At 28.7% G+C, this 144,179-nt stretch overlaps 2 protein-coding genes across 2 annotated transcripts; both read left to right on the top strand.

The window, feature by feature from the left end:
• The first annotated feature begins 41,093 nt into the window (after positions 1-41,093).
• LOC129976545 (protein stum homolog) lies at positions 41,094-114,721 on the top strand. The gene is made up of 3 exons (XM_056090173.1): positions 41,094-41,623; positions 113,132-113,305; positions 114,406-114,721. Exons 1-3 carry the CDS (start codon positions 41,179-41,181, stop codon positions 114,444-114,446), a joined length of 660 nt encoding a protein of 219 aa, XP_055946148.1. The 5' UTR covers positions 41,094-41,178; the 3' UTR covers positions 114,447-114,721.
• A 22,623-nt stretch (positions 114,722-137,344) lies between these two features.
• LOC129969624 (uncharacterized) lies at positions 137,345-138,992 on the top strand. Its single transcript, XM_056084276.1, has one exon. It carries the CDS (start codon positions 137,359-137,361, stop codon positions 138,154-138,156), a length of 798 nt encoding a protein of 265 aa, XP_055940251.1. The 5' UTR covers positions 137,345-137,358; the 3' UTR covers positions 138,157-138,992.
• Positions 138,993-144,179: the final 5,187 nt, after the last annotated feature.

Raw genomic sequence — 144,179 nt, 5'->3', positions numbered from 1 at the left:
ATTGTCAAAATTAGAACGATTGAAGGTTCTGATGGTTGAGTTTTAATTCTATCATAATATTTAAAAATATTTTAAATATTAATATAGAATAAATTAAATTTAAAAATAATATTAAAATTAAGGGAAAAATTGCATGGAAATGAAATTGATATAATTAAAATGACAATTTTTTGAATCTTAAGATAATACAAAGACCATTTTTTTATTACCATAATTGTTTTGTAAGATATGAACTTAATTTTTCGTAGATAAGATATAGCGATTATCCATCTGGAGACGATAAAGTTTATTTTTGTGCTCTATTAAACTTTTTGCTTGAAGTCTATTTTTTTACTACTTTTATATATTCTTTCCTCTGACTGCATGGACCTTTTGGTGATAAGGAGAATTCTCTTCAGAAAATGTCTAATAAATTTTTTTTTCCATTTCCATTTTTAGTTCCAAAATGTTCACCAGACGGCGTCTTTTCGAGAAAAACATTAATACAACAAAAGGCCAAAACGGAATACAGAAACAGTATTAACAATCTAGAACATGAATTATCAGTAATAAAATGTAAAACCTGGAAAAGCTGTCAATTATAGGGAAAAAATGTTGAGTTTTGCATGCTTGTGAAGAAGAGGAGGCTTCATGCAAAACATGTTAGGATAAGAAATGTTTGCAGTCATTGTCATGCTTTATATCGATGTTTCTGGTTGTAATGATGACGGTATCTTGTTTCGACGATGTTGCGACGTTGAATGACTTAAAGAACTTCATAACGCTTCATGTGCGAAGCATCACAACTGCTGTTGAGCAAACTGTCCATCGAGTTGAGATTTTGCAGGTGCATGACGATGGTCACATGGAGCACCTTTCCCTACATCATCCCGGACCGATTAACAACTACACCTTGTGCAATTTCGTCCTAATCTGTTCCTGTTTCTGAAAACTGAACTGTTTCCTCCCCCCTCTCAAACAGCGTACTGTTATTTTTTCCTTCCTTTACTTAATTCAGATCGATGACATGGTGATCAGAAACTAGTCAATAAATGTTAATATTGTTTCTATATTCCGTTTTGATCGTTTATTGTGTTAAAATTAATGTGTTTTTTCGGAAAAGGCGCCCTCTAGTGGACATTTTGAAACTAAATTGTATAGTCTATATACCATATATATATATATATATATAAATTTGTTATATTTGTGGATTTCATATATATATATATATATATAACATAATAATATTAACAACATATTGTTTGTTTGTTTGTTTCTTATGGCACTTGCCACTGACAAGCCCGCTGTTACGAAGACAGCGATTTAAGCCTGAGGGGAACGTCTCTTATTTTTTATAGCAGCACCAACTAGGGCCAAGAGTACGACTTTGCCACTCACGCATCATTCATTCGCTTGCACAACCCCTTTTTACAGGAGGGCACATTCACACATCTCACAGACAGAACAACAGGAGAACAACCATGCCCAAACCGGGACTCGAACCCGGGACGCCCAGATCACGGGGAAGACGCGCTACCCCTATGCCAGGACGCCGGCATTAACAACGTATAAATGTTATATATGAAATCCACAAATATAACAAATTTAAAAGCATATCCTTCATAGAATAATTCTGTATTTAAAATTATAAAAGAAACTGGAAAAATCTGTTTGATGAATAAAAGTACTTTTTTCATTTCTGTTGTAAATTAAGAATTATAAAAAAAAGCATGAAAAATCATAAAGTCATACATTTATTAACCTCTGACACCCATCCAAATTTATATTGAATGTAGATTCTATTGTAGATGGAGTGTAGATTTTTGTCTAAGCGTAGAAGGTGATAGACAGAACAGAAAGACTAATTATCAATGTTGCGATTTACACCACAAATTCCAATCACCATGAAATTCTAACCGAAACTTTTTCTAATATTTCTTAATAAAGGTGTAATCCCTAGTTAAAAAAAATTTTGGTCTCTAGACAAAGTCATGAACACTACGAGTTTTCAGACTTTTATTTTCAGAGTTCCCATAGGAGGGTCTTGTGCTTCATAGGACGAAGAGAAACTGAGAGGCATTTTAAATACCTTTTATTAATTAAATAAAATCAAAATTTGATATTCAACTATAATTTTAGTAATAAGATAGCATACTGAATTCCATTGATCTAAGTCATTATGTTTTTGCAGTATCGCGTTCACATTCATATGAAAATAGATATACAGACATAAACCCCTTGTTGGATTTGGTTCATAATTTGATAGGTTAACACTTAGATGCTAAATCTATGAACCAAATTTTATCAATCCAGCTTTTTACATGTTATCATTATATTTATATATTTTTGTATTTACCTGTATTTGGAAAGTCACTTAGACAAATAAAATACGAATTCAATTAAGCAATATTGCTTATTTAATAAAAAATTATTTAAGGATATCATGCGTTGAATACTTATAATGAAAGAAATAGAATGTATAATTAGCTAACTGTGTGTTACCTCTCTAAAAAAATAATAATATTTTCCTGTTAGATCTTTTGTTATCATCTATGGGATATCATAATTTTTTTATTACAAATGCGCAGAATATTGTTTATAAATTTTTCCTTTATTCCGTTTAGTATTCTTATTTATTTGATTTTACATTATTTAAAATTGCTATAATCTTTTTTTAACATGAATGTTTTATTGGAGCAACAAGTGCTTAGTCCTCATATTTCGCTCGAGACCTAAGCAGTGGCGGTTCTTCAATTGAGAAAGTATCTGTTAGTTCTATAATATATGCACACTCATATATAGAAGATTTCTCCCTTCAAAGATACATGAAATATGGCATATTTCCAAGATATTAAGAAACCAGTATACTATATAAATTTTTTGTAGTTTTGCCTACGGAAAATTAAGTGAGTACTCATGTGATGATTCAGCAAATAAAGGAGCACTAGAACCTTCTTTCGCCTGATAATGCTCAACCAATAATGAATATCAACTAAGACATGCAATAAATGATCGTTTTATATATGTAATAAGTGATAACAATGTATATTTCTTTATAAAAATTTTCACCAGCATAACATTTTAGAAAATTATCCACATACTTATTTCGAAGAGTGACTTTTAATAAAAGGAAATGAACTTATTCATGTCCTGATAGCAAGAATCGAAATTCACAAGCGGCCAATAAGAGAGAGGGGAAATATAAGGCAGAATAAAGGCTAATTTTAGATGGGAATGAAAAATGAAGGATCCTTTTGAGCATTCCAAGCCGGCACTGATCTGATTGCAGCTCTAGCTCCTCTAAATTCTAAAGAAGGATGAGCTGATTTTAATTTAGAGATTAATCAAACCTGTGCTGTTTCTTTATTGTCATTTCATTTTTTTTCCTTATTTCCCAACTTTTATTGCTTTTTTTTCCCTTATTTCCCAACTTTTATTGCTTTTTTTTTTCGTTATTTCTTGATAATCAAAATCCAAGAGTGAAGGAATAGGCAAAAAATATTAAAATCTTAAAGTGAGAAAGTAAGTAAATCAAGTAAAAAATTAAAATACAGTTTTAAAAAATAATTTCAAGCTGCGCTGCAGCATTTTCAGCCCGAATGAAAGAGCCACCACTGCTTATAATAAAAGCTTTCCGTAATGAACAATGCACAAAAGTAGAAGAACTGAAGAGAAAAAAACCCCAATTGATGTGTTGCTAATCTTTGAAACTATTAATCCCCTTTCGATTCGTCTTTAATTAACGGAACAAAAGCGTCACTATTTGCTATTTATAAAAATGACCGAGCGTTTTTCATTTTTATTTACTGTATTGTACCTATTCTTCGCTACATTTAAAACTATTATCAAATTTAGAATAATCTTCTTTTTCTACGATCAGTTCTTTTAGCATCGATGATTTATTAATTCAGCAAATGTTTTTTCTCTCTTTTAAACGTTCATGAACAGAATATAATTAAATAGTCAACCTTATGGACACTTATTCATTTTTCTTTCTTTATAGACAATATTTGATTAAATATAAAACATTCCACATAATTTTAAATCTAATTTTATATCGGATTCGACTCAAAAACAGCTAATGTCAAATATCGAAAAATTAAGTTTATTATGCTTACGTTCAGAAATTCAAATAGAAAAAAAAGAGTTAACACTGACGAACGAATTTTTATGGAAATAATGTATAAAAATATTCTTTATATTATTAATTACTTCGATTTAAGCACTTTTTTAACTTTGCTAAAATGATAAACTATTCCTTTACTTAAAAGAAAGTATGGTATTATATGTATTAATCTTTCAAAATAGAGATACTTTGCATTAAAAATGTATTTTTAACCGGGTAAAATTGCCATAGAAGTTTTATTATTTCTTTTTTGAGTTAAAACAATTTTTTTTATAAATGATGCACAATATTTAAACAAATATACATTAATTGATGATTTTTGTAGAATTATCTCTTAATAAGTGACGAAACTGAAATATAAAATAGTGAAATTGAAAAAAAAGTGTTCTTCTTACTCTGGGCAGGATTATATTTACATTTCTGTGAAAGTGCACTTAAGGTGAGAAGTGCTATTTTAAGCATCCATTTTCATGGGTTTATGCCCTTTTCTTGGCAATTGATTGAACGTTCTTCCGAGAGACTTTCTAAAAGTAATTGTAGGTGTCTAACAATTAAAAATTTCTGCACGTACTTGGCGTGTATACTTATTCTCTTGCCTTATAAATAATAAATAGTCAGTATATTTAAGCAACATATACATAGATGCTTGCAGCAAAAATAAATAAAGGCTAATGGACAAGCTTATAAATTTAGAGTCGCAAAGTTTGCTTTGTTTTGTCTCTTTATTTAGCTGTTGACCTGTGATAATTGGCGGCTGAGGCTTTCTTAAATCATGTGATCAGTCACAATTTAGTTGGTGTTGTTTCTACTTTGCATTATTAGGTGCTATTACTTATAGGTTCTAAACTGTAGACAAAATCAAACATTATAACAAACATTGAAAGCGAACTTATTTTTTTATTTCTTCTTCTTCAGATTATACCGTTATATTATTTTTATGTAGAAAAACACTGATATTAATTTTAGAAGGTGTTTTATAAGAGAAATACAATATTTTTCTTGTAAAAAATAATGGTAATGTGCAATCAAACAAGTTAACATTAAGACTGTAATTAATGCCTACATTTTCAACTTGGCTAAAAAAAAAGAAGTGTGGTTGCGCTCAAAAAAAAAAAAATATTTTTGCGAGAATGATAATTAAAAAGGGTATTAGAAGTAGACTTTTCGAAACCTTCCTTAATAAGGATTTTATCCCCACCCCCCCTTAAGAAAGTCTTATATCTTTTGAAAGTCCATGAGTTTTCAGATTTTAATTTTCTTGCAACTGAGTTTTATGCATCGTAATATAGTGAAGAAAACTGAGTATATATTTTAGGCGTCATTTTCCAATCGTTTGAAACCAAAAACTGTCACATAGCTACAATTCTCGGAACAAAATCATATACCAAATTTTAACCCTTAAACGCGCTATGTTGCCTTTAAGCAACATAACTAATTTTGTCTTCAAAAATATTGAGACAATAAAAATAATTAATAAAAGTAAAAATAGTAAGAAAATAAAAAAGTGAAATGCTTTTTATTGCCAATGGGATATATTCTAAAAATATTATTAAATCAATTTACACTAGTATTCAAGAAAAACAAAAATAAATTATACTTTTTTTACTTTCACTGCATGCCCTTTTCATTTTGTTTGCATGATTTAGAATACCATATTTTATTCTGCATTGTTGAATTAACAGTTACTAATTGATATAATTTAAATAATAAAGTTTATATTTATCACTGTTTACGATTTATTTTCTCAATAAAATCTCAGTGTTGCCAATTCTTAATTGTAAACCATATTTAAAACAAAATTTGACTTTTTAAAGCCTTTTTCCAATCATTAATTTCAGAAATGAAGGCGAAAAAACTTTTAATTAATTAAAAAATCATAAATTTAAGGGTTAAATCCTCATTTGAGACGTTAGTTTTTAAATTATTATGCTTACGTACATGTAAAAGCATCAACATATGAATGTTGATATGTTTTTGCATATTTTATTAACTTAACTTTTTGACATAGTTTGTTAAACATTGGTTTGAACCTACAACTGATATTATTTTTGTCCTTTAGTTCCTCAAGACAGACATTTAGTTCAGATTTTGGCAGAAATTTACTAATGTGGTGTGAAATTCATATACAAATTTTCATTCATACAACTCGAAGAGTTTTTGAATTAGTACATTCATAGACAGATATAATTCCAGAAAAGTACTTTTCGGACATAAGGAGGTCTCAAACGCTGAGATTCGTTGAAATGTTGATATCGAATTCTTTATTGATTACAATACTTTTTCTTTGCATATTTCGTACATGAGAAAGTAAAAATAGATTAAGCGGGTCAAATGGATGTATTTATATTATTCTGTATGATATTTATGCCGAAACTGCGCAATAGTATTAACTGGTATATGGGGAGTATTGTTTATAATATACATTTGATTCTGTTAATAGTTTGCGATAATAAAAACAAAATAGGTTCTTGTTTATTTTTACGATCCCCGGTTTTATTTACCAAGATTACGCCAAGATCACCAACTTCTATTGTCGATGAAATGCCAAGATGGGTGAATTGCTAGGTTTATTTGGCGACTTTCAGATGATTATGCCACAATAATGTGTTTACTTGGTAATTTTCAGATTACACCAAGATAATATGTTTACTTGGGCGATTTTTAGATAACTCCAAGCCTGCCAAGTTCCACAATATATAAGATGTATGGGTGTATTCCAGGATCAACTTGGCGACTTTCAGATGTTTACGACAAGATGATATGGTGATTTTCGGGTTGCGTCAAGATCGTCAAACTCCAATCGTGCATTTCCAAGTTTACTTGAAGTCTTTCAGATGATTACGCCAAGAACATTAGGGAAAATCGAAGAGAGAACTTACCAGCTAGCTTGTAATAATAACTTTTGATTTTTTTCAGTTTTTTTTCTTTTTTTTGCGTAAAGAAGGATTTAATATTTATTCTTAATTATGAAATTGCATTACATATGTAAGATTTTGCTCCACTTATTCCACAGAAAAAATAAATATGAATCAAATGATGTAATTTCGAAAAAAAATATTACATTTGTGAAAAAAATATATTAAAAATATATATAAAAAGTATTACATTTGTTACATGAACATTTGTGTTTCATATACGAATTAATTTTACAGAAAGCATGTCACGTTTTTCAGTCAAGAGTTAAAATGCGAGTCTAGTAAATTCTGCTGATAGTCTCATTGACGACCATAGGAAGGGGAGGAAATGAATCGTGTCTAACTTTAATGTAATGTAGTCATGGATAAAATATTAAAGTCAGAAGAAAAATTGACAAATGTTGTAAGCAGAAGAAAGGAAATGTCTGCATTCTTTAAAACTACATTAAGTTCTAATCTTAAGGTACTAATCTTAATAAGAATAGATTTTTAAGAATTAGAATTATAAGACTTATCACCTTTTTTTCTTTATAACTAAAATTTAATTCATACACTTCTTATTTTTTTATTGTATAGATAAAGGAAAAACTTTTATTTTGTTATGTTGTAAAATTTGGATTTCTGAAAACAGTCTGAAGAAATTCTCATCTTTCAACAAGACATTATTATAGTTTCAAAAACATAGTTGGTCTGATGCTTGTTATTTGGACCTGAAATATTTGAGAAAAAAATATTTGCAAATATTTAAATTATTTTAATTTCCAAAGGTCAATATAATCAATATTTTGAATGTAACAACTTTTATCTGAATTTATCCCTTGACTCTGATTGGTGATTTGATATTTATTATTTCCAGTGAGAAAATAAGAATTATTTTAGAAAAATAAATCTAACAAAAACATGTATTAGAATTATCAAACAAAAGCAGGAGATTTAATTAAAAAAAGGATTAAAATTGCTTAGAGAAAGGGCTTATCAAGTAGAGAATAACACAAGTAGTTTTCTTCACATTAAATCAAATTACTAATCCGCATAAATTCAAAATACAAACACAAACAATCTCTATCCAGTTTACTTACTTATGAATATCAAAAATAAATAAACTTTATCAGATAAAATTAACGGCTCAATGTTCCCAATGAAGCATAAAAAAACAAATCATTCTTATCATCTCGTATACATTATCACCCTTAATTACGTGGTGATTCTTCATCTTGTCTTTAATGCTCCAGAGCTCTCTACAGAAGCGTTAATTTTCCTGATTCTCAAGTAGCAAGTCTGTAATGAGGCTTAGAATAATGAAGTGGATGAGAGAATATTCAACATCGTAATAAATGGGAAAGTAAGGGAACAGGATTTAAAGGTATTTAATCTTCTTAAGTCCACCAAAGCCATTTAATAATCTTAATTTGCAAAGGCTTCCTATTAAATATTCATGCAGCATACAGAGCACTCTTTGTGCTTTTAGCTTGGAATAGTTTCAAAATATAATAAATGAAGTTTTCGATTTGACTTTCAAACAGTTATTTACTTTTTTTTTTTAACTGAATTCTTGCGATGTTCTTTTTTCCCCTTCCAAATCAAATTCAGGCTGGTAATTTATGAATTAATTATATGATGATATAATTGTGTTTTGTACCAGCATTTACAATGTTTTTTAAATAAATAATTAATTTTTATGAAAGGACAAAAACATGATTCATTATTTTGATAAGGGAGAAAGCGCTTAATATTATGTAGGTTATTTTGTTTTAAGGATTTTTATATTACGAATAAGGATTTTATTTGTGGATATCAATTTATAAAGTTTGAGAGAAATAAGGCAGGTGTGACTTCTTGATTCTTAGTTGATTTTATTGGAATTTTCCACTTGTACTATTTTTATAGTTTTTCATTGCGAGCCACAATTATATTTAGGTCACATGACATGTAGCTTTATTTCTATCTTAATATTTTTGACTTGTCGTCTGAAAAACCAACTTTTTAAAACATTAAATTGAAAAAATATTCTTTTGACAATTTAACTTGCTTGCAAAGTAATGATATCAAAGGTATTTTGCCGATATACAGAACATAGAGAGAAACGTCTCCCTAGCAAACTTTTCTTTCTCTTTTTAATTTTAATGACATAAAAAATTCGCCTGAATAATGTAATACAAACATATTACATGGTTATAAATCTTACAGAAAAGAACATTTTTCATTACCATTGTTAATTATTGCTCATCGATTATACAATCAGAGACTTAATGAAAATACATTGTCGATATTTTACATATATAGTCTTTTAACAATCTGTATTATTTATCTTAATTTCCAAATTTTGCAATAGGAAGAAAAAAATTGAATTTTAGGCAACGAATAATGAATAGTTTTGTATCAAAATAAACTGGTCTAATATCTCGTGGTATTCGGTTCCCAACTGCCTTTTCTTGAGAGAAAATTAATAACTTTGTGAAATGATATGATAAATTTAAAATAACTTTTCTTGGCAGAATCCCGTTTTCTTAACAAATATAACAGCCTGCAACAATGATTAAGATATAATTGTTGCAGATAAAATATTTTTACTGATTTCTGAAATAACATATTCAATAAACGACATAAAATAAGTTTAAAAAGTTAAAAAAAAATGAAGACATTATAAACTTTGTAATACCATGAAGCAAAATGGTATGACCTAATGATTTAAGCAATAAAAAAATTTTTTGGGGGGAGTGTGGGAGCTGAATGTACGGATGTTTTGATCTGGTTTACTAATTTTTAATAAATGGAAAGCAATTTTTTCATATTTTGTTTTTCAAAAGTGTCTGGAAAAATACATATAAACAAATGTGCATCACATTAATATTCATAATTATGAAGGATTTTTAAGGTTATTTTTGTAATTTTGAAATAGGGTTGCAATTATTTCCAGAAATTTAAAGATTGAGTTTTTAATATCATGTGTTTCCTCGGTTTTGAGTTAATTATGAAATTACATTGAAATGATTTGTGAAAAGAATTTGTACTTTCGAATACACTTTTTGCATTACCAATGTACATTTTTTATTATATTTACTAAAAAATATAAGAATTAAAATTTTTATGTAAGTGAATGAAAAAAAAAATTGTCCTAAATATATCACCTGATGAAAAATATTTGTTTCAAAATATTTTTAAACTTCACTCAACAACAAGCATGCGTACCGCAGCAAATCTAATTTTCTTCCATTAGTGTAGAAAATATGTCAGATGTTGTTTTTCTGTTACTTATCAAACGGAATAAAAACAGTTACTCTTTCTCTGTTTTTTCAACATCTTGAAAGAAGAAAACATGACTTACATCATCTCGATCGCAACTCTGTACATTATCCTGGTTCAGTCAACATCAGTAGTGACTTCATTGTACTTATATTTTTTTTCAGTCTGGCAGTAACCCAGAAATGGCAGCCAATTATATATTTCTTGTAGATTTTATGATCCATTAGCGTTTTTTAAATGCATTTTTCAAATAAAAAAAGAAAGGAGAGACTAGGGAAAAAAATTAGTCATTGGATATGAATAAGATTTCTATAACAAATATTTGAAATAACAAACTAATTTTAGAGTAATGACGTGATTATAGTGTCACATTTTTTCCGGCTAATCATTAAAGGGCCTGAAAGCATTAATGTAATGTGATGATAAATGATAGCGGCTCTTAATCCATTAAAAGTATAATTCAGTAAAATGTATTCTTTATATTTGTTGTGTCAGTATAGTGCGTAATTTAAGTACTAAAGATTGGAAAGTATTAAAATAAGCACAAAAGATGGAAAAAAGATATTTATTATTATCTTTGGCATCTTTTGGTTAAAATTTGTTTTGACTTTTTTTCCCCGCAGGAATGGTGATTTATCAGAGTGTTCGAGTTTTCTTCAAAGTGTCCGTTATGAGCAGTTTTTTTTATACATATTGTGTAATCAATTTTATTTTTTTATTAAATTGAAGTAGTCTTTTAATATTTTGGATTATATTTACATCAAGAATTATTAAAAATTTCATTATCATATGTATTAACAGTATGTATCAAGAAGAAGTAGCAAATGGTAACAGAGGCCGAGTTTGGTATTTTGCGGCCATAGGCAGTGGTATTTTGAGGTTCCTCTTTTAATGAACTAGTTTCACATTTCAGCACATTCTTTTAACTTGATCATTGTCATTAGAATTTTTACTTACTGTTATCCATAGTGTAGAGAAAGTATAGTAATTGTCAAAAAATTTGAACTGGAGATTTTGACGAATCTCCAAGTTTTAGACCTTAATGAGTTCCAAAAACACATTTTTTGGAAAATGTCTGTCTTTCTGTCTGTTTGTAACAAAGAGAACTCAAAACGCTTTGAGTTAGATGGTTGAAGTTTAGCATACGGGCTTTACACCAAATTTTCAAATTTTTATCAAATTTTGAGTGAAATCTGATCAAAGGAAGTGCGTCTGTCGAGCTATTCGAATATAACAAGATAATTACAAAATGAAGAGAGATAAATATATAACATTTGGTACATATATTTAACATTTATTCTGCAGACACCTGTCAAACTTTGAGCCAAATTCAACAAAGGGTTGACTCTCTGTCAGTTTGTACTTTCAGAAACTTGTAAATGCTTTAATTCACCAACGCAATGACTTTAATATATCAAATTTGGTGTGAGACTTTATGACTACAAATTCAGTTTTATGTCTCATTTTTTTTTCAATCGGTTGAGAAAAATGTATCTAAAACACAAATTCGATTTTTGGAAATATTAATGCATGGCAGAGATTCATCGCCAAATAACTCGGTGATCACATGATACATTCAGTAAAAACGTAAAATTCACGCCAAATATTAATATTTCGTAATTATTGTAGGCCAATTCCCTGTAAGGTTTCTCTGGCATAATAAATTTATTAGAGATTATGCGACAAAGATTTAGGGAGACCATTTTCACAGATATATTTTATTAGCTTTATGAAATATATTTGTTTCTGTTTATTTATTTTTACTTTATACTGTTCGGTATACACATTTGTACAAAATATCAATGAAGCAAAGATTCGGTATTTAAAAATATTGCTAATAATTTCAATGAAACTTATAAGAACATGAGCATTTATACTTAATAAATTATTAGTATTACCTTAATATTTTATAATTAAATAAATTTGGCAGAAGGAATATAAAGTCTTTTAATCGAGTGAGCGGCAGCCCTAGGCAGTTGCCTAATATGCCTCATCAAAAATCCTCCACTGAATGGCAGTCTATATGCTCTGGATGGTAGGTATTGCAGATGCCAAATTGAATCGGTGGCTGTCCACATAATGGAGACAGTGCTTTATCATTCAAGTTGTTTTATGTGGATATTGCTTTTCGACAGAAATTACGAAAAAGATACAGTATATTAGAGCAAAACCCCTTTCTAAGGAACTACACAAGTTTGTGGATTATTGGATTAAATGCGCTGTAAATGTACATTTACGCCGGCGTCCTGGCATAGAGGTAGCGCGTCTTCCCCGTGGTCTGGGCGTCCTGGGTTCGAGTCCCAGTTTGGGCATGGTTGTTCTATCTGTGAGATGTGTGAATGTGCCCTCCTGTAAAAAGGAGTTGTGCAAGCGAATGAGTGATGCGTGAGTAGCAAAGTCGTACTCTCGGCCCTAGTTGGCGCTACTAAAAAAAACAAGAGACGCTCCATCACCGGCTTAAATCGCTGTCTTCGTAACGGCGGGCTTGTCCATGGCGAGTGCCATAAAAAAACATGCATATTAACAAGTGACGTCTTTATTTAACAACAAATTTGTTTATTTCCTGTTCAAATGGAAGCAGGATAGTTCTTGAATTTCTCTTATATTATTGTCAATATAGTACAACCTACATCATGAATCAATAAAACCAATTTTTAATGCTCATTACTAGCCACAGCATAAACTACCTCTGCTTTATTGCGTCATTAATCATTTTAAGATAGGGTTAACACGAAACGTTATGCTATATATGGTCACTGATAACCAATTCTTCGACTTAAAAAATAATTCCAAAAGAAAGAAGCAAAACAAAAAGAGAGCCAGTTAAGCAGATATCTATTTTTTCTTCTAATTTTCAAGATTAGTTAGGTAAAAAAGCCCTCCCTAACTACACACACTGGAGTCGGAGTAAAAGTCAGGGTCGTTCCGTTAAATGCCGTTTTGGATGACAGACCATTAGCTCCCTGATCATCTGTGTCCCCTCTTGTTCCGCCCTAATCACTTCTGGCTCGATAGCACTCAATCAATGTCTCCTCGGGAAGAAAATCCCAAGGATTCTTTTCTTTGTGGCTAGAAAAACAGATGTTCCCTTCTCTTGTCATCGGCTGTTATTATGGCCTCGATCCATTTCCACTTCATCTGAGTGGCTCGACAGAAAGAAAAATTATCACCGCTGCTTCTACTGCTTCCTTTTCTTCCTTGATTTTTCTTCATCGTCTTATCACGACTCGAGTGGCTATTGCGTCAATAAAAATTTGCACTTAATGCTAAGGAAAATATTTAATACTGATACAGAAAATTATTTAACAAATCTTTGCACTTGATGCTTACGAAATGATATAATACCGATTCAGAAAGTTATTTAACAAATAGTTGCACTTGATGTCTACGAAAGGCCTTAATACTGAGTAATACTGGAACTTATTTAACAAATTTTTGCCTTGATGTATATACTAAAAGAATTTAAAACTTATTCAGAAAGTTATTTAAAAAATATTTACACTTGATGCCTACTAAAAGATTTAATACTGATTCAGAAAGTTATTTAATAAAATTTTGCACTTGATACTCAGGGAAAGGTTTAATACTGATTCAGAAAGTTATTTAACAAAACTTTGCACTTGGTGCTTACGAAATGATATAATACCGATTCAGAAAGTTATTTAACAAATAGTTGCACTTGATGTCTACGAAAGGCCTTAATACTGAGTAATACTGGAACTTATTTAACAAATTTTTGCCTTGATGTATATACTAAAAGAATTTAAAACTTATTCAGAAAGTTATTTAAAAAATATTTACACTTGATGCCTACTAAAAGATTTAATACTGATTCAGAAAGTTATTTAATAAAATTTTGCACTTGATACTCAGGGAAAGGTTTAATACTGATACAGAAAATTATTTAACAAATCTTTGCACTTGGTGCTTACGAAATGATATAATACCGATTCAGAAAGTTATTTAACAAATAGTTGCACTTGATGTCTACGAAAGGCCTTAATACTGAGTAATACTGGAACTTATTTAACAAATTTTTGCCTTGATGTATATACTAAAAGAATTTAAAACTTATTCAGAAAGTTATTTAGAAAATATTTACACTTGATGCCTACTAAAAGATTTAATACTGATTCAGAAAGTTATTTAATAAAATTTTGCACTTGATACTCAGGGAAAGGTTTAATACTGATACAGAAAATTATTTAACAAATCTTTGCACTTGATGCTTACGAAATGATATAATACCGATTCAGAAAGTTATTTAACAAATAGTTGCACTTGATGTCTACGAAAGGCCTTAATACTGAGTAATACTGGAACTTATTTAACAAATTTTTGCCTTGATGTATATACTAAAAGAATTTAAAACTTATTCAGAAAGTTATTTAGAAAATATTTACACTTGATGCCTGCTAAAAGATTTAATACTGATTCAGAAAGTTATTTAATAAAATTTTGCACTTGATACTCAGGGAAAGGTTTAATACTGATTCAGAAAGTTATTTAACAAAACTTTGCACTTGGTGCTTACGAAATGATATAATACCGATCCAGAAAGTTATTTAACAAATAGTTGCACTTGATGTCTACGAAAGGCCTTAATACTGAGTAATACTGGAACTTATTTAACAAATTTTTGCCTTGGTGTATATACTAAAAGAATTTAAAACTTATTCAGAAAGTTATTTAAAAAATATTTACACTTGATGCCTACTAAAAGATTTAATACTGATTCAGAAAGTTATTTAATAAAATTTTGCACTTGATACTCAGGGAAAGGTTTAATACTGATTCAGAAAGTTATTTAACAAAACTTTGCACTTGGTGCTGAGGGAAAGGTTTAATACTGATTCAAAACATTATTTTACAAATCTTTGCACTTGATGACTACGAATCTTGCATTGATTCAGTAAGTTTTTTAGTAAGACTTTGCGTGTGATGCCTAAGAAAAGATTTGAAAGAACTGATTTAAGAAGTTATCTAAGGTGATGAAATATTGGCGTTCTTTTATGCCATGGGAATATAAATAAATAAACTTTTTATCTCAATTCCACATTTTAAATTTTCTGATGAACAAGATTGTTTTCTCCTAAATTTTTTTGAATATTCAAACAACCTAGGATTTATTTTTGTTTTGCTCTTCATCCCAAAACATGCATTTGGAATTTAGGGTGGAGGCAGCGAATCCTCGAAAGGTAGGCTGTCGGTAAGCTATAAATAGTACATAAAGCGATTGTATTGTAATTTTCCAATAATTTGAGCTCAAAATTTTGATGAAACTTTAATTTTTTGTGGCTTTCTCTCAAGAAAAATCCAATTTTGGAAAAATTTCTATGTCTAAGTGTACATAGACTCGCTTATTCAAAAATGGAACGAGTTGGACTGAAGAAATTTATTTATGATATTTACTTCCAAACTCCAGGTTTATATAGAACTTTATATAAAATCGTTTAAAAGATTTATAGTCTGTCGGCTTTCTCATTAGTATGCAAATGAAAACGATGATTGAAACACATAACGAACTAGAAAATTCGAATTTCTTTGTCAGTCTTATACCAAAATGGTAGATCTAAATAAAATTTTGAATCAGATTCATTTGGAAACGCTGCTGCTAATGTGGTGTGAAAGCAATAAATACTAGCGCATCACATTGAGAAAAGATTGGAAATGAGAACGGATGAAGAATAAATGGATAAAAAGTTTGGGGGAACAATGTATAATAAGATTATATCTATTGCAGGTTGTGATATTTTTGATTTACACCATTGCAGTATCAGCACCTGTAAGTGGTCCGCTATTTTTACTAAAATCCCTCACATTGATTGCCTAACTCTTTATGATTTGTTGTATAACTCTCACCGGTATTTTCTAAATTATTTTTGATTACGAATAAAGCATACTATTGTAAAAAAACAGTATTCGTATATAATCTGACATTTAAGGATAAATTGTATCTACAAGTATTTTTAAGTCTCTACTATAAATAATAAAAAAAGTTTTTCTTGTTTGACTTATGATAGATATTTCTGTAAGCCGTGAGGGATATAAGAATTTGTTAGCACTAGTCTGTTTGGTTTCCAGATAGCAGGTTGTTTAGAGAATTAATTATATTTTCTTTAATTATATTTCTTTATATTAAGAAAACTTCGTTACTCTCTGTTAATTTTAAATACTTTGTAATTTCTAGCTTTTAAGACCACATTGCTTTATGCAAGTATTTTGCACTTCTAATTAGATGGATAAAAACTTTTGTCTAAGAAAAATGATAATGAAAAGTCATTTCTGTGCGACTAATTAACGAGTGAGAATTGGGAATTACTTCTAAGGGAGTTCGCATCTTTTTTAAAAGATATTTCGATAATTTTTTCTTCTTCAGAGATTTGGGGATTTTTGCTTAATGAGTACACGTGCCTTCTTCATTTTTTTGAATTTTGACTTTTAATTTTATCTATAAATCCGATCTAGTTATTGTGCTATCTATTGGTTTTCTAACTTTGATATGATTTGAAATTTCATTTTGGTAGCTTATTAAACTGGAGATTTTTTTCTTACCTCGACAGAAAATTAGGAATCTGGGCAAAGCTATGACCCCTATGAGTGTTAAGATTTATATTTTCAGAGGCCCGCACATGAGAGTTGTGTGTGCGTAGCATAGATAAGAAATGCAGTTCTAGCATATTATTAATCGGATGCCAGTATATAAAAATAGTTCTGGAAGATTTTATCAACTCAATATCTTTGCCGATTAACCGCTGCTTTAAAGTGAGAATGGAAATTTCAGAGAACAACTGAATATACATTTTGGACGGTGTTTTTCGACCGACTGAAACAAAAATTTGACGTAGAAACAATTTCAGTCTATATCAAATCACATAGCAAATTTAATTATTACTTTAAGCCATTGCGTTTTAGAGTTATCGCAATAATATGCTAATGAAAATACCGACTGAGAGACGATCAGTCTTTTTGAAGATGGGACTCAAAATTTGATAAGTACTCATACTTTATATGGTAAATTTGTGAATCAAATTTCATTGACATAAGTCATTAGTTTTTGAATTATCGCGTCGCAGCAAAGCTACAGACCGACAGACGTTTAGACATTGATTGATTCAATTCCAAATTTGGTACATATCTACAATTTAGAAGTTAAATCTGCGTACCAAAATTTATCCATCTAACTCTCTTCGTCTTGAAATAAATCATAGTATTCCCTTATATTCGGACAGCCTGACAGACAGAAATTTAGAATGAATTTCATTCTAAATTTGATAGAGCTCTTCAAATTTAGAATAGAGTCCACATACCAAATTTCACCTATGTCGTTTAAAGTGTTTTTGAGTTATAGCGTTTATAGATATACAAACAGACATAGTTTGAAAAATGTTTTTTTTTGGCTCATAGAGGTATGAAAAGTGGAGATTGAACAAAATATCGAAATTTGCTAGAACTTCCCCAAGATAACCTTAATGTTGCTTTTAAACGGGACGTTAATATAATTGAACTAATCATTTACGTAAAAACGAGAAAGCAAAAAGGAGAACGTAGAAAGTAAAAATAAATATTGAATAAAGCAACTATATATTTTCTTTGTTTTGAAATTGTAGAATTATATGTAATTTAAAAACAAAAGATATTATTGTATGCATAAAACTATGCAAGCTGTACTTGATTTTCCTTTGAAAAGAACTCATTCATATTCCTGTTTCGGAAGGCGTACCAGATGTCTTCCTTATACAATGTGTCTTCCTCTTTTCTCATAATTGGTCATAGAACCCATTAAAAAGTTCTTTTTTCTATCTTAGACGCTTGCGTGACGGGTTGGACAAACCGTCTCAGAATATAACAAAACTTTTGTTTCTGGTAACTCTCATTAATATTAAAAGATGTGTCCCTCCTCTGCGGTTCCTTCTACATTTCTGAAGGAAAAAAAAGAAAAGAAATATAAAAAGACATCTTAACTACAGTTGAAATCGCGAAAATGCTGCCTTTGAGACCAAATCTCGATACCTCGTATCTTAAGTAAAATAAAATTAATGAGATTTTATAGATTTCAATTTAGAAAATATTCCATTTTTTTAAATAACTACCTGCCTTCTGGTAATCAGCTGTTCACTAGCTGTATAAATAGAATTAATTTAGTCACGCCGATTAATTTGATGCCCTACGTCTTATTGTAATAAAAGAAAGAAGTATTTAAAATTTTATTAACTAAATAAATATTGAGCATTAGAATTGTTTAGTTTAATCCGTACAGTGCATGCCACTTAATGTAATCGCAGTATATTATTAAATAATTATTAAATACCTCTGATCCGGAACCTTTAACCCTTTCTAGGGCCGTGGGAAGTATGCTTCCAACCAAATTTATCAATATTTGTATGAAATTATATAGGTTGGCATAAGCTCTGACAATTTTTTTTAATAAGTCAGAAACTTAGATGCTTCAGTTCTTTATCTCAGACAAAATGATATGTCTTGATTTGTTACTTAATTATTAATTAATCAAATTAATTAATTAATCAAATTAAATTTATCTAATAAGCTAAATGAATCCCTTTTCTTATTCTAATTTCGAGCCAAAAAATATTTTAACATTATATTACTAGAAAAAATGGCCCTTTACAGGGTTAAATGCAATGAAAAATATTTATTTAGCGTGATCACTCCATCGTTTAATGTTTTTGCTTTGAAGTAGACAATTAACCAAATCTTTATTTTCAACCAGCATTAATGATTGACATTCACAAAATTTCTTGTCCCCCTGTAATAAAATATCTGGGTGTTATATTTCCTATGCGATAGGCTCATATCCTTTTGTCTAGACTGCAGCAGTCGACGTTAGTTTAAGCGGACAGTTAGCTCCTCTCAGCCTGTACGAAAATTGTAAACCATGAGCAAAGCAATGAGCGCCACGAGTGCTTAGATTTTTATTAACCCTTTTAATACTGATCGGCTCAAACGGCCTTGAAAGGTTTATGCTAATGGGCCGTTTAGAGGCCAGTTTCTGTTTTAAACAAGAGATACAGGATATGATGTAAGTTATCACTAAGAATGCCCTTGCTTTGTATCCTGAATTCCTTATTTGAGATGGGCAAATTAGTATAGAACTTATTCGGCTGGGTCGGGCTGTCTAGTCGTGGGAGGGTATACCTAGAAATCAGAGTCTGGAGTAAAGAGGAAGAATGACTATATGAATGGAATATCCTATATATTCAATCCCGCCCACCTACTTTTCCTACCCTGTCGTAGAGGTGACAGTCTAACATATAAACATTTTGTGTTTCGTAATTTAGTGAAGAAAGCAAAGGATGCATTTAAGAGCCTTTCGTTTGATCATTTGCGACCAAAATTTCATTCAAAACTACAATTTTAGTAACAAAATCATTTTATTTACTTATGTTGGTCTATTTTTGAATTATCGTGTTTGCATACACTGAATATACAGACCAACAGACTGACCGGTTGATTGATATTAATCAAAATTTCATATATTTCTACTCTTTAGATTGTACCAAATCTTATCTATCTAGAATCTTTACTTTTGTAATAAACATACTCTGATAAATAGGTGGAAAAGTTTCTTTGGATGGGTTTTTGTTCAAATTTCATAGAAATTTGAAAATTTGGTGTAAAGATCAAGTGCAAAATTTCAATGTATAGACTGAAAGCTTTTTCGAGTTATCATCTTCATAGATAGACAGGTAGACAGACATAATTCTAACAAAGTGTTTTCTGACTCAGAAAGGTCTAAACGCGGAGATTCATCAAAATATCGTGATCGAATTTTTTGAAGATTACAGTACTTTTTCGTTGAATACTTCATGTTCGAGAAAGCAAAAATATTGAATTCATGTTAAATTGTTTTTCTGAATGAAACTAAAATTGATTCTTAATCGGAAGATTTTTCATGATAAACGCAGCAACTAGATAAAAAATGGAAAATTTTCATTTCACCAATGATTTATATAAGGTCTGAAAGTATAAATAAATGCTTTTTCCTTCTCCTTTTCATATATATTTTCTCTTCCCTATGTCAGAGATAGATGATTTCAGAAAATTTTCAGACAATCAATCAGTAATCTTTGACCTACAAAGATTCAATCTCTTTCTAGTTCTAAGTTTTAGTTTTGTCTTGAAATGTTTGAAAAAAATACTCTGAACCGAAAAATTCTTTAAAAAAATTCCATTACTTTCTTTGATGTATTGGTTCAATATCTGCGTCTGATTTGAAAGACTTCAATGCCAATCAGTTTGAAATATTACAGAGAAGATAGCTCATGTATGATTTTTAAAAGTCTTCGATGCTTCACACAAAAAGTGAATTTTGTTCATAATTTATATTGAAACTGAAATTCAAAAGTTCTAATAAATGTTGACAATTATTTTCTATTAAAATTGTCGGAAAAAGATGAATAAATACAAATATTTATATGACATTTCGTGATGAGAACTTCATTTGAGCTCAATTAATAATTTGTGAATATTCAGTTAAATTATTTTTGTATTTTTCTCATTATTCCATTACGAGGTGGTAAACAAGTAAGGCACATAATTTTGAATACAATAATAAAGAAATATTATGAATGACAGTATGAAACGGAAATGAAAATATTTATTATAGGATGCCCAAAATTCAAGCAAGTTTTGAATTTTGCGTCATCTGTGCAGTAAAATAATAAGAAAAAGAGTAACAGTGCAAAACAACAACAACAACTACAAAAACACATAATGCTACAGCGGTTCAGTATTATTGAAATAGAAATTACACACAAAAAATATAGCATGGTTTCATTGTTGAGCAATATTTAAAAAAATGTACATGTCGTACAAAATACATATTTTGTACAAATTTTCGTACAAAATATGGTTAGTTCCACATTATATGCATGTAATTCAATAACTGCATGAATCATTTCCTAGTTGCGTAATTTCCATTTTAATTTCCCGTTTTTAAATTCTTTTTGCATTTATGTTTCTCATCTGTCTATTTATTACGAAAAGATATAAATCAAGCACATAGTTTTGAATATAAAATAATAAAAAAATGTTATGAATGATAGTATGAAACGGAAATGAAAGTGTTACCAATTTATTATAAGTTGTCTCAAAATTCAGTCAAGTTTTGCATTTTGTATTATCTGTGTGATAAAGTGCTAAAAACAAACAAACAAAAAAGAACAGTATGGCATCCGATAATTCAGAATTATTAAAAGGGAGCTTTACACAAAAAATACGCTAGAACCACAATTTTTGTACAAAATATGGTCAGTTCCATATGCCATACAAATAGTTCATTTACTGTATGAATCACTTCCTAGTCGTATGATTTTTCCATTTTGTTTATCAGAATTGGCCGCTCAGATCATTCGATATAACGTCGGTGAGCATTTTTCTTTGCTTCGCAATTGATTGTTTTGCATTAATGTGTCTAAATATTGCTGTCAATTTCCTCCTTCAAGGTATGAACGGTTGTGGGCTTAATGGATAAACCTTATATTAAAAAAAAAATCAAAGAAACAATTAATCGATATTACCACACGATCTGGACGCCTAATATTGCTATCAAAACGGAGATCCCATGACCAGGAAATGGCTCATGCATCAATTGAATTATTTTTAGGGCTGTATGTAGGGCATGTGGTACCAACCATATTTCGTTTGAAAATTCTGAACTGTAGTTACCAAACCTGATTAAGATAATGGTCAACAATTAAAAAGCGTTGTTCTTTCATGTTGCGCTCCATTTTAATAATTGAACTATCATATATCACGCTGTCTTTCACATTGGTAGCATTTTATCGTACAAATGGGGCAAAATTCAAATCTTGCATGAATTTCGAGCCACTCTTTACTTTTCGACATAACTGCCTTCATTTTAAGGCATTTGCACAAGTGATGGATCTGTATAAAAATATCGTCCTTCTGGAATACCATTGGTTCGTATGAGTCATCCTCAGAATCAAATTTCTAATTTCTGAAGAACCCTTTCATTAATCTAAGCAGATGAACATTTGTGGTGCTAAATCCGGGTTGTATGATGGATGCTCTAAAAATTTCCAACCGAATTTTTTGCAGTTTTACTCAGAAGGGGAGAGTAAAATCATTCTAACCTTAAAACGATACTGTTTTATCTTTTTACATTAGGACTTATACAGGTGGTTATGAAAATAATGGAAACACCTTAGATTTATAAAGAATCCTTTATTAGTATAGTGTAGGACTGCCTTTGGAATGTAATACAACTTGGATTCGCCTAGAAATCGATTAATATAAGTGTTGAATAGTGTTTAGAGGAATATTGTACTATTCTTCTTGGAGATATTGTGAAAGTTCTGAGAGAGATGCCGGTGGAGGATATCGAATCCGTATTGAACGCTCTAAAATAGACCATAATGGTTCAATTATATTGAGGTCGGGTGACTGTGAGGGCCAAGACAGATGTTTAACTTCATCCTCGTGTTCATCAAACCATGATTGGACAAGTCTCGCTGGATAGGTGCATTACCATCCTGGAAAATTCCATCTCTTGCAGGAAACAAAGTTTGCATCATAGGATGGACCTGGTCAGCTAAATTTTCTCCATACTTCTCCCCAGTGATTGTTCCTTTTCAGGGTTACGATTAGCCCAGCAGAAAACCCCGACATGGCTGTCCATATCTTGACAGATCCACCTCCATGCTTGACAGCTGAAAGGAGACATCACGATCATACGCTTGTGCAGGTGTCCTCCAAACGTGCACCCATCTTGCTGTAAGGAAAAGTGTGAAACACGATTCGTCAGACCATATTACTTTCTTCCACTTATCAATAGACTAGGTTTTGTGAGTGTGGCACCACTGTAGACGACGTTTACCATCATGACAAGTGGCTTGGGAATTTCTGCTCTCGCATAAATTTTCTGTTTAGGAAGCTGCCATCTAACTGTAATCACTGACACTAGAAAATCCAGATGGGTATTGAGCTCTGCGGTCACTTTTGCTGTAATTGTTCCCTTTTTAGACATTACAATCCGCTTCATTATTCGTCGGTCTCTTTTACTGAGCTTCTCTTTCCGCCCACTATCTTGCTTTGCCGAGCTTGCCTTTCCACGCTGTGTGTATGCTGTCATGACTTTAGACACCGTACCTCTAGAAGCGCCTAAAAGTTGGGATGTTTCGGTCACACTTACACCAGCTAGATGGCTCCTACAATTTGGCTTCTTTGAAAATCTGAGAGGTCCGTCATTTTATGCTTTTGAAAACATCCAAGAATTAAAGAACTTCAATAAAGTTAACACATACTACCAGAATATATACATTGCTATTTATAAAAAAACTTGTGGCAATGATTATATTTTAATGCTTACGAACCGCATTCAAAAATGTCACATTTATTCACAGGTATCTCCATTATTTTGATAACCACCTGTATATTTAAATGAAATTCTGGTACTAATTTAAGAATGCTTCGACAAGTTGGCCTTTGAGGCAATAAAACCAAAGCAAACCTGATCCTGATTTGGAAAATTTTGTTAATGGTGAGAAATACACAAAGAATGCAATTGACAGTGTCCAATAAAGTTTTTATCGTTTATCCAATTCCTTTTGTGCTTTAGGGAAAATTTTGGCATACTTCATAAAGAAATTCAATACCCCTTTTATTCTTTTTGCTCTACTACTCTCACATTTCCACAGAGAGAAAATTTCATTCTAAGTTTAATTTTCAGTATTTCAAAAAGTAAAATGCATATTTAAGTAAACTCTTTCGGGAACAAAAGGGGCTTTCTTTTTTTAACAAGTTTTTACACGAAATAGTGAAATTAGAAAATATTGGCAATAAACGATTGTCGAAGCGAAAATACTGAATATAAGCGATTCGGTTGCTAAGACAACGAAATTATAAAATTCTATATGTTGTTTATAAGAAAATTTTTCGCTAGTTTTCAACACCTTGTTTATAAAATGAATTCAAAAGTAAGATTAGAGTTAAAAAATATTACTTTGAAAATTGTAAATTTTATATATTATTGTAGAGTTTAATTCATGTTTTGATATGGAGATGCCATTACATAAAGCTATTGTTTTTAAAAACTTTTTTCTGTTTTGATTGTAAACTACTCCTTAACCTTCTCTCAGATTTATTCGATTTGTTAATATTTTTTTTTCGTTCGAAATATTTAGGAAAGAAACATTTTGAAATGTGATCAAAGGATGCAGATTGAAACTCAAGCGATTACACACTAATGAGAAGAGTTTGATGTAAGCCGTAGATGTAATTTAGATCATGCCGATATAACGATTTATATGGAACAGAAAATAATCTTGAATTCTTGATCTTCCAAACTTGGAACCATGACTCTGCCATCAAGCCAGCATGATCACGTGTATTAATGAGCTCTAAGGCTCTTTTTAAACTTATAAAATAATGTCAGAGCAGCATTAACAAAAAATATATAATGAAAACAAATAATTGAAATGAACAGTGAAGATTACCAGCAGTTAGTTATTAAAAATAATCTAGATAGTTAATTCTTGATTTTTCATGTTAATAATTGCCATAAAATAAAATACATTTTCATGAAATTTTTAAAATATTGCAAAAGACATTAATTTCAACTTTTCATAAATTTTTAAACATTAAAATAACAAACATCCGAAAATGTATCACTAATAAATTAATCACCTACTTTCAATTTTACTGTAATTAACAGAGAAGTCCCGAGAAATAAGCAATAAAATATTAGAAGATAATAATGATTCGATATATTTGATATATTTTTATGCTGGTAATTTTGGATCTGAAAACAAAGTAGTATATGTTTAAAACATTTAGAATTAGTTGCACTTTTTAAAAATATGTTGATAAAAATACCAACACAACAAATTTTTACTCTTTCAAAATAAAAATGAAATTTTCAAAATAAATTATCATTTTTATTTTGAGAGTGAAAATTTTAACATTCTTAAAATTTCACTTTTTAAAAAATAACTTTCTATTAGACAATTGACATGAATTATATATGTTCTAACAATAAATGAAATGACATTTATATTATCAATTAAAATTTATAATATTATTATATGTACATCAAATATTTAAATATTGCTAGTAATAATTCTGAAATAAACAAAATTTTTTTGCATGTAACATTTGAATTTAAAATTAAATGATCGATCAAATAATTATTGAATTCTATAATTTGAAATCTGAATCTGAAATTATAATTTATAAACAAAGTTATATCAAATTTATATTTATATATCATACAAATTATATTATCAAGAACATTAAAAAGGAATAACAAATATAGTTTTTACTGTAAGTAAATTGTGCAAAGAAATTTCTGATTTACAAATGCAAGAAATTTCTGACTTACAAAATTCAGTTTTCTGCAAATGAACTTTTACACTCAGGATTAATAAAAAAAGGAGCCCTGATCTCCTTCATGAATGTGATGTCATAAAAAATTGTCTCTTAAAATATTTATAGCTGCCAGACGATTGAAGAATGATGTGATACACTAACACTAATTAATGCTATCAATCATAACTGCGCTGGACATGCTTATGCAAGCGAAAAAGAAACTTTTTTTTTGCCAACAATGTGTAAGAATTTGCGCCTTTATGTGCTAGAATTTAATCCTAATAATGCTACCGTTATAATGTAGAGAGTTTTAATTAATTTTTTTTTAAGATTTAAGACAAAAATATATTTTAAGTTATATTTTCTAGAAATTAGATATGTATCTGTTTTATAATTTCATAAAAATATAAATTTGTTTCATATAATTCAGTTTTGCTTAAGACATTTAAACCGAAATATTTTAAAATAAAATTTAAATTATGAAGTAGAAAGCAGGAGAGAAGGTTTTTGACTCGATTTAGCGATAATTTAAGAGAACTGATTAGCTGATTTCATCCTTTATTTTTTAAATCGAAATGTTTCTCAAAAATAAGCAATTGTTTTCTAAAATTATCTTTAATTAAAAATATAAATAGATTTTACAAATTTTTTTCGAATCATTGAATCAAAAATATGAATAGATTTTACAAAATTGTTTCGAATCATTGAATCACATCATCCGAGACTTAAGTCATGTGTATCGTTATTACTTTTATAAAATATAAGAAATTTTTAATTGCTTTAAATGGCACTAATTTGTATTTATTTGTAAATCTATTTTAAAAATTCCGTAATTCTATTTTACAAATTTTAAAGTAAAATCTATTTTACGTTATTCTTTTATAAAAATAGAATTCTTTTTTAAAATGAGATTTCTTATGCATAAGAAAAAACCAATTTATCTTTGAATTAAAATTCTATCTAAAATCTATTGAAGAATCATTTCAGATGCAACGCAGTAATATTTTTTTTTAAAAACCCAGTAATAAAACATTGCAAACTTTAAAATATCTGTTAAATGAAGCCCAAATAATTTTTAATAAATATTTTTTACATAAAATAATAGTTCAGATTTTTGTCTTACTTCAAAATATCGATATTGATATAATAATATTGATAAAAAGTTAAATTTCGTAGAATATTTCTTAATTAAATTTACATGAAATTAAGCTTAGTTAAAAAATACATTTAAGTACTTATATCTAAAATAAAAATTATATTTAGTCTATTTTAATTCGAACAAAATATAGAAAAAGCTAGATATTAAAGCTTAAATTAAGGATGCAAAATTTATTTTGATATATTTTTTCACATATATTAAAAATTTATCTTAATTTTAATGGGAGTTTTTAGAATATTATTTTGATATACAATAATGGCATGAAAATCTTGCTTTCAAAATATCAATAGGTTGGAATTTGAAAAAAAAAAATATCAAAAATTCATAAAAACTAACAACAGAGCCTACATTTTTATCTGATGATATTTTTGATCAAAATCAAAATTGATTTAAACGATTAAAAAATTGTCTATGTTTTATAGGGTTCCCAACTATCATGGTTCTCAACGAAAGTAAATTTCATAAATTGAATTAATCTTAGTTTATTGCCAACTTTTATGTTTCGTCATTTTTTATTTCAATAAGCATTTTACAAGTCTCAAAGGAGGTATGATTCATTAATAAAATAATAAAATTCAATTCTTTCCCCTGGATTCTTTCGCTTTCCAGCAAGCTATAAAATTCTAATAAAATAATCTTAATATCATAGAATAGGAATTGCTTATAAGTGAACCGCATAGCCATAAAATTTCTATGAGATACTGATGGAAAGCTATAATTTACAAAACACGCCATAATCCAATGGCTCTCATAAAACTTTATGAATTTTTCACTTTTATTACTGCTATCGTTGTCAGAGTTGTTTAATTGAGTTGTAAAATTAAATCTCATTTTTAATAAGAGAATTTTTATGAAAGATCAATGAAGTTTTAAACATTCTGATATAAATAGCTGCTTTATTGGTATTTATTGCCGCCTGTTACACCCCGGATTTGTTCGAAGTTTTACTGAGTGTTTCTACTTAGGTAAAAGTTTCGCTACTTATTGAAGCAATGAGGTTTTAGTTTTTTACTCTTTTAAAAAGTGCAAATTCGTTCCATTATGGAATAAAACTTTTTTTTCTTATATTCGAACATTATTTTAATTCCCATACAATACTTTTTTCCTGCACAGCTATGTTATGTATAGACTCTTTCTTTCTCTGTCCCTATTTTTTTTAAACAAAAAGCAGGATGGATGCTTTTATTATAATTATTTTTGTATGATTCCCATATAATACTTTTTTTATTAATTTAATTTTGTTAATATAATAATTTATATGACATTTACACGAAGACTTTTTTTTCCCAACTTTTGATGGACCATGAGAAAAAGACAGGAGTAGAAAACAAACTGAATTTATTACCAAAAGTTATGTACAAATATGTTTACTTTACCATACAATTGCTGTGAAAATGCATACATTTGTCATATCGATGAACCAGGATCCCGTCCCCTTCTTCGAAGAACTTTGTCACCATACATGTGAGATAATCTTTAAATTTCCTTTGAAGTCCTCCGTCTGGAATTATTATTTTGGCATTTTAGTCAGTTCTTTAACTCAGGGGAGAAATGAAATACACTCCACTCAAAAGTGTATACTCAAAGTAGGAGGACAAAGACGCAGACTTATCAGGGCAGATTTTGTTCAATTAAACTGATCAAATGGTTTGAAAAAAAGGGGAATGCTGGTATTCTAGGCAAAGAACTAACAGACCAGCATGCCAAAATTGAAACTTTTGAGAATAAATGTTTGGACATTCCATATTCTTTCTTTAAAAGAGAATTTAAAGAAATTCCAGTCTAATGAGGAATTTCAAAGGGATGTTAAGGCCCATTTCATATAAATGTGGCAACATTCTTCGAAGAGGAGTTTGAAAATTTTAGTGCAGTTCAGAATGCGAAGCATTTGATATTTGAATGCACCAAATTTATTCCTGAAAGACATAAACTTAGGAATTGCCTTACAATACAGCTTGGCTTCCTCAATTATCTGTCTTAGTACAGAGAAATCATCTTTCATTTCTCTTTGCACATATAATAATAGTATTTTTCCCCGTATTATGGACTTTATTTTTCTGTGTTTACCTATATATATTTGCATATATACTATTTTACCTTTTGAATTTGTATTTTAAATATTTTATTTTTATTTTATCATGCTTCTCCAATTGTATAATATCATTTACTTTTTGTCTCCGTTAGTATGTGAGCAATTTTGTTTTTATTTGTATATTTTCTTGTTTGCCCCGTTTTCTTTGAATTTATGTCTACATCCTTTATATTTGAAATTTCTTCCACTATCAATTGTGCACTGACTTAAGTTTTCAAGACTTGTTTTATACTTGTTGTCACACAAGGAATTTATACATCGGGCATAAAAAATTCTGATAAATGCTTGAAACTTCATTGCGATTATGTTGAAAAGTATGTATGCCGGTATATAACTTTTGATAATAATTTCATTTTGTTCTCTACAGCTTTTTTTTTTATGATTCATTTGAGATTTGTAGAAAAAACACCCAGAATTATTACAATTTTCTTCATTATGGTGGATCACACTAAGCAGAATAGATGAACAACTGGTATTTTTGGACCAAGAAACAGAAAAATGTAGTTATTTCTATGGGAATTCAATAAAATATAAATTTTGCTGTTATCTGGCTACTTAGTTGAATTTTATCAAATTAATTTTCAAAAAATATTTCACTGAAGGAAAACTAAAACTATATCTTTCTTTGCTATTTAAACATCTTCAAATGCATTGAATATTTAGTTTAAAATTAAATATTACATTTTGTTGACGTATTGTTTTATTTATTATATTATCAAAAAGATTCAAGGAATCATACAACGCAATTTAGTAATAAAGTATGCTTAATATTTCAAAATAGCTCGTAGTATAAGGCAATGGAAAACTCACTCATCTCTTTTTAGTTTCAGTATTCACACATTTCGGCACATTCTGAAATAATAACCCAAAATTTGAAAGAAAAGGTTTTGAATTTCCTAAAACATAAATACTTAACTTATAAACAATAAATAACATTAGAATTAAAATGCTATTTCTATGTTCTTAAATTAATGTAGTGAATTAAAATGTGAATTTTCTTAATTTCTTTAAAAATATTTAAAGAAATGTATTTTCATTTATAATTAAATACATATTAATAATTTAAATTGACTAATTAGAAGTTTCTTTGGCTGGATATATTTCAGCATTGTTTGATTTTTTCTTTTATTATTCTTTAAGCAGAAATGCAAAAAAAAAAAAAAAATGCTTAAACAAGACTGGCATAAATTACAAAAACTTCATACTCCGGCAAGATAGCACAGAGTAAAGAAATATACTTTCATTCCATCTGATGTTTGAAAGTAAAAATGAGTCTGAAATTTATGCTGAATTAAAAATATTAAACAATAAATATCTATAAGATATTAAATTTTTTTAGTTTGAAAAGTAATATATAAAAGGCCAAAACAAAGATAGAAATCGTTATACAAATGATTAATCTAATATAGCTTACCAAAGGCATTTTTTTTAACGTTCTGTTTTATATGTAATCCGATTTCTGTTGCAATCGTTTTTTCATGTCAAAACATTTTTCTTAACTTTATGAATAAAACTCTACAGAGAAATCAATATTTCAGAGAGGAATGTGTATTACTAGACATTCCATGACAAAGTAATATCACTTTGTTATCAAAAAGGCAATATATTTTCCAAGCTATTTAACTGAGACATGATTGAAAAGGTGCCAGAAAAAAATTGTCTGTTGCAAAGAAATAGTAAAAATAAAAATTAATAAATAAAAAAAATTAAATGGGTCGTCATAAAAATTTAAATAAGATATGCATATTTGCAAAACATGATCTCATTTTCAAACAACAGTTATTTTTTATGCTTTCAAACTTGGTCTTCGATCAATATTTATGTCATAGAAACCATATTTTATTTTCAAACTACTCTGAAATTCGAGATTGATAAATAAATTTTGTTTTTAAATTATAAAGCTGAATAGGAAATGAAAGTGCTATTTTATATTTATATATGGATATGTCCTTCTATTCCTATAAAAAAAATCTAGTAATGTAGGGACCTATTAAAATTATATCACAAATGTGTAGAGTATAGATTGCAAAAATTTAAAAAAAATGACTAGTTTCGAAAAATTTAATGAAAAATGTGGATATGTTTACCAAAACTTTATTCTTAAACTTTTTAGAGAGAAGAAAAAAGAACTTTTCTGAAAGTATTACGATTAATAATGATTGTAATTTTCTGCATGCCTTAAATAATATTAAAATGGATAAAAAAATAAAAAATATATATTTTACTAACTGAAAATTTACTTATTTTGAATATTTATATCAATCTATTATACACAAGAGATTTCATTTAAAAACGTGCTTTCATCCTCTTTTATAAAACAAACAAATTTATTATTAAAAATCTTAATAGAAATAAAATTTAAGGAAAAAAAAAAGCTGAAAAAAACCCGTATGTATAAATATATAATCAAATAATAAAAACATTATGCAGTTGAAATCTCAATGAAATCTGAAGTAAATAGAGAAAAATGATTTGTGTTTCTTTACGTAAATTGATATCACAAGGGAGATCTATTTATAAATATAGTGAAACTTTCACTACTAAATTTTAATAAATTCTATTTTTAATACATATCATTAATAAATTTATCCATCGTGATTTATATTTAGTGATGTACGGAGAGAATGAAAAAAACTTTAAAAAATCTGAAGAAGAAAATAAGAAATGGAAGGAAAATTATTAATATAATTTTTATTTAATTAAGACTTTGAATCGTGGCATCACTACAAAATAAGAAAAAATATCGTTCATGATTGAATAGAATTATTTTGATTTAATAAGAGTGTATAATTAATATATCGTCAGAAACCTTTTCTTACTTTTGCAGTGAATGGTTAGTGGATTCAAATTAGATTTATTTATTTCATTATAAGATTAATATTTGTTTTTGATATGCCTCAATGAATTTCAGTTAATGAATAGAATGTTTCGTGTGGCATGCCGGAAACTAATTATACAATCGAAATTCAAAATGTATTTATTAAATGGTTAAAATTTTTTTATTAATCAAATAATATTAATTTCTTATGAAATTAGTAATCAAAGAAGTACATGATTATTATTGAATGTGTGTATAAACAAGAAGTAACAGAAATCTATTCAGTATAAACAGAAATCTATTCAGTAAAATAATAATCAATCCTGAAAATTTCTTTGTTCAATGCAAGAAAAAATTGTATCTAATTTTTATGCATCATCTTTAAAATCTTGTTATTAAAGTTTATGTTTTATACAGTAAGCATTTTAGTATATTATTTTTCTAATTCATTTTCATGGGTAGTAAGGTCTCGGCTGCGGAACCGGGGGACTTCAGGCTCGAGACCCAGTTCCACCAAAGAATCGTAATATAGGCTAGTCTGGTGCACTCTAAATCTGTCGGGACCAAACAGCTTGCCGCTGGTGTGGTGTGGAAGTTCGGAAAGGGTGTGATAGCTCAGGTGTCGTCCTCGGTATCTGACAGTGGTTCAAAACTACGAGGTCCGTCCCAAAATATCCCCGGTGTTGCTTTAAAACGGGACGTTAATATAACAAAACTAAACGAATTCATTTCCAATATGTGGTCTAATGGACGAAGTGCGAGATTTTTATGCATTTAACTCATAATTCATGTGAGAAAATCTAAAATCTTAACATTACTTCTTTTTTTTCAGAACAATTTTCGTATTTGTCAGTAACTAAACATTTCGAATAACACAAATTTTAATAATAATCGTGCACTTCTGTAATTTCAAGCATGAAATTGTGAAATTTTAATAGATAGCAAATAATTTTAAGCAGTAATTTTAGTGTTGAGATCTCAATGCAGATGTAAGTGGATTTATGCTTTTAAGAGTAAACGTTAAATATTGGGAGATATTTCATGTTGTGAGAAATTTTGCGAATTTGTACTTACATGCTAGTCAAGTTAGAAATGGAAAGTCTGTTAGGCAATATCGGGTTACTGAGCATTATGCAAATGCTGCAAAAATTGTGGCAGGAATTGTTTTTAAATTCCTATGAAATTTAAATAAGCTGAAGCTCGATATGTTAATAAACATAAAAATAAAAGTCCAAGACATTTTAAGTGGTCTAAAAATATGACCAGACAAATTTGCATTTTCAAAGTGTTTAAAAAAGTATTTTATCTCTGCTTAAAATTAAATGGTGTATATATTGAATATATTTAAGAATATGCAAAATTTTGAAAGATATATGGAGTTATATATTTCGACAGACAAGCACATTGATATACATTCATAATTTGTATAATCAAGAGGCAAAATGAAAACATAAAACGAAATTCATTATTTATATTATCTTTGACACTGAAGAATCATATTACCAGGCATAGGAAATCTTCAGTAGATGCCATATCAATAGATATTTCCTTTTCACAATACTTTAATTTAAATAATCAGTTGATAAGTAACACTCCTAATAATTAATTATATTTCAACCTATCTTAAGTATAGTTGTAAGCAATTATACATCTACTAATTATATCCACGCAAATTCAAGAATTTTCTACAATTTAATCAGGTTAATTATAAGTGACACCAATGGTAGAGTCTCATGAGAAAGACCTAGTTCTAGAGAGACAGTTGCATTCTATTAATTGCATTAATTAAGATAATTTCAAATAATTCCACTTATCTTCATCAGAGAGGAAACCCTCGAATTACGTAGTCTCATTAAAATGGATAGATTGTTACGCGTAAAATTCACTTTACCTCTACTGGTAATTAAAATCGAGGAGATGAAACTCGTCATCATTATCTGCCTTTTGGATTGGACATAACAATTTACTACACACAAATGAAACTCCTGTCAATGAATGTCATCTTCATCATTGTTTTTTTCTCTTTCCAAGATAATCTAACTATGGTTTATAACAGAACTACTTTTTTCCCTTATTATTTGTCGATCAAGTGAGAAAAATCTCACAAAAGTGGAAACAAGGATGAGTACCTATTTTTTTTATTTATTTAAGATCTGAATTATTTAAGATAACTGAAGACATATCTTCCAAATGCACAGAATACACACACACTTGTGCAGTGCACACACTAGCACTCACACACTAGTACACACATTTCATAAAGTATTTTTTTAGTTTAGAATGAGAATATGCCTATAATACCTGACAATATCTATAAAATTTGTTAATTTTCTTTAATTATATTATTCCATAAATGCGTTTTTCATAAAAGACGAAAATTATATTCTCAGAGTGTATGATAAGGAAATCATGTTGAATTGACTATAATTATATGATGCTCAGTTTTTTACAGTTTTAAAGTTTCCTTGATTTCGAATGTTCCAAAAAAATGATATGTTGGATATGATAACCGAATTTTTAAGATAGTTGAGGGATGGAGTCAGCTATCTCTGTTAATAATAAAGGAGAATATGCATGTGTCTGTGTAGACCTTTTACAGGACTATGAACTACACATATGAAATTTGGTACTGACTTATTTCAAAAGTTCAGAATGTGCAAATTTTAATTACACGCAAATTAAGGAAAATTTTACAAAATTCCCTCAATAATTCCCGAAAATATTATTGCCCTAAATCGATTTTTACACCGTTACAAGATCTGAAACGTTGTTTTTTTAATGATACACATTTGAACTGCAAAGCAATTTTTCTAAATTCTGAAGTTTTAAAAAATATTTTTGCCATATTTTTAAACAACTGACCTAATTATTGCAATTAAATTCAAACCATTTTCATAGCCTCATCAACTATATAATCATGTGTTTTCTTCTATTGTTGAGATCTAAGGAAGAAAGATTCTCTTTATTATTTGCACAATTCATATGAGGAATCATAAGGTAAGATGACAATACCGTGGAGTACAATGTGCAATTTGAAATAGAGTATCCAGACAAATTTTTAGTGGAGTTGTGTTGCACTGGGACTAGATTAAATTAGGAAGATTAAACACACAATTAATACACAAAAGTATAAAGCGGCAATATTTGGAACAATTTAAAACTTAAAAATACTTTGTAGAGGGAATCATGAGCATCAACTTGTAAACACGAGATTTAATTGAAGTTAAACGCAACCTATATTGATGGCGAATCAGCCGCTCGCCATAGGCGGCTAGCAAATGATAAAGTTTTTCGAAAGGAGATTTACCTTTTATATTCTTATGAATCTATCAATGTTCTTTAAAGAGTTTTCTTTACAAACCTTAATGTGTACTCAAGAGTACATATTAGTACACTATTGAGTCATTTTAATAACTGTAATTTTGACATGTAAACCTATAAATCATTTAGTTTTACACTTCAGTTTATAACACAGGAAAAACATCTAAATGAATATTAATAGTGAATTGAAAAAGGATTCCAACTTTTAAAAATTTAATAAAAGGTATAATTTTTCAAGAAAACATAAAAAAGAATAGCTTATTTCTAGTTATAACGCTTGTTCATAACAATGGATTTCTTTAATTTTATTCTTTTCATTGCAAAATATTCTTGATATGAGACTGAATTCCCAAGAGCGTTTGCATTTGAGAAGTTAAACTACAGCAGACTTTTGTATTTTGTTTTTTTTTCTCGACAAAGAAAATCAATAAAATTTTCTACGCTTAAATGACTTTTGTTTATGTAAACATTTTTAAACTTTTCTGGAGTTTTTATGTTTGTAGATTTGAAAGTAAAACTGATATGGCTTCCTTTAGGTTAAATTCTCCGCAATAGAAGCTAAATTTAGAAACAGAAAGTGTTTTCAAATTTCTTTGATTGTTGTTGGTTGTATCTCAGAGCACTAAAATGTTTTCGGGAAATGCTGGAAATAAAATCAAAAGTCAAACGTTCGAAATCTCAGACCTCGAAATATTTAATGATGCTGTAAAAACATTGTTTCATTTTGTTTCTCCTAGAGATAAAGACAAAACTATATATAAGATTTCTTTCTTTATTTAATTAGTTTCTAAAACAAATATAGATTTAATTAAAGAAATAAGAACAAATGAAGAAATAAATTTGGAAATGAAGCAAATCAATGGATTAAGTCTATTTAACATAGTTTGATTTCAGATATAGATTTACATTATAATTGATTCTTCTCCAATTAAATCTAATAAATTTAGATTTATAAATAAGTTAATAAGCCTTAGAAAACTAATAAATTAAGATTTATAAAGAAGTCATAAAAATCAAAATTGCTGCTTCTTTGTATTCTAATAACTTCGGTTGCTTAAATTTGATTTGAAGTTAAAGCATAATGAAAGTCTCTAGCGAATTTGGTTAAAGATAAAGATTAACTGTTTTATTTCAGTAAACACCTATTACTGTAAACTTCTATATCATAATAATCTAACATCTAAATGTGCAAAAGTAAATAAATATAACTAGCAATAAATTTATGATTTTATTTGTAAAGTAGCGATTCAGAGTTTCATCTTATTTTTCAGCATTTAAATTGATTGCATGTATGCTTGTAAATTTCATTACCCTAAAAATTGAATTTTATAATGGAATTTTCACTTACATCCTAACATATTATAGTTCTAAAATTTTCTACAATACTTAATACCCTATTACATTATTTTATAACTTAATTGTCAATTAATATGTTAAAATATTTAAATTTGGATTCCATATGTACTTGGAGAAGTATTTAATAATGCACTAGCTATATTTGGCGACCAGTTGATTGGACTGGGTTAATGGTTGCTAAACATTTCAATAAAATATTTTATGTAACTTGGTCTTAATATTTTTTTCCAGGAAATGATTTTAAAATTCAAATTTTGATAAACATTTAATTTTCATACAATTTTAAAAGTTTTACACTTTTCTTTACTGACTACATCTTTATACATCTAAAAAATGCATTTCTGTGCGTTTTGTAAGCTAGAAAATCAGATAGTTATGTATCTTATTATCACTGTTTTGAAACAAAAGCAGCGAATATTAAAAAATCTATTTAATAATCCAGTTTTAAAAATATTATTTCTTAAATTAAAATCATTCCACATGAAGGAAAAGATAAAGAAATTCTCCACAAAACTTGTAAAATAGTAGAGCATATGTATAATTAAAGAAACACAAATGTCTACATTTTGTCTAATGTTACATTTTGAGAATTTTTCCAACAATATTAAGTTTTAATAAATAAGATGTGGAATAAAATAAATAAGATATTGAAATAATAAATAAGATGACGAATAAAATAAATAAGATGTCAAAATAATAAATAAGATGTCGAATAAAATAAATAAGATGTCGAATTAGTAAAAATATTGTTAATTCATTAAAAAAGTATAGAGTTGACTGAAAATGATTATATTTCTACTAAAACTTTAATTTCAACAACTATATAACTGCATTCTTACAGAACCGTATTATTTCAAAAATCCCAAAATTTTATTTAACTAAATAAACTTTATTATTTTGTAGAACTAAGTTAGCACATAATTTACTATAATGAGATTAAATAAAGACGTATTATTTATACTTCATTCAATTTAAGTAATTTCATGAATTTAATTAAACCGCGTCTCAAAACAATGTGGGTATTCAATTAAATGTGGTTTTAAAAATTAAATAAAAATCGATAAAATAATCAAACGATTTTTAACCACAGAAATTTAAGACAACAATGGAATCAAATAAAGACCTATCATTTATTCTGTATTCAATTTTAGTAATTTCATTAATTCTTTTAAACCGAGTCTCAAAACAATGTTGATATTCAAATAAATGTGGTTTTAAAAATTAAGTAGAAATCGATAAAATAATCAAAAGATTTTTGACTACAGAAATTTAAGACTTTATTTGCGAATTCATTTTAACCGAACAAAATTTATTCAGATAATGCTATATTGTAATAAAGACCAGAGTTTCAGACCAATTGCAATTAAGCATTATTTATGACGTCTGCTTCCCTCTAAAGAGAAGAAAGATGTGGAAATAATCCCAATCCATGCCAAACATAGCAAAGGAGAGCGATTAAACATTGTTCCTTAATGAAATTTCCGTTTACTCCCGGAATGCTTAATTACCCGAATAAAGACATTAGCATTTAACAAAAGAAGGACCGAAGCGACGGAGAAGAAGTCTTTTTTTTTAAGAATAAAATTAATGCCCATTAATTGCACAACACTGACGAATTTAAAGGTTCCCTTGGAACACTTGGATCGGGATCTTAGTAACAAAGGAAAGAAACAATTAAGAATTTTTATTATATTTAAAACTTTTGGCCGTAGTAGCGCATTTATTCAAGACCAGTTAATCCAAAATATTGCGTCTATACGAGCGCCAAAGTATTTTTTTTTTTGGCGCGGAAAAGCTGTTATGACGTCATCTTCTAACTTATTTATCTTTGTCTAATGGCATTTGAGATTAAATGGACTATTTAACTAGTGTTTTTTTTTAGAGAATTTCCTGGTAATTAACGATATTCTTTCGAATTATTTTATGGTTATCGATTTTGTGATTAAAATAATCCTGCTACAAACATTCGTCGTCATATTACCATAAAATATATTTTATAGGTGCCTTAGATGGATGAAAAGGAAAGAAAACATTTAAAGGAGATTCGAAACTTCAGTCCGGAGTATCATATCCTTTTATACTTACAGGGGTGTTTGTGGGACCCCAAAAAATCCCCTGAAACTTTTACGGACTTACTACCGACATTTTGGAGTTTCGAGAAGGGGGGGGGGAGAAATGAAAAATTACAATTATGAAGTATTGAATGACCTAATTATAAAAGTTCAATGAATTACTTTTTTTGCAAAATTAATAACCATTAATTTTGCAAAATTAAGACCTTTGAACCCAGGTCACGTGATCGCACATCTAGTCGAACGAAGTCTCTCCCTTTTTTTTCTGCCGCGCCTACTTGCCGAAAAGAATCCAAAAGAGAATGTCCGAGAACCGGGGGAATGAGTCATAACTCGCAATAAGGAAAGAACAAAAAAGAAGTTTTTTCCCCCTTTTCACGGAGAAACTTTTCCTTTGGAGAAAGAAAGGAAAAGTTTTCACCACACACACTGACCTTGCGTTTTCTGCTTTCAAAGCAAACAAAATTACCCAGATCAAAAAAAATAATTCATTATTATTCCTACTTCCTTTTGAACGACGATCCCCGGAATTTCCGGGTATCGAAGTTCAAAATCCCCGGAATTCCGGGGTTTCCCCGGAGCACAAACACCCCTGTACTTAATTCATGACTTATTTATCGTTATTTTATTTCTAACTTTTATTTTTAAAATTTATATAACAGATGTATTGCACACACGAAAGTGTATTTTATACAGGGGCAAGACCCTTGAATAATACAAATGCGATAATTAAAGCAATAAAAAAATCCTTTTAAATAAATTTAAAAGATATATTTTTAAATTTATTGAATTGTAGAAAAATTAATGTCAATGGAAAGCTTATTTTTTAAAATTTTTAATTGATATAAAAATTAGTTTTGTGTGACAGCAAGATTTGAATTTATCCAGGAAATTTTTTTTCAGTTCAATTACTAAGACATTTTGTTAAAAATTAGTAGAAATTTAATTAAATTTTTAGAACTCCTTTTTAGTGATTTTAGAATTAACTTAGAACAATACATATCAAATTTAGCTCTAGATCCAACCATCTGCCTTATTCAAAGTTTTTACAATTTTCGACCATTCATATCGCAATTTACATATAGTACGCCAGTCTATTATCAATATCATGTTGAAAACAGTTATACAGATGTCCATTATGTAGTCATTATTCAAAATCTCTTAATTCATTTTTCATGATAACATAACTTAAATCTCCGAAACGGCTATAATTATATTTGCTAATAATAATATTAACATAGCATTTTGATATAACAATAAAGCTGCTTTGGACAGGAGGGCAAACGGTACCAAATTTTCCAAATTTTCATACCACTCCACCTAGAGGCTTCATTCTGGAATCAGACTTAATCAGGGCCACATGGCATATATTTAGTAGAATTGCATTTCAAACGTAAACTAGGGCGTGATGTAAACGTAACACTAGGGCATGATGTGTATGACGAAACTAAATGACATGTTGTCTGGAATCTACAATTTTTAAACACAAAATATACTCTTCCATTTAAGAAAAGTTCAAGCACAGTAAATGTTTTAGTTTTGTATTTCTTTATAACATCTTCCAATATTAGGTGCTATATTGATATTTACTGATTATTAGAGTTTTGCTTCCTTCTGATACAAATAACTTTATTAAGGTATCGGTAAAAGAAGTTTCTCTCTTTTTTTTTTGAAAAAAAAATGAAAAACAAATGTTTATCAAACAACTTTAAATTATTTGAATGAATTAAATAATAAATGGTCTGTATAGACTAAATTGAAATGTGTTTTCTCTAGAAATGCTTTCGAAATAATGGTGGCTTTCTGTGATTAGAACAATAATTATACATGTGTATATAAGTTTATTTTTCATTTTTCAATTAAAATAAAATGCTATCTTTCTCTTCTTTCAGATAGCCGATTCCAATTCACAAATATACAACAGTTACAAGCATTTAAAAAATCTTCGTTTTTATATATTATTGCTAATAGTTGTCAAGTATTTACTTAAAAATTTTAATAAGATATTTACTAAAAAAAAAGAACTCAGACTAAGCAGAGTAATCAAAATTAAAAATATGAGATTTTTTAAATTGAAATTTGCATTTTAATATTTGAGAAGATTTCAGTTAAAAATTAATTTTGCAGTTTTGAAGAAACTCAATTAATTAAATCTTTAATTTTAATAAAAAAAAATATTTGGAATAAAATTTTTTTCAACAGATTAAATCAATAATTTTTTATCAGTTCTATTTAATTTGATAATACAGTATTTTAATTTTCTAATGTGATATTTTTCCGTCTGCTATTAATTATTAAAAAAAAGGGAACATGCTGTTCAATTTTAAATGCAAATACCACACTTTAAATAAAATTCTCATACAATTCTTCTTTAAAACTAAGTTTATAATAATAGTTAGTTTCGTTCACTTATCATTCGTTCAATTTTTTTGAAGTCAAACCTGAGCTTTTCTTCTTAACCTTTGAAAAAAAGCAGCAACGACTTTTTTGGCGTGCATTTTAACCGAAACCTGAATGAAAATTTTTCCATTCCTATATCCAAACGAAACATCGCCCTTTAGTTGGCGATACAAAAACAGAAAAGGTCGCCTGCCCTGGCGACGCCGGGTAGTGAGATAATCGAGACTCCCGCGGCAACCCCTCATTCCTCCGACGTAGCAGTAGCGCACTTGCAGCAGTGAAGGAACACGGGACCACGCCAGCCAGATCACCTGGCCCGCGGAAACGGAGGAAGGGGACCCGGAAAAGGATGACTGCGGCCCGTCACCCCTCGGGTCGGGATGAGTTTGGGGGCCCCTGCAGAGTCAACACTCTGCCGCCCCTCTACCCGCACTGCATGCGACATCAGCAGCACAGGTGCCTTTACAGCAATCCTCCGCCCCCTCGGCCAGCGAACCAACACTGCAGGCCCCACCTGCCGCAGGCCTGTAGCGATGGTCACCTGGAAAGCCTACAAAGGAGGCCCTCTCAGAGGCACCTGAGGCCGGCGCCGACCCCGAAGGTCCAGCAGCCCCAAGACGGATTACTCGTGCTGAAAGTGGTGAGCGCCGCTTGTGCCGAACCCGACAAAAAGGCCAACTATGAAATCGTAAGTGTGAACGTACGGCATGGCCGGTTCAGGAAGGCTGTGCCTTGTATGCCTTTAGCCCTATCCATTCTGCTCTGCATTATCAACATGCTGGCCCCAGGAGTAGGTATGTGCCATAAAAGTCTTCATTTACGTACGCACCTCCACAAACTCACGCACCACAGTGCATGCTGCTCGGAAAATAAAGATACCACTTCGGTAAAATGTCTTTAAACCCAATGTCATTTCTAGTTATGTAGGCATTCCAAATACTCCGTTTATAGTGACTTTTAAAGTCGCAGTTAAAGTTCCTGGCCATCAAACAGCAATAAAATGTTGTTACATGGAATGGGGTTTCGAAGATCATAAGCAGTATACTTTCTAAAGAAATTTTCATTCCTTTAAATCCATAATAAAGTTTCAGCTTAGAGAAATGTCATCATTGTGATTTACAACGATAATTAATCTATCAGTTTAGTTTAATTTCAATTACTTTTAACTAAAATAATTAAAAAATTTTGATCGGTGTAGCAATTAAAAGGGGAATGAATACATGTGACAACAAAAAAATCTTGCCGCCCTGCATTGCAGTCTTGAGATATCTCAGACAATTCTACTTCACATGGCTCATGATGAAGCATTTCTTGACATCATAACGCTGAAATATTTTAATTTAAACAATTATCTGGAAGTACTGGAAAAACCACAGTTTGTAGTTAAATGAACAAGTTATTTTACGAAAGAACCGATAATAGAATAAATTCAATTGCCCTAAAACCGCCCTTGACGTTTCTCATTACTTTATTTATTAATAATCGTTCGGCTGAAAGCTTATCCGCAAGGTTGGATAAAAATAAAGAAGGGGTTAGTGTCGTTGAACTGCTGGACTTAAAAAACTATTGAATGTAATTTAAAGGGAACTTTAAGTGAATGAGACATGGAATTTACGAAATAAATTCAGCGCTGCTTTATATTTTTGATAAAATTTAATGTTAGGAAAAAGAGTTCATCGTTTTTTTCGTTGTAATGTCTTTTGTTTAAAAAACTGAGATGGGAAAAATTAAAATCTATTTCCTTTTTCAAATTTAATTGTAAGTCTTTATTATTGTCACATAACATAAAGGCTTAAATATCGACGATTTCCTTTATGTGTTGAAGATAAGATTAACCAAAATGCAATGTTTAACATGTACAAGTAATGTCTACCGAAAAAATTATGTGTAAATTAAATCATTTTCTATTGCATTCTATTACGTTAAATTCCTATAACATTCGGTATTTGAATGATAGCACTGAAATTAGCATAAAGATTTAACTGGCGAGAAAATTATTACGATCTAAATTTCAAGTGTTTACAATTATTTATAACAATGAGCTCTAATTTCAATACTTATTAAATGTATAAAAGGAGTTCATTTCGTCTTATTAGAGAGTACAGTTTTACTTTTAATTCACGAAATTCATTATTCTTAATTTCATAGGGAAAATACAAAAAAAAGCGATGAATACAATTTCTATCTTAATTTTATAAATAATTAAGATAGAAAACTTTTTAATGAAAATTCAATTTTCCAGAAAGCTAATGTTTCATTTATTCAAAACTAATAATTTTGAAAGTCAAAACTCAAAACTAATTAAAAAATATAGGGAGAGAAAAAAATGAAAAAGTTCGAAAAATTATATTTTTTAAAGATTTAAGCCGAATAGAATTAAACAGAATTTATATCCTGTTAAGTTAATTTTTCAACCCGTCTTTTTCCTCAAAGAACAGTTCATTGCATTTCACAAATGGTCAATTTCTTTTCGGAAATCGATACCATTTAGAAGGGGTGGAAATGAGATATGAATTTTATATAACTTAACTTAGCTCTATTTTTAATTCTTGTACTTCTACCAGTGATGGGTTTAATCAATGGTATCGATGTTACGTATGAAAAAAAATGAATGAGTATATCTGCATACACATTTTTTCTTCTTTGCGTTACTACAAAAATATTAAATTATATCATGTATGCTACAATTTTTGTGCCAAATGTATGTAAAAAAAATGAGAATGAATTTCAATCGAGATAATGCTTTTATGTATTATCTTTTTAAAAATCAGATTATTATTTTTTCAAAGACAATACATCGAAATGCATATTTTGACATATCACAGTCTAATTAATAAGCCACGAAAAAAAGAATGCTTACTTTCTTGAAAGAATAGTAAATATTTTTAAAATTTTCATTTCTTTTTCCTTTTATTTTTTGAGATATAAAAAATAAATAAATATAAAACTTATTTTTACTGTCATTAAAAAATTAATTACTTTTTTACTAGAACCTCAAAATTTAATACCTGTTTTAGATCATTCAAAATTCATATGATCGATTAAATTATTTAAGAATGTTTCTTGCTTTGGCTTTTTTTACTTTACCCTTTTTTATGGCTCTAAAGAACTTTATAAATGGAAAAACGTTTGGTTGCTTTGTTTCTTTCTATTAGAAACAAATTTTACTCTGGAAGAATTTTCTTTTTACGCTCTGACAAAAAAATGGGAAATCAGAACTATTTGTATTTTAGACGTGAAGATCTTTTAAGCTTCATTGTCTTCTTTCCAAAAATGTATTTTTTACAAAAGTGTACTATAATATTAAAATCTTCTTCAACAAACCATTATTTTCTCGTAATTCTTCCAATTCTACGCGTGACTATTTTTTAAAAAATTTACTTAATTTATTGCATGAAATGAGCTTATGCTATATTAGTTCTCAGCAGACAGCTATTTAAACAATCAGGGACTGATTATTTTTAATAATTATTTAATACAACGTTTGCGAAACGTTTTAAATATCTTCGCAACAAACGGATTCATTTTTTTTGTATATTGATGTTGTTCTAATCTAGGATTTTAATTTAAAGCATTTAAATAAATCCTAAGTTATGTAGTCCGCAAAACAGCAGGGATAAATTATACGCGTTTTTTACATCATTTGACGAAGTAAAATCGCATGTTATAAATACTGATGTTTCTAACGAAAACGTTTCATAGTTTAAAATGGTTAAAAAAAAACAATTTAATGTTTTCATAAATATGCCACAAAGAATACGTTTAAATTTGCATATAGTTCTAAATAACTATATTTAATTGTATCATCTTTGTTGTAAATACTGTTTTTATAGCTGATTTGGAATGAATAAAGTTGCAGATTTTGTCGATAGATCTTGTTTAAACATTCTGTTCGTTATTGTTGTAAAAAATAGGATTATGCAACAATTCTAATTAAAAAATAAGTTGAAAAAAATGTCACTGATAACTATGTCTTTTTTAGTAATATTATATTTATATGTGCCACAAAATCAAACTTAGATAAGCACTTAGAAGACAGAATTGACACGAGCTAATTGTTTTATTTTCTACTATTTTAAATGGGATATGGTGGGGAAAAAACATCCCAACATGTTATAAAAATAACTAGAATTGCACTAAAATGCATTCGAGCTGTTAGAGCCTTGATAGGCAAAAAATGTATATGCCAATATAAAAAAATCTACGTCTTACATGGTATTTCCAATTGACAAAAAACCCAAAATTTCATCTTAACGACTTTTAAACAATTACCGTTAGCACAATAAATGTTTTTTCAGCTCAGAAATGACATTCTTTATTTACCGTCGGTGGTATACAAACATTTTTTTAAACTATAATCCATTTCCGACGGCTTTTTCTTGTTTTGCTTTCCATCGAAAAATTGGAAACGCTCAAAAAGAGAACCCAGAACAAAATTAACATAGCTTCTATTTCCTACAACCCTTGGCTATTGATTCTTGAATGTGCTCAGCATGAAAATATACTTTCAGCGTCGTGAAAATTCTTCTTGTTATGCGTGCGTGCCTCTTTCTATTAAACAGTTAGAAATAGAGTTTTAAGAATCTTCCAGAAAGAAATATATGCTTTGGATACTGACATGAAATTGCTAATTAATGTGCACTAAAAAATATGAAATCATGAATCAGATACAAAATGTATCGTTCCATTTCAAGGGGCCTTAATAATAACTAGCCTTAATAATAAAATTGCCTTCTGGGAAAATGGCAAAGGTAAAATACGTAAAACATTTAGTAGAATATAGAAATTTAAATTTTTTTTATTATGCTGAAATGTACTTACTATTAATTGAAATACAGTGTGGTGTAATTAATTAATTATAGAATATAGGTAATAGTGTTGTTGTTAAATCATTAAAATTACTATTAACAATATAATGAATTCGAAAGATCAGGTGCTTATAAAATATTATTGTGGAAAGTTATTTAACTATTAAAGTTATAATGTTGATGAAATGAAAATAGAGTTAAATGAAATTAAAAAAAAAGTGCTAATAGAGAATTTTTTGGAGAAAGTTAACAAAAACATATTAGCATAATCTTAATATTTAGAAACATAACAGAATAATTAGATTCATATTAGTATAATCTTACAATTTACAGAAAATGTTTATAATAATCCCTTAACTCTCGTGCCAGTGTGTCATTCAGACTTTGAATTATCGTTTTTTATATTTATAAGCTAAAATTAAATCCTAAAAGTAAGGATGCTATAATTTGAGGCATAAAAATAACAGATAACCCACAAAAACCTTGTCATTTATAGATTTTGTATTGAATCAGTAAACAGGAGAAACCCAAATTTTTTATTATTATCTAATAAAACAATTAAAAAAGCAAAACATTGAAGTATGAAAGCAGGTTTCACAAAGGGCATGTCAATTTCACACTATTTTAATATTAACAAAATCAGTTTTTCAATGATAGCAAATTTATTTCTATACATGTTTTACTCTAATTTTAATAAAATTTCATATATATTTTTCAATTTCATTTTACAGTAACTTATCATGTGTTTTGTTATATTTTTTTTGTAGGCGTTATTACTGTTACATAATTTAGAGCAGATTTAAAAATGAATGACGAAACAATCATAAACATTACCAAGAGTAGGAGTAAAGGTTTGAATCTCTTTAAAACTTGTTTCTGAAATAGTTTTAGATTTTACTCACCGGAATTGTCAAGGAAAGTTTTTGAAAATTATACATCTTAAAATATAGCAAAAATAAATTTCTATTAATATATCTTAATCCAACGGGCAGGGTTTTTTTTAAATTTTGTTTTCCTTAGAAGTAATTATACTAGAATCTTTTAATTAGTTTACGAGTACGCTTTTGACAGAATAGAGTACAATATATATATACATTATTCTTTTTCTTATATAAGTGTGTTTAACTTATTTATTTTCACATCTGCTATTATACTATCATTTTTTGTATTATGATATTATAATTTAGATGTAATTTAAATAATTTTTTCTTCGTTCGTTTTTTTTTCAATTTGTTTTGAAAAGCTGTTTTTATATTCAGTATGGAAAGTTTAGAGTTTTTCCTATAATTCTAACTAAGAAATGCAATAGATATAACTAAGATATGGTGTTATTAAAATGTTTTTTGCTATTCTTGAATAGTTATGGAAGTATCGTTTTATATGGTTACCTGAATCTATATATTATTTTTAAAAATTAGGCAATGATTAGACAAAGAAGAGGGTTGTAATTTTAAAACAGAAATTTTCCAATATTCATTAATAAAAGTAATATACAAAATTCTACAAAAATCAAATTCAGATGTTTTTATTTTATTCCGTGTAATTGTTTATAATTTTGAAATAATCTTAAAATGATTCAAACATGTTGTTACATGGAAAAAGTATTTTTATTTTTCCCCATATGTAGTATAGAGGAAGTGTTGTAAACGTCAAAAAATTCGAACTCGAGACTTTGACGAATCTCCACGTTTCAAATCACCCTGAGATCAAAAAACACATTTTTGGTACTCTGTCTGTCTGTCTGCCTGTTTTCCTATCTGTGAACAAGATATCTAAAAAATATTTTGGGCTAGCGCGAATGAAATTTAATAAATGGACTCATGACCAATTTGTAGATCCTTATCAAATTTTTAACGAAATCCACTTACAGGAAGTCTGCCTGTTTGACCTGCCAAAGAGCTAGATAAAGAAAATTTGATATGCAAGTTTAGCATTCAAAATATTAATTAATATCAAATTTTGAACGAAATCTATCAATGGGTTGACCTTTTGTTGGTCTGTAGTTTTGCATGCATGTCAATGCTATAGCTTATAAACAAAAGACTTAAATCAATTATTGGTAGGGTCATGTGATTATAACTGGGATCTGTATCAAATGTTGGCAATAAAAGTTATCCAGAATACATATTCTTACCCCAGATTCAGTAAAAATATTAAATTCACGCCAAAATTTATATTTCGTATATATTTTCTGCAAATACCATGAAAGGCATTTGTAACCTTATGCAAAATCCATAATTTTATGCGGGGGAGAGGGAACAAGATATTAAGTTAAACGTAGAAGAGATTTCAGTAAGACCACTTCAGCTGGTTTCTTTTCGTATTTGATATATTTTTTCTCATCAAAAAGGCATTTAAATATTTTTCGTAGGCTGCCATAAAATAACTGACAGTGACGATCATATTTCTAAGCAATATTATCTAGCGGCCCGTATTTATTTACCCTATTTACCTCTGTAATACAAGTCAATAACTAACTATAGATTTACGAAGTAGTTTAGATATAAAGAAGAAAGGAAAACTTTCGGAAGTTGATTACATTAGACATTTTTGTTTGCTTCTATAATACAGCCTCTTCTTTTCGGCTCTCTTTCTAAAACTCTACATCACTTAAAAATATCCTAGTTAATGGGGCAAAAATAGAAAAAGAAGGAAATAAAAATTCAAGTTCAGGGCAAGCTGATAAGGGCCTTTTCAGCTCTTTTTACATTCTATTATTAAATGTATAACGTTTAGAGTTTCTTATTATATAGAAGACACCTGAGTATAAGTTTTGAATGCTTTCCTTTCAGTCAATCGGGTCCAAATCGGGTCAATATGTCCAAAACAGCATACCAAATTTCATTTATTTAACCTTTTCATTTTTTGAGTTAGTGTATATACATGCATAGGGTAAATAGGTAGACAGACTCACCTACAACGCATCTCACCCAAAATTTGGCAGAATTCTACAAATATGATATTAAGACTACATACCTAATTTCGTTTATTGAGGTCAAAGCTTTTTTGTATTATTGTGTTTGTGGACAGACAAATGCGTGCACTTAAACTACCAAATATAATTCCAAAGAATGTATTTTTCGGATGCATGTCTAAAATACGAAGATACAACAAAATCTCAAAATTAAATTTTTCTGATTATTACGATACTTTTTCTTTGTCTACCGGAAAGTAAAAATGAGTTTGAAATAAAAAAAAGATATAGACGTTCCATTATTAGATCTACATTATAAGAAAGTTCACATCAAATATTTGCTATGTCAATGTAATTTCATATCTATTGTTTCCTGATACCAAAATTGTATTTTCAACTCAACCCACTTCTGCGCTTTTCCTTCCTTTTCCGAGTTTCATATTTCTTTTCCTAATTTTTTTGGCAGTTTACTCGGTCTTTAGCTAATGACGTACGCCTACGTTGTTGTCATGTCGTCTGAGAACCGCTGACAAAAGTTTTGGCACCATTTATGCATGATATTGTGTTTTATTTTTGAGTGTTTTAAAGTGATTGTCTTTTTTATAACAAAGAGGAAAATTAAAATTTCAAATTTAACATATATAAATATTTCGGTTAAGCATATTAAATAATCTTTATTAATTTTAATCTTTTTAAATTTTTAAATATTAAATAATTTGATATCGTATTTAAAAAGTTTATTTAAAAATTACTAGAAAGGTCCCTTTAGTATTTTTAAGTAAAAATTCCCGCAAGAAATGCTATTTAAAAAAAGTTCATGTATTCTGAATTTTAAAAATATTTATGACTTTGAATAATAATTTATATGTTTCTTTCATAATTTTTTTACATTTTCATATAAATTTACTTTCTAATGATATATGCAAAATTTAAGTTTGAGTTCATTATTAATGGAAATAATATACAAACACTATCCAAGAAATGTAGCTTTAATATTCAAAAATTTTCCTATTTTTTAAGTAGTTTGAAAATAACTAAATAAGCAGTGAATTAAAATTTTGATGAAAAAAAATCTTTTATTTAGACGTATGTGATATAAAAAATATCACCTACCAATTATCAGGGCAAACTTTAATTTACGAAACCTATGTTGTAAACACTAAGCTATCAAACTAAAAATACTTTCTTCTAACTTTAAATGACAGGCAAAAAATTGTAATTGCTATTCAAACTTAAAATAATTGCTTTTTATTTTAAAGCAGTCTGAGATTTAAAAAAACAACAACCCTGGTGCATTGATAACTTTAATATCTTTTCAACAAAAAAAGGCGCAAAACATTATAACTAATAAAAATCCCTCCTGCAACATATTAAACTTTATTCCTCCCTGCTTTTCTTTCCCAGAAATAACAATGAAATAAAATTACGGTATTTGAAAATGATAAGCAAATTCTATTCCGCCCAAAAAAATTCTTCCACCATTTTTTTTAAATAAAAACCTTAATCTCCAAGAACATGCTGACATGTCCAAAAAGATATTCTCCATTAAAATAACTTTTTATTCAACTAATAACTCCTCCTAATTTAAAAAAAAGCACCCTGTTTTATCGAATCATGGCTCATGCTCATCTTTTCTTTGAGTAGAGTAATAAGAACGTAATCACGAGAGGCAACTATTTTTAGCAATACACTTTCCCATTTTATCCTTTCTCGGTGTTCCGTCCTATCTTGTGTCTTTTTATTATGTCCTTCTCTTTTATTTTTTTCTTCTTCTTTGTCTGCTTTTGGTTTTTGTTGCAGGGCTCTTTGATTAGAGGTCGCTGTTTTCTTATCCCAACTGTTGGATTCAGTGAGAAAACAGGTTGCATGGAAATGAAGGGTTCTCTTGCAGAGGCTTTTAATGAGTTCGGAGCGGTGCATTTGTAGCTGTATTGGATTTAAAAAAATTCACTGCACTTCTTTTGTGGGACGTAGTTAAAGATAAGACGAATGAATCAATACAATTAAATACTGAGTTATAATAGGGATTAAAATAAAATTTTCATTAATAGTTAAAGTGTATACATATTTAAACTAGCTAGATTAGGATTTAAACTAGGTTTAGTTTAGTTATATTAACGTCCCGTTTGAATCAACACTGGGGCTATTTTGGGACGGACCTCTTAATTTTGAACCGCGGTCAGATGACAAGGACGACACCTGAGCTGGCACCCCCCTCTCCACACCACATCACACCAGCGGGAGGACATTTGGTCATGACGGATTTAACGTGCAACAGACCCCCTTACACGATGGTTCTTCGGTGGAATCGGGTCACGAAGATTTAAACTTAGAGATTATTGTGAACATTATTTTAATCACATCTAATTTAAGAAAATTTATATGATATTTTCTTTATTTAAAATATGAAAGATTATGAGCAAACAATTAGCCCAACGAGGTGGGTATCACAAGTTCACGGATGAGAAATTTCAATTAATAAAAGGTGATTTTCGTCTAACTGATACGTAAAGTAATGGTGCCAGAACAAGTTGTCTCCATTCCGGCGACAGGATGTACTTTTTTAAGGGAAGATGTTAGGCCATAGCAAAATTTAATTTTTTTTTTCAAATTTTATTTCTGTATTTGATTTATGTTAGAAATTAAATGCACAAACGAAAAATCTTATAGTTTTATTAACAATAAAGCCATGTTATTTAAATACTTCCTTTTATCAGTATTTCAAATTAATAACAACTTTGATTTATGTGTCTAAAAAATTATTTTTCGAAAATGCTGACATATAAAGTTGCAAAAATGTTTTTTTTACTGTAATGAATTTTTTTGATGGAAAGAATTTAAATAATTTTCAAAATAATTGCTAATTATTTTTAAACTAAACTCTTTGAAGTGTTAAAGAATTTATTAATGACTCTACTGAACGAAGAAAGCTGAGTTTGCAGTAGAATTACTGTTTGCAAAAGATAAATTTTCTGAGTTTGCTTCAAGAGTTTTCTATAAAGTCATTAGACAATAAATGTGAATTTATAGAAATTAAAAAAAAAAAATTAATGGATCGTTGAAACAATTATGTTTGATGATGTGAGATATTTTTGCTTCTTGAAATGACAAACTAAAAAGTGTGCTCGCAGCATTTGTTGCTGAAATTTGTGTACTTCTACTTAAATACATCTCTAAATATTTAACGTAATTAACATTCTTGTATTTTCTCTTTAAAAAGTTGTAAAATTTATAAAAGTTAACGCATGTTGAAACATTTACATGTATTAGCATTCAAAGAATAACGATGTAAAAATGCTGCAAAATTCTATGTTTGTGTTCAGTATTTATTAATAGAATTAAACTCATTTTTATACTTTAAATTCAGCATCTCCACCCGGTGTTACCTCTGAAAAGAGGAGGAGAAGTTTCCGGTATGTTGGTTGGTTCTCGCCACTTTGTTGGGTACAGAAATGGTGGGGGTCGGCTACCTCATATCAAAGAAGGGACGTACTTCAAAGGGGAAAGTTTGTATCGTAGCCGGTGATGGCACTTAGGACTCAACTACAGTTCCCGACATTGCTTCTATTACGGCTGTCCGGACATTCAGATTTTTCAGTGTGCCTTCAGTCGGAGTAGCCGGTTATGGTTATGATTATAATTTAAATGCAGCATATGTTATAATATTTATTTACGTCACATGTTACATATCTTCGACATTTTAAAAGTTCATTTTCAGAATTAAGGGTAAGAAACATAATTTAAAGATTGTTCCTGCAGTTTTCGTTCGAAAATATTAATTAAACTGTAGAAAAATATTTTTTAATTAATCTTAGAGAAACCAAAATATTTTGAGAATACTCATTATGTTTTTTTTTGTTTTAAATCTTTGAAGGTAATATATTTTCCTTGTTAAAATTTGTCTAAAGACAAATTTTCTTATGGAACATATTGTAGGCTGTCTCTCCCGATATTTTAATATGAAAGATGTGGCATTAAATAGTTCTAATTGTTAAATTTTCTTTTAATAACTGAAAGGACAAATTCATATAGTTTTAAATCTTTTGGAAACTTTTCTTTTAAAAATTATTAAATTGTTTTAATTGAAAAATTTGTGAATCCAAATAAAGCCCAAACAGTTTCTATTTTAATCACAACTTTTATGAATAAGTCTTAATTTGATGAATTAAAAATGAATAAAAAATAATTGTGGATAAAATATGATTTATATCCAGGATAAATTTTTCACGCTTTTTGTAATATTTTTTATAAACTTTTATATTAAAAGGTTTTATTGAAGTTTTATACTGACTTTTCTATTTTTTCCTTTTCAAAATGATAACAGAGCATAAAAAACTTGTGAAGAAAAATCATTTTTATGTACTTTGATGACTTCAAGCATGACTCCTGGTTGTTTCTCAAGCGATCATATGTAAAGAAAATTGCCTTACTTGCAGTATAACTTCAATCGCAAAGAAAGCAATTTTACAAAAGAGAGAAGTATCATTTCTGAAAATGATGCTAATATATTTTTGACCTATATATAAGTATTTTTTGAGAGTTAGATATTTTAGAGAAAAGGGGAAAAAAAAAAGATTTGAAAGGAAGTGCCTGAACTATAAAAGGTCTATTTCTTGAATTTTATAAGCTATATTTAAAAAAATGGTTATTTCCTTTTTCTTCGAAGTTAAGAAAGACTAGCAGTTTCTCTTATTTCTTTAAAAAGAAATATTTCATTACAGCAGTACCAAAATGCCCTTTCAATGAAAAAAAAAATTGAATTTTTATTTAAAACAATTTTTTTATTATTCAAAAGAGTTGTTTTTAAGGATATTTCATGGCTAAATTTATTTATCGTTGTAGAATTACGTACTGTTTATTATAAACTTAAATGTTAGAAACATATTAGGAACAAGTTAGAACATTATTAGGAACAATTTAGATAAGATTTTTACAGTAAATTATTATTGGTGGAAAATATTAATGTCATCTTAAGAACTGCGATAAATTATAATTCATGTATTTCACAAAATTCTTAATTATTTAAATAATTTAATTCAGCGAATTTCACCATAATTTAACACTTCTGTTCATTTAATATGATACATATGTGCTATCTGAATACTTCATTTTTATAAATTGATCTTTCTTGGAAATTGTTCTAAAATATTTCAACACTTAAACATAAAAATGATTTTTTTTTAAATAAGAAGAAACACTAATCTTCATTGCAAAAATGATATCTATAATATTTAATATACTAAATAAATGAAATGGGCCTGAAAAATTATAGAACTGAGTTTCATGTTACATAAAAATTAAAAGTAGATTAAAGAAGTGGGGAAAAAATTTCTTTTACAAGATAAATTAAAATTTAAAATCATGCAATTAAGCCGAATACAGATCTTCATGGTTTTATATTAAATGCAGTTTTTTATTATCAAAAACTTTTATTTCTTTATTTTATTTATGTATATGATTTGTTGAATTTTTTATTCCTTTCATATATACTTATTCATATTCATAATATTAGTCAATACTAATATAAATAGTAACGATTTCTTTTTAAAATGAATTGTATTCCTTTTAAATATAAATAATAATAATAATAAAACGTTTAAAAATTTGGGCCTAAGTAGGATTTTAGGATATTTTATCCCGGCTTATCAATTTTGATTGCACATTTTTGGGCGGGGTTTGTGAGGTTTCATGATATTATCATTGGCTTTCTTGTAAATATCTCCTTTTGCAGCCTGTACTTTGATCAGATCTTACTTAGAAAATATCACGATGTGCGAATTCTTACCTGGAATTATGCTATGTGTTTATTTCTTTTATCAAATGTTATTAACCCCCGGGAGGGCACCTCGAAAAGAGGATGGGAAGCTTCCGGTATGGTGATTGGATCTCGCCACCATGGAGGGTATACAAAAAGTGGGGGATCTGGCTCCTCCCATAGATGATGGGACGTACTTCCGTCGGAAAGGGTTGTACCGTGGCTGGTGATGACCTTTAGGACTCAACCACAGTTCCCGCCAATCTTGCTGTTGCTTCGGTCCGGTCATTTAGTTTTCTTTATCCGTATGTCTTCGGGCGGGTCGGAGAGTCAGTGATATGACTTATCAAATGTTATTAAATGATGATCCAAAAAAGTTTGCTGTGACGAGTTTCCAACAGTGATCTAGTTGTCTGAGCACATTAAAAGTGTCTTTAATATTTTTACATCACACTTTACATATGCTATTCTATGCAAACTGTCAGATGCTTTCTCAACTATATATCTAAATTTTTACAGTGACACATTTTATTCAATTATTCACAAAATCTTTGATATAAGATTTTATAACACTTAATTTCGTTCTTTTTCATAATATAAAAACCAGGCGAACCGAAGGTGACATATTTTTATCATTGGAATATGCGTTAATTCTGATTCTGAATTCTCTGCAAAAAGCCTTTTACTAATCTTCATATAATATAAGTAATTTGAGTACCCTTTAGTTTTTTTCCCATTAGTGTATTTATTTCTAATATCATTTACAAGAAACAAAGTTTTGACACAAATAAGTTTCCTCACTCCATTTGAATTTACAATGTGTTTCTGTAAGCTCTAATTGTTAACGGAATGTTAAAGCTTTGAATACTTTCCACAGATTTGTTTACAAACTGATGAAGGAAAAAATATTTTCAATTTCTGTTTCTACTAAGCAAAATTAATGCAAATAAAAAGTTTAATATTAAACTTTAGGAAAAACTCTCAATGAATTTACTTTTATTATTAAAGTCAGTAAAATAAAGGATATGAATTAAGTAAATTTGCTTTATCCTATTAGTCATTCATTACTTAATAAAATAGATTTATTATGAAGGGTTTGCAATTTACTTTCCAAAATTCAAATTTGTTAAAACTATTATAACACTTTTGAATGTATCAACATTAGATCGATTGATTAATTTTATTTTTAATCCATTATCTTATTTTTGTTTACCTCAATGAAAATTCAACTTAAAATGTTACCTCAAGAAACAGAAACAGCAACTTGCATCGACGAGTTTTAATTTTTATTCAAGGTGGAAGAATAGAAAACTTAATAAAAGCATATTTTAGAAAAAAGAAAATGGCTTTAAAAAATACAAAATCCTGACACTGCACTATTTCCATATTCGGTAGATAATTTTTTTAAATGAAAATATTTTATGTTCATACGCTAAATACCGAAAAATTGCCAACGTAGAAATTCTGATACATGGTGGAAAGACACCAACCCGAAGTGAATTTCAGGAACTCTTGGACCTTTCAAGTAGTTCCGTTTCGTGCTGGTTTCTGCTAAATATTTTGGAAAATTGTCCGATTTCTTTTTCGTATTATTGATGGTGATACGTGAGTAGAGTTATAAGCATCGTAGCGTTACTGTTCCAATGTGTAGAAACGTTTCCGCTGTATATGTATTTTGATATGAAAGTGTCGCTCGATAAAGCCTTTGATAAAGTTAAATTAAACACATTGGCTTATATTTTGACGTAATACATCTTTATATATAATTTTGAAAGTTCATTTTCTAGTATATTGAATGTAGATACAGTCTTTAAATAATCACAAACGATAATAAGTATACCGATTTCAGAATATCGTTCGAAAAAACTAAATCATATTTTTAATTATAAACAGTTTATAAATACCATAGAACACATGTAAGGAACACACCAGGAGGATAAGGATTCGTATCGAATATTATCATTGGTATAAATAATGATATTTTTGTAATATTTTTTAAGAAATTTTCAAGGCAGTCATAGAATTGGAAGAGGAAAGAATGAGTCGAGGCATAAACTTTAATATTTTATTGATATTCCAAATAAAAGCACTATCTTTTATTTAAGAATAAAAAAAAGAATTCTTTGCATACATATACTAAGTTTTTTATATTCCATATCTTTCAGGTTGAGGATAATGAAAAATGCATTCTGCATTGTTCTCGTACATATGTATTTTATTTGATAACTACAATAAAGTTTTGTATATATGTTGGGAACAACCTGGTTAACATGTTATTAATAATAATAATCGTGGTTAGAATTAATAATAATTTACCGATGTGATAAATCTATTAATCACTTTTAATAATAATAACTGATTAATCATATTAACAGTAAGATATACAATATTACTGTTTCCTAATGTTATAATTGAATAGATAAATTATTAGATTAATCAATAATAGAATAGATTAATCATTAATGGAATAGATTAATCATTAATGGGATAGATTATTCATTAATGGAATAGATTAATCATTAATGGAATAGATTAATCATTAATGGAATCATGGAACTAGATACCCTTAAGAAGATTATACGCACAACAATTAAAACAGGCGAAAAGCTATTACATTTATCACAATTTGAAACTTAAGAATGTTGCATCGAGGGACATATATGAAATTTAATAGAAATCAAACATTAATAATATTCACAGTGAATTAACCAGCCGGAAAATGCGGATTGCTGCAAACCTAAACCTCATTTTTTTCATTACTTGAAAAAGGTTGATGTTGATTATATTCCAAATTCTAATTCCAATTTGAGAATACCTGATTGTTTGAAAAAGTTGTATGAATTCAAATTTATCAAATGCTTGGCTTAGTTTTTTAACATTAATCGAGTATACTCAGAACAGTCTTTCTTAAAAAAAATGATCTTTGCGTCATTAGCTGCTTCGTGCGATTCAAGGGATTCGTGATGTCTTTGTGAAATCTGAAATCACAGGTGTTCTTTTTCAGAACGTATCCAAAGATCTCATTGCGCCCAGATACAAAATTTGGCACTATAATATATTATCTAATTTCACGTGAATTATAGATTTTGGCTTAATTAATCAAATTTATTCATTAGTTCCTAACTTCACGTAATTCTCAAGTACTGACATATAATTCATTTTCTGTGTCAGATTAATTCTTGGTGACTAAACTGAAAATGCCATTTTACCTTCACCTTTATTAAAACATTCATGTAAATGATATTCCCATGGCTGTTGTCAACCAGAATATTCATCTACTATATCCCAATACTTTCAAAAATACAAACATCTACAAAATATTGTTTAAACATCGAATTTATGCTTTCTAGATACAATTTCGAATCATTAATTAAGAAATTAGTCGAACCAAATAAATGAATTCTATGTGCAAACTTAAAATATTTCCATTAAATGCTGTATAAATATTCAGCCGATTCATTTTCTGGGTAAATGAATACAAGTTCCACAGGTTGTAGATACTTCGACATTCCCCTCTTCTCCCAATAGCAGACCAGATGAAGAATCATTATTCCTTGCATCAATAAATCGTTTAGTGAATGATAAGGGTTATAAGAAAGTGGGCAGCTGGTATAAGGTGTCAGAGTGACTGACCATAATAGATACCTCATGGTCAGAGAAGAATATGGTAGCTATATTTCCCCCTTAGAAAAAATATTTCTTTTTCCCCCTTAGTATTTGCGTGCTTCTGTTATAATGAAATGTACGAAGAATGGAGTGCGCATTGCTATCTAAATTCATTACTGATGAAAAGAGTAATCAATATTTTTAGCACAACTTTTTAAAAACGAAATATGAATCTTGAAGTATGCAGTTGCATTTTTGTTCCATTATAATGAATGCTATTTTATGGGCGATAATATTGACATTATTAGAAAGATTTTTTGTAATGTAGGTAATGCAAATTAATAATGGTAATCATTTATGGTAAATATATTTTTTATCAAGAATAATTTAGATATTTTTTATTTCAAATAATAAATAGGGCTTATTTTCAGTGAAATTTATAATTGAAAATCCAAAACTCTTCCATTTTATTGATATATTACATTTTTTTTTATATTTTATTGAAACTAATGAATAAAATTGTCGACTTTACAACTTTGTATTTTTTGTAAAAAAGTCTATTAAAAAGTCTATTATTAAGTAAATGGTCTATTAACCTTTGTGAGCATTATAAGATAGTCAAGTAAGAATCATTCAAGCTAATTATTAAAATGTAATATTTTTTATTCCGTATTATTTTTATATGAAAAAATTAATGTTTACAGTAAAAGCATACAGTATATTTTGAATGACTAACATTCTGCATTTATTAATAGCTCAAATATCTTTACATTGATGAGACTGCAAATCCTGGAAGCCATTGTGATTGCAATTTCAAATTTCAGTTTATTTTCTTAGCTAATCATCAAGCGTGTTTGCTTACATGACAAACGAAATAATTAAGCTATTCGTTGCTAAAAAGAAAACTTCCCTAGCGAACTAAAGCTGATTATGAAAAAAATGGTAAATTTATAAACATCGCACGACAAATTTGTACGCAAGTTTGCACGACAAATCCAAGACAGTTTTGTATTGTGTAAAATGATTCTGATGGGAAAGAAATGAAAGCTTTTAAATTTTATTGTCTAGCTTTTTACCAATGGTTAATAATAAATGTTTTTATTCAAATAAAACAATAAAAAATCGACATTAACAAGACAAAAAGCCTTTGAATAAATTTTAAGAATACTCATGTTTAATTCAAAATAGAAATGTTCATATGTAGTTTTTTTTTTAGTTTTTTTATATCAGTTTTTTTATTAATTTTACAATAAAATTAATAGAAAAATAGTGGATCTGGCCTAAACTTTACTTTTATACCAATTCAAGTAATTGAGATAAAAATATTTAAGTTGATCAATTTTTTTTCTCCTTAACCGGCATGTTCAAAGCGTCACAAAGAAACACGGATAAATCGCATTGATCGGACAGCAACACTGCCGGGAACTATGATTAAGTCTTAAGGGACATAACCGATCAGGGTACGATCCTTCCCGTAGGAAGCATGTCCCGTTATCTATAGGAAATAGCCTACTCCTAGCATTTGTGTACCTACCAAGCTGGCGAGAACTAACCACCATTTTGGACGCTCCTCATCTTCATTTCTGAGGTCCCCCTCCCTCTCCCCGGTAGGAGACATTAGAAATATAAACAATCCTATTCACTTTTATCACAGTTTAAAGTTCTTAAGATGAAAATATTTAAATTCAGTAAGTGAAATATTTGAACTGTTTTCGTCTAATCTAAATTTTAAAATACTAGAAACTACTAGAAATTCAACTTGTACCTACAATTTTTTCTGGCTGATTATTATAATCAATATGAAAATACATAAGTGTCATAATTTTTATTTCCACAATTATCAGAAATTTCAAAATAGAAATAACAGGGAAATGCCGGATAACTTTTTTTCCAATTATTATAAATTTTAAAATAGATATGAAAGAATAATGTCGGATAATTTTTATTTCCCTATTATAAATTCCAAAATATATATAAGAGAATAATGCAGGATATATTTTATTTCTCTAATTATTTTAAATTTCACAACAGAAATAATAGAAGAATGCTGAACCAGAAATACACTTCTCTTTTTTGGCAGGTTAGGTAATGAAAAGGAAAATGTTTTAGTTTCTACAAGGGTCGAATAATTTTATCAAAATACGCCATCATAAATATATGTTGCGTGGCCTGAGGAATATACTATATAGGAATACATAATTTGTACTTTTAATGATCTTTATTATTCCTTTTTTATAGGAAAAAGCAAATTCTTCGTTTCTCACATATTTAATTAATCATGATGGCGCTACTTTTTCATTAATAAGTGACCTAGGGTTGATCTATTATCATTAAGATTTCATAGCTTTTATTTAAATGAATGAGCTTGAAAACTTCGGGCAAGTGTTCCCCAAAATTATTTTTGAGCGGAACTGAATACTTTAGCTCGCAGCTGCGGGGAATAAGCGATGGAAAAATCTGTTTTTCTTTCGCATTCCAATCTTCGAGTCTGTTAATTAAGTCATTAATATTTCTGTCGTGACTGTTCTCAACGGAAAAAAAGAGAGATTAATTAAATATTGTGCGTTCTTCGAACAGGAAAGATCTGTCGCGTGCTTCCCCTATCGATCTCGGAGGAGACAGCGTTAAAATACATTTTCTTGACACTCTAATGGTACGAAACCAGTGATCCATTAGGAATTTGCTTCTTCGTTATAATGCCATTGCCGACCTTTATTGGTACTTGGAAACTTCTTTCCAATCGATTGGACGTTGTAAATATTTCATTAATGAAAAGAAGAAAAAAATCATGGCAAAGATTTATTGTTTACTCAGGTATTAATGAATTAAAAGCTTATTTTAGGTATTTTTTCTAACCTGTAGGAATTCAGCTATAATAATGTTTCTTTACTTTGAACGAATATTGTATAGAAAATTATGTTAGTTATCTTTTAGCAGACTTAATTGTCTGAATGCAAATGTTAAAATGATTTTGAATGAAAGTTTTTATCAGTTTTAGATACAATGTATTATAATTTCGTAGCTGTTCGTCTACAATTGAATATAATTTTTTCTATTATGATATTAACTGTTAAATACTCAATTTCTTAAGAGTAATAATATTTATTTTTGTCGAAATCAGTCTATAAGTTCCATTTGCATATTTTCTGAAAAATAAACAAACAAAAAATGCATGAAAATTTTTTTATATTAAATAAATCATGATGTTTTGTATCAGCAATTAATAAATTTTATTTACGAGGAATTTGAGAATTAATCTGATATTATTTTTGCGTTTTATTCCTCATTTTATTTTGTTCATTATTTATACATCATAATGTGAGTAAAAGCAAAAGAACTGAGCACTGTCATTCAGTAATAACAGAAATGACATTGTGAAATTAACCCTTATCTTCATTTTGTATAGTATACCATACATACATCTTTATAAAAATATACTACCACTATAAAATAATTTTTATAAAGTTGTATGTATGGTATACTATACAAAATGAGATGCTATACAAAATGAGGTATACTATACAAAATGTATAGCTACCTATATATATATATTTTTTTTTTTGCTTTTCTTCAAAAAAGCAATCTTGCCACGATAAGGGTTAAAAAGGAAGTATCCATTTACTCCTCTGGGTTATGAAATAAAAATTTAACCTTGCTTTAAATATTAAAGTAGAATTAATAATTTTTAGAATTAATTTAAGAGATAATGTTTTATAATCTCCTAGCTACTCGTCTACAATTGAATATAATTTTTTTCGATCCATTTATTAAAATATTAACTGTTAAGTATTCCATTTTCTTAAGAGTAATAATATTTATTTTTATCGAAATCGATCTATAACTTCTACTAGCACATTTTCTGCAAAATAAACAAAAAATTCCGGAAAGAAAAGTCCTGTATCAAATAAATCAAGGTGTTTTGTATCAGCAGTTAATAAATATTATCTACAAGGAATTTTAGAATTAATCAGAAATTATTTTTACGTTTTATTCCTCATTTTATTTTATCGATTATTTATACCTCATCGATGCTAGTAATAACAAAAAGAAATAAGCATTGTCCTTCTTTAAGAACGGAAATGATACTGTGATATTACAGCGAAAGCATCCAGTTACTTCTCTGTGTTATACAATAAAAAATTAAAACTTGCTTTAAATATTAAACTAGAATTAATAGTTTAATTACTTTTTATAAACGTAATCAAATAATTTTGTAAAAATTTAAATACTATGAAATAATTCGTACTTTATAAGTATTAGAAAATTATCTGCTAAAAATTTAAGAAAATTAGTTACTTATGAACAAATATGAAGAAATTATTAATAATGAAAACGACAATTTAATTTTTTGTTATAAGGAAATAGTTAATCAAATGCAAATTTTTGAAATAACGTTCAATTTTAAATTATAGACTTAAGAATTCAATTAACGGAAGCATCATTTGTGATCAGATGAAAGTTACCATAAACCATTTGCTTGAGATGATTTCTTTTTCAAATTGAAATAATCGCGCATAATTCGAGCACATTTTTTGAACCACTCCTATATTTTTTTAAAATAGAGAACGAAAATATTGCGTTTCTTATACATGTAAAATTTTTTAGCTAATGACATTTAGTCTATTGATTTTTACATTAATCGTTACTTAAGATAAAGTAAAATATTTTTATATTAGTTTCCACAATAGTTAAATATTAGATAAATTATATCGGAATGAAGTTCTCAAAATAAAAATATATTGTAAAATAAATAGTAAGGTTTTTGTTCATTTATCTATAATTCGATTTCAAATATTATAATAAAACAGCGACAACGACGACAATGATATAAAAATATCATTTGTAATCACAACGGAGTTATCTCCGCCTCACCAAGGCATCTGGGGTGATCTAAATGAAAATCGTCGTAACAGTGTAGGCGGAAACTAAGGGTAAAGATTAATCATCAAGAGAGGAAATACCCATCATATTCAACAAGTATTACTAAAACTTCACATTAAAGATACGTTCCGTTATTGGAATGAAAGTACAATACCTCATAATATTGCTATACCAAAAAAGAAACAAGAACATGCTTGTTTAACGGCAACTTCTCATTTACGAATACACTAATAGGGTTAAAGCGTAATTTAAATATTTGTCAAATAACGATGTAGAGTAAGAATGTATTTTGATAGGTCTAAACAATGAAAAAATTTATTTTATAAACCATTTTTGTAAACCATGCTGTGCTTTATAATCTGCATAGTAACATTTGAACTGAAAAACTCATTCAGCCAACATTTTTTTTTATTAAAGTTTTCTTTCTCTTAGACAGTAAAATGAAATCTGTTTATAAACTCCAATATATTCTATATACATTTATGTAAAATGTATGATTTCCGAGCATGCATGTAGATTACATGCATGCTCATGTAGTAGTTATCATATACATGTAGCAATATCTATGAAAGTATGTCTATCTATTCTTGGTTTCATTTTCATTCATATGCAAATGCAAAGAAATAAAAAGATTATTGTTGCATGAGAAAAACTAAAATTCAAAATAATATATCTCATAAAATCTTATATCTGAGACGGAAAGTTGCCCCAGCATGATAATATGCTATAAAAATGCGTGCAACTGAATGCAGTTACTCGAATTTGATTCTCTAACAGCAGTTATGCTCTTTGTATTCACGTATTTCCATTACGATATCACGTTTTCTGAATCGTCTTCTTACATTTTCCAAATAGCACAAGGACATTAATGATGCTTGGAATCTTTCTTTAACCTTTTATTCCAGATAAAAATTGCCATGATATGCACAGCAAATTGTTCAGAATCTTATATATATATATTTCCTTTCCTTTCATTCGGTAGATACAAAAAGATTAATGATATAGTACTTTTATTTATCATTTCCACGTCCTGGTTGCTCATCATGTCTTATTTAACTTTGGTCGTTTTTAAGAAATTTAATGCAGATTGCAGTCGTTATATAAGATACATGTTTTTCCCAAACATGATGTTGTTTTTGGCAATGTTTTGATAAAGTTAATAAACTAACAAAAGCGAAAAGCAAACTATTGTTTGTAATAAAGTTTCTCTCAAAAAAAAATTTGGTCACAATTTTTTAAAAAACTATTTTATTGTAATGATAATAAACAAAATAAATCTCAAAAGGTGAAAAAATTGAAATTATGCCATATTTTTCTAAATTACTTATGAAAGATTTAAAAAAAAAGAATATTTGTAAGCGTTCATTTGAGAATTATTTGATTATATATATTTAAAACCTTGAAAAAAATTAGTTTGTTTCTTAGTCTGATATCTCTATTATTTGAATTTTTCAACTAATTATTTGCAGTTGCTTATTCCTCTAATTGTTTTTGTTCTCATTGACTTAAAAATTTATTTGATGAAAATCAATAATTATTTTTATTTTCACACGATTTTCAAGTAGCAAATATTATTATATTTTTGTTCTGATTATTGTATCATTTGAATACTTAAATTACATTGCAATTCTTTGTCAAGATTTTATTCACATTTAAAAAAACTTATAATTAATTTAAATTTTTGGCTTTTACCAGTAATGAAGATAAATGACCCATTAATCTATTTTCTACGCTCATCTTTTCAATTAGCGATTATTTAGTTCTGACGAAGATTTTTTTTTTTTGCGACGTTTATCAAAAATTTAATTTACTTATACAAAATGCCATCAAAATTATACATTTAAGCATAAAAAAGCATTTATTCGATAACATGTGCTAATAATTCCCATTACATTATTTAAATGTTTATCAGAAGGAAGAAAAATACAATATTTATAATCTTGCACGATATCTGATGCGTTGTCATAACGAGGAAAAATATAAGCATGTTTTGTTTTCAGGGTAATTTACTTACAGTTAATGATCTTTCATTAGAAAAAATAGAAGAATCAATAAATGGCCGAACGTTAAAAAAATTCAACGTAACAAAATTGTCGAACTTTTTTGCCAGCCTATAAGCTTAGCAATATTAACTAAAGTGGAAACGTTTTACATGGTTTTTAAAATCTGGTTATATTTACAACATATTTCGAATCGCTATATAAACTACTTTGGTAAAGACTTAACAATTATCAAGACAACATCTTAAGTTGCTCAATTTTCAACTTGGAAAGGGGGCATTTGGTTCCACACTAACTTGAAGACATTTGTCCACAATGGGCTTCACACCAAACAGGTAGATTTACAGAACTGATATATGCGGAATCGTGTTTCGAACCTTCAACCCTTCACAACGCTGCCCAGATCTTACCAACAAGAAGCCAGAAATACGTATTACTTTAAAAACATAAGTGGTAAATACAGTCGCGTAATAATAATACCGCTTAATTTACAAGAAAAAAAATGAAGTAATTGGTAAGAGAAATTACCGCAAATTATTTTTATTTAACATTACAATTGTAGAAAATGGTTTGATTACTTAAACTTAAAAGTCATAAGCTTTATTTAATTATTAATTTAAAAGTAACATACAGTGAAATACAAGAAAATATATATAAAGAAGCAGCATATAATTTTCAAATAGTAATTATTGGGAACCAGTTCATACAGTAGTTTATTTGGGAAAAAATCTTAACTATTACCAAAAAGTCAAAGTATCAGATATTAATATAGAAAACAAATAAATACAGCCTAACTTTGTTTAAAGAATATCCTGGATAATGAGCAAAACGAAATGTAAAAAAACGACACGCTTAACGAGCGATGTTTCGAAGAACGGACGGCAAGGAGACACGTTACAAGCTGGATTGGCTTGTTGTTACTGTTACTTATGGCACTTGCCATAGACAAGCCCTCTAATGAAGTCAGCGACTTAAGCCTAGTTTGTATAGCAGTTTCTGAGGGTAAAGGCCCCTGAGCCCGAGGGCAGAAGTCTGACTTCTAACTCATAAGAAAATGACACTCACATACTCGCTTCCACAAACGGGCTCTTTCACACAATAACTCGCAGATAGAATACCGGGTAAAGTACAACCACGCCCGAATCAGGACTTGAACCCAGGACGCCCAGATCACGAGGAAGACGTGCTACCTCTAGGCCATGATGTCGGCTGGGTTGGTGTGTATCAGTGTGTTGAATTTTTGTTTGAAGATAGTCTATATCCACATGGGAGAAGTTTTGACCGAATATCGAACCGACTCCGAGGAATGTGAGCAAGCGCTTGTGGAGCCTTAATCAACGAGATTTTGTCAAGATTACTGGGACAGAAATGGATAGCAATGACATCGATGAGCTGGTAGAAGAACACAGCCAGAACTACCGAAAAGTAGAGAGAGCTTATAGAGCTGTATTCTGTATCAGCAAAAAGTTGAGGTGGAAATTTGGCCAGGAAAAGAACATAACAAAACTGACACAATAAAATAACAGTCTTCTAGAGAGATATAATGGAGATGCTGAAACCATGGAAATTTATTACATCATAAGTTAAGAAGCGTCACTGTGATATGGCTATTATGTGATATTATACTCGCTATAAGTTCCTTTACAATAATGTTTATGTTTCATTCAGATTTTAAAACGTAGTCAAAGATGAATGTTTTTGGACAATTTTCTTGTAAAAAAAGCATGCATTATTAATAAATTACATTATTATAAATTTGTTTGAGCATTTTTTTTAATAGAATGCATTGTCCGTTTTTACGTAAATTTCTATGAAAAAAATTATTCCACTTATCAAGTGTTACAAGTTAGATTCTGGAACGAATTATTCACGTTAAGCGAGGTTCCACTGTAGTTGTGGTATTTTTCCTCAAATTAGATCATTGAATTGAATTTTATAAACAAAATGCTAACAACTTGTAATTTTAACTTGCAATTTGTAACGTACAGAAAATAATCTTCTCATCTTCTAAAATTTTAAATACGTATGTAGCTGTCTGAAGCACATTTTTATTAAAAATATTTCATTATATAGCAATCAAATATATAAAAGAACCTATTACAAAATATTTAAAAGCTATTTAATGTCTTTATAGGGTCTTTGATTCATAGACTGTTATCTATAGGCAAAAAGATTGTTGATATAATCAAATGTTAATATAACGTAATAATGTGCACGTAATATAACGTAATATTTTAATTTTTCATGCTAAAATTGTTAAATTCACTTTTAAATAAAAAATAATCATACATATTTTTTCTTTATTTTGCAATAGCATTTATTTCAGTCCTTTTAAAAAAATAACTTCGCATTTCTTTATGTATAGTTACTTACAATTTTGTTCAATTGTCTATTGTTTTAGATTGTCTTGTTTACCCTGTGTTAAGAAACAAAGTATTGTGAAGACAGTCTTCTGTAATTAAATGGTTTTCTTACATTTTTAAAAAAGTTCTGGATTAAATGTTATTGCATTCCGCCTTAATTAATACTACAGACAGCTACATTTTCATTATATATATTCTCATTACAGAGTTTTAGCAAGGTTTTATATATATCAATCTGTTCTCGATAATCCAAATTAAAATCTACGGAGCGTGACACAGGCTGATTCAATTCGCATATTAAGCTTTTATTTCATAATTTCATGATTGAAAGTATAAAGAATACGAAAAAGAGGAACACATTTATAAGATACAGTAACCATTTTTTACTTTTATAATTAAATTCCAACGACGGAATTGGAAATTATATTTTTATTTATCAGAAACATCTTATGAGACATTCTAGTAATTAATCAAATACAGTTATTACTTAGAGAATGTAAACCATATTTCTTAAAAGAATTCGAGTGATTACTGCGTGGCAAAGAGTTCCACTGAATGATTAAATAAGTCTGATAGGATTACAAGTTTTTAAAGTGATTTTTGGGTACTGTTCGTTCGAGAAATTAAATTTCGGTCACACACATTTTTGTAATAAACGAATTTTTGATAAGGATAGGGTTTGATAAGGATTAATTTTAAGATAACACACACATACACAAACAACACACCAAAATTTATTGCTTTATTTGAGGTTTTGATTGCAATACAGTACATAAATTTAATTCAAGCAATAAACTAATAAATTTTTGCCAAGTTTTTACATTTTTTCTTTAAAAAATTAATAAATAAAAATTTTAAAACATTTATCAATTTGAATCATTTCGATTTTGAATTTATAAAAAAACAATAATTAACTTTTAAAGCTGATGTTAATGCTTGATGTCCATTTTTTTGCTTGGTGTCTTTCCTTACTCTGGTCCGCTTGATGTTTATTTTCTATAAATCAAAATTTTGCAATAGAATAAAAATCAATAGCAAGGTTATAAAAAAATATAAAAGCGTTTGTTTGATTTTTTCATAGAAACGAGGAAATGCAATTTTAGTAGATAGCTTCAATAGCTACGAAAATATTTTTCTGAATCGAATAAAGTACGTTCTAGCGGAGAGAAACTCTACGTATAAGGAAAACAGTTTGCAAGAATAAAAACTGAAAATATTTTAACGCACGAGTGAAATAAAAATCAAAGCCACAAGAAAATCAACTATTCTTTAAACAAAACGTATTCATTCAGGCTGAAGGTTTTTGGTATAAATTTTTGTATAAATATTCATTTTATATCGTTTAAAAACTACTGAATTTCATACGCTTTTCAGATTGTTCCTGAACTTCAGGGGGGAAATGCTCTCTTGCATATTTCTAAATTGTTAGCAAAATTTTCAAATAATAAAATAAATAGTTATTATTGTATATTCATACAAATAATATTAAATAAATTTAAACTAATAATACTAATAAACAAAAATAAATTTAGTATTTATAATATAGTATTTTATTAGTATAGTATTTTTATAGTGCAGTAACTTTTATAGTATTTATTAATAATAATACTAATAAATTTAATAATACGAAATAAATTTAGTTTTAAAAACACATTTTCAATATTGTGCTAAATTTATAATTTAAATTTATATATATAAATTTATAATTTAGATATGAATATTAATAAAAAGTTTATAATTCGAATTTATTATTATAAATGTTATGGTATCTTGAGATAATTTTTCTCAAATTTCAGACCAAATTAATACAGAATAAAATTTAAATAAAAACAGTTTTTAGTTGACAATTAGGATATGAAAATATTAAGATAGTTGATTGCCATCGAGATTTCATAGGTGTCAAATCCCCGCCCCCCCCCAATCTTTACAAATATGAAACATTTTTAATTAAATAAAATCATGTAAAAGATTCTACTCCTCCTTTACAAAAATATGTTTTATACTTCAAAATAATTTTTTTTCAAGTTTATAAATATATAGGATTACTCAAAAATGCACAGCATATTAAAAATATTTATTTCTTATGAAAGACAAAGACAGAGACGCTTACGTTACATCACTGGTCAGAGGAAAGTTTATACTTTTATTTCATGCTTTCGGATAACACAGGTAAAAGAGATGCGGTTCCTTGTCTATGAAAAAATGGTGCCACTTTAGGATAATCCTGGCTTTCGAATAATAATGATAAAAAAAAACAATGCTGTTACTTGTCTATGTAAAAATAGCGACATTTTAGAAAAGTATGCAGTGTTCTCTTCGTTCAACAGAGGTCCGTCTTATTATAAACATATTTACAATTCATACAGAATATTCGTAGAAGGTGGTTGCATATGCGAGAAAAACACTGTCTCTAATCTTGCGTCAGATAAAAATGTTGAATCTATATGGACTGCTTTCGAGCATAACCTTGGAAAAGATATCTCTAGTACGTAAAAGACAACCTGTATGCACCATCTATACTGACTATTCTTCAAGATCTACGACATCGAATTGTTGCAGCAATGAGTTCAGTAACAAGTTACTTCATATGTAATAAGAAAGGCACTTTCGATCTTTCTCGCTTAACAAATGAAATTCGTTTTGAGTACATAGAATAAAACTTTGGACTTTCTTCAATGCAGTGATATAATGCGTGTCTCCATCTGTTGCCTTTAATTTAACAAATATTTTAAATCTGGGCCTTTCTTTTGAATTGTCCTTTTTATTTATAAATTTCGACTTAAGCTATGCAAAATAAATTTCTCAACTCAATTAGAATTTAACTTCTTAGAATGGTTTTTGAACCTACGTACGAAATTATTTTATAATTTGCTCCAAAATCAATTTTATTAATAGCATTGTGTTTCGATCTTGGCGTTTCTTTTAGTTTTACAGCTCACAATTACGCTCATTACCAGCTAATTGCTTCGATTTACCATTCTTTCATTGCTTTCATCAAAACGGTCCGTTTAGTAAATACAATGGAAATTATTCTGTTTTTTACAAAAAAGTATGTTTTTTTTCTCGTATATGTAGTTTAGAAATTCGAAGAAATTCGAACTCGAGATTTTGACGAATCTCTGTGTTTTAGACCTCTCCGAGTTCGAAAAACGCATTATTTAGAAAATATTCGTTTGTCTGTCTGTCTGTGACAACGATAACTCAAAAACGCTTTTAGCTAGACGGAGGAAATTTGGTATACAGTTTTTTTCAAACAAGTCAAGTTTCACAGTCAAATTTACATATTTCCATCAAATTTTGAATCAAATCTGTTCAGAGGAAATCCCTCTGTTCGAATATAACTTAACAAAGTAACTACCAAACGAAGAGAGATGGATAAATACAATTCGGCACATAAAGTCTATAGCTTAGACAAAGGTCAAATTGTGTGCCAAATCCAATCACGGGTTTATTGTCTGACGTTCTATACTTTCAAAGACATGTAAAAGCGATAATTCAAAAATGCAACTACTTAAATATATCAAATTTGATATGAGATTTTGTGACTACAACTTTTGGTTTGTGTTTTGAATTGACCAAATTTGACTATGGGTTGACTGTGAGTACTTTCAGAAATATGTAAAAGAAATATTTCAAAAACTGAATGACTTAAATTATTGAATTTGGTACGGGTTTTGTGACTGGTGCCCTACAAGTACAGTTTTGCATCAAATCTTTGTCTTGATCGTTTGAGACAAACGTGTCTAAAACACAGATTCTATTTTTAGATAGTATTAATGCATGTCAGGTATTAATCGCCAAATAACTCGCCAAGGACGACATGATAGATTCAGTAAGAATGTTTAATTCGCGCTAAAGGTAATATTTCGTAACTATTGTACGCTAAAGCAATGTAAGGCATTTTCTCGTATGACAAGTATGCGAAAACGCTTTGGAGAGAGTACTGAAGCTGGTTTTATTTAAAACTTCATGCTAGATTAGATGAATCTAAATGGTTCTTTATTGTCACGTGTAATTTAACTTTTATTACTCGACACAAGCAACAATGTTATTTTTTATTTTATCCGCTAATTTTTAGCATTATTTCAGAAGTATATAATATTTTAAGTCGGACAGATAAATAAATTCATTTCTCACTTTTGCAATCATTCTTCAGAAAGCCCCTGAACCATTTTATATCCATAAAAATTTCACATATTATATTTTTTTGAAAATTAAAGAATTCGTCCTAATTAAATATCACTCTATGAAATAATATGACATATTTCTAATTTTCGATACCGGTTCAATAATTTTAACATCGAACATGACACCTGAACAGACATACTGCCTTTTGAGTTTTCCAATTTTCTAAACGAGGCTCACATATGGCATCTAATACATGACAGATTTCACATGTTCCATCTCTAAGTAGGATTATGTTTGAGGGAATCGAGTTGGAATTACAGATATTCCAATAACGGAGACGAAAGTCCTTTACTGGGTTACCGCTACTTGCAATAGCTGTCAAATACATTCAGCATGCATTAAATGAATACCAGCAGCTCTGACAGATAGCAATTGATTAAGTGGAAATAGTCAATTTCTAGGGTAATTGTTTACAGCGTTATACAACTGATTTTCTTTGTAGATTGTAATTAATTGTTGATAAGATAAAGAAATGAAGACAAAAATATTTCCGATGACACAATAGCACTAATAAGTACCTAAGAGATTAAATTGGAATTCAAATTTTTGACTATTCTTTCAACGAATTAATTGAAACTCGATTCCTTTTTCGAGCATTTGAGGCAACTCTGATACATAAATCAATCAATAATACATCACTCTATTATCAATTTCTTGACTCTCGAAACATGAACAACTAATTAGAAGGAAATATGTAAAGATCAGGGATAGTTGCAGCAATATTAGATAGTCACTCTTTTTATTCTACGTATTTAAACTGTTTATTCGGATCAATATTTATTCTGTGACAACTCTTTAAAACTAGTGGGAGGTGGTCCCCTGAACCTTTTTTTTGGGTTCCCCAAAACTTTTTCGCATACTCTCAAATAAGCTTGTCATGCCAGAGAACGCCTTATATAGTAATGGCGTACAATATTAACCTTTGGCGTAAATTTAGCATTTTTATTGAATCTGTCTTGTCATCCTTGGCGAGTTATTTGGCGATTAATCCCTGTCATCTGTTAATAGTATTCAAAAGTCGAATTTGTGCTTTAAACATGTTTTCCCCGACCGAATAAATCTGACACAAAATTACACTTGTATGGAATTAGCCACCAAATATATTTCAACTCGTAGTGTCTACGCTATAGACGTTAAATATGTGTACCTAATTTAGTCTATCAAGTTGTCTTCGTTTTACAGTTGCCGTGTTGGTTTATATTCGAATCGCCTTGCAGACGGACTTACTCTAAACAGAATTTACTCAAAATTTGATGAAAATCTGAAAATTTCGTCTAAAGACAATATACCAAATATCAGTAGTCTAGCTCAAAGTGATTTCGACTTATCTTTGTCGCAGACACTTTCCGAAAATGTATTTTTCGAGCTCAGAGAGGTCTAAAACGTGGGGATTCGTCAAAATCTCGAGTTCGAGTTTTTTGACGATCACTATACTTTCCCTAAACTAAATATATGAGAAATTAAAAAAAAAAAACGAATTCCATGTATTTTTTCTCTGATACATTTAGTTTTTTAAAGTAATCTACTAAAAATTCTCATTTCGTGCAATAATTCCTTGATGTTATAGAGAATTTCCAACATTTCAAGATACACAATATCTAGTTTCATAAATTTTTTGAATAATGTCTATTCTTATCATTTTGTCATATTTTTCAATATTTCTACTATTTTTCAATTTATTTCTTTTAAAAGATAATATTCGACATTTGACTTGTTTAGAAATGATTTTTATTTTATATAATTGTGAATGAGAAAAATGGGCATTCTATTTTTTCCTTTTATCCGAATTAGAGAAAATATGCATAATTATGATTAAAAAAATGCTTTTTTTGTGCACTCATCTCGAAGTGAAAGGGAATATATTTATGAAATATCTTTTATAGAGTTACGAGATCAAAAGTATATATGAATACATATCAGACTTCTAGGATTTAATTACTAATATTCCATTACTTTATCAGTCTTACAAACCCTCTTATTTATTAAAAATAAGTAATCAATTCTTATTCTTTAAACTTCTAAATACTTTATTGTGTCATATAAGAAAATAAATTATATTAAAATTATATACAAGGTAAATCATCAATAAAAGCTTGAAACAAAATTTAAAAAAAGCTTTTTTTATAGTATAACATGTTATATATAGCATTTTAGCTACCATTGGCAATTCACTTATTCCCTACGATATTGGCTTTCTTGACTGTTTACTGGCTATATAAAATACATTTATTTAAATTTTCACCATTTTATTCAATAAGACTGAAAAATATGAATTTTATGAAAACAATCTACAACAAAATATTGTGTCGCAAATTAAAAAAAAAATGTGTATAGACTACGAAATAAAATCGGAAATGAAAATCCAGTTTCTGAGTTAATGTCTTAAGAAAATAATATTGTATCTTATTTGCACAAACACTTGATTAAATGGTTTGATGAAGCAATGAAGTTAGTTTTGAATATCAGGATGACAATCAATATATTATTGTACATTGTGCATAAAATTAAATTTAAATATGTATTAAAATTATATAAATAACTGTTCAAAAATAAAATTGGCGTAATTAAAAAGATAATTTTTCACATTTTAAGATAGTTTAAAAATTATTTTATTAAATAATATTTTCTGAATATGTAGCATGAAAAACACCTTGATTATTTTTGAACACATAAAGACAACCTTAATTTTTGATTAATTTATATTACAAATAACTTGTGGATTTTGAAAATTTAAAAAAAAAATCTTTTGTTGCCTTAAAAAATACACGTAATAAATTTTATTATGATCTGACGAAAATAGTAGATTTGCATTGAAAGATATATAAACAAATGTTTATCTTTGCACGTATAGCAATACTTTATTAAGCATATAAAAAACAATAAACATGAATTTTTGTATGAAGTATGTATTATTAAATAAGTATGATTGCAGATGAAAAATAGTATCTTCAAATATTTTTTTAAAAAAAAAACCTATTTTTCTGATTCTGTAATTTTATTATTATTTTTCTTGAACACATAAAAAAATACTTTAATTTTTTTATCAGTTTATCTTCCAATTAACTTTTGATTTTTGAAAATTTGACAGAAACCTATTTCTTGCCTTAAAAATTTTACACAATAAATTTTATTAAAATCGGACGAAAATTGTAGATTTGCATTAAAAAAATATAAGCAAATATTTATCTTTGATAGCAGTACTTTATTAAGCATAGAAAACTAATAAACTTCAATTTTTGTGTTAAGTATGCATTATTAGATAAGTATGCTTGAAGATGAATAAACAGTGTCTTGAAATTTAAAAACAAAAATCCACTAAACTATTTTTCTGATTCTGTAATTTCATTATTATTTTGCTTCTCTTACTAATTTAATCACGACATTTGTGACATTACTTTAGATTCCAACAGCTTTTGCAGACTTACACTCCTTGTTAATTAAATCCTTTTCATTTTTATACTTCATTCATCATGAGTGTGTGCGTGTTGCTACTCCAGGCGAAATTCTTGTTTTGTATTTGCTATTTTCTTATTCTTCCGTTTGTAATTAATTTCTTAGGTACTAGAAAATACGAGTAATCTTGTGTTTAATTAGGAGATCTAATGTTTCCCAGTTTTAATTGAATGTTAATTTTTTTCGCATCAAAATGTTTTTTTCTTTATTTAGAAGTTAGGTCTTAGACGTTTTTAAACAATTTTTTTAAAATGAAAAAGTGGTTGTAAATGGATTAATTACGTGACAATGATTGTACTCTAATTAAATATTAATAAATCAGAAATTGTGAATTCATATAATTTAAATGCATATAAGCCATACATTTTTAATTTAATTTTGCCTCATTCGGAGAATTAAAAAAGTAAGTGCAAATTAAAATTTCAGCGATATCAAAAGCAAGAGATATAAAATATGACGAATATAGATTTCCTTTTTGACAAAGCCTTTTAATCCAATTCATTTAAAGATATTTTATTTTCTTATATTGAATGAAAGACTTTAAGTAAAAATTAAAACATTATTTGTTCATCTAACAAGCGCATGCAATTTTTGGCACAAATATACTTTGAGAAAAGTGGAAGATCCTGTCAACTCTTCAAAATCCGAAAGGTAATTAAAAAAGCTGTTAACAAAAATTAACTGCTTATGGGGAGTAGGTCTGAATCTACCATCTATATAATTAAAATATTTGGCAAAACAAGGAAACAGACAGCACTCACAACTAGAATAGCAGTTTCGCCAATTATTATTTCACATGAAAATTAATGAGGCTTAGATTATCATCATTAGTCCTCTACATTTCATGATCCTTTATTTCAAGGATCATGAAAATAAAAGACATGAAAAACACTAATTTACTGTACATTTTCTTCGAAGAAAAAAATCTTTAATCATGGACCAATTTTGCCAATTTTTATTTCATATAAATACTCATGATTCCTAGATACATTATCAAGTTTTGTCTGCTCCCTGGTTCAGTGGTTGGAATGGAGGACAAATTCATCAGTTTTCCTGATATTTTTAAACGTATAGATTATTATAAAGTCATTAATAACGCATTGCTTATCATTATTATATTGCTTGGATTTCTAACTTTATAAAATATTTAGTTTATTCATTTGTAGCAGAAGTCCCAACCTTTCTGTACCACCACCCCTTTATAAAAAATTTCCAAAGATCACTTTTTGCATAATAGTTAATCATATCGAACTTAAAAGTATTGCTATATTTGGATCCATTACTTCCCCCCCCCCGGGAATGTTCCAGCGCACGTTAGAGGTGGGGAAATAATATAATAATTATAATAAGGAATCCGTGATTTACAGCATTTGTCTACAATAAATGATTGTTTGTCTGCGTCATGGCTTAAGCCGTGTTCCAACGACCCATGATTCTTCAGACGGGGCACGCTTTCCCCCCTTGACTCTCTCTTGCGGTTTTCTGGGGTTCTTTGATGCCTGTCTAGTTTACCTACAACTTGTCGGTAAACTGGACAAACATCAAAGAACCCTAGAAAACCGCAAGAGAAGGAAAACAGGGGAAAGCGTGCCTCGTCTGTAAGGCAATAGGTCGTTGGAACGGGGCTTTACGGGTAACGCTTTTTCCCCGTGATCCGGGAGTCCCGGATTCAAGTCCTGGTTCGGGCATGGTTGTTCTTCCCCTGTGTTCTATCTGTGAGTTGTGCGAGTCCTCCTGTACAAAGGGGTTGTGCAAGTGTGTGAGTGTCAACTTCATTTGAGCTAAAAGTCGACTTCTGCCCTTGGATGTTCAGGGGTCTTTACACTCAGAAGCTACTGAACCCCCTTTCCATGGCAACGCGGACACGGTATCTTCATCATCAAATGATTGTTTTAAAGATTCAGAAGGACTAATAATTTTAAAACCAAGGATTTTAAGGATGTTTAAAGATTTTAAAACTCTTTCAATTTTATTTTCTGTTAATTTGAATAGATTTTTTTTTCTAGAATAACGTTTGCTAAGTGAATAAAATACTCCAGAATGAAGTGTTCTTGCTTAATTAGATTTTCAGAAAATTTCTATGGCTAACAATCATATTTGAACCAGGATTCTTTTAAACTTTTGAATTTTTATTTTGTATAAATAAAATGTATACCATGAAAAGATTTTTAAACAAACACTTAAAATGCATACTTTAATATTTTACGTTATTTTAACATAAAAACAGCTGGAGTAATCTTATTAAGGAATCTGATTTGTTTTATTTTCTGTAACATCCATTTTTAGTTCTTCATACAATAAAAATTACTTTAGATTATTCGCGATTTTGAAAAATTATTGATAGATTGATTGCATGTTATTGAAATGTATTATTCAGAAAATGAATTAAATGGTATATCTTATATTGTTGCTTGAAACCTTCGATTCTGTTAATAGATTTGAGAGCTATAAAATGACGCTGTGTAGAAAAATTATACGATACTTAAAATGTAATGGTATTTCTGTAAAAGATTAAAAGATATTCAAACCACTGATCCGGAACAAACTTTCATATATTATTCTAGGCTTGTTGCATCTGTCATCTTTACTGATAATCAGCCACTGCATTCTGTGTATTACGATTTTAGATTGCATCGTTTAAAGAAAAATAGCGTCTGAAAATATCATCATGATATTTAAATGAAAACTGAAAATTCTGCTTTCAAGTTTATGCCCAAAAGGTGCAATATATATATATATATATATATATATATATATATATATATATATATATATATATATATATATATATATATATATATATATATATATATATATATATATATATATATATATATATATATATATATATATATATATATATATATATATATATATATATATATTTTAAATTATAACCAAAATATTGTTAGAAAAGTGATAGTAAAAGTTTGAAGAATCAATCTAATTGATCTAATAACAAGAATAATAATAAAGTTCATGGTTATAAATTGTCTTTATAAGTAAGTTTGAAAAGTTTATTAAAATTTTGGAAAAAATTGCGTAGAATTAAAAAAATGAAACCACTAATAGGATATAAATATAGATTTTTTGATTTTAAAGTGACAGGAAAAAAGTTTTTACAATAATTCGCTGAAAGATTATTTAATTATTTTAAGATCTAAAAAAGTCCGTTCTTAATGAGCCCCAATTACCCAAGAAGTAATTTTTTAAAAAAAAATTGGTAATTCTAAATCCCACTATCTGTCCTATAGAAGGTTACACGATGTACTGAACGAGCATGATAAAATTACACAGTACTTAAGTACGCCAACCTAATATCTCTTTGTTTTATTACTTGATAAGATATCAAATTTGATATTGTGAATACGAAACTTTCGTATTGGCTATGTATTTAAATTTAAAAGAATTTTAGAAAGTTTAAAGATTTTTTCTTTATATATTAATTAAAAAAGGTTTTTATAAGTAATTTGGAACATACATATACTATGGATATTATATCATTTGGCTCAATAATGTCATTTTTTAAAATTATTCTTTATGAAAATTGATTTAAACATTAGTGTTATGCTTCGCGGGTTAAACGTTTAAGCATTTTGATCGATAATCTGTAGTATTTAGGTTTCACGATGAAATCATGCAGGGAAAAAAACAAAATTTGTCGTAACTGCAATGGTTTAAAATAACATTTCTAATCATAAAAATAGACAGAAAATTCATTACAACATTAGTCTTTAGAAACACGACTTATCTTTATAGAACCTTATGTAAACACACAAACGAAAAATGGTGGAAACAATGACATGAGACATTTAAGAGAATAAATCGGTACTGCACATATTATTTCCCCCGCGTTGCTAAGAATACAATTCGCCAGATGTCGCATTAAGGCCTGCAATTATTCTAATGCATATCATTGATTAAAATCTCATTGGAGGAACAAATGAATGGTAGTGACTTCGTATGGATTTGTTGCATGCAATAAAAGAAAATGATTTTTTTTTTTACTTCACGAAAGTTAAGACAATTAATGATAGTAAACGGATGAAGTGAGAGTATCTACTTGTAAATTTTATCATTAATTTCCTTTTTTTCTTCCATTAAAGATAAAAAGAATGTAAATATAAAAGAATGTAATAATATAAATATAAAAGAATGTAAATATCATTTTAAATTGCCTTTTTCGTATACAGGGCTTTCTCTATTTCGAGTTCAAGCTCCCGGAAAGTGTCAAGTGATTTTAGAATCACACACTCACACTCACACACACACACACACACACACACACACACACACACACACACACACACACACACACATACACACACGTGTATATATATATAGGGTTGGAAACGTTATGTTTATTTGATAATAGTCTCTTGCATTTGCCAAATCATCACAAGACTTATTTTTCTTTGATAATATTTTTTGAGTGAGATCAAATTTCAACATTGAGGGAAAATATCTTATTTTCCAAATATAATTTAAACATGACATTTGTATAACTTATGAGACTTTGGGGTATGTGGACTTTATATATATAAATATATAAATGTAAACATAATTTTTTAAGCAGAATCGTGGCCGAAGACAGAGAAGATACTTTGAATTTTTAACTTCGTTTCATTCCATCCCGGAAGGCATGATTTATGTACAAGCAGAAGCGACGAGCACATCAACACAGAACGACACAAGAACGAAATGAGGGAAAGCTAATGAAAACTTTATCCCCGTGATTATATACTGTGAGTTTTTGATAGTGATTACTCTACACGTGTCGATTTTGGTAAGGAAATTATAGGGATCTTTTAAAAGAATGTCTTAACTCGATAATTTTTTTATCCTTTCACTCTGAAAATGGGAACTTGTCGATGTCAGCAAGTTTACAGTTTCCGTTGCATTAATTAAATAAAAAAGGTGGACTTGGATCAGGAAATAAGCGAACATTTTAGAATGAAGTTAATATGTGTTAAATTAAACTAAAAATTAGGAAATTAATTAACTTTAGATTTTAAAGTATCATTACACACACACAAACACACGCACACACACATATACATACATACAGATGGACAGCCTTAAATGTTTTTTATTCTGTTGATCGAAAGCGCTAGTGTATAGCAGCCTCTTATTTCATTTCTAAGGGCGCTGCCACATTGTAGTTGCTGATACCGTTCCAATACAGGCTAGAAATCTTTCGCCGGCGTCCTGGCATAGGGGTAGCGCGTCTTCCCCGTGATCTGTGCTCCCCGGGTTCGAGTCCCGGTTTGGGCATGGTTGTTCTTCTGTTGTTCTATCTGTGAGATGTGTGAAAGTGCCCTCCTGTAAAAAGGGGTTGTGCAAGCGAATGAATGATGCGTGAGTGGCAAAGTCGTACTCTTGGCCCTAGTTGGCGCTGCTATAAAAAATAAGAGACGTCCCCCTCAGGCTTAAATCGCTGTCTTCGTAACAGCGGGCTTGTCAGTGGCAAGTGCCATAAGAAACAAACAAACAAACAACAAGGAATCTTTCAGAACGTTCATGATTCTAACTTTGATAATACCAGTTATATGTTAATATTAATAGGTTCTTTGAACATTTATCATGACTTTTGGAAATTTTACAAAGTCAGGTATTTCGATTAATCAAAGGTAGATTTTTCACTCCTATGTATTCATTTCTCAAGTTGTAATGTACGAAAGAATGTGAAGGTAATCCTCCAATCCTGTGTTCCAATATGATTTGGACTGATTTTTGAGATATGTCTTTTTTCGCAACTTTGTAGATTCGTTAAAGAAATACTCTCTCTATATATAAAAAAGAAATTATAATTAGTCTATTTCTGTTCTCTCGAAAACTTCTTCTTAGTCTTCTGTTCTGTCGGAAACTTCTTTTTACCTCAGTCATGATAGAAAGAAATTCAGTATAATGCATATGCATGAATATAAAGGCAAATGTTTTTCTTAAAGAATTTTGAAGCTTATTGGACAAATTAAATTAGCATCTCTGCACACATTTATTTTTAAAAAAAACCCAGTAAAATAACTATTTGAGCTTTATTTATTAAAAAATTTCAAAATTTTAATTCCATAGGAATAAAATAGCTGAGATTCATGTGTGAAGCTTTATATGTTCTGATATGTGTAGGCTTTTTAATTTACTTGAAATTAATATCAGTTACGGCTGGCTAATTTTAGGTGCTGAAAATATATAACTGAAACCACAGATAATAAAATGCATTTATTTCAAAATGGCATAGAATTTATTGAAATGTAGATGCATATAAGATCAATCATTTATTATTTGGAGCTATTAGCTAACAAATTAACAATAGATACACAGTTATATACTCAACTTAACTGCAACTCTTTTTTCAAAGAGAAAAAGATTTAACAATGTACGGGCGAAACAACAGCTCCAATCAGTAGTGGTTAAATTCATAGAATCTTTTATCAGTCGCCAAGCTTGTATCCAATACTAATGATAATTTCATTGAACTAAAATAAAAAACAATATAATTCTACTACTTTCAAGATCTTCCTTCCATTTTAATTTTTAATGAACATCTCTGTCTTTTTTTATTATGATATCAATATTGATAATTGAATAATTTATAACTGATTATTATTCAGGTATCAACTGTAAAAGGATCATTACCCACAAATTAACCAAAATATCTACTCTTACTTTATTAGCTTATTTCATTGCTCTTATCTCATTATTCATCATCTTCTATTCATTTTGAATTCGAGTATTAAATTTTCTTTTAAGTTATATTTTTAAAATATCGGAAGCTATCTAGATTTTTATTTATAACAACAAAAGAAATGCAAAAAAAAAAAGAAAAAAAATTCAAGGAGGTTTTTTTTATGATAGGTTTCTATCTCTAGTATATTTTTAAAATGCTAAGGAGTATTTTCAGTTTAGGGTGGAGCTTCAAATTTACTTGTATTTTTTATAATTATTTATATGTTAAAATTGTGCAAACAATAAGGATTTAATGGTTTAGTTTTCCTTTATAGAAGATATAAAATGAGGCAGCGTTAAATTTTCTCACTCTTTATGACCTTAAAATTGTTATAAATTCTTTATGGCCTTAAAATTGTTACTTTCTTTAATATATACAAATACATGCAAAATTTTGTGTAATGTATATGAATCTACAAATATAATTTGAGGCAACAATGTTTATATTTGAAAAGCAAGTAAGAAATTAAAAAAGAATTTAAAAAAAAATTAAACTTCAATTAGAAAAGCAGATTAAAATTATTTTTTATCTTATTTAAATATTAAGTTAATTCCACTAACAATATAGGCTTAATAATTTAGATTGGGAATGCAATGTGCTCTTTAAATTAATATTTATGAATGCGATAAAAATCTTTCTATTTGGTTGAATTATATAAATTTGAACATTCATATTTCTCTTTTAAAAATTTATACTGCTACTACTAGACTTGGACTTCTAATTATTATGAAAATGAAGCTGTTACTTAAATCTTGGCAGCGTTTGACAGTTTTTTTTCCTAATATGCTAACTGCAATTTTACGTTTACAGTATTGATCTGACACCAACAGCTGAAAGAAGATCTTCAAATTAATATCTTTTTTTTTATATAAAATAATGTCAAAAATTTTTATTTACTTGGTAAATGAAAGTTAATTGGTATACTTTTCCTTTACCATGTTTTAAATTACTGATGATATATAAATTGTATCTTGGAGCTCTCAAATAAATACAGGGTGATCAAAAAATAACAGGAGGGGTTCAGACACTTGTAGCGTGTTATGTACTGGACGAAATATAACAAAATTTTGCCACCATACACATTAAAGTACAATATGTGAAGAAAAAAAAATTAGTTCCAAAAATGCCGATAGGGAAAATTCTGGCGCTGCAATCGAAAACTTCATTATGTAATTTACATATACGGTACTTTGTGACACGATATCGAGGATAAATAGAAGGGTTGCTGGTTTGGTGTATTGCTATTTACTGTTTCCATTGGCAGTTGTGTATTCTTTTTCCACTCATTATGCGCTTGCAGCGCCAGGATTTTCTCTATAGGCGTTTTTTTAGAAATCGAAACCGCACACTTTAATGTGTATGATGGCCAAATTTTGTTATATTCCATCCAGTACATAATAGCTACAGGGTTCCGAACACCTCCTGTTATTTCTTGATGAACCCTGTACATTAGTTTAACACAGTTTCAATGAGTGTGTTTCGTATTTTTCAAATAGAATAATATTAATGTGAATAATCTTGTTTAGGTCAAATATAACAATTTTTCATTCGAAGTGAAATTAAATAATGTATTAACGGTATATAACAAATAATTATTACATAATTTAAATTAACGTTACAAAAGAGTTATTTTACGAATCGATTTATCTGTTATAGTTAAAATTAGTTGAAAATTGGGCGTGACCGTCTTAGAAGTATAATTAAAATATCACAACAAACAGATAGTCACATAAAATTCCTTTACAAACGGCTTAAATGTAAGCTTTTCTTTGTATTATATTAAATTTTAGCAGTATACCATGAAAACTGTATTTGGAAATGCTACGATTTGTTAATTAGGATGGCATTTAGCTTTGAATTTAAAATAAAGTGAAACTTCAGTTGTAAGAAAAATTATCGACTATTAAACTCAAAAAAAAAAAAAAAAAAAAAAAAGAAAGAAAGAAAGAAAAAAAGAATAATGAAAATAAAAAAAAAAATATTTTTTGAAAAATTTTGCTCTAACGTCTTTCCTTATTTTTTAGTCTGGAAAAATAATATTAGAAGGAAAATAAATGTTACATTTGTTCATTATGCAGCTCCCTTGATTAAAAATAAAAATAATCCTAAGATTCAAAATCCTTGTATTTAATCATATAACAATAAAAATAAACTAATGAAATCCTTTAAATATAAAAGCAGATAACAATAGCAGAAAAAACTTTAATATTTTGTTATCAGATTTGTATTATTTAACCGTAACAATACATTCATTTTTCCAAAACATTGATGATTTGTTTTTCAAATTCCGTATAGCGCAGAAGTCGTAAAACATCCCTACAGTATATTAAAAAATGTGAAATAATTCTTTTTATTTTTTAAAAAGAAATATCAGTAAAAATATAATTTTTTTCTTCTATTTCATTACTAATTAAATTATAAACAGAAAGTGAACAATCATACAAATACATTTAAAAATGAATATTTTTTATGAAAGAATTTTTATGAATCTTCACGCAGCGTTTAATTAATAATAGAAAATTTTTATTCTGATTTCATATTGAAGTAACTTCCAGTATTTTTTTATTTAAAAAAAAACGTAAAGAATTACAAATATGCAGTATTTAATATTTGAAAAAGATGTTCATTTCTTTCAATCTTCGACTGCATTCTTTTTAAAATATAATTACATTGATTTATTATACCAATTTTTTTTTCAAATATTGCATATTGTTATATGAGATTACACCTAGATTTGATGGATTAAGTATTAATTTCTTTTATATTTTATCCACTTCTTTTATTTTGCTTATTAGTTATTTAAAGATTTTTTTGTGAGTTTTATTAATATTCAACAAAATAAATTGTATAAGTGATTCTTCCTGTATTAAATGACGAAATATAGACTGTATTTTTCCATGACTGTTTGTAAGCCAACCATTATATAACCGGTTTTCAACATGATTCTTTTTCAAATATTTTTTTTTTTTTTTTTGCAGATGACAAAAATCATCAAATATCTTACATATAATAACTTTCATGGTATACTTTCATTACTACTTAAGTCTATTTATACTTGGAATTTCGAGCTTCTTTAATTTTTTTTAGACACACACACACACACACAAAATTCTTAAAGTGACTGTGACAAAGTTAATGGTTTAAAAACTGTTTAGTGACTATTAATGAAATTTACTTTTAGAGACTTCCAGCGTTTGTTAGTTACAAGTAAAAAATATTTTCATGAATATACGAGTTCTTAACTTTATTTAGACCGATATAATATCAAAACTAGAATAAAATATCAGACTTAAGCTTATTTTTAATTTTTTTATCCTGTCTAGAAGACTACAGTCAACAAAGGACTGAAATTTTTAAATTAGGATTCAGGAAAAAAATTGCTATAAAATAAACATTTGTTTTTACTTGAAAGTAGATACAAGTGTACCTTTAAATTTGTAACAAGGCATTTCCTACCTTTATTGTTTGAAGTTAACTGAAAGTGAATAAGCTTAGGAAATATATTCATGAATGATTAAGACAACACATACTAATATTTTATCAAAATGTTTTGACTTTGCTTTTCCATCATAAATCAGTAATAGTGGTCTCCAATAAACTCTCTCGCATATTTTCCAATAGAGATCTTATCTCCTTCTCACACGGCCATAGACGACTTCGGTAAACAATAATTTCGAAATATATGAATGGTGTGAATCTAGCATTTTTATTGAATCTTTAGAGCGAATATTTATTTTTTGGAATCTTTTTTTCGGATCTATTGAAATAGGGAGCTATTGTAGTAGTTCAACATCACATATCAAATTTCATTGATTATATCTTTGTGTTTGCATTCATCCGAAAATACAGATCGACAGATAGTTAACCATTTAATGTATTACTTTTAAATTTGATAAGAATCTACATTTTAGATGTTAAACTTTTGTGCCAAATTTCATCTATTTAGCTTTTTACGTTTTGTAATTATCGATTTCACTTGTACTGGAACAGCCAGACACGCATACTTCTTCTAAATGGTTTTCGTTCATATCATCATTTATTTATATTTTTAATATTGAGAAATATCTTGTCCATTCCATTGATAAATTTTCCATGAATAAAAATAAAAAAGCATCTTCGTCTGATTTCTGCTTTTTTTTTAACAAGCTGATTAACATGGCTGTTTAAATTGATTAATAATTAAATTGATTAATGATTTTTCTTATTCTAAGTAATTTGAAAATTTATTACCATGATCAATTAAAAATTTAACATTATGATTTCTTGTAATTTATTCATCTGTAAACAAATTAATTTTGCAGCAAAATTTTCATTTCTTGAGAAAACGAAAATAATAATTAATAAAAATTGCAAAATAAAAAGTCGGAAATTAATACGGCTACAGCTTTCGAAAAATTATTAAATTATTTTAGTTCTAAACAATTGAACAAGTTTTATAAACGATATTTGATATCGAAAAATGTTAGAATATAATCCGCAATTTTAAAAACTCAAATATAAATTATTGTACTCGTATAGGAGTAAATAGGATAATGTGATTATAAGATTTAATATGAAAAATATATTAAAAATAGAAATGCTTAAATAATTAAAATCTAGTTTTTTTGTCTCCTATTCTTTTGACTTGCTCATATTGATTTTTAGATGAAAGGATTAAGACCCTTTTTTTCTGCTTTAACACCCATGAGATATAAATATTGAATAAAAAATTTGTATTATGATATTTAAAGAAAAATTTCTTGACTTAGATTTTAAAATCTGAGAAACAAAATTTTTTCTTCACAAATAATGACAACGTAGAAATATTTATAAATTATTATTTCTTCTATGGAATAATTTTAATTATATCTTGTTATGCTATTTCAAAAAGTGTTAAAAGGATTATATTAAAAATGATTAAAAGAGAGGGATTTTATTATAACAATTGATTTAAAAGTCAAAAGTTATAAAGAAAGAAAGGAATAATCTCTTTCTATAAGATTATTTATTTTATTTGAATTTATAAATGGATTAAATATTATTTTTAAGCAAGTGAGATGAATATAAATATACGTATTGAAATTTATAAATTTTTTTCATTAAATTGTTTTTATTATTAGACGGACAATTGTGACACAGATAGATTAAGCTGGAAAAAAAAAATCTCCATTTTTCAACGATCTAAAACTTACTCCTCCTTTTATTTAAATTCATGCTTAATATCACACGCTACTTCGTTTACAGGTTCAATTTTTTTAAATGCAGATTTTTAAGAAATTCCGGATAATCATTTTGTCTAATTGGATAAAAATCATCATGTAGCATTTATCTAGGCTGTAAGAAATGAATATCTTTTTTTATAATATGTGTTAGTATACATTGATCAGAACTTAAATACAGCGATATGAAATTAGTTATTGATGCAAAGTAATATTTAAGGAATGCATTTGACATTCTTTTCAGTTTTCTGTCTTTGTTTCCTGTCAATTTGCAATACATTTTGAGCTTTGACTGAACATTTTCCTCCGTTGAATTAAAAATCTGAGTTAAAATGATAGTTTTGGTAAAAATTATTGAGTGCTTTATTTTTTTTATATATTCCTACTTCATTTTCAAAGTTAGACAACTTAAATTAAACCTCTCTACTTAATGGAAGGTAATAAAAATGTAACTTTAAAAAATTATTTTTGCTTAATAGCTTATTTCCTTACTAAACTGCATGAAAAAGTCTAATAGGTTATAAAGTCTTTCAATATATAATCCATTCCAACTGCATAATATATCAGAGTTAGAATCTAATTTACTTTTTTTATGTTACTTAATGAGTTTTATGATATCTGCCGTTCAACTAAAAATTATCGAACGACCGAAATTATTTCAGCGAATTTAGAATAGGTATTTACAAATATTAAAGTCTCACAACAATGTGCGTAAGTACGAGAATTTTTATCCTTGAATTGAATATCCACTCAGATATATTAAAAATCTTCTAAACACTTATAAAAATAATTTGTTTTTATCAAAAACTACGAAATATATTTAATCGTCTTGATTTCTCAACTTATTTTCTATAAAAACATAATAATTAAACAATAATTTATAATTTGGAAAAATGATACTCACAACAAAAGTAGATATTTTAAAAATTTTGCCAAAATTCTACTATCTCCATTATTTTTTCTCTTATTACTAGGAAGAGTATATCTACATTCTAATCTCCAGTTTCATTAGCATTATTGAGTCTGAGTTCTTCGCTTTTCCTGGAGAATGCGATGGTTTCGTGTTATGGTCCAACAATTGGGACGTAGCACGCTTCATAATATGTGCCTATTCACCGTTTCGTAAAATGAAGAGGGGGGAACTAGTTATTGTAAAAAAAAGTCTGCCCCCTCCCTCTCTCCTCCGCACATTTACTCATCCCTCGCATAACTATTAATTTAAAAAATGAATGATAGGAAGAATACGGCCCGTCAATGAAATTTCTCCAACCGTTTATCTTGAAACTTAATGGCCCTTCTTTTCCTGCTCCAACAATGACGGTGCATAAGTAGGGGGAGAACCCTAATCAAGTTTAATGCTTAGAAAATAAAATTTCAGTCGCATTCGCGTTCACGTATGCGCGAAAGAGGGAGAATATTTTGGAGGAAATATTGATTAGCAAGTTCCTAGTGAGAATGGGTCCATTTTCTTTCTTTCTTTCTTTCTTTTTCTCTCTCTCTGCGGAATAGGAGATTCTTAATGAAAACGCGAGTAGTGCTCTTCTGGGTTGCTTCCAAGAAAAATGATCTATTGCTTGGGTTCGGAAGGAATAAGGGAGTGAAAGAAAAATAAAGAAAAACGGAGAACCATTCACATTGTTATGGCGCGGAAAGAAATAAAAGATTTAATTGAAATTCTTCGCGTAGCATAATATAAGTAATTTAAAACTGACCTGAGACATTAGGATCATTTTGTCTTAATTTTAAAATGACTATTGTGAAGGAAGCAGGGAATGGCCATTCGTTTTAAAAGTCGCTGTGTAATACATTAAATGTAAAGTGCAGTAATTAGATTGGATTGAAATGGAAACAAGTAAAAGATGCTGAAACGTCGCATCCCTTTTAAAAAATTATTTACCAAAAACGAAGTGAATTTATCTCCGTTCTTTTAATGCCGTCTTTTGAGGAGCTACGTGAGTTAGGATATAAAAAATATTGTAACACTAACAATCTCTCTAATAATAATGATGAATGTGTGTGCGTGCGAGGTGACTCTCAACAGAATTTGCTAAATTTGACAAAAATATACTTTGGAAGGTGAGAATGTATAGTACACTCCCGATTATCCGCGGAATTGGGTGGCGCGGCAGCCGCGGATAACAAAAATCGCGGATAATCCGAAAAAGCTAAAAACGGGTATAGCAAAAGAGAAAACAGTCATTCCAACTTTGAAAAATGTACAATAAAACGTAAAATAAACAGCAGGAAATGTTTAACTAACGCTTACTATTTTAGTATATCACTCAAAACTAACCTAAAGTGCATTTTGTTAATGAAAACAGAAAAGTGCTTTGTACTTACGAGAGGCGTCAAGGATACACAGAAAAATTAATACATATGTACTGTTTTAATACTGTAATGTATTAAGTAATTACAAAAGCATAACTACACCTTTTTGAAGAAATTAGTCATTTGTGTTTGCTTCTTGCTTTGGAAGCATTTTCTCTTTGCTTGGAAGCAAAAAAAAAAAAAAAAAAAAAAAAAAAAAACCTTAGTGCGGCAGGCGCGAATAACCCGCCCGCGGATAATCGGGAGTCTACTATACTACTAAGAGCAATTCTTTTAAAAATTTAATTTGAATTTCAGTTAATTAAAAATTTTAGTGATTTATCATTCAGTGCCAAATTTTGGCGCTTTTAGGCGATACTTTTTGAAAATATGACAGCACAAAAAGATTTTTTTAAAAATGAAAATATCATGTTTTTAATGATACAAATTCAAAAAAAAGTGCAGATTTTTATTGAATTTTAACATTTTTTAAAAAATTGCTGTATGTTCAATATTAGATTACATTATTGCATTGAATTTCTCGATGAATTATATTATTTCATCGAGAATTAAACCGCGTGATTTTCTTTCATTACTGAAAACTTAGGAAGAAAGATTCTGTTTAATATTTGAGTAGTTAACATGACGAATAAGAAAATGAAGTTACAGTATCACGAATGTTAGAAGATAGATGAAATGAATTATTATATTTTTAGTACGATGTTATTCGATTTCATTAAGATGTTTTATATACACTATGAACAGGAAAGGTACATAAAATTGGCAAGCCTTTAATTTTCTTCATAGTCTGATATAGAAAAATAATTTGGTGAGGGAACCAAAAATATCAAGTTATACATAAAAATTGTAATTGAAATTAAATACAACTAATATTCCCGGTGAACCATATTTTAATAATATTTTTTATTATTAAAATATAGTTTCATTATTAAAATTTTAGTAAAATAAAATATTCTACTAAATTTTTAATAAAAGGCTATTAAATTATTTTAATAAAAGACTACAATGCTTCAGTAATACAGATTACAGACCACACGGCAGACTTCAGACTGCAATAATTAAGTTTATTTGTAAACAACGTATATCCACATGCCATTTTAGATGCAAATGTTATCTTTAGGAGTAAGAATACTTTAAAAAAAACTGCTCACTACAGAAAAAAAACCTTCATTTAGAGAGTTATTACAACATGGACAACATGTGGATACCAAAATCGCTAACAGTGCATGAAAAAAATATTAGAATGCCTTTTAGCTATCAATCAATCATGTCAATCTATCTATCTATCTATCTATCTATCTATCTATCTATCTATATATATATATATATATATATATATATATATATATATATATATATATATATATATATATATATATATATATATATATATATATATATATAAAGTATTAGAATCAAGTTAATAGGAAAATAAAAAAAAACAAATAAAAATTAAACCAAAAAAATTAAAAAATATAAAAAAGAATCCGGCCTGAAGACTTTTTCAAGGGTCACCCTCAGGCAGGGATTCAAAGAAAGGGATTTTTTCTGTGAGGAAATGCAGACATTTGTCTAATAATGATTCCTTGTGACCCGAAAATCCCCTGAAATTACGCCCAAGAGATATACCATTTTAACAGAAAGGAAAATACAAAACAACAATTAAGAAGAAAATAACCACAACAAAGTAAAAATACAATAACAAAAATAACAATAAAAACAAAAAATAGCACTAAAGGAAAAAAAAAAAACGAAAAGGCCAGAACATACCATCATCAATTAAGGAAATTTTAAGCTATCGATTGTGATTCCCTCTTTTTAGAAACACTAACGGTAAAAAAAGCTGTCGTTAAATTAGGTAAACAAATGTAGGCTCCCAGCGCCATCTAATGAGTGATCTAATATGCAAGGAAAGTTCTATTTTTATTTAAGCCAAAGGATTAATCCCAAACCATACCTTGTTTAATTAAAAAATTGACATTACAGTAATTTCTAGGAAATTCATTTTTAATTAAGTTTTTAAGGAGGTTGTTTGATGCTACAATATAAGAATATTTATTATTGCAAACCCTTTTGTATCAATTCATCTGTGTTTTAGAAGTAGCTGCAGTTGCGCTCTCTAAATACTATGAAGTTCTTTTTTTGGTTTTAGTTTGAAAAGGTGAAAAATTTTAACCCTAAAAACATTGAAAATATACAAGAGATTTAAAATCTATATATATTCAATCTCAAAAATGTCAAAAATGCAGAATGAATTTAAAAGTTGGCTAAAAAATCTAAAAAAAACTTTACAATTTCAAAACTGAATCATATTGATAATGAATATAATTGCTAAGTGATTAGACATTACTTAGATTTAGACATTAAACATTTTTACGTTAAACTGATTTAGACATTTAACATTTTTACATTAAACTGGTTTAGACATTATACATTTAAACACATATTAGAAATTTTAAAAAAATGAAAAAGATTCAATACTAACAAAATCCTTTATATTTCAATATATTATGTCTTTTGTCTTGTTCAAGAAAAAGTCATCTATTCTGAACAAAACTTAAATATCTTCTTAAGCACTTTAAGAATGCCGAGTCATAATATCAAACTGAGAAATTCATACTGAATATGAGGGTAAAACAGGATATAATATTTAAAAGTAAAGTTATTTGCTGTTATTAAAACATTTTGTGACGTTAACAGTGAGAAAGCAGAATATAAAAATGGAAGTATCAGACATTTTATTATATAGAAATATTAGACATCTTATTAATATATTTGTTCAATTACTTGGATGCAGTTATGCTAATGAAGAAACAACTACATTTTATGGATTTTAAGTTTACGAATGAAAGCTTTTACTTTGAGTATGTAGTTTGCTATTCAAAATACAACAATTTACACTGAATCGTACAGTGGATAACTTGTAACTCAGAAATAATATTAGGAAAACGCAGAAATTGCCTGTAATGTTTTGTAAAAGCAGTTTTATCTAAAAATGTATATTCTGGACTTCATTCTTTATTGCTTAATGAAATCAATTTAATATATCAGATTTCAATTGATTTTGCCTGTTTTTATCGCAATGAAAAATTTATATATTTTATATGATTCAGAATTATGATAATCTTGCGATAGCAAAAACAGAAATTAAAGGCATACATATGATAAAAAACAGAAAGAATGACTACAGTCAAGAGAAACAAAATAAATAAAAAAGCTAATAATATCATTATACTTCAGATGTAGTACAACAATTTTGTTACATCAAACATTTTTCAAAAATAATTAGTAATAGCGATATTCAGTTCAGATAAAAAATAATAATTTGTAATATGGCTATCATTTAGCAATTTTTTTATAATTTATACAGAGGATAAACATGTAAAAATATTGCTTTGAAAGCATGTATTATTATTAATAAATTGAATTCTAGATAATTAGATATTTTTAAAAGTACCTAATTCCGGAGTATTTTTAAAGTTTTAATACGAAATATCAGAGTTTACAATAAGTTCATTTTATTTCTCTAAAATAACTAGACAATAATTGCCTAATAAATTATTAGGTATTTTACAAAATACCGGATTTCGTAGTGTTTCTAAAATTTTAATACTAATTATTAAAGTTTATACAAAAGTTCATTTATTTCCCTAAAATAAATAATATTAGAATTTATTGCATATTCTTCACATGATGAAATTCGTGTTAATTGTGCTGAAAATTCAATATGATATGAATCCACCCTTTTTTATTTGCGAGAAATTAAGTACAATTGAAGTAATTAATGGAGAAATCATTCGTCATAGTCTCAACTTTTTTAATAAAGATACTTAATACTTAAAACATTATGAAAATGGTGTTATACAACTTAGAAATTTCCAATGTAATTTTTCCTTTTACCATTTCCAAAATGTGCACAAAATTTCAAGTAAATCGTTAGAGAGATTATATCCATGTGTACGATAAATATTAATTTTATATTATGGAATTATAAGGATAAAAGATTTAGCTTTACATCCGTTTAAAATGAATAGTAAAAGTTAAAGAAATAGTAATGTCTAATATATGTGATTAGAAGTTCTTTATTGTATTTATTTTAATGAAAGGTTTACTTGCCGTAGAAAATTTACATTTTCCGTAGATTTTCTATAAAAATTACTTTTTGTTCAATGCCAACCGTAAAAAATATAGAGATACATCAGCTAAAACCAAAAATATAGCTTAGACATGCGATCTATTAAATGAAAAATGATAGAAACAAAATTAGATTATTTGTGTGGAACCAATACATTTCTAATGTTAGGATTAAAATTGACTAAATAAGAGATAAATACCACTGTTTTCAAGAACAAATTTAGAATAAAGTCGTTTCAAATTATTAGTTAAAAATTTACATAAATTAAAAAAAAATCATAAATTAAATTAAAAATTTACATAAATTTATTTAAGGTAGAGATAGGAATGTTGATCTTTATTTTAATTAATCTTATTTGTTTATAAAGAAGCAAAAAAAAAACACTAAAGTGTTATTAAAAATACACCAATGTTATTAAAAAACTTTTTTAATAACACAGCTTAATTACTTGTTTTTACTTAATTTATTTAACTTGGTTTGTTTTATGCTTATAAAGATGGAATTTAGTAAACGATTCTGACAGGTTAGATTTTTGAAATTTTGTACACTTTTGCGTTTCTATGGACAAAGTGCTATTTTAATGCTTTCCTAACTTAACTATCAGATAATATAATTATTTAATTATATTTTGATTACATAAGCGTGATGGCTTCTTGTACCAAATATGAGAGAAATTTATTTCTCTCACATAAAATAATCTAATCTGTGTTTTAGAAATTCTAATAAGTTTGAATTTTTAAATATTGCTTTTACTATATTTATTTTCCACAGTAAACGTGAAAAAAAAGGTTTGACAAATATTTTTAAAAATTAAAACGATAAAATTGCATTAAAGCTCTGGATTATTAAAGAAGTACCTTGTCACGAATTTGTAACATTGCTTTTCTGTGCAGTTAATTTTTTAATAAAAAGGAGAATTTTACAAATAACTCCAGCGGACGTTGAACAGGTAAAAGATCCCTGACTGACCTTGATAATAAATTTGGAAACTATTTGATGACTTGGAGGCAAATTTGATGAGAAGAACGAAGCACCTAGAAACGAAGCACCTTGGATTATAGCCCCAATAGGACTCGAGTTCTGACGTCCTGTCACAAAAGGTAAAAAAACTGAACCTCACAGACAAGTGAAGCGAATAATGACATTTGTGTTGAGCTCAAGCGAATACTTGAGCGAAGTCTCTCTTTGCAGTATTTTTCTCCGTAGAATTTTTTCAGAACCTTTTATGCTGTTGCAGTCTCTTAATAGAGATTTGATGTTTGTAGGTTGTTAATTCGTGCTGGTACTGTTTTCTGTAAGCCTTGTCTGTGTTTTTATACCGTTTATTCATGTTTTCGAGTTGAAAAAAAATGTCGTTGTACGTTACCAAGCCTGTTGGATTTTTTCAGCGCACAAACACCCACAGGATTTAGAATTTTCCGACATGATATTTCTATGAAACGGTACATGAAAGATTTAGTAAAATTTTATTGTGGAATATTAAATTTTTTGGTTTTTTTGTCGAAATTGTTTTTGATATCTCACATTTTTTTTCAAGTGACTAATTTCAGTATTTTCAAAAGGTTACTTTTTTGGAAATTATTTAGTTTACAGTTAAAGTTTTCAAACATTCAATGAATTTGTAGTTTCATATGTTATTTTTAAGTAAAATAATACCTGATTTAATTTATACAAGGCTCTAAAAGGACATTAATTGCTATCTTCATTAGTGTTCTTAGTTTCGGTGGAGACACAATTTACAGCCTATAATTTAGCTGAGATAATATTCAGAACACATTTGTTCTTCTTAAAAATGGCTGATATAGCCTAATACTCATTCAATAATTTTTTTTTATGAATTTAGTTAAATTATAACTTGAACATAAATTTCTTTATGTAAAAAGAATATAAAGATTAGCAAGACAGAATTTGAAAATCTTATCTGTCTGGGTATGCAAGAATCAAATCTCGCTTCTCTCTCACCTTCCATAACGAATGATTTGCGTAATGAGCTAAACAAAATTTAAGAATTTGACTCACTTGACGAGTGATGTTTCGTAGAACGAGTAGCGCAGATACTGATGTCACATGCTGGGTTGGCTTGTATTAATCTGTGTAGACAGATTGTTTGAAGAGAGGCTTAATATCTACACGAAAGAATTTTTGGCTTGATAACATTGTCGAACACGATTCTGAGGGGCATGAGCAAGTGAGCCTTTATCAACGAGATGTAGTCAAGATTACTGACCTAAAAAAAACGTAACAACGACATATATGCCTTGGTGTTAAAGCATGGCGGAATTTCCGGAGAGCTTATAGAGCTGCATTCTGAGTCACAGCAAAAAGCTGAAGAGGAGCTTTCGTCTGGAGAGGGAAATAATAAACGCTAAAAAGCAAAAACATTCCATTGAAATAAGGAAGATGCTGGTCTCATGCAAAACTTGAACATCATCGTAATCATATGCTTCAAACCAATTTTTAACCTCATTAGCTATGTGAACAGATGTTTCTTGATGTTGGAAAACCATCTATTTCCGCCTATCTCAATGGCAGAGGGAAGGAGAAGTTAATTCAAAACTTGAATATATTCTATGTGTTTCTATCTGCCACTAGGCTTATTCTCCCTCTATACCTGACTGTCAACCAAATCATTAAACTCTCATTTCCTGTCTGTCAGGTAGAATAAGTCTTATCTTCATTACTGATACAATGCCAATAATATTGGTAGCCGTTTGGGTAGTCTAAATTTAATTTTTTCTTCTCATAAAATATAAGGAAGGTCCATTTTGAACTCCAAACATGTGGATTTTAGTCTACGCAATATGTTCAATGTCCCTTTCAGTCCATTTAGATTGGTGCTTCTTTTTTCCGAATACGAAATTTTTGGGGCTTTCTATGTAGTAGGCAGTATTTCTTGAACCGTTTGTAATGTTTGCTTTATTTTAAGCTTTCGTAGCACTTCCATCCGATTTTTTAGTTCTCGAATGATTTTTCTTTGATCGCATTGGATTGTTTAGGTCTGTTAGTCTTCTTTTTGTTCTCCTGACTACCAGGATTTCTTATGAAGTAAACAGTATTTGGACTGATGTGTTACTGGGGTGCAATCTCTCATACACGTTTGCCATTATTTTTGCAGGCAACAATTTGGTCTTTGTGAAAATCATTTAAAGATTTTTCTCGAGCATTTAAAAAAATGATGAAATCGACGGATTTCAATAAAATAGCCTGTTTTTCTTATTAAAAATAGTTAAAAAGAATGAAGCACCCACTTTTAAAATATACAATATCTCCTAAAACAACTATTTTAACATCTATCCTTTTACCTTTTTCAAATATCAACAAATTCTTTAACTGCAGTTTTTTTTATTATTGATAGATAAAATTTACTCATTTAAAATGGAAAAAGTTACCAAACAACGTAAAAAAGAAATTTGCATCAATCTAAGCAAAGTGCAAAGCGTAATTGACAAAATATGGTTGTCCTACTTTTTTCACGTAGTGTATTATAGTTCGATTGTATTTGACTTTTACTCTACGACAATATGTAATAAGACTGACTTCTGTGCCACATACGTTAGCTTATAATATATACCGATTCTTTTTTGAAGAAATGCATTTGAAACCACATGATAAATTTAATAAATTCACATTATCGATTCATTAGTTTTACTGTGCAGCACTATTAAGAGAAGAAGCATTCATACGACTAATTGGGAAATTACATATAGTACATTCCCGGGTATCCTGCCTAATGTCGCGGGAGGTTAGGCAAGAGTTACAAAAAAGCCAGATAGGCTGGAGTTCTACTTTCTCATTTCTTTGCCCACCAATACCAGAAGACAAAGTTTCTATACCAAAACTCACTATTACAATACGTATTTTCTTGCTTCTTATTGAGCACTAAACCCTCCATTTATCTCAAGCCAAGTAGAATGTAAACGCGATCCAGTGAGTCAAAGAAGCAGTTGCTGGTTTTTGTTGTCACACCAGAGTCTAGGCACTGTATAGCACGATTTCTCTTCTATAGATCCTACAACTTTTTTTATCTCCCATTTTGAAATCTTCATTGTAGTATACTTAAAAAAACATTAAGCATACTCAAGAATTATTTACGAATCTGTAAGTACTGTGCAGTTATAATCAGGAACAGCGGCAACAATTGAGGTCCTCTTCTGACTGACGAAACAGTGAACAACGAGCAGAGCGCTGCTCTTTTCCTGTCACAACTTGAATTTGCACACGACACATAGGAGGATCGTAGAGACATCCAATTCCAATGCCTTGACAATGTTGCCATTGCAAGCATTGCCTTTCTCATTTAATTACGACAAAAGAAAAATAGGCCGGATAGTAATGTTACGAAATTTCTGGGGTTCGTTTGGATAGTGGAGGTTATATGGTGTGAAGAACGCTCGATCACCAGGCGGCAGTAGAAAATAAAACAACGAAGTTTATTTACTCGAAGACACTCAGGACAGCACAAAGACGACAACTATATACAGCACAGAAGACGATTATCTTCAGCAGCATACAAAACTCTACTACAGACAGAAGCACACAGCTTAGTTCAGCACTAGCTTCACTCCGTCGCTGCTCCGCTTATCTCTGGAAGGCCAGTTATTTTCCGTCGATTCCGACTACTCTTCGACTCCACTGGTCCACGACTACGACTACTCTTTCGCTTCCGACTACTCTCCGTTCTGGTTCACGACTTGCACTCCCCGACGAATGGTAGAGTTATCCGGAGCACCCGCCTTGCATAGCAAGGCTATCTCCATGATCCTGGTAATAAAAAAACCTGGCGTTATAGAATGCCCTTAACTTTGAGCGTAGATGGTGAGCTGCATCTGAGAAATGGTCTAGGTGTCGTCAGCATGGGTCTAGAGAGAAGAATGGAATGAGCAGAGCCCTCCGAAGAAATCGTCGCATAGCAGGTGCGGGAGAGAGGATGTGAAGTCCTGACCAATAGGAAAGCAGTTGTCAGGGGAGTAGGAGAGGGTGATGCATGGAACTTTTGGACTTGCACTCCCCGGCAGCTGCAGCTCCTTTTATAGGTCTCAGGAGGCGGGGTTAGGAGCCTCTCAACCAATCAGGAACGTTCGAGGCGTAACTCGGTTCCTACTGGACGGTTCGGGAAAATTCTCAATGTTTCGGGTATAATCTATTTTGGCGCCAAAGTCTCCAAATTCGTCGCCAAGTCGCCAAATGGTAGCCAAGTTTGTCGCCAAGATCTGGGACCTCCTATGGAACCAACTATGCTGGGAAGCCGAATCACAGGGTTCCTCACATTACGGAAGCCGGATAATCCCGAACCGCATACTCGGGAGTGTACTGAATTTAGAAAAAATGATAAAGTTAGATTTGTTCAGTTTCTGAAACATTTTGCATATTTATAATCAATTGGAAGCCATAATAGTGCCGATTTCATTCATTATCCTGAAATGTGAAAATCTTAGATCAATCTCAATGTTTATAAAACAAAGCTTCATTGTTTATAAATACTTTACAGAATATATCCAAACTCCAAGAGACAAAACGAAAATGATTTTCCAAACCATTAATCATCAAGAGCAGGTAACTTTTATTTTATTTCAGCCAAAATTAAAGTATCATTATAGGTTTTGAGTGAAAAATGAAAGATCAAACATCGTACACTGCTCAAAATATAACTGAAAGATTGCATTTAGGCTGCATATTATATTATTTTAAAAATCTTAATGGCCCAGCAATAAGTAGAAAATTATGATGCGTAAGATTTATGCGAAGCAAAGTTTTTCTCCTGAATCTATATCGAATAAGTATAATTGCTTGCAACAGACGGTGGCTAATGACGCAAAAGGCATAATCATTTTTTATCTTCCCCAATTGAAAAAAACTGAAAGCGTCAATCGATCATGCCAAATGCAATGAAAAAAAAATTCTAGCATATTTGGGTTTTATTAATACAAACATAAAAATTAAAACTGGAAAAATCTAATGCCATATCAATACTTAACTTCAATGCAATGTTTTTAAACTTTCGAATTTGTGCAGCTTCTCGATATTTGTTTGTGCAACTTCTTGAATCAAAAATTCGTTCTTATAAATGACATATTTGTTGTTGAATTTGTCAAACATCGCTCGCTAAAGTTATCGATTAATGTTTAATTCATTTTAGCTGACATATCTTTGAAAATTCATAATTGTTAAAATATTTATCCGAAAATAAAGATATGAAAGCTGAATTAAAAGAAAGATTTTTTTTCTAATAACTCATAAATAATATTCAGATCATAGATTTCTAGGTCCTTAGTTATACAGAATTTGATGCATGTAATTATTTCAGATGTATTCTCTTTTGGGTTAATTAAAACATCTTCGTTTTTGTGTAATTGAAAACAACCAGCATTCTATAAACGTTGAGTTCATTATTAACACTGTATACCTGTGTGTGGTTTGCTTCTCAAAATTTAACAAATTGTAGCAAAATAAATAAATCATTAAATAACTATATTCTTCTTTGCTCTTTTTGAAATTAAGATAAAAAGTTCAAATACGGGCACAAATAGCTTAAAGAATGAAATCGGGGGGAAAAGTATCAGAGCTTTTAGTTTATCACATAAAAGTAATAAAATTATTTCTTAAAAATTTATCTGTTATAAATTAACAAAATCAAATATTTTAACGGTGTTTCTTCTTTCAACGTTATTGGGGATATTGATTAAGTTTCTAAATTTAATAAAAAGATTTTTTGAAAAATCCGACTATATTATCAGAGAAAAATATCATAAGATATCTCCTTTTAGAGCATAATGTAAAAAAATAGTAAATTTCGAAAACAGTATTAGTATAAAATATGAAAATTCTCTTATCTTTTATATCCAGACCGGATATTACATGGGCAAAGTAGGAAAAAGTCTACGAACCCCAAAATTTGGATACATTCTTTTACGATATTTTCTGAATATATTAATTTTATATTTTCATTTAATTTATAAAAACTATGTACTCAAACAGATTCAAATTCATATCAAATATCCATTAAAGACTAAAACATTATTCCAATATTCCAAATGAATTATCTTATACAAATTTTATATTATGTTGTTAGAAAATTAAAAAATGTATATATTTTACAGATAGCATAAATAAATAATATTTAAACAGGGATCAATTTTTTTTTTACTCTTTTGTTTAAAATTGTTTTAAATTTGAATTAAAAAATTTTATATAAGAAATACCGAAACAAACTCTTTCGTAATAAATATTTTGACCGATTATGAGAATTTGCATCATAAAACTGCTTACATTACAATATTATATTAATTTTATACTTTCAATTAATTTACAAAAACTCTATGCTGGAAATTCAAATTCAAATCAAGTATCCTTTAAAGACTAAAATATTATTCTAATATTCCAAACTTATTTTCTTTTACGAATTTTATATTACGCTGTTAGGAAACTTAAAAATATATTTTGCTAATTATGTAAATAAATAATATTTTAAATGGTGACCATAGTAATTTTTACTACTTTGTTTAAAACTGTTTTAAATATGAATTTTAAAAAATTTACGAGAAATACTGAACGAACTCTTTTGAAAGTATCCCGTAATAAATATTTTGTCCGATTATTAGAATTTGCTTTATAAAACTGCTTACATTATAATAATCAATAATAAAATATCTGGTGTAGGGAGAAATTGGAAAAGGGAGGCCCCTAAAAATGTAAACCTTAAGTGTCCCGATAAGTCTTAATTTGGCCCTGTTTTATTCATATAAATAACTAAAAAGAATGATCGAAATATCTCTTTTACAAATAGCTAATATTTTGGTTTCTTACTGTAAAATCTCGATTATAATAATTAACACAACAACATTATTTCGATAATTTCTTTGAAACGTTTCCAATTATTGACTCATTAAAACAAGATACTTGACAGCAGTGTTTTCAGGTAGGTATGGTCCCAAGATCCCGCATTCCTTCAATATTTGGCAAGCATGACTTGTCATCCACGAGAAAGACACGGACTGTTCGATAGCAGCCGTCAGGTATTGTGCATTCCGCAGACATGTTTAGTTCCGAAGCGTTAGTAACGGAGTGCGCGCGCGATTTGATCGTTTGACCTACAAACAGTGTCACGCTGGTCGGTTGATTAGAAACACAATGAAGCTTCTATCGGCACGCCAGCTTCGTGATTCTGCTTTTTTTGAAGGGTTTATAACTTGGGCGGTGGCTCCGACGGAAATGCATTTGCTTTCCTCGAAAAAGCTCACGAATTCTCAAGAACCGGAAGCCCCGTGTTCTCATGAAACTGACGCACGTAATTTGTCGTCTGTCTTATTTGTCGCACTGTAAGGGGTCTTAATAAACCCCTTTTCATGCACCCACCCCTAAATTTTTTTTTCCTACTTGACATTCACAATTCTGTTATACAGTACAATTTTTTCATGTCAGTGCGAAATAAATTGGTATTTTTTAAAAATTTATTTAACTTTTTTCTACATTATACAAAAGATTAATAAAAGGTTATCATTTTTTTAATCGTCTCTCTTCAGACTAACGTGCGTAGTTTATCATACTCCGAGAATTTAGTACAGACTTTTTTATATGTCTTCATTATTTTTTTCCTACTTGACAGTCAACATTCTTACATATAAGCCAGTATTTAATTTGAGACGTTTCAGTATTAAATAAAATGATATTTTCTCTCTTTTTCTTAATGATTTTTTCAGCATTTATGTTAATAAAAAGTATTCACTGACTTCAATCTTTCAAACTGACACACGTAATTTGGGATTTCTTTTTTATCACTTTTATCATCAAATTACGTGTGTCAGTTTGAAAGATTGAAGTCAGTGAATACTTTTTATTAACATATATATATATATATATATATATATATATATATATATATATATATATATATATATATATATATATATATATATATATATATATATTTGTGTGTGTATGTATGTAATGATATTTTAACTCTAATTTCAATTTAATTGATTTTCAAAGTTTTATCTTAATTTAGCCCATAGTACGTTCAATCTCTTATTTCTTGATCCAATTCCATTTTCTCTACTTAATTAATTCAAGAGAAGCTTTATAAAATTGCTGAATCGGCTAAAGAGTGACACATTCTCACGCTCAGCTTGAAGGGATAAGAAAGTGTCCAGTAAGCACATTCTTTTTAAACGACCCCTGTGTTTCCCTTACTTGTGATTGACATGCGTCAGAAATCCCTATCAGAATCTTATTAATACATTAGCACTATGAAGAAATATTATTCCCATCAAAATCTCAGGTTATATAAGTCGAGGGATAATTTATTTCGTTTATTTTCGATTTCTGCTTTTGTGCCGTACTGTGGCGGACGTGCCTTGTCCGTGTCTCTGCTTATAAATAATTATGCTTTCCCGATGGATTAAAATTAATTTTAAAATGTAAAATATCTCGTCTATGTCTTCAAAATTTAATTCATGCTTTTCATTTTTCTAGATTTATGAAAACTTATATGCGCTAAAATCAAATCTTGAAAAAATTAGAATCTCGAAAATAGAAAAACTATTGTTAGAGTTTAATTGTTTTTTAAGCTCAAAGGAGTCGACTAATGCTCTCTTAATAAGCCCTAAACAGTTTGTGCCAGATTTTATATCTATTGTTTGAATAGTGGTTAATAATGGTAAAAAAAAAAATCGTTTGTTGCTGTTTTGTTCTTTATAGCATGGTCTGTTGTTATTTCCTCTTTATTAAATAGTATGCCAGTTGAAATTTTAGTTTTACTGCTTAAATTGCCGTTAATAATGGTAAAAAACAATCATTTGCTGCTATTTTGCTCCAAATATTTTCTTTAGCAATATTATTATTAATTATATTAATTGTTTTATCATAGAATAAATAGTCTCTTCACGGATTTTATTGAAATATTTTGAGTCACTTTTAAGTGAGGATAAGATAAATTCAGAACATGTAGATTTATTTTTAAAAAAATTGAAGGGAGAAAGAGTTGATAATTTTGTTGGAAAAGAAAGCTCTATCCTCTTGAAGTTATTAAATTTCTGGAAAAGCTTAGATTTAAATTTTTTAGGATTGCTGAAAAAAATAGCTCTGTTTTTAAAAATGTTTTAAAGTTGAGCTATAATACAATAATTTCCAATATTTTTTTTAAATCTTAACAGCAACGAAATGAACTCCAAATTTAACAACTTTAAAACTATAAGGCTTTATGCCAACATCTTAGAGCAAGCTGTTCTGCTCTTGAGACGTATGTGCTCGTTATGCGATTGCCGAATGGAATTGTAGTATTGAGAAACATGCTATAAAATGTTTTAAAAAAATACAAAAATAATTATGCCTTTCTTGGATTATGATGCATAGTCACATGACGTACTTATTAGTTATAACATTTTTAATTATTAAGAAGTTATAAGCTAACTACCGAGATATTTCTACTTTATATTTATTTAATACCATGTTTTGAGATAAAAAGAAAAATGAAGATAAAATCGGAGACAGAAAAATAACTTTTTTGATTAATAATAGATGTTTACAATCTCTCATTTTTTATATTTGCGCACAGTGGAAATAAATTTTATAAGCGATATATATAGCCCATAAATATAAAATTTATCTCACCAATGTGGCATCATAATATATTAAATATAAAATATGATCGCTGGCAAATATCAATATCCTGTTAAAGAAAACAATTTTTTAAAATATACATCTATATCACATGTAAAAGACATGTTTAATTGTGTAAAATATACAATTACATGTCCTGTCTTTATTTTGGTCTTCCAATGAAAAATTTCGTGTCCTATTTGGACAAGTTAGATTGAAGAGGAAATAATACAACAACTTTAATTCATCGAATCTCCAAAATAAGTGCGAAGATATTGTCATTTCCTAAACAACAAATAATACTCTTGAGTACTTCATTTCAAACTTCAGCTGATGAAATTATGTAATACGATAGATGAAATACTTAATGAGAGGGTAATTATAACTCCGTTATTTTTTTTGTTTGTTTTTCATTTTTAGGTATATTTTTCAAATGTTTGCAAATTATTCAAAATTCTGAAAAATCTAGTAACTATAAATCATTCAATTATGTCTTATACTACCCACATTTTAACCTATATTATTATTTTTACATTTAGTTTATGAAGTGCAATAATTTGTATTTAAGTTTCAATTTCTAGGAATAACAGAATTAACATTTATATTATTCTGTTGAAAAAAAAGTTAGCATTCTGAAGTTGGAATTAACGTTTCCAGATTAAAACATTTTTGATTTAGAAATTAAAAAATATATATATAACAAAATTTCTTTCCAATAATGTCAAGAGGAATTATTTATCACCGTAAATTATACCTTAAATGGGGAAATTATTTTGGTAACTAAGACTTGACAATATTAAATTAAATCTTACCAGGGAAAAAGTCATTTTTTAAGAGTTTGTATCAACACTAATACATATGCTATAGTGAATACTTTGAATTTTTCATGTGTAAAAATCAGTGCTGAATTCCGACTAGACAAATCAGGCAATTGCCTAGAATCGCCGATTAAGGGGAACCATTGACAGGTTGTTCAAAATCATTAAATTTGTAAAAATATACAAATTTCATGAATTATAAAATATTATAAAAATATTTACCCTTTTCCGAATATAAATACTCTATCTCTGTCTGATAGAAACATGTCCCCAGACCATATTGTGTAGAAACATAAATGCCTCATTGTCAAGAGTCATAATCTATACTTATATAAAGCTCAATGTGTGTGTGTTGTGTGAATGTGTGTTGGCGCTCTACAGGCCAGACCGTTTGACCTACAGCTACCAAATTTGGTACATGTAGACCTTGGAGGTCGGGAATGTGCACCTGGGGCTCCTCTTTTTGAATTTTTAATTAGAATTTTAACTATTAATTAAAAACTAACTTTCCCAACAAAAAATCTTTTCATTTTCCCCACCGCCAAATGAGTAAGGCTTCAGTTTTTTTCCCCAACAGTAATGAGGCTAGGCGTAACATTTTTCGGCCGATTATTTCAAACGATTCTGTTTATTTCTTAATGTTTGATGCATTTAAAATTAAAAATTGTTAATTAATCGATCTTTCAGATTTATTCTGAAGTACTTTTGAATTAAAATAAAACAGAATGAAGGAAATAAAAAATGTCTAATCTGCATAGCGTTACCTCAACTGGCGTAGAAAAATTCACGCATTTGCGTTACCATAACTGACATTAAAAATTCACGCATGCGCATTGTGTTCTGATTGTTGATAACGGATACGGACGTTTTGAAGGCTTAACCTGTTTTCGACCGATTATTTTAAATGATTCTGTTTATTTTCTTAGAGTTTCATGCATTTAAAACTAAACATTGTTATTTAATTGATCTGTTCATGATGAATCTGAGAAAATTTGTAGAACACTTCTTGAAATATTACATAAATTAAGAAAGATATTCTTTGTTGCCCATAAGGTTTAGTTTAAATACTCAGTGACTCTGTTTTCAGTACTTATATTTAAAAAAAAATGCTTCGTTTCGGAAAAAAACGTTCTTATATTAATTGCAATTTAACCATTTCCACTTTAATTTAAAGCATAAATTCAACTGAAGCTAAAAGAAAATTAGAGAGATACATATTACGTTATGGTTGAAGGCCTTTATAATATTATGAATGATATGATTATCAAAATTTGTAGCTTTAAAATATTTTGATGAAGAAGCTATTAAAATAGGAGTTACATAAAATATTTAATTATTAAAATTTTATCGAGCATTAAGATTGGTGAACCGGTTGGTCGCCAAAAGCGGCTAGTACATAAAAAAAACAAGAATCAAAGAACATAGAAAAACAATTTGATTCTAACAAAGTTCTTGGTCTTGAATGTAATCTAATATTTCAGAAAAGTATTCTACAGTTATCTTTTTCTTTTTTCTCCTAGTAATCTGTGTTTTTTATTCTTCGGGAATCCGATAGAAAAGGAATCGCCTCTTTTGAAACGGATAAAATGTTTTTCGCCTTTTCGGTTGGATTTTCTTTCACTTGTTTTCTATTGTTTTTTCAGTCTTTAGACTTATATGTGTAGAAGTGGATTCATATTTCCGTAATAGTCTTGAAACATTACAAAGCATCTTAAGGATTAGGGTTAAGCCCTTTTATATCCTTTGTCCGTAAATGGTCAAAAATTCCAGTGATAAGAAAGGAGGAAAATCCAACTTCATGAATTGCTTTAAAATATTTTTGTGACTTTAGTTGAAATTCTTGCTATCTCAGTAAAATCTAAGCTTTCAAGTAAACATTGGTAAAATAATATCGAGTTTTTCAATGAAGTCTGCTGTTTCCTTTTTAAATCAAGGAAATAAAGACAACTCTCCTATATAGATTAACTTTTTAGAAAATGGGAATTTAAACTGCTGACAAGATCACCTTTAAAGAAATTCTTTAAATAATTAGTTTACGGACAGGACGAGTCTTTAACAAATTCTCAGAAAAACTTACCACTTGTGGTTAATAATCTCAACCTTGACGTAATTTAAACAAATATACTGAAAGACTGTGGTTCTTAAATAAACTAAAAGAAATTTATTAATTTCCCATTTTATTAATTCCCCAAACTTGGTAATAAAATGAAAGAATTTTTTTCTACTTTTCTCGAAAAAATGAACTGTTATTTTCATTCGACAATTTTTTTTTCTTGTTGCGTTTACATAGTTTTTTTAAGAAAAATTAAATATTATAGAAAAAAAAAGTAAAAAATTTAAGTAAAATTGCAAGTTTTTGCAAGTAAATTGTAAGTAAAATTGCAATCCTTCTCCAGAACAACGATTGAGAAAAAATTATGACAATATGTAACTTTGAAAAAGAATATTTGATTGAATCAAAAAGTTACAGCACCATAATCTCCTCTGTTATGATTCTTAAGCAATATGACAATGTACAATACTTTAGAGTGCATTTTATCTTATCCTTAGAGAGGCTCCCACAGGGGGGGGGCACCTCAAAATGAGGATGAGGTTTTCTTAGTAAAAATATTATTCTTCTATGAATTTCATAGCTTTGGCTAAAATAAATTCTTTCTAGCATGAAGTATGTGAATAAAAGACCAGAGGGGATACACTTGTATGCCATGTTAAGCAACATGATTTATTTCGCAACCGCTAAATTTGAAATCATTTCTCGTTTTTCCTTACGTCGAATGCAAAGAATTCTGTAAGGCGTCGCAGAGCTTTTATACTATCAATTCATAATCGGGTTGAAAATTGAAAAAGTTCGAAGATTATTTCAACTCACAAGCATTCAAGTACTGTTTTTTAATAAAAATAAGTCATAGGGCTAATATTTCAGTTCGTAAATATTCAAAAATTCCTTATATCTCATGTAATTTTTGTATATTAAATGTTTTAACAAAACTATAACGATGGTATCATAATATAGCTTTGATAAAAAAAAATGCAGAATAAATAAAATTTAAGAAAATTTAGAAATTGAAATATAGAAATATAAAGGACAGCGTATATTTTGATATTAATTACCTATTTCGCTTAACACTATCTAACTAGCTTCTAAGATTTTAATCGATATTTACTGTTCTTGATCATCTTATAATTACTATATTGCATCATCTTAAATTTATGTATATATTTAAAATTACATCCCCCACAACCACTGGCTCTCACACCAAACATTGGTCTGATTTTACAGAATGTATGTCTTATATGAAAGTTCATGGTCTCTAGATATTTCATCAGTGATCTTCTGCTTTTCATCAGACTCCTTTTTTCAAAAGAAGTTCAAAAGCACTGTTTTATTGTATGTTCTGTATGAGGCAAAATCCCATTCTCAACAATAGCCACAGAGCCGATTTTGAAACTTTTTATTTCATATGAAAGTTTTTGACCCCTTGATACATCTTCAATGTCAACCTGTCCCCATCATCCTAAAATTTCGAGAACTATCGTAAAATAAAACTCAGGTAGAGCACTCAGCCTTAATAACAAGACCGATTTCGCGAATTTTTAGACACTGCTGAACAATCAGAATTCTATACATTTTTTTATTTGACTTAAATAGCACTTTTTAATTTGAAAAAGTGTATTTCACCAATTTGTATTGTTAGTATAGGTGATGAACAGATGGTAACTGAAGTAGCTAGTAAATATTTACTTTCTTTAAAGTTTTTCACATATGCTATTCAAAGAAATTAAGTAAAATAAAATATGACTGAGATCCTTACATGTGACATAAAAAAGGAATATTATTGTGCTTAGGAAACGAAATTACCTTGGTTCTCAATAAACAGAAATTGTAGCTTTCAAGAAAAATCTATGTCATTTTCAAAAAATATTGTCCAAGGAAAGAAAAATTCTCCACTTCAACGTAGAAAAGTACTTTATTTAAGTGAAGAAAGTTTTTCCCATACGGGTAATCGCGAACAAATTACACTCCAAATACCTATAATTTACGACCCTATTGATTTTATATCGCTATATCTAAAAAAAATCCTATTTTTAGATTCCATTTTCTTGGATTTCCTTCTTACTCAGAATATTTTCATGAATCAAACATTATCGCTCTCGATACGTGGTTTCAAGTTACTTGTAGTAACTAACTTTCCATCCGATCCATTGTCATCATTTTCCCTGCATAAATTCTTAAATCTTGCACTGTAGAATTTTGTGGAAACAATTCTATCTGAAGATTTGATTTCTTTCTAGTATCCATTGTGTAGGGTTGCATGAGCTTATGCATTTTACAATTGAAGCGAATTCTCTTTTGTATCGTTTTCTCGATACTCTCTTTCATTCTATTGAATGTATTTCAGAAAGTGAAATGCTATCTTCTAGATTCTTTTTGTACTCTGTATGTTTAAGCGTATACTTGATACGAAGTGAATGAATGTGAGCGAGTCATCTGAATATATATTTGAAAAGCAATCCAAATGAATAGACGAGAAAATAATGTATCTAAAAGTTTAAAATAAGAAACAGAGTACTACATTTTAAGTAAATGTCTTTAAATTAAATAGTTTAAAGGGAAATATTCTACCAGTCATACTATTTTCGTTTGTTTCATCAAAATGTTTAAATAATGGTATTTTTTTTTAAATTTATACTTAAATCAAGTAAACATTTAAAAAAAGAACATGTATATTAAACTGCAATTAAGTATTTAAATTTTTTTTCATCTCTCTACTGCAGTAATCAAAATTAGTTATAGTCATAGTAAATAATTTGTTGCATAAACTTTCAGAAATCTTCCATTATACAGTTGCTTTTTAAATAACTTAACAATATTCCTTCTGTTATTGAATGCATCTTGAAAATAATACTGAACTTATTTAAACAGTACGTGAGGAAAAAAAACTTTATAAAAAGATATTAAAGAAAGTTGTATGTTTGGATTAATTTATCTCCCTCTCCTGATCTAAATGATCGATTGTAACATCACATGTGGTAGCTATCGGTGAAGACCTAATATTCAACACCAGCCGAGTCCTAATTCCTCTCATAGGAGGTACATTCCGTCAGTGGAGTGAAGGAAACTCAACATCATGTCACTGTTGTACCCACCAGGGAAGCGAAAGCTTGCATCTTTCATGGCAGTCTTTACATCCGCGTCCTTGAGGTGGTTAACTGGTGAGAAATTGAGTAAAATTTATCAGTGAAATAATTTGCTCTGAAAATCTGTAGCAAAATTCTTCTTCTTACTGGGACAATTCTCATCTACGTGCTTGTAGTGACCCCCCCCTCCCTCACTATACAATCGTATCATAATTAGCAATGAAATAGTTTGCTAATAAAAGATGAAAATATTAACTACACTTTATTTTTATTTTATCACTGACAAAAATGGCAATTATTTTTTATACACGAAAAATTATCAACCGAGGCTCGAAAATTCCACAGTTGCGAAAGTTACCTATTTTAATATCTAGATAAATGAGCTAACATTTTGATCTCATTAAGGGAATTTGAAACATTTATTTCTAAAAATTACAATATCGCAGTTTCAAAGGAGTAGAAAAATAGGAGAATCTCAATTTCAAAGAATAAAAATATGCTATGATTTATTATGTAGAAAGAATTTTTGTTTCCAAGAGAAATAATCGTTCAATCATTTCAGCGCTACTTTAAATAAAATAAATTTCATCTTTTATGAAGGTGGAATCTGAACTCAAATTTTTATAATAAAATGGAATTTCTTTTATAAAATAAAAATCATCTATCAAATGAAAGATTTTATTTTATTTTTTCTTCAATGTATATATTTTATTTTTTTTCATTTTATTTTTTGCATGTGTTAAATATAAATATAGAAAAAGAAATCGTAACAAAAAAAAATCAGTCTCTATCATTTTGCAAAATCTTTAAATATCTTTTTGAAGTTTTTGCGTATATCTGGAATATAGGTTGCGTTTTATTCTTCAATGCTATATGAGACGTTTATTTTGAAAATGGGGCAAGTCCATTTTTTGTTATTGCGAGATATTTAAAGTTTTGCGTTTCAATAAATTTAAAAATATTGGTAAGTATTATTAGTAAGTATTAATCTCCTTTTCTATACATAAAAGATAAATTTATATTTCTGAAATTACTTGGTCTTCCTCGTCGTGTTGACAAATCGATAATTTTAAATTCAGAATCTCGCTACATCGAAGTTTTGTTGAGCATTTTGTACGGTGCATCCTTTGTAAATCTAATCCACCATATAGTTAACCAATTCACGGTTTCTCCATCGGGACTTTTCTTTCTTTTTAAAACCGCCTTTCTCCAGAGGTTGGGTTAAAAATAAATATCCGCGTTTCATTTCATGTAATAGAAATTTATTATATTTTCGACAATTTCGTATTACTTCATAGTAATCCTGGGGAATATGCAAGGAACTGGTTTCCGGATTTAGTAATTACTGGATAGTTCCACTCCAAAATCACGATCATTCGATAGAAATGAATGTCCTGACAGTGAAAATTTGTAATCAATGATATTTATTTTATTGACGCTGGACTGAACAATCGGTGATGGAAGTAAACATATTATTATCGAAACACAAAATTAAGATATATTTTTTATTATTTATGAAATACTGTACAATCACCGATTTTCAATATCAAAAATAGATAAATGGACACATTCTAGATTTCAGACATGATGTCAAACGGCCACATTTGCTTCTCCATACAGCAACCGGAACTAAATTTTGCCGTAATATATTCGGTCAAATATGATTTCAATCTAAGATAGACTTGCATCACTTTCAAAATAAACAGATTTTCAATACTGTTAAGAGCTAAAACTTCCATCTCCAAAATACTAGTATCTAAATATTTTTACTCATAAAAAAATTATAACAAGTTTTATCTATAACTACCATTATCCCCATTTTTTTTCAAAAATGGACTTGCCCCACTTTCAAAATAAACGGCTCATATGTCATCTGAGGCCTATGCAAATTTTTAGTGATTGTAATTGTAATGAGTGCATGAATGTGGGACGTTGTTTCATTGAAAATGTGAAAACGCTAATTCAATAAAGAAATGTGGAAAATCACTGAAATTTTGTACTGTTTTCTGTACTACAAAACTGTAGATTTGCGGCAAAATTTATATGAGAAAAAAATTTGTCAGTGGGAATATTGTCTTTCTCTCTTTTTTTCTGTGAGCAATTTTAAAAAAAGGTAACTAGTTGTAAGAATAAAGCCATGTTTGCTTTACTGTTCTGTTCTGTAAGATCTGCTCTGTAATAAATCTGTTCCAATTTTTGAACTATGTTAGTCTGTGGTTAGATTCCAAATATTGGGTACTACTCCAAAACGTGTAGTCTATACAGAAAAGTAAAAAACGCTTCATACTTTTTCTTATTCATTTAAATATTTTCTATGATGCGCTTTGTAAAGCATTGATTTTAGTTCATCAAATTGTTTTAATGTTGGTATGATATTTTAATTTCCGAATAGTTTGGCGTACATAAATCAAATTTATATCTAACTAGCAGTATCCCCACAGCATTTCTCGTGGCATAACATCCAAAAGGAAAAATTAGCTTCAAACTAAGTCTGATCCATTCTGTCTCTGTAATTCAATTGCAGCACTATTTAAAGAAATACAGTTACTTCGTTCAACATGAAACTCTTCGTCCCTAAGTTTGGACATTCTTTCTTTAATATTCGCTAACCAAACCACGAAACAAACGAAGTGTTTTGGCATTTAATGTGCTCCGGCCAAGGGGTTGGATTTCTTTTTGTTTGGGGGTATAATGAGTTTTGAATCGCTGTTTAAAATCAATAACTTTTCTTTACATAGTAAAATAAATGTAAAGAAATGTATCGCATATGCATACCACAGCTCTTGCTATTTGCGCATGCGCAATTTGAGGTTTTCGCACATGTGCGGGTAAGTGCAAAACACAAATATTGCTGTTTTATGCATGCGGGAATCGTAGAAGGAAAATAATTAAAATCACAATTACAAAACGCCTTTCTCTATTTTGATATGGCTTTAGTATACTAAAACATTCCCCAATAAATGCCCTACAAAGTGGTGAAAATATCTGCAATATCAGTTATGTATTTCTCGAGTTTTTCTCTTTCAAACATACAGACGCTTTCTGGAGACTTCATTTTATACTATGTAGAGATTTTTTATTAAATATTTCAGTGTTCTTTGCATAGTTGTACATATCACAAGAATTTAAGGCTATTTAAACTAAAATCTTAAAAATATGTGAAATTAATCAATGTTATCCTTCTTACGAATGACACAGTATCAAATAAACATATCTTCATTTCAAATATTCATAAATTTTTAAACAAATTTATGACGTAATAAAGAGATGAGGAAGACGACAGGTATTCTAAAAAAGGAAATTTCGGAGCAACTTGAAAATTAAAACTTTTTTGACAGAACACATATAAAAACATATGCGGTCTGTCTACAATGAGTTTTTTTCTTCTGTTTCCAGGAACTTTCTTAGCTGGACTAACAGTGCTGTGTGGTTGTCCTACGGAATACGAAGATAGGTGTACAGCGTTTTTATACAATGTCCTCGCTTCATTCCTGCAATTGCTCACTGCACTCATTGTTGTTGGCTGGGTGTGGAGCATCATGTGGGGAATAACTTTTGTTGGAATCAGCAGTAAGTGAAACTTTTGCATCTTCGTTACTCATAAAAAAATAGAATTATATCTTTCCTAAGCTTTAGCCATAAACAGAACAATAATTCTGTTGTTTCCAAGCTGTAGGCAATGAAAAGATATTATATTCCGTTTAAGAGTCTTTGGCCTAAACAATTTATCGTACAGAACGAATTCAAATCCTGTATACATAGTTACAAAATAAGAACATAAAGCTGTTGTAAATAATGAATACCTAAAAGCAGAATTTTTTATCTATACAATAGAGATTCCATAAAATTTTCAAATAATAGCAGAATGCATTATTGACATAAAAACTGTCTGTAAATAAATGTATGGGATATTTGACATAAAATTTGAAATTTATGAATTATTGCAAATTTTTATTAAAAAGTACAGATGAGGCACATATCCTTTAACCGATTGGATTAATTGTTACGAAATCGCCAAGTACAAGAATGCTGTCTATTCTCCTTTCAATTCAGTGATGCATATAGGGTGGACAGACAAGGCATATGCCATGAATGCCATTACTAGAAGTACAAACTGAGATCAAGAATTTAAGAAAACAAATTTTATTTAACTTTCTCATCTAGGATATATATGTTACCGCTAAAGTGCAGAAATCAGTTAATCTGCAGATTAGCTAGATAATCTACACATTAACAAAGGCGATCCGTCAAAGTTGCGGAAAATTGTTTTATTTCTCAGATTACCTATGCAATCTGCGAATTACCTAGATAATCTGCACATTACCTACTAGGTATTCATTAAAGTGAAAATAAGATATTTGCTGGAACAATTATGCTTACTTATTAATGCAATCTAAAGATTGGAGACACTTTGAATTACATAAAAGTTGGTTTTTACGACAAGCACACCTATATGTGATACACTTAGATTTGCAGTCACATTTTTTGAAATCCTGCCTGATATATATAAAAACTAAATTTGAGAATTAACTAATACCATAAAACCGGATACAATAATTTATATCCTTCAAATTTGGAAAGAGATAATACTTTTTAGTATATTTATATATTTTTCATGAAATGTTTTACTACTTGTTTCATTTAAATTAATGGATTCTTGTACCTTACAGTTTCGAAAAAAGAACATGATATAGTGGCAGCCAGTTTATGATCCACTTCAGTTCTGGAGCAGGATTACGTAGCCTTGGATATTGGATAAGATGAGGCTTGAGCTATGTGCACAGTCCATTGTTTGCGTAACACGTTTGGCTCCACTATTGTTATAAACAATCAGAGACAGTTTCTTCCTTGAAAGCTGCTTGAACTTTAAACTAGGTTCAGGGATGACGGAAACAGAGCAGAGCAGGCAAAATTTCTACTATCGAGAGAGATCTGTGATATAAGTAAATGGACTTACCGATTGCTTTTGTTGGAAGTTATAATTATGCTGGTACTTGTAATTAATTAATTCCTCATCAGTTTCTGAATTTCGATTTTAATAAGAAAAACTTTACTGTTTCAATTACAAGTTTGATTATTTTGTGATTTTATAATTTAATTTGATAATGGAGTAAAATTTTTTAATTAATTTTATTCCTTTTTAATTTTTTAAAGACACTATCGAATTCGGAATATTTATATATTTGCAGGAATCATAAAACTACTCTTAAATAAAAAGGCTGAAAATTAAAAAAAAAAAAAAAAGAAAGAAATTGAAACCCGCTTATCAACGAGATTTGACATGATATAAAATATCTCAATTGACAAATATTGGTTTGAATATTAATGTACACTCGAAGCCAATAAAATTAGAACAATGATTAAACTCTTGTAAAACGGTCAGTTTTAAATAATGGTATTATTCAGTCAGTTTAATAATGTTTTGAATAGACACAGGAATGCAAAGTGTTTCTTTTTTATATTCAAAACAATAGTGAATTTGTTGGTTTATCAATTCACAAACAATTGTAGAGTTCTAAAAACACATTTATAAATGACTAGAAAATTTTTAAAAAAATTCATCAAAGTTTAAAAACCTAACAACTAATTATACTAAAACTTTTAAAAGCTGAAGTGTTACATTTCGCTTGAAAGAAAGCGAAAAAAAAATTCTGAGAGCCATTTTTTTGAAAATTGTCTGAATATCCCATACTAGTTTCTAATTTCAATAGATTGATTTTGTATTCTGAACTCAGATATATTCAAGAAAATTCAAGTTTAGAATGGAACAAAATAAATATAGAATTGGAATGGAACAAAATAAATGATGAAATGTAAGGGAATAAAATAAATGTATAACTAAAGGAACAAAATAAATATATAACAGAAAAGAACAAAATAAATATATGAGAGAAAGATATTGTCTTAAAAAGGAATTACAGATATTGACAGATTATTTTAGAAATAATATAACAAAACGTGATAAATTAACGCGAAATTGATGTTCATAGATGAAAATTGTTGCTGAATTTAATTTCTCTAATATTATATTTTATTACTATGTTAATGATGCACAATTACATTAGTTCTTGTATTTTATAATAATAATGGACTTCAAACAAAAGCAATCGGATAGGTATGTTGTTATACTCCTAGTTACCTGTTTATAAGCCAGTTATAGAGATTTATTAAATTTTAAAGAATGGGAGGGATAACTTTAGGGTTATTTAGATCTTTATTTTAAGTATATTTAAATTTATCATGAAATTAGCAAATGTAATTCATTTTAAGTATTTTAAATTATAAAAAATCGTTATAATATTCATAGATATATATCGCACAACTTACTTTAATTGCGATTTTTTTCAAATTGAAATTTTATTTGTGAAAGAAATTGTATTACATGTAGATATAGATAAGTATTTGAAAAAAATCTCTCTCTCTCTTTTTTCTTTTTTTTTACAGTTCTTCCGATTATAGCTTTATTAAACTAAAATATCAAATAGTTTTTTTTGTAATAAAAATCATCAGATTTTTAGTTTTAATTTATCTTTATTTCAGTAAAAATTTTAAATTTTGTAGTGACAAAGTTCTTTTTCCAATAGATGAAATAATAAAAAGAATTCAATATTCAACTAATTTAAGCATTGCATTAAACTCCATAAAATGCTTTTAATTATGAGCCAGTTTCATAGAATGGTTCTCATCTTTGTTTCTTTTTCTATTATCAGTCTTTCAATGCCAAATTAATCATTTGAAAACAGTATTAATTGCAGTTCCCTTTATTTATATAAATTATGAATAAGAAAATTAGGTATATTAATATTTTACTAGGTTTAAACCAATTATGAATTTTAGAAAAGTATTAAGATCTATTCAAAAATTAGCTTTACTATTTTAGTAAATCAAATGAACAAACCTTATAAGTTCCTTATATATACAACTTTTAATTTCAGTGAGAAATCAGTATGGGTCCTTATAACATTGATTTCATATTAGCTTTTGTAAAATCTGAATTTTTTTTAATAAGTCAGACTACAAGACGCATGACAGCGAATTATGTACCTTCAATAAGCAATAAAAATCATAACCAGTACATGTGTAGGGAAAAGGGAGTAAAATAATTGTGTGTGTGTTTTCTCTATGCAATTTTATAAGTGTGGTTAGTTTTATTTCATTCAAATTATGTGTCTAGAAACTACAGAAGCAAGCATTAAATGCTTTCTATGAAATTAAATGTGCCTTTTGAATGTAAGTCTTCTCTCTGGTATTTCAATTTTTTTCAATAAAAAAATGGCTATTTTTAGTTATATGTGCTAATTTAACTGTTATTTATTATAGTATATATATGTGTGTGATATGCTAAGAATAATAATTATTTTCACATCTCCACATTTTGTTTAACTTTTCCAATATCAAATCTAAGTGCAGCAAATTATACATTGCTTTTGAAAGGGACCATGTATGGTACATGTAAATTCTTAAATGCAACTTGCTCGAAAAAGATATAATATTGAATGCTGTGTTAGCAATTGCTTGGTTGGGACCAAGCTGATCTAATTGTAAATATTTGCAATTTAAATTAGTATTCAGATTTTTAAAAATAATTCTTTTTAATATGAGATATAAAAAATTGTAAATATTTATTAGCTATTCTTGTTTAAAAATCTTATCTTGCACTGAGCATTTGAATAGACTATTATTTTAATTATATTTGTATCCGCACAGAATATGAAAGAAGTAATCGTCATTTTTCTTCGTTAGACTCAAAAATGATAATGTATGAAAGAGAGAGAATGAGTGAATGAAATTTTATTCTTTACAAAAATACGTAGTATTTTTTTCATTCATAAAATAATGCACAGTTCAATACAAATTATAAATAGGTAGATTTTAATAAATTTAATATTTATTTTTAAAATGTTGATTCTTATTAATAATAATAAGAAGACTGTCTTATGTTTGTCACAACTTGATAATTGTCATTATATGATTACAGTTACGATTACGATATAAAGGGTGTGCCAAAATTAACGCAAGATTTGAATTTGCCAATATTCGTGCAGTAAATAGTTGGCAACCTATTAAAAAACATTTGACTGCTGATATATTAGGGTTAGCAAAAATGCAGCGTTACATGATAGAACAGTGTACTTACATTGTTGAACAATATTTTAAAAATAATGAAATTGCGATCACATTTCGAAAATTTGGGAATTGTCCCCCTAGATCGTGTGATTTAACACCATTGGATTTCTTTTTATGGAGTTATTTGAAGTCAAAGGTCTATGCTAACAAGCCCACAAGTACGCGTGCATTGAAGGAGGAAATTCGACGTTTCATTGACGAAATTTAGCCTCATTTAGTGGTCATGCAAAATGGTCATGGATAATTCCATTTTTACTAACCCTAAACGATCAGCTGTCAGATGTTTCTTTAATAGGATTGCCAACTCTTTACTGCACGAATGGTGGCAAATTCAAATCTTGCGTTAATTTTGGGACACCCTTTATTCCGATTCCTAAATAGAAAGCGAAAATAAATAAAGAAAGAATTTCAAATCCTTTTCCTTATTTAAAACTCTTCTTAAAACGCCCTTTCTTTCTAAGAATTTATTTCCAAAGATTAAAACATATACACATGATGTATTCGACTCTAGTAGTGTTATTTTATAATACAATGGGGAAAAAAATCAAATTTTCTTCTTATTTAGCTCCAACGTAAGATGTAGGTGAAAGAATGCATACAGTTCAAATACAGTTGAACTGCCGGATACAAATAAAATTAAAATATAACCCAATAAACGAAAGATAAATTTTGAATGCCTTACTTAATGTAGATACAAGACAATAAATTTCTTAAGAAATATACAACACAAATTCAGACTCTCTCAAGAAAACAACAGTCTTTACATAGAGCACTATATAATGTAGGTATAAATCTAATAAATTTCTTCTTTAAAACATTCTATTAACTAATGCACTTCTATAATAGTCTATACTTAAGATTGGCTTAGAGACATAGTATGTGATCGTGATGTCAGATATACGGATAATTTTTTTACTCTTCTTTCGAGAATAGTCCTCACTCGTCAGCATGAGTGCAAATTCATTTATACTTTAGTGCACCCACTAGAAAATTAGGAGGAAGCCTTTCAAACATTTTGTCGCAAACTTTTAATAAAAAGAAAGCGTGATTTGTCCGCAGCGACGCATTTAAAATCTCCTAAATAGTGCCAAAGATGGATATGCGCTAATTTGTTATAATGAAATACCGGGAAAGCCCGATATATCATATCCTCGTTTACTATATCATTCACTCATAGCTAGCTACGTTTTCTCTCTCTTTTTAATGCTTAGAGCCACAGGAAAAGTACTCCACTTAGATTAGTAGAGATACGAATGTTTTGATAACATCAACATTATGATATAGATAATATCGATTTTGGTTCTAAATATAATATTGATTTACTATCTTGATTTCTTTTTATAAACATAGAGAATACTTTAATATAATAATAATGGATTAACACAGATATCAGTACAGGTTGCCTGAAAGGAAAGAACAGATTTTTTATCTCTAATGAACGACAATAGATGGCGACACATACGATAATCATTGGATAGAAGACAGTTCAAAATTTTCTTTGATGTATTTGTCATGAATTCCATTTGTTATGCGGTAAATGTCGAATCGGAAGTTCATTTCTTGCCATACGTGAAATAATAGATCTTATGTTATTGAACTCATTACTATAGCAATTCGAAGTCGTGGACCTTGAAGAATACGTTTGAAAGCAGTTAGGAATATGCTCAACATTTTCATCTGATGTGCGAAGACGACCAGTGCTTTTCTATTTGCATATGTAATCCTCTAATTTCTTTTACCAATAGTAATCATAAACTGACTGCTCCGCCCCATCCTAAGGCACACGGAAAAAAATGAATGACCAGACCACCGCAACAGCAACACTGGCGAGAACTGTGGTTGAGTCTTAAGGGCTATCACTGGTCATGGTACAACATTTCCCGTGGGAAGTACGTCCCGTCATCGATGGGAGGTAGCCAACTCCCACCCTTTCTGCACCTACGAGGTGGTGAGAACCAACCACAATACCGGAAATTTCTCATTCTCCTTTTTGAGGCACCCCCTTTTGAGAGTTTTGCCAACAGTAATCGGTATATAATGAGACGGCTCTTTGTTGAAATTACCTGCTCCAACAAATGCAGAAATGGAAGCTGCAACATAAAAATGGATCCACTCTTTGCACATGACAACACATAAAACGATTTTTTCTGAGGCATCGCCATAGTCTCGAAACAAGAAAAATAGCCGTTTTTCCTGGGATTATCCGAGTATATAAAATTTTGTACTTTCTACTATCTGCTGATGTATAGTGTGTGTTTCTCTCTATTGCAGCTCATTAGAAATAAATATATTAAATCAGTTCCTTCTTTTTTTAATTGCCCTGTATCCAGCGAAATGAGAAAATAATTCCATAGAAAAAATAAATGAAAGTAATTTCATATTACACGTGCATCACTTTAGTAGACATTATATATTACAAACTCTCTATTTACAAACTAGCCATCTCTGTGTAGTATTTTTTATCTTCTGGCGTCCAAACTTTACAATAATTTGCTTTATTCCGTCCATATTACACTTGGAATTGCATTCCGTCCAAAATGCACGTGTGTTCTGCATTAAAAACTCTTTTTCAGTCTTAAATTTATTTGCAATAAATAACAGCTTTGAGTATTTATTTTTATTTCATAAATTTAATAATAAAGTTTCATAATGATGTATAACTAAGCAAATTACTTGTGTATTGTGTGATTTTATATGTTATGCAAACGTTTTCTTTTTCTTTCGTTTATAATTTAAATAAGATTTATTAAATGTAAAATATTTTTTGAATAATGTTGGTTTTTTTACTACGTGAGTTTCTAAACAGTATTTAGATAATAATTTTATTATATTTGTACTATTATTGAAATTATTTTTTACGAATTAATTGTTATTTATTCAATGTAAAATTCATTCTGGTATTCATAATGATATTTCCAGTTTATTTTTTTCAAACTTGTGTGATTTTTATTTGTGTGAAAGAATGAAAAATGTAAAGATTTATCAATCAGAGTAGTTTTGAAATTAAATAATACGTATGAAGGACGGTATGCATGCGAAAAAAACATAAAAGAAGTAATGGAATCATAATGTTTTCTGAGTATAAAGCTATCAATGTTTGAAATTTAGGTTTTCAAGAAACCAACAAATGTATTATTTCCATCTTTTCTAGTGTTTTTTTATATCTTACAATTATTAAATAATATTTTGTGATAACATAAACCTATGAATTTTTCTAGCTAAGATTCTGCTTTTCATTTTCATCAATTATTAATATTACCATGTTTCCCTAAAAATAAGATACGATATTATATTGACTTTTGCTATATTAAATTAATTAGGGTTTATTTTCAAAGAAAGTCTTATTTTTTTATTTCTATTTTTCATTTTTTTTCATTTACAGTTTACATTTATTCTCTTCCGGATTTCCGACTAAGTATTTATTAAAAGTATCTAAGGAATTTAAATTTGGAGATTGCAGGGCACAAACATTGATTGAAATTCCATCCTTCAATCCACGGCAAGTTACATCAAGTGCCATCTATTGAATACTGGTGCACAGAAAAAAAGCTATAGAACAAAATATTAAAACCAGTGTTAATAGTAGGCGTTGTCGGAAAATATTAAACATTCGAAACTCAGTGTATCTAATCATTTTTTTTTACAAATATTTGTAAGGTTTCCATGAACATAATGCTATGACTTTTCGAATATTTTTTATTATTCCATTTAAATCCATTGAATATTGAAGCCATTTGCTTTATTTATCAGTGCACTTGTGTTATATTATTACATCGTTTGGCCATTCGATGATAATTATGATGCCTACATAGATAATAATTTTGTCTAGAAATTACTTTCAGAAAATTTCTTAAATTTCGAACATCTAGAAAAAAATATTTGAGTTCATTTTTTGATTATGTCTTATTTTTGGAAAAACATGGTATAATATAAATTTAGTAGTTTGCTTTTGAATGTTATGTAATATATATTCAATTTGATTTATGGATTATTATCTCTCATCATTTGTATAGTATCTAAAAATTGTATTTATCTTTGATCATCAATATAATTCATTCTTGATATTAGATTAAAAGGTCTTTGGGAATTAATGTATCAATGTTATGATGTGAATATGTAAAATTTTAAAATATGTTAACCAAACAATTATTTTCTTCGATTTTTTTTTCTTTGGTTACCTAGAGTGTAGCATAGTGAACTGTGTTTATCTCTTCGTGCAAGACTGTTTATATTTGGGTTTGATTTTAATGGTGTATTGTAAGAAATTTTTATTTTCGCTATAAAGATTTATAAATATTACACTTGTTTACGTACAAAATCTGATAATAAGTAATTATTTATGTTAAATCTAAATTTTTAGATTTCAAGCTTTTATTTATTTATTTTTATAGTGTCTAAATCTTATCACTTTTACGGTCCTGAAATATTGTTCCTTGCACCGAGTAAAATTATTATTATATATCCTCAAAAATTTGGGGAAAGATGATGTATTTATATAAGAATTGTTATATTTAATGGAATTCTAAATGCTATGTTGTCAGTAAAAATTATGATCGTTATAATAACGGAGTTTGAGTAAATTGAGTTAAGAAAGTTTAAAGAAAAAAATTATGTAGGAAATACCCTCAACAATCAGGGATGTACATATAAAATGCATGCAAATATTTATTTGGCCCTTTTTATATATGCATTCCAAAAACGAAATAATTTGGATTTTTTTTTCATCATTCTAAAAGATAAATAGAAAAATTTCAGTTAAAAATTATAAGAGCATTGTTAAAATATTATCTGCACCATAAAAAATTTAATTAAATAATATTTTTATTCATTAATTAACGTTAGTTAAAATTAATGAAAAAAAGTTGTTATCGATTTATATAAATTAATCTTTATTCGAAGCCTATATAAATTCCTTGAAACAACATATTCGTTATATTTATGAGTGTTACAAATTTAAAAAAAAATTAATATTGTAACGAAGCTGGAAATTAATTATTGATCATATTTGAAACCTGTTTTTCTATTTTCTTAATCCTTGAAAGTCTATTTTTATTAATACTAAAAAAAAATGTTCATACTATATGAAAAAAAACTTTATCAGAGATCGTTATGCAATTAATTCTCACGTTTTAATGCATTCATAAAATCTGCAACCCCAGAGAGCTCTTCACGGGAGATGAACCAAGATAATTAGGAATTTAAGCTTTTAAATCATCAGGAATTTACAATAGATTCGCCTTCAAGTTTACTGTTTACCGTCTGCTTTTACCTTCAGGGTCCCAGGCCGATCGAAATGATGAAGCAACTGTGCAAATGGACTGCAGGCGTAAGTAGTAAACCACTGTTAATGAATGAAGCAAGGATGATAAATCGTTGCTTACCTTATACTAGATTGCAGCCATGAATAAGGACTCTGTTCTGTAATTTTCTATTTTAAGACTTAAGTACTTATTTCACAATGATAAATGAAACAACTTTGTTCTCATTAAAAATTGATGGCAGTTTGGAATGTGAAGGAATGCATTTATTTGAGAAACAGAATACGAGTACATTACATTTATAGTTATTTCAAAAAATTTTTTAACATAAATGTTTTTTTTCTTATGCGTTTAAAACTACTTTAATCTTGCAGTTGTTTAATTTAAAGGAAATTATTCAAATTATCGACATCTCCGAATATAGCCATAAAGAATCCTTTCATTAAATTTAAAGCATTCTTTCGTGAATCGTCGAACAACTCATTTTTAGAAATGTAACTGTTTTTTTTAAAGTTGCTAATTTTAGATGTAGAATTGCAAATTTAAAGTCTCTAAGGGCTCCGATATAAAGTATGTTTTATTAGTTTTTGAATATTAATTGTCTAGTTGAAAGCAATTTTATTTCTTTTTGTTTGTTTGTTCTTTTATATGCAATCAAACTAGCTAAATTATGCACTCTAAGGTCTTGATATATTAGTTATGATTTTGAAAATCTTGTTGTTAAAAAAACAACAATATTCGTGTTTAAAAAAGAGATATTTTTTTAATTTTCTGTGCAGCTAATATATCATCCTATTTATTTACTGTAATTTTCCCAAAACTATGCATTGCTCAAAGAGGAATTGAAATTGCATAATTTTTGAAGCGATTCTTGCTGAACAAAATTTAAGCATGACACCTTGCTTTTCATAATGTCTATAAAAATTTCAACACACCACTCTACGAGTAGGAAATTTGGTATAGGCAAAAATTTCTGCAATAAAAGATACTACATTCTAATTTGATTAATCATGGTGTAGAAAGTTGATTTTAAATAGCTAATAAATTTATAAGCTTTCACTGTCTCAATTTCGAAGACGGTTAAATTAAAAATTTTAATTATCTTTAAGTTGATTGGATTAACTAATATGGATATTTATTTTGCGTTTATTAAACTAAAAATTTATAACGAAATTCTATTATTTACAATTATTACTTGATTAAAAATAAGTCAGAATAAAAAAAAACATAAACTAAACGCTTCGCTTTATAAAAGAGGTTCTTAGCAACTATAAACGAAAACTAAAGTATCTTTTGCTGTTTGGATTGCCTATTTAACTAACGATAATCGATTATGTCTAATAAGCATGATAGATTTAAAATATGGAAATTTGCATACCTTAAATACACCAGCTATTTCGTACAGTTTTGATTCATTCCAGTTTAAAGCTCTCTGTTCATGACTTTATGATTGCATTAAAAATGTGAATATTGAAATTCAAACATGTATATATCGTTGATATATTAAATAGTTTATCACATTAATGTTGATTTCTGATAATCTGAAAGAGCAACTCTCTTTATAAATAATTCGAATTTTATTAGAAATTAAAATTGCTTATTGTTAATTAAGCATTAAAATGGTAAAGATTTTGTTAACATTCATACGATAATTTTGTTATTATATTAATTTTGCAATTCACTTTTATGAAATGATTTAACACTTTTTGGCAGGTAACATTTTTCACAAACAATGCATTATAAAGAATTATTCTCTTTTACGAGTCACTTAATTTCCTTTTTCTCAAGTTTATATCTAAATAAACTTTCTGATATAAATTGAAGTAAACCAAATATATTTAAAATTTATTTATTTCGTAAGATTCGATGGCAATTAAGAATTCAGATTTTTTTGAAATGAGATATAGAGAAAGAAAATCGTCTTGCATTTTTAATTATTGTAAATAAAATTAAAGATATGAAAATATCTCCTGATTTATTATGTTTCAAAGTGGTTAAGGAATATTTTTCTTATTTTTTTGATAAGAAGATATTTCTGACAAATATTGATTAAAATGAAATTGTGAATAAATACAATAATATAGTATCACACATTCAAAAATATGAAATGAAAAAAACATTTCCACCTTTTGAGTGTCATTGATTTAAATCAATTAAATTCTTTAAAATATTTATCAAGAAAATGCTCTAAATCATTTGTTCCTGAAAAGACTTTGCTTATTTTAATAAGAAATTTTGTTTATTTTAATATTTTTCTTAAAGTATACGATATTGGAAGTAAAAGACAAGGAAAAAGGTTTACTAATGTACTCTTAAATGAAGTGTTTTTTTTTTCAATTTCCCGCGTAATACTTACTTTTGTAAGAATAATTGTAAACATTTATGAAGAATTTCATTAATATTTCATTGAATAAATATAATCAAGTAATTCAAATAAGTAATTGAATGTTTGCTTTTGCTATTTAAGTTTTTTACTTTTCCGTCAGTTTAAAAATATTTAGGGTACAATGGAGCAAATTACGGAATTTTTTTCGTAAGTTATTCTTTATATTTATATATGATAATTCTATGTCATCAATAAACTTTATCTATTTGGGAAGCATAAAGCTAATTTTTCCCGTGTTAACTATCTTGAGTGTAAAATCACTAAAGATAATTAAATGTTCCAGAAAAACTTTGTAATTATTCACAAATTAAAATGTATGCCGATCATTCTATTATTTTGTTCAAGGCTGAGGACATGATAAAATTCTTACAAATTTTAGCAGTTATTATGTTTTTACAAAGGTGTAAAATAATGTATTTTTAAAGAGTGTCCTTAAAAAGAATATTATTATATTAAAGAAAAGAAAATTAACTACGTGGAGAAAGAGTTTAAATTTTATTTATATTAAATTGCATACTTTAAATGATATAAGAAATTACGTCTTGTCGATTCTTACGGCAACTCGGACTTACTTGGCAATTTTCAAATTACGTGAAGAACACCAAAATAATGGGTTTACTTTACAGTTTTCAGATTTACATCAAGATTACTAAGTTCTCGTTTCTCAAAAGGTGTCTCGATTTAGCAAAGATGATTGCATTTCTAGGTTTACACGGCGATCTTCAAATTACGCCAAGATTGCAAGATAATAGGTTTACTTGACGATTTTCAGATTACTCTAAGATTGCCAACTCCAAGTTGCCAATTGCAAATCGGCTAGTTTCTTTTTTTTGGAGGGGGGCGATTTATTGCAGGAGCTGTAAAAACAGAGCTCCCGTTATCTCAGGAACCGTAAAAAAGTTTCAAGAAATTTAACTATCACTCCATTGTATCACTTTATGTTCTAATTAAATTCGGAGTTAAAAAATAAATTATTTAACATTTAAATATATATATAGTGAGTATTAATAATAAATATGTTGATATTTTTAAGAAATTATGAAGAATTTTAATTCATTGTAAAATATAAGAAATTTGTAATACATATTTGAAGTAAAAAAATATTATGAATCGCCTAATTTATTCTCATAGAAAAAGTATGTACTAACTTTTTTCAATTAACATATGTGTTATGTATATTTATCTAAAAAATTGCAAAGAATTTTAAATGAAAATGATACGTCATATATTTAATTGGCTAAAAAAAAGGAAGATGTAATTTTACGCGTGAATATACTTAATTATCTTTCTAGCCTTCTATTTATATTTAGTGTTTAGCAATCACCAAAGAATAATTTTATTTTAAAATTTAAAATAACACACTTCTAGTGTTACGTGCATATAAACTTTTTCAACTTCCTCCTTTTTTTTACCAAACACAATTTTATTATTGTATCATATTCGTATTGTTACATCATATTGTGCTTTTTTTAGATTACATTTCTTTATTTTTCCTATAACGTTCTCGCATAGAATTTGTTTTATCAATTTGTTTTTCATAATTAATAATTTATACATGATTTTAAACCATTGCCCATATTAGGAAAAGAATGTATTTAATCACCTAAGTCACTATTTGTATGACTGAATGTATGTGTTATTCATAAAACTAACGAAATATTCAAACATAAAGAGAATGTGTCATTTGTGTTTGTGAGGACGACATAATTTTAAATCATGATTTATCTATAACATTTTTCTATGAGTTATTTAATCTCTATGAAATCTAGTATTCGTAAATTCCTATTAAAAACTAATATTAAAAGGTTTCAAGTAATAGACGATAGTAATCATTATAATAATAAAGAAATATTGGAAAAATTTGCGTAAACAAAAGAGGAATATGCATAAAATAATGAAATAATATTGAGTAATATCTGCACTTGAAAATTGATTTAGTGTTGTTCGTTTCAAAGAAATAATGCATACGATGCGCTACGAACAACATTTTAGCTAACATTTGAATACTTTTCTGTGTTACATGAGTTTTCACGTCACGTACATTTTCTACTGCATTTGTATTTATCTAGCAAGAGAAATGCATTGTGTTTTTTTCTCAGATTGTTTTTTATTCTTGTGATAAAAATCCCAGATGAGCATTATTTGTGGCCTATTTCAACAGTTTATAAAAATATACTTTGTAGCGGCAATTGTAATTTAAGGCATGGAATAAGCAATCTTAAAGAATGGGGAAATAAGGTTAATCTTCTCAATTATTAAGGAATTAGAAATCTACAAAGATATTCAATAAGCTGTTTAATGCTATTTGGGATATTAATTTCATTATATCAAGAATATGGTGTGCATGTGATTGTCATGTATATCATTTGTAATAAGAATGTTTTTGTTCTTTTAATTTTCATTTTGATGTGCAATGTTTTTACATATTATAATATTTTCATTCAGTTGTAATTTTGATGTGGTCTGTACAGTTTTTAAGTGATTAAAAGTGAAAATGAACAATGTAAAACTACTCTTGGACATTATAAATAAAATGCTTTGCTAAGAATTGTGATTTTTTTTTTCATTTTTATAACATTCTTGCGCAAATTTTGAACAATTATTAACAAAAATACAGGCTTTTATAGAAACTTTGTTTCATTAAAATAAACACTAAATATCATTATTAAATCCAAGTCTCAGAAATTAATTACAGAAAAATGAAAGCAGAAAAACTGGAACATAAACGTTACCAAATACCAAGACCGTTTTTTTCCATAACTAAGATGAACCACACACACACACAAAAACCCAAGAAAGAACAAAGAACAATATATATATTTTTTTTTCAAAATTTATGAACAAATACATTTATTTATCAACATAACCGCAAGGAACAGATTTTTGATCCTTTCATTGCATATTGTTTTCATCAGTGATATGCAATAGGCTTTCCTTTAACCCCTTCAGGTCGGAAGTGCGCAGGAAAACAATGCTCCTCCGGGACGGGATGAAGCAAACGGCAATTGCCAGTACAGGCCAGACCTTGTTCTCCAATGAAGTCTAAAGAAAATTATATTTTGTGAAAATATACATAATAATTCGTAAAAACTACTCTTTGCATAGAAATGAAACAATTTTTAAATATGTGGCAATAGATATCCCACTTTCAATCATGATTTAAAAAATGTATTAATAATGGTATTTAATACTAAAAAATAAAAATTACATATTGCATTTTATTTCGATAGGTAGTTCTTAAAAAAAAATCAGATTATTGATACAAAATATCAAAATACGAGAAAAAAACAAATATTTACAATTAATATTTTTAAATACTTCTTAAAAACTGTAATATTTAATGATTCAAAGCTGTAAGAAAAATCACACAAAGCAGATTATCATTAAGATTTGTATATATTGGCTAATAATGAAATTTTGTTGAGCTTAAAGACATCAATCTCAAATTTGTCATTAAAATTAGAGCTAATTTTAAACAGGATTATAATTTATATCAAAATAATGAGTTGCAAGACATATCTTTTAATATGTTTTATTTGACATCTTTATTCATCTATAAACACAAATATTACACTCAATTAGAAAGATACACAAAATATCAATCAGTCTATGTATAGGGTAACAATTTTGGCATACATCTGCCATTTTGAGAATAAAACTGTATGCCTAATTTCATTCATCTAGCTCATTGAGACATTTATTTGCATACTAATAGACGGACAGATAGATTTCCCCTTATTTGTTATTTGTTTATTACAATTTTGGTGCAGAGATAACATAACAAAATGTATCCCTCTAGTTTGTTCATTAACTACCGTATTAACAGACATCTCACAATATCCAAAATATTTTTCATCGGACTTGCTTCGAAACGAGTAGCAAATATAAAAAATTAAATGAATTCTACGAGATAAGGAAATATTGTTTGTTTGTTGATTATCATTTAAAAACTTCAGTGAAATCATAAAATCTTTTGTTTCAGTTTTAGAAAGAATTTTAAGAAAACTCCAAGAAACATCTCACTAGAATTCAAATTTACACAAAGAATCGTAAATTATTAGCAACATTTCAGAAGTATAATAGAATGAAATTATATTTCTTCTAATTTCATCTCATTTAATTGTAGCCAAAATTTTTTGCATCTTTTTTCTTCAAATTATTAGGCTAGAAGCATCCTTTAGAACATTTTCCTTGATTACATTTTTAAATTCAGAACGCATATAATAAAAGGGACCTGGAATTATCTCAAAACCATCAAAACAGATTTGAATGTCTTGCTGCATTGAGTTTCATTACTAGGGTTTGACAATAAATTTCATGTTTACAAGATGATACTAAGTTCAATAACAAGTTACGCCCCACTTGAGCCAAGCACCGCCATAATAAAACTGAATCAATACACAATATGCTAATAAGAGCATTTTCAGATACAAACCTTCCTGAAGCGAGTAAGAATATCGGAGAGGGTTTTAAAGTGACCGTCATTTTGAATATCCTAAGGAACATGTAAAGGCTGGAGCAGGCTTTGAATAATTCAATGAGAAATGAATTTTAATTCACTTTGCAACTTCGGATCAATATCCTTATTCTCCCCGATCAATGTTTGCGATAAATACAGACAGTAATCTAATCTTAAACACGTTGGTGGCGGTGAAATCTTGTCTCGTATACCGACAATAATTATCAGTTTTGAAGCCACTTTCTTAGAATTTCCTGCAGTAAATTATTGTTATTCAATTTAATTGCGTATATTATTTTTATTTCTAAAAAAATTCAAAGCTAGTTTAATATAAGTAACAGAATTAATTGACTGCCGGCACAAGACTATGTAGTAAAATTTGGCTGCGATTGTTTGATGCCTAACAATAACAACATTTAGTTTAGTACCAGACCCGCTTACATGACGATTCTTCGGTGGAATCGGGTCTCGAGCTTGAAACTCTCCGATTCTGAAGCCGAGACCTTGCCACCAGGCCACTCCAGCCGATTTTTATTTTTGAACTAGCCGCCTTTGGCGACCAGCCGGTTAGCCAGTCTTAATGCTCCTTAAAATTTTAATAATTAAATATTTTATGTAATTCCTATTTTAATAGCTCCTTCATCAAAATATTTTAAATCTTCAAATTTTGATAGTCATATAATTCCTTCATAATATTATAAAGGCCTTCAGCCATAATGTAATATGTATCTCTCTAATTTTCTGTTAGCTCCCGTAGAATTTATGCTTTAAATTAAAGTGGAAATAATTAAATTGCAATTAATATAAGAACATTTTTTTACTGAAACGAAGCGTTTTTTTTTAAAAATATGAGTACTGAAAACAGAGTCGCGGAGTATTTAAACCTTATGGGCATTAAAGAATATCTTTTTTAATTTATTTAATATCTCAAGAATTTATCAACAAAATTTTCTTTCTTAGATTCATTATGAGCATATCGATTAATTAACAATGTTTAATTTTAAATGCATCAAACACTAAGAAAATAAAACGTATCGTTTAAAATAAACGGTTGAAAACAGGTTTTAAAAAAACTACTTAAAAAACGATGTACTTAAAACTATACTCATATACAAAAAATATATAACTAACATAAATACATTTTAATTACAAAAGCATACAACGAACCTAAAAATAATTTTATCCAGTCCACATCCGTTGATAATAATTGTCAACACAATGCGGAATTCAGAACACAATGCGCATGCGTGAATTTTCAACGCCAGTTACGTAACGCAAATACGTGATTTTTTCTCCGCCAGTTGGGGTAACGCTATGCGGATTAGAAATTTTTAATTTCCTTTATTCTGTTTTATTTTAATTCAAAAGTACTTCAGAATGAATCTGAAAGATCGATTCATTAACAATGTTTAATTTTAAATGCATCAAACATTAAGAAAATAAACAGAATCGTTTGAAATAATCCGCCGAAAAATGTTAATCCTAGCCTCATTACTGTTGGGAGAAAAAAAAAACTGAAGCCTTACTCATTTGGCGGTGGGGAAAATGGAAGATTTTTTTGGCGGAAAAGTTGGCGGTGGGGAAAATGGAAGATTTTTTTGGCGGAAAAGTTGGCGGTGGGGAAAATGGAAGATTTTTTTGGCGGGAAAGTTAGTTTTTAATTAATAATTAAAATTCTAATTAAAAATTTGAAAAAAGGAACTCCAGGTGCACATTCCCAACCTCCAAGGTATACATGTACCAAATTTGGTAGCTGTAGCTCAAACGGTTTAGCCTGTAGAGCGCCAACACACACACACACACACATTGAGCTTTATTATAAGTATAGATATAGATAATGATAACTAAATTCTTATTTAAAATAGTGGCCTGAAATTTGACGTATATGTTATTTATAATTAACCACCTTTATTGATCAGTTGAATTTCAGGGGATATTGATTGTAACTTATGCATCTTCTATGCATAAGTTAAAGGAAAGTTAAGTTAAGGGAAAAAATTATGACAGTTAAATTTGTACCATTAAAAAGGTATTTTTTAAAAAAATGATGAAAAAGTAAGAATTAATAAAGAGTGAAAGTAGGAATATAATTAGAATATTTAACTTGGAAAAAATTCCATTCAAAGGAACCCGAAAGCTTTATTTCATTCATATAATAAACACTATTTTATAGAAAATGCAATATATTCAAGGAAGTCATTAATTTTATATTTTAGATGATGATATTTGGGCATAAAATATCATCACCAACACATTTGAAAAATTAAATTAAAATAAATAGATACAAATGACATAACCTTCTTTCCGATATTCAAATACTGTCAAACACACACAAACACACATTAAAAAAAAAAAAAACTGTCAGAAAAATAAGAGTGGATTTATGGGAAATTATGCATAAGCGAAAATGATCTTTTTAGGCTCCACTGACATGCAAAATAATAATATTATAAAAGAAATATATGGCATGAGGTTAAAAAAAATTCTAAATAGCAAATAAATACGGATTAGTCAAACCATATGAAAGGAAACAAAATGTCAAAATCTACATAAGAAATTTATGTGAATTATAAAGGCGAAATTGCTTATTAATGAGGATAAAAAAGAAAGAAAAAAAATAGAAGACATTCTTGTTATCGATTTAAAAGTTCAGAAATGTATAAAAATTATTAACATAGTTGTTAACTGCATACATATATGTATCTAAAGTATGCTGTGAGTTGAAACAAATTGCAGTAGCGAAATCCTTGATATATGCCAAAAATGAAATGCATACAAATGGAGAAAGCGAGGCTAAGAAATTATCCCTTAATACTTTTAAATTAGGATCTATTATTCTAAGGTGATACTATGAATGTTAAAATTATAATTGATGACAGAAAAGGGGAATATTTTTATTTTCTAAAAAATAAAGTGACATCTTTTTAGGGAAATTCATTTAAAAATTAATATGTGTCATTAGGGTAAGAAGGGTTAAAATGAGCAATTCACAGAAAACAAAACTAAACTTAAATAAATTGTTTTATTTAACAGCATTATTTTAGTACTATTAGTGAACACTCACAGACACTGAAGAACACGAAAACAAACATGACACAGGAAAAACTGCCCGCTTTTCCTCCGTCCAATCGAAGCTGGTGAGAGTGAAGCTGGCCTTGTCATAGCCACCGGTGGTTGTGGCCTTGTTCTGTCGCACGCCCCTCCCACACACACTGAGGGTGAAGCTTGTAATGCCTTCTATGAGAAATATGGTTAGAGATCGGTGAGGTCATAGCTGGCGGGAGGCAAGGAAGGTATACATGCTCCAGGCACCACAAAGAAAAAATATTAGTGCATTTATGCCCCTTTATAAAGAAAAATAAACGTCATGGCTGGAGCATAATTTATTCTCACTAAATCATGAATGGGAGCGAAAAACATCATATTATACACACGTGTCACTTACCCTTCTAATGCTAGTACTGGGGAATTACAAACGGCTTCTTCTTCCTCTTGTGTACAGCCAACCACCTGTCATCATTGAACGAGGCAGTATCGGCAGGATTTGTTGTGGCCGACTGCTGTCTTTAACAAAATCCATCCATATTACTGACACATTTTCCGAATTGGTGTCCTCTTTGAAGAGGTTGGCCCTAAGCCACAGGTGGTTAGTTTACAGACATCTGTCGGAAGCAGTGTGTTTTTCACATATACGAAGAAGGTAATGCTTGTGACTTGAGTATCGAATAATGTATTTCACCTTTCAGTTTAAAAAAAAACGAGTAAAAGTGTGGCAGCGACGTAGTGATCATAATGGCCTAGCAAATGAAAATAATGTTCTGGAAAAATTATTATTCTTTCTATCATATAACGCTTTAATAAATGACTTAAAAGCACCATTGTACCCCACTCCGACCCCCTCCCCCAGTCTCTACGCCGCTGGCTAATGGATCTCATTTTGCAAAGGTAAATTGTGAAAAATATTACTCAATTGTGTACTCAAAATTTGACAGAAGTTCTGTTATGGTTAGCATTCTGAGAGACCAAAACAATCCGATTCACCGATGGCTGATCATGAAAAATAAAATGGAATTGCAACACATCTATATACTTTGCAAAATACTTATGGCGAATCTTACAATATGTATTGGCTACATACATATTGTAAGATTCGTTAATACATATTAATACAGATTTATATATGAACTGAAATTCTTCATTTTCTATTTAGTTCCTGAGATGAGAGAACGAACACATATGATGAAATGCAAACGAGGATGGGGTTCTCCCTCTATTCACTCGTATATTTATATGACACGATTTACATTTCTTTCATTGTAAAGTGTACAAGAATCCGGCACGTCTTTTGGGCCTCTTGATATTGACTAATTAATATTAAAAAATTGGTGCAAATCTATAGCTCTATCTTTCATGTGCCTACAAACGGACAATAAAATCACTGCCGAATTCATAGAAAATTTCGATATAAATCTACTATTTTTTTCCATTGCCTCGTTTGTTTTTAAATTTGCGTTATCATGTTTTCAAATACATGGTCACGTATCGAATTTCATTTATTTAAGTCATTACATTTATGAATTATTGCATGCATGAAAAAGCATAGATGGATAAATGAAAAACCATTTGATAAATTTGGCTCAAATTTTGTTAGAAATCTTCATTTTAATGCTAAACCTGTGTACTAATTTCTAACTATCTAGCTCTTTACGATTTGTAATTACCGAGTTCATCTGAATTCGATATCTTAAAATTTTTCGAACAGCCAAATAAACAGATTTCCTCTGAAGAAAATGATGCTTATATAAACGAGGGAAATCTTACCTAAAAATGATGCTTATATAAACGAGTGGCCATTCAGAATATACTTCAGAATAGATATTTACATAAAGGCAAATTTCGATTTTACGCACATTACATTTGCAACATTTGGAAGCCAAATAGTGTTTTAAACACCATATTTTCAACAGATTTGTTCTTTTTATTGTTTTATTTGTTTCGGGCTTAAGAGGCTTTTTAGTTAAAAAGTGAATAATTAATGATGATCTAGAATCACTAACACAGATTACATTCCAAAATAATACAGCACAAATATATTTTGTTTCGTTTAATTCGCCTTAACCAGTGGACTAATTGGGATGCAAGTTCTATTGATCCAAATACAATTAATGATTTACTCACTCATCTGATATTACTTCAATTTTGATCCAAAAATGTAATTAATTATAATTTTTAATAAGTTTTAAGTAAAAATACGAGTAGACCTTGCCTCTAGACAATCATAAATTTTTGTAATGTTACATATTAGTTTAAAAAATATTCACAAGCTGCGAGAGAATCCTAAGTAAAAGCCGTTACCCATATTAAAAGTAATGAAGTAGGTAATTGCTGGTTAGTTTAGTTATACGAATGTCTCATTTTTTAAATAACACTAGGGCTATTTTGGGACTGACCTCGTAATTTTGAACCGCGGGTAGATGATGAGAATGACTCCTGAGCTGGCACTTCTTCTCCAGACTTCCGCGCAACACCAGCAGAGGACGTTTGTTCTTGACGGATTTAATGTACACCAGCCCCGTTTACACGATGTTTTCTTCCGTAGAATATGATCTAGAAACTGTAACCCTCTTGTTCTCAAGCCCAGACCTTACCACTAGATCACCGCTTTCGTAGATCTTTGCATATATACTGATAAGTAATATCAAGAAGTTATCAGTTTAAGTTCTTTAATCACACAAGAGCTATATTAAGTAATATTTTATAACCATTTTTAAACTGTAGTATACTGTTCCGAATGTATTAATACTGTTCATATTCTGAGTGCATATAGTTTTCAAAATTATTTTGTTTATTAAGAGTAGAAATTTTTATGAATTCGTACGATTTGGGGAGATGAACCATGGGGTATCAAAGGTAAATCGCGTTCGAGCCAAAACAGAATCTCTCCCTCTCCCTTATAGTCATTAGAGACATAATCTGGCTAAATGGTTCTTGAGCCATGGTATTATTTTGAACCACCCTCTCGTCATATTTAGCTTCATAAAATGACAAATAATCGTTAATATTTTGCATTCGTAACGCTTCCTAAGAGTAAAGCATGGGATATCCATATTTATATCTTCTTTCCTTTTTCTTAGCACCGCTGGTGACGAAAGCTGCTTGCAAAATCCTATCTCGAAAAGCAGCAATTTTTAGAATTTTAAGGCTTTAATCAGAAAAGAAATTATTTTAATTATTTTATTTAGTAAGTATTTTCATTAAAACTATGATACTCAAAATCCTAGTTACGGTTCTGATGAAGCGACAAATTACCCTAATCCACAGTATTTAAATTTATTAAGATATCCCGGTTCCAAACTACTCCCGGTCAGATTAACATCCTATTTTAAATCCGCTTTAAGGCTGCTCGAAAATGAATCTCATAAATTTATATCATGATCAAATGAGGAAACCTACACTTGAGTTTGTATTCTTTCTATCCATATTTCCAAACTAAGACAATGAAAAAGATCACTTTGAAGTTACTGAGGAATTTTGGAAGTGATTTCAGTTCTAACCATAATCAGGTCATGAGAAAGACATCTGAGACACCTCCCTTTCAGTCTTTTTTTTTTATCACTTTAGCTTAATGATGTTTCATTTATGACATAAAATTTAATGAGCCAGATTATCATTGAACAAAATCATCGGTGTGATAAGATCTACAGTCTGCGATCATTCCATCCTTAAACTTTACATCATTAAGGTTCAAATGAAATACTTTTATGCTTTGTTTGAGTAAACCCCCTATTCTCAAATAAACACATTACAATTTTGTAAACCTTACCAGATAGATTAAATTCGGCTAAAATAAAGACATTCATTCTGAAATTCTGTTTCGCATTAAAGATCCGAAAGCTCATTTGAAAAGAAAAGATCCAACAAGCATAAAAAGTTATATTCAAACTTTAGAAAAAGCTATAAGCATCGTCTTAGCTATTTAACTAGCAATATAATTGTTTCAATATATTATTAATATTTTACAAAACTTTTAAAAAATGCTTATATTTCATGCAGAATTCGAGTTTCGATAAAATATGCCTATCTATTTGGGATTAGATTTTCAAAAAAATCCGTGAGCTTAAGCAGCGTTCATACGAGACCAACTATGCAATGGAAGGTCATGCCTACGTCAGAGCGATCACGTGACCCTAATGAGACAATGGTAAATGGTTGTCTCATTGGGAAAACTATTTGCCATAGTTCCACTGCCGTCACGTGATCTTCATGAAGTAGACGTGACCTTTTATTGCACGCAATAGTTGGACCGTTGTGAACACATCATAAAACGTCAATCCAGTTGCATCATAAATTTACCCAAAATGCTTCGCACTCTCATCATATATATTCAGTGTGGATGACTGTACATTTTAGAGTTGCTGAAAGTTTCTCAACAGAGTCCAAAATGGGTAAGAGGAAAGGAACAGAAGATGTGGAAGCTGAAGTGGAGGATAGTAAGAAAGGTAAGCTGGATCCTTCAAGTGAAAAGACAATGGAAGAAAGACCCCATGAGTCTGCAAGTACAAGTGAAACACTTGAAGTTGAAACATCGGATCCAAAAGAACTTAAATACTACCAGATTATAGTTACTGGCCCTGTAGGATGTGGCAAATCGTGGTTAGTGTTGTCCTATTTGAAGGAGAAATTTCCACCGAGTCAAGTTGAATTCCTATCTAAGCAATATCATCATATCCTTCCGTCGAGTAACGAAACTGTAATAATTTGGGATCTAGATTCACGTGCTGAATTCGCAGGGTACCGTCGACAATCGTATCAAGAGGCTGATATTGCTCTTCTCTGCTTTGACATAAAAAAGGGGTCGATGGAACAAAAAGAGGGTCTATTGGGAAAGTTGCTTCAACCATGGATCTCTGAACTCGACGAACACTGCAGAAACACCCCAATTATCCTCGTTGGTCTGAAGGGAGATTTAAGAATAAAACCAAATGAGAATGTTTTTAGTGAGGCAGAAATAAAAACGGCTATGAGAAGATACCCGAGAATTAAGTATTACAGGGAAGTTTCTGCTCGCACGGATAGGAATGGTGTGGAGGAGTTATTTAAAGAAGCAATATCTTCCATAGCTGCACAGAAACCTAAAGTAATGTTTACCCAAAGTGGTTTTGAAATTCCCGGCTGTCGTTGGTTAATATAAATAGACAAAACTAGACATTTCCCGAAGCATTTTGAGATGTTTATTTTGTTTCTAATAAGAATATCGATTGTTTTCTTGATATATTAAGGTGATATTTAGAAGCGGGTTTTTTAAATTATTTAAATATTGAACTTATTACTTAACAAGTTTTAAATATTGATATTTTTGAGTCCCAGCAATTAATAGAAACAGGTTTAAAAGCGATTGTAATTTGATAAATAATTCTTAATCCTAAGGATGTACTGTAAATATCTGAATATTTTGCTATCTAAAATTTACTTCAATAAATGTTCATTGATGATTCCAAGGGTATTCTTTATTTAAGAGTGAATATTTTTTCGAATTTAGTTTCTCGGAAAGGGTTCTCGAGTAACAAGTTTCCTTTACAATCATTGCCTCGGAAATGTTCGAACTATTAAAAAAAAATATATATATAAATGACCCAGAAGGATCGATTGTAATGAATATCAAATATGTACATTACGAAAATGAATTTGACACTTTTAATAAGATGCATAACAGATACCGAGCAATTGTATTTAAATACAGCAGCATCCACTATAAAAAAAAAAATGATCCGGTTACTTGGTTATATGGAGATTGCGAGCATGATATGAAAGAATCACTTTGGAACTCTGTATCATTGTCGATGTTTAATATATATATATATGTAGACTTGATGCAAGTTAAGTTTGATGTTGTGGCTTCACCGAGATGAATAATATGGTTTCATAGTATTCTTCTAACCAGATTCAGAAATGAGAGATTAATTCAGTAATGGCTGAGTTTATTTTTAATACAGAATATAAAGCTGAGCAAGAGAAGCGGGAAAACTCGTTTTCGAATATGATTGTTTGTCGTTTTACAAAAACGAAAGAACTGATGTATAACCCACTTTTACATTTAATCATAGTGATAAATTGTTTTCATTATATAGTTTTATTTAATAATTATTTTCATGAAATTTATGTTTAGTTAGTAATGTTAATATTCTATTATCTTGAAATTAGGATTATCATTTTATCAATCGATAGTTAACACGAACTTTCATTGTTAACGCATTTTGTGAAAGGTATTTTGCATGTTCATGGGAAGAAAATGCATTTTCTTGCTATTTGGAATAAATGAGTGAAGTTATGATTTTCCTTCTTTAAAATACGTTTCAATAAATATTAGGTGAAAACAAATAATACAAGCAAGTCGATTTATATTTAAAAACGGTAAAATAATAATAAATCTGGAAAGTTTAGAAATACATACAGTCACTCAAAGTATTCGGGCACTTGGCATGAATAACTACAAAGCTATTTATAAAACTGTTTATCACATTAAAATAGAAACAAAATGAATCAAGAGGTATTTTAAAACTTGGTGTACAGTTTGTAAAGGAAATCGTATTGTTATTTTAGAATTATAATTTGATCTAGCTTTTCAAATATATTTTAAAGGCGAATAGGAGTCAAAAATATTGGGACACTTTTGAAATGAGAAATTCAACAAATATATAGGAATTGAATTCACATCAATAGAAGTTGAATTTATTTACTACCACGTTTTTAGACTATAATTTGAAACAAAAGTTTCAACGAAGATTACGGATAGAAAAAATAGCGAGAAACAACGATGCATCGGTTGATGTGCGAAATCTTGTAATAAGTCATTGGATAAATCGGCTCTCTGTATAGAACATATCTTGAAATTGAGTTAAGTCTACTGTTTTTAAGATTATTCACAGGTTCAAGAAAAACAAATAAAATTGAAAACAAGTAGAAAACATGGCGTTCAGGGACATTTAATGAATGTGAAGAGAGGTGGATTTTGAAACAAGTTCACATTAATCCAAAAACTAGTGCAGTAAAATGGACTATGCATTGTGAAAATAAGTTCGAAAAATCTGTAAATCCTGAAGTTGTCAAAAATGTTTTAGAAAGCATAAATGCCATAGCAGAGTACTTCAAAGAAAGCCCTACATTAGCAAAGTAAATCGACAAGTTAGGCTGGCATTTGATAAAACGTATGTAAAGAGCCAAAGAATGTTGGGAAAATGTAATTTTTGTTGATGAAAGCAAATGTAACATTTTCGGAACGGATGGCAAGCAATAAGATTGGCGGAAACCAAATACAACAATGCATGTAAAAATTTACGACCTAATGGCAATAAATTTGTCTGGGATTGTATGGTAAGCACTACTTCGGGAACTTTACATTTTGTTGATGGTACAATGAATAAATATGTCTATCTTGACATTATCAAGCGACATTTAAAGCAAAGTGCGAGCAAGCTGGGAATCTCAAGACATTTTAAACTGTACCAAGATAAGGCCCCAAAAAGTACTGATATTTGCAAGTTATGGGTAATTTACTCTGTCCTAGTGTTATTAAGACTTCTGCATAAAGTCCAGACCTTATTCCCATTGAGTGTGTGGGATAATTTGCAGCAAGAACTATATGAACATCAAATTTCTAACAAGTAGTATTTAGTATTTACGAAAACATTTGGTCGAAGAGTGGGCCAAAATCGATGAATCATTTTGCAAAAACTTGTCCAATCCATGCCAAATAGACTATGAGCGGTCATAAAAAGCAAAGGCGGGCCAACAAGATGTTAACTTTTGTTTGCATTGTTTTTTTTTAAATTTATTGAGAAGGCTCCCAATACTTTTTTGAACTCGCTTTCTACTTGATTTCTTTTATTTTTAATTATATTAATAATTACATTAATATAAGAGGTTTGTTTGAATTATTATGATTTGTATATATCAAAATAGCATTTCTTTCTTCTTTTTTTGGTTTCATTAGTATATTTAAGTAAAATATTATGATAAAAATCTGTGAACTTGTAGTGTGTCCCAATACTTTTTTGACAGAATGTATATAAATAGTACACACGTTTATATTCAAACCTGAAATTTGAAATTCAAGGTAATGCTGATTATTAGACCAATCAAATGTTTTACTAATCCTATTTCTGTTATACGAATTAACTTGCGGTTGCTATTCACTGACAAAAACAATTAAAATTAAGACTTGATCCACAATTATAATAATAGGAACCCCGCCATTCTTCAAAACAGCGACTGGAAGTAATCTCAATGAAACTTTCTCACATAGTTTCTAATAAGAGGGTTATATTCCCATTCCGCACCGTCCACGCATCCCATTATGGACCTTGGACAAATCCGAGAGTATCGAGTGTATTCAAATTTTTATTTTCAGAATTCCACACATGAGTATTCTGTGCTTTTAAATATATATCGAAGAAGAGTGAGTATGGATTTTAAATGCCTTTTTTTCCCAATCGATTGAAACAAAAATTTCACACAACTGTAATTTTAACAACAAGATTACATTTCACAGTAAATTAAAGTTGTCATGTGTTTTAAACAAACGAAACGACGGACAACAATGACAGATTGGTCAAAAATTTATAATTTGGATGTTAAAACTGTGTACCAAATTTTATCTAATCTAGTTCTGTATGCTTTGTGTTAAATCATATTTTTTAGTATTCGAATAGATAGTCTTATTTTGAATAGATTTCATTCAAAATTAGATAGAAATCCGCAATATTAAGGCAAAAATCGACTATCAGATTTCATTCTTCTAAATCAAAGCGTTTTTAAATTATTGTTTTCACAGACATAATTCCAGAACTCTGATCGCTTGACTCTTTTAAGTATAAAACTTGAATTTCTATATCGATTTTTTTTTTTGACGAAATACATCTTTTTTGTTCATAATTGAGAAAGTAAATATGTCTTAAATATTTTTTTTAATAATCCGTTAGTCGGTTTTCATACGTACACCTTTTTTTGTATGCTCTTAGTTTATTTATTTTTTAATTTTATTAGTCAGACGCCTTTTATACGTAGAGTGCACTACATATAAAAGTAGACTGAACTCAACAATGAATTTGACACAACTTATGGAAAAGTGATTCTACGCCATTATTATCAAAGCAGCATCAATTCTTCAAATATGACCAAAGTCTCCTCAAAATTTTCTAATAAACATACTTGTGTATTTTTAAATGTACGTTATGGGTTAACAATAACTGCAAAATAACCTATTAAAGTGCGATTCTTTAACGATCAATCGCTAGAATCGGTTAATACACCAGCATAAGAACATCGAATGTATATTTTTGACGACTTTTTTCTATCATTTTAAACCAAAATTTGGCACAAAGTATAATTGTATTCATTAAATCTTGTACAAAAATTTCATATATTTGTCCTTGCGATTTCAAGTTATTGCGTTTACATATATGTGAAAGTACTAACCAATCCAATAGCTGATTAGATTTGTTTAAAATTTTATAATGATCTACACTTATTATGTTAAATTTTATTCATTTAGTACTCACCGTTTTGTAATTATAGCTTTAAAATGTACTGGAATAGTCGAACAAACTTCGTAGGAATAGAATTTGTTAGTGTAAAGATTTAGTGTAAAGATCATATACCAAATTTCATCTCTTTAGCTCAAAGCAGTTTTAAGTTATTTTGTTCCACAAGAGACAGACATGATTCGAAAAAATGTGTTTTTCGAACAGGGGAAGTTTCAATCGTGAAAATTTATGAAAATCTCGAGTTTAAATTTTTCAACGATTTTAATACTTTCTTTGATATATTTTGCATCAAGAAAGACAAAAAAAAAAAAAAAAAAAAAAAAAAAAACTGAAATTGTATATGAGAAGAATATTGTTAAAGTAGATACCATTTTTAATATTTAAATAGTTAATTAAATCTTTTATTATAACACATTTAGTTTTAACTAGTCGCCCTTCGGCGATTATCTCGTCTGCGAAGATAATGGTTATATTTAGCTTCATTTAAAATGTTTGGATATATGAGGAAGATTTCACTAAATTGTCTGACATTAAACTCGTGTTATTTTAATAGAGATACTTACGTCCTGCTTATTATGTACGAGTGCCTTTCTAATGGAGGTAACCCCATAACATCATAGCACTATCAAAAACGTAATTTGTGGTCTATCTAACTTCTAAATTTCGTGGTATTGTAACTTCACTTTGTTTTTATTTGTCTTGCAAGCAACAAAGAGATTAAGCAGAATACGTCCTCTTTAGCTTTTAAAATTAAGAAATTCACGGAATTAACATTTAATGAAGCAATGAAAAACAATTTCAATCTCAGGGCAACAACGGAATCTATTGTTGGAAATTAAGCAAAAATAAATTTAAAAAAAAAACTGACAAAAATAAAGAAACTGATTTTTTGAGAAATCGAATTTTTCAAAATTATCATGAAAGAAAAAGCCAAAATTCAGTTCAGAATAGCACAATCCCATCCTCCAAGTCATACATATATTTTAAATTTTGAAGCTGAAATATACACACAGTTTTATTAAAAGTAGAGATCGATGATTAGATCTTTAAAACAGGAATTATTGAAGCAAATTTAAAATATAAGTTCCAACCATTATATACTAGATATATGCCGGGTTTACACTCGGCGAGTAGAAAGGCTGAGAAATGCTATTCGGTCCATGGCAAGTAATTGTCCTGGCGGGACAACAACATGCCGCTGTATTTTGTGTGTTTGAAAAAAAAAAAAAAATGATAATTTCTCATAGACTGATTCCGATACTTTTTGCTCTTTCTTCTTTCTGATGTAATGTTGTGTTTTTTTTTCTCCATATTTTATTTGTCACTTTTTTATGGTTTTTCAAATTTAGGTATATTTACCTTTTTTAAAACTTTTTTCATGTTTCTTTGTGTACATATCATCATTTTAATACGATACCCAGAGAAAAAGAAAATTTCGGGGAGGCCAAAGCGTCAATTTCTAGCCAAGCATGGAATGCCTGAATCTATCTTATGAAATTGTGGCAAACTTAAATACTGGCCGAGTGTAAACCCAGCAATACTCGCAAATTACGGACCGATGACAACGCATTGAGTTTAAATGTAATTATGCATATACATATATATATATATATATAGAGAGAGAGAGAAATTACAATTAATGCAATTCAAAAGATAGGGAAACTGCTCCTTG

This window comes from Argiope bruennichi, chromosome 1 (genome assembly GCF_947563725.1).
Source record: "Argiope bruennichi chromosome 1, qqArgBrue1.1, whole genome shotgun sequence".
In the NCBI taxonomy this organism is placed as follows: domain Eukaryota; kingdom Metazoa; phylum Arthropoda; class Arachnida; order Araneae; family Araneidae; genus Argiope; species Argiope bruennichi.
Note: the sequence above shows the minus strand (reverse complement) of the source record. Positions and strands in the feature narration are given on the sequence as shown.

Excerpts from the sequence above, each read along its gene's own strand:
- LOC129976545 (XM_056090173.1), top strand. The coding sequence starts at position 41,179 with ATGACTGCGGCCCGTCACCCCTCGGGTCGGGATGAGTTTGGGGGCCCC. Across the intron at positions 41,624-113,131 it reads CATGCTGGCCCCAGGAGTAG|GAACTTTCTTAGCTGGACTA; the intron begins GTATGTGCCATA and ends TTCTGTTTCCAG. Across the intron at positions 113,306-114,405 it reads AACTTTTGTTGGAATCAGCA|TTTCGAAAAAAGAACATGAT; the intron begins GTAAGTGAAACT and ends TGTACCTTACAG.
- LOC129969624 (XM_056084276.1), top strand. The coding sequence starts at position 137,359 with ATGACTGTACATTTTAGAGTTGCTGAAAGTTTCTCAACAGAGTCCAAA.